Source organism: Ylistrum balloti, unplaced genomic scaffold, assembly GCF_031769215.1.
Source record: "Ylistrum balloti isolate Yb309-2 unplaced genomic scaffold, AGI_CSIRO_Ybal_v1 Utg369980, whole genome shotgun sequence".
NCBI lineage: Eukaryota > Metazoa > Mollusca > Bivalvia > Pectinida > Pectinidae > Ylistrum > Ylistrum balloti.
In genome coordinates this window covers 712208-856386 of record NW_026782068.1, presented here as the reverse complement: position 1 = coordinate 856386, position 144179 = coordinate 712208, and the positions used below count along the sequence as shown (strand labels likewise).

The 144179-nt window shown below is 35.2% G+C and overlaps 4 protein-coding genes across 4 annotated transcripts; 3 read left to right on the top strand and 1 right to left on the bottom strand.

Moving 5' to 3' along the window:
* The first annotated feature begins 32870 nt into the window (after nucleotides 1–32870).
* Nucleotides 32871–38941, top strand: LOC132547821 (toll-like receptor 4). Its single transcript, XM_060211623.1, has 2 exons — nucleotides 32871–32895; nucleotides 36279–38941. The coding sequence occupies exons 1-2, from the start codon at nucleotides 32871–32873 to the stop codon at nucleotides 38939–38941; spliced, it is 2688 nt and encodes an 895-aa protein (XP_060067606.1).
* An 8925-nt stretch (nucleotides 38942–47866) lies between these two features.
* LOC132547820 (perlucin-like) lies at nucleotides 47867–50893 on the top strand. Its single transcript, XM_060211622.1, has 5 exons — nucleotides 47867–47990; nucleotides 48270–48349; nucleotides 48919–49009; nucleotides 49777–49987; nucleotides 50860–50893. Exons 1-5 carry the CDS (start codon nucleotides 47867–47869, stop codon nucleotides 50891–50893), a joined length of 540 nt encoding a protein of 179 aa, XP_060067605.1.
* Nucleotides 50894–52654: 1761 nt separating this feature from the next.
* On the top strand, nucleotides 52655–55431 carry LOC132547819 (perlucin-like). Its single transcript, XM_060211620.1, has 4 exons — nucleotides 52655–52709; nucleotides 53531–53610; nucleotides 54406–54496; nucleotides 55211–55431. The coding sequence occupies exons 1-4, from the start codon at nucleotides 52655–52657 to the stop codon at nucleotides 55429–55431; spliced, it is 447 nt and encodes a 148-aa protein (XP_060067603.1).
* Nucleotides 55432–58969: 3538 nt separating this feature from the next.
* On the bottom strand, nucleotides 58970–128624 carry LOC132547818 (fibrocystin-L-like). Its single transcript, XM_060211619.1, has 49 exons — nucleotides 128545–128624; nucleotides 127510–127560; nucleotides 125671–125735; nucleotides 124902–125012; nucleotides 122943–123205; nucleotides 122459–122550; nucleotides 121908–122191; nucleotides 120322–120468; nucleotides 119248–119402; nucleotides 118235–118465; nucleotides 117059–117183; nucleotides 116525–116685; nucleotides 115752–115897; nucleotides 114600–114699; nucleotides 113666–113823; nucleotides 112990–112993; nucleotides 108803–109069; nucleotides 108104–108228; nucleotides 105582–105726; nucleotides 103159–103348; nucleotides 101779–102020; nucleotides 100415–100567; nucleotides 98615–98791; nucleotides 96815–97986; nucleotides 96173–96497; nucleotides 93277–93448; nucleotides 91770–91935; nucleotides 90250–90406; nucleotides 89469–89575; nucleotides 88373–88502; nucleotides 87348–87722; nucleotides 84613–86051; nucleotides 83122–83290; nucleotides 81240–81458; nucleotides 80268–80546; nucleotides 78431–78679; nucleotides 77084–77239; nucleotides 75545–75778; nucleotides 72679–73392; nucleotides 72085–72238; nucleotides 71358–71590; nucleotides 70815–71060; nucleotides 66250–66786; nucleotides 65571–65920; nucleotides 63556–63960; nucleotides 62687–63074; nucleotides 61776–61939; nucleotides 60858–61371; nucleotides 58970–59355 (listed from the first exon to the last, which is right to left on the bottom strand). The coding sequence occupies exons 1-49, from the start codon at nucleotides 128622–128624 to the stop codon at nucleotides 58970–58972; spliced, it is 12912 nt and encodes a 4303-aa protein (XP_060067602.1).
* Nucleotides 128625–144179: the final 15555 nt, after the last annotated feature.

Below are 144179 nucleotides of genomic sequence, written 5' to 3'. Positions count from 1 at the left end.
AATTGATTCGCAGAATGGACGTGAAAAGGTCAAAGTCACCAAACCCGACCACATCGGTATTTCCCTGCGTACTCCGGTTTTATTATAACAGTAAGACACCCACGCGCTTCAATCCGGCCAACAAGTTGGAATAAAGTGTTTAGCAGTTGTTGTAAAACCTGACCTACACGTACATCACATCTTCCGGATTGCTGGAACATGACCTTGATGACCGTCGAACCTGTCATTACCATCCAGAGGTGTTGATCACGTATGCCGGACTGAGTATGTATGCCTGCACACGGTACATATTCACGTCATGTGTGTTGTTTGAGAGATGCATGTTTGTGAAATATGATGTATATTGTATATATTATTAAACATATGATAATAAATTATGTTAATTAATAAAGATTTCAAACATTCCTTTGATGAGTTTGGGCATAATGTCAATGAGTTGGCAGATAGTTTTCTTAACACTAACAGGGATTTCTACACGACGGCGTTTGGGTGCGGGGGAAGCCATAATAAAACACTGTAAATGACAAATAGATATCGATTACCAAAAAAAATAAAAGTAAATCAATAACAAAAAGAAAAAACTATCAATATCTGATTTGATATGATGTAAATATACATAGATATGAATTCCTTTGTTTATTACAGTGTATGTAATGAATTGTATTTAAGTTAATTGTTAATTCAGTGTGTGTGTTTGTAAGTGTGTTTGTAAGTGTTGACTGTAGCGCATATCGTGTGGGAGGGACTCCCAATGCAATAACGTGCAAATACACAGTTCAGTTCGAGTTATCTCCCCTTGAATAAACTTTGGCCACTTCACATCGACATTTGAACAGAAACTCAAATTCGATGACATGAACTATAAAAACAACACGGTGAAAAGAGAGGAACTAAAACCAAATGTTTTGTTTTCAATCCTTTTTTTTTGTGTGAAATATTTCGTGAGAAATAGACACAAGACGAAAACATTGCATGTGGAAATTGAAATGTCAAATGAAGAATATCTATCGACATTTTGTGAGAAATATAATGCAATAGACAAAATGACGTTGGTGACCTATTGGTTTGGTTACTTTTAGCCCCTTCATTTCCGTTTGTGACCGTCCTTCGGCGTCATGGTATACTGACAAATAGAAACCACTGAACTGTGAAAGAACGAAAGAAAATCTTACAACTTTTCACTGATTTTCAAGTCATATTGGTTGAAATGATTCACATCAGACGTGAAATGTTACAATCGGGCACTAATATCGTTTTCAGTTCACACTTTATGAGAGCAACCTCTGATAACTCGACGCCATCAGGGAGGAGAGTAACTATTTGCTCGTTCTAACATTTTTTTACTTGGAGTTGTTCTGTAAAATGTTTTTGTAGAACTACTCAGAAGACGACAATAAGTATAAAATATGTGGGTAGTTCCTGCACTGTTGGAACTCCTAATGTAAAAACCACGCTTAATGTAATAATTATTACATTAAACGTAACGACTGCTTCGCTTATTGTAATGAATATCGGAATTATTATATTAAGCGTAAAAATATCAACGGATTGAAATGTTTCCTGACAAAGTTAAGATGCTAAATCCTTAAGAATGCTTATTCTATCAGTTAACACTTTACACGATGACCTGTACTAATTCTACAACCCAAGAATTCGGACAAGACAATTAGGAGTAGGTAAGGGCAACGTTCATCGGAAATCTCATCATGAAGGTATTGGTTACCGCCAAAACTTCTTTCGTCAAAGTTGATCACACAGGTACAAGACACACTACAATATCAACATTTACCCAGTTAATATCTACTTTTCTTATTTCAAACATAAACGCTGGAACAAGAAACATGGTCTGAGTAAGTTTTATCCTTGGTAACAACTAAATGTATATTTACACAGGAACAATAGTCGTACTAGTTCATAAACAAAACAACAAGAAAATACCAACATGGCAACATAATCATCAGCCAAACTCAAACTCAATAAAACTAGAGTAAAATATGAACAAAAAAAAAAGATTAACACGGAGATTCCTGAAAAAGTACAAGGAAAATTAAACAAAGTGTTCAGGAAGAGTAAGCATCTTCTGCTTCATTGGTTGATAACCCCTCCTCCTCCGACCCGAACCAACAAATGATGGGCTATTAGATATATGGACTGTGTTATCGGTAACCGAATCAGCATGGATGTCATCAAGAATTATTACTGTACAAATAATCGCGATGGATTTGACATCGTAAATGAATCACACGCCAAATTTAAATGATTTTCAATATGACAATCCGTGATATAATGCGTCACAGATTCGTTTGCACAAAGATACAAGTATATCAACTAATTAATTAGATGTATGATTCGTGGTAATGGTGTACATCAAACGAATCCCGCAGTCTTATAATGGTATATTGTAATGTCTTAGAAGTTGGATGCCGCTGCTTTGTAAACATCCAAAAGGAGTGTATCAGCCTGTGATTGGTCTATTTTTTCTCCAGGAACCAATAAAATTACTTCCCTTGTACCTCCTATTTTCCCATGAGATATTCCAAGGTTGTCATGACATGTTCCGGGGTTGCCATGACATGTTCTGGGGTTGCCATGACATGTCCAGGGTTGCCATGACATGTTCTGGGGTTGCCATGACATGTTCCGGGGTTGCCATGACATGTTCCGGGGTTGCCATGACATGTGTTGTGGTTGCCACGACAGGTTCAGAGGTTGTCATGACAGGTTTCAGGATTGTCATGACATGTCCAAGGGTTGCCATGACATGTTTCAATGTTGCCATGACAAGTTCAGGGGTTGACATGACATGTTCAGGGGTTGCCATGACATGTCCCAGGGTTGCCATGACATGTTCCGGACTTTACATGACATGGTCCGGGGTTGCCATGACAGGTTCGAGGGTTGCTATGATAGGTTCCTGACTTTCAATGACATGGTCCGGGGTTGTCATGACATGTTCCGGGGTTGCCATAACATGTTCCAGGGTTGCCATGACATGTTCCGGGGTTGCCATGACATGTTTCTGGGTTGTCATGACATTGTTCGGGGTTGTCATGACATGTTCCGGGGTTGCCATGACATGTTTCGGGGTTGTCATGAAATGTTCCAGGGTTGTCATGACATGTCCCAGGGTTGCCATGACATGTTTCGGGGTTGCCATGACATGTTCCAGGGTTGCCATGACAGGTTCCATGGGTGCCATGACATGTTCCGGGGTTGTCATGACATGTTCCAGGGTTGTATTTACATTTGGCATTGCTAACGCGCACCAAGCAATATGTACTTACCCCAATGTAAATACAATTCGATGCAGCTACAGAAAATAAGAAACAATCCTTAAACGTATACAGTGTAATGAGATACATCTTTGTATTACAGAACTTGTAAAGTCATTTAGTATACGTAAACCAGACGCTTTGCATTATTCAAGCAGCCTACGACCAAATGTATTTACAATGTGATCCATACTATTACGTTTAACTATTGTTTCATCATTCTTGTAATCTATTATAGACTCCTCCAGAACAATACCAGGTAAAGCATCGTTACATATGAAATCATTTTTGTTACCAGTTCGAGCGTTTAAATCGCCTACGATATGTACATCTCCAGAGGTACTGTACTTAGCGAAGGAATCTTCAAGACGTTGAAAGAGATCTACATCAGTGTAGTCGTAAAACACGCTATTTTCTGGTGGGATATAACAAAAACATAAGAATATATCATTTGATTCTGTACCATTCATATCAATTTTTACCCATATTAAGCAATTTTCGATACTTTCAATTAAACTAAGTGTCGTTTTAGCAGCCATATCTGACTTGTAAAATATGACAATTCCGCCGCCTTTACATACTTTTCTAGGGAGAATAATTTTTTCGTACCCTATCAAATCAAAATTATCATCTTTGCTTATCCAACATTCGCTCAAACATATAACATCATATTTACTAATAACTGACACAAACTCATAATCTTTGAGTTTTTCTACCAGTCCTCTAGCAATGTTCCAGGAAAGGATTGACAGTTCACCCTCCTTCCTGTCCTACCTCTGGTACGACCGATAAGGCGACATCTGGTGAGAAGGACCAGCAATCGGGCTTGCTTGACGTTTCCCCCTTTGTGAAGCTAGTGTCCTAACGTTGCCGACGTACGACACATCATGTTGCTGACATGGCCGAGCAGGAGAGGAAGCGCGGACTGACTGGTTGGGTGCGGGTGGACGGTGTTCTGACACTACCCCTTTTCTCTTGGAAGTATGGCCGTGCACGTTATTTGGCGGTTGTGGCCCATGCGGAGGCTGTGTCTGGCTACTCATCGAATCAACATATAACTCCCCATTTACATAGAGCCGATCGCGAACAAGTTTCACTTCGTTTCCTTCCTGCTTCTTTTGTTTAAGAATAGGATACAATTTCCGTCTACGTGACTCTACTTCTTCTGGGTACTGTTCATTGATACCGAAAGGGGTTCCTTTCAACAAGTAGGCCTTTCTCTTCACCCGTTGTAGGTCATGCTGGTACAGGAATCTTGCCACAATTGGTCTGGACTTCCCGTGGTTACGACGTCCAAAGCGGTGCACATTTCCAAATGACACATTTTCAATTCCTAGCTCATGATATATGAATTCGTGGAGTAAGGCCTCTGTGTCTTCATTTCTCGTTTCGCCACCCAGATTACTGAAAACCAAGTTGTATTTCATGGACCGGCATTTCAAGTCGAGCACAGCATGTTGCTGGCTCTCCATAGCACTGCTTACGAAATCCAACTTCCGGCTGAGATCGACGACTTCCTTTTGTTGTGTTGATATTGCTTTCTTCACCTGCTCACTCACTCCATTTGTCTCTATCACATCGAGTCTTTGGCTCATAAATTCTACAGATTTTTCCAGTTCATCTGATCTTTTCTACGGTGTCCACTCGATCATGCATTGAGGATACAGCAGATCGAAGTTTCACCACCTCGTTCTCTATCATATCAAGTTTTTCCATTTTACTAAGGATCAAGTCTAGCTTTCTGTTGATCTCACTTTCATTACCGACTAACTTCTTTTTTTACTGCAGGCTCCTGAGTGGCGTGTCCCTCTGCCGATGGTTTGTCATGCGTTGGGCTTCCATAAAGCACATCATTGACCACTTTCAGAACAGCGCTAAGTTTACTGGGTGATTTAGTACTACTGTCTAAGCTCTGGTCACTGTCTGTCTCGTGGTCGTCCTCTAACACCGCTGGGTTCGATATCCTTTTCCTTTTCTTTCCTTTCTTCCCCATTTTTAGCGGTATAATCAGAAATAGTCAGTTTATTTATCAGAAACTTGAAATTAAGACTAGAATTTGCTAATGGAATTATATCAGTTAATTAAATGCAGACCGTATTATATGGTTGTAATAATAGAATATTTGTGTATATTATGAGATACTAAATGAATATTGTATAGCTTAGTAATAGGAATGGGATATTTGGTTAGACAGCTGTATATGCTGTCCTGTGTGGACAATTATGAAGATGTCCTGTGTGGGCAGTCCTGAGATGTCCTGCGTGGACAATTATTGAGATGTCCTTTGTGGACAGTACTTGGTGTCGTCATTGAATCTGTTAACAGGGAGGACATTTGTTCAATTCGGTGCACGAGCAGGTCATCCAGAGACGTTTTCAGAGTCTTTACCAGAGACATGTTTAGATGCTTGGCTGTATAGACTGTATTATATATTTCTATAATTATAGTCAGTGGCGTAGCCAGGATCTGAAGTTGGGGGCGGCAAAAATCTGGCAATGCCGGCGAAGCCGTGCGTCGCGAGCGCCGAAGGCGCGAAGCTTTGGCGAGGTGTCTGGGGGCCCTCCCCCCAGAAAATTTTGAAAGGAAAATAACGACACAATAATACTGGGATAAGTCGATATAATGTATTGAAATAAATCAAAGTTAGAAAAGATACAAATGGAAACAAAATAATGTCGGACTACATGTACATAACAATAAGAAATATCAGTAAATGACAACATACATAAACATCAAAAATCAGCATAGACTACTGATCAGGTAAAAAAACCGAGTTGGTTAGGGTCAAATGGAGAGTTAGCTGGCATTTTTTTTCGATCAACAATATTCAAGCTCAAAGCTGTCTCGCAACCCCCCCCCCCCCCACGTTTCACAAAAGTCACCTCTTGCCTACGCCAGTGATTATAGTGTGAGAGTGTTTATGAGTGAGTGAGTAAGGTGTGCTTAATTATGTTAGATGGAGATGTTATGGAGATATATCTTGTTATGTGTATATAGTGTAATAAACTTGTACATATTGTATTTTGGTTGTTTTAAGCCATTCTTTGCAAGTCGTGCTCGTCCAGGTTACACTATGGAAAAAATGTGTAAAAGGATTATTGATAGGTTTTAAATTTACAAGTACACGTGTATTTGGGATGAGCTACCTGTTAGTTTTATTTAAACACAAACGTACACAAATTTACCTATAAACATATCGGTATACAAAAGTGGGTACGTAAGGACAGACAGGCTGATACATACTAACTTACCTTGCAATCGAAGATCTAGCGCTGGGCCAGAGCCTAGCTTTAAACAAAATCCGCATAGCAGTCTTCTCTCTGCGTGTAACTAAATATATCTGTTCTCGATAGCCGTATGTCTGTTTATATATCACTAGAAATTAATCTCACAAGATGGAACACCCGATTGAAAAGTGATTGGTATATTTATAGACCGTGTGTATATTGTATGTATCACAATTGTTGTCATTGTGAAAATTCCTTAATTCATTCCATTTTTCAGATTTTTTTTATATAAACATGAATCAGACTTTCGTATTACATGGTAATACGCATCCACTGCACTACCCCTACATAATTTTGGTATTCATAAGGATTTTCCTCAGTCGCCCCCAAGGTTTCAAAATTTAGCCCTTATTATGTACCTCTGGTACCAGGAATATCCATATAACACTTAAATTATGAATATATTCTAGTTTGATTTCAAACTGAAAATGAATCAAGTGAATAAACTTAACCCATTTAACATAATATTTTGTTACGCCTGTAGGTTTTAACTAGAAACAACTAGAATGCGAAATTTCATTAAATATTAGCGCTATATCTACTTGTACGGAGCGATACACAAATATTCCTAATGGTAATCGCACTAATTCTTATCTGACAGATTCACATATATCTATAACACAGTATATTTCTTGTTTTATATGTCGCCTCGTGAAGAGTCAGGGTAATATTGTTTCGATGTCTCTGTAATAACGTGTATATTTTAACGAATATTGTGTCTCAGTAAAGGTATTTGCTGTTATGTGTCATTTCTTGATCACACCGTCCAACATCTCATAGTACGTTACATAATATCAGTGTTTCCCATGCTATAAATAGTTCGACCTAGAGTGTGTTTACTGAAGTGAATGTGTAAGTGGGTCTATTTTTATTTGGATTTTCCCCTTATACGCATTGCTATTTCTGTACCCAAATATCACTTATTATAGCTACTCTGCATCCCAGAATAAAATTCCAGTATTTCTCAATTTCATGGAAAGCCTATGCCTCATATCATTAATGTCTTGACATGCAGCTCTAATATCATTTTACAAAAATCACGTTTATTTTTATTCATCTTTTTTTAGAATTTTATTTTTCTTTTGTCTGAAGTTTCCAATAAAAATATTCAAAAGTACATTATCCTTTAGCCGGAAGTACGATATTTTATTGTTGGCCGGAAGTATGTTTTTGTTGTTTTTTTTTATTCCATTTTAATAATTAAAATCTTCACAGTATCCTGATGTTTTGATCCCGACCAAATCGTATACATATATTCAAGTTGTTTTTAGTCGAGGTTCAGAGAGCGAGTCAATGTCCACAGAAACGGGTATCAGCTGAGTTGGAAATTTAAAAAAAAATTTAATATTTTTTTCTAGTCAGGAAACTAAATGGGATATATTTTGAAATACTAAAACATAAATTTAAACAAAACTGTGTCCTTGATTTAAAAGAAATTAATTTATTATAACGTTGTTAGGAGGGTAATATTGTTATTTCAGTTTCATTTATCATACCTATAAATGATACTTCAATGTCTACTACAAATCTGGCAAATGTCGTACGATTTTGGGTTAAAAATATCACTTTAAAGAACTTAATAGTGTTTCAGACATTAATTGGCCATCTTATACTTGCTCTATATTGATATCCTCTGTTCACAATTAATAACAATAACTGTTTTGTGTAATTATATTCCAATTTCATCATGCTAGTACTTTGAAAGGGTAAAATCTGTTAACGTTCAACAAAACAATAATAGAAAAAATGACACTCTTACGTCACCTGTGATTTAGTTTAAATTTATTTTATTGCATAGGATTCCTTATTGACTGGGCGACATATGAATAAAATAAAAAGTTCTGATTTCCTAGAAGAGAAAGTAGATTTTTTTCTATGCCATTACAAGTATAGTTAGATTTGCGTGAAAAAGAAGTCTTTTAACTAATTGATTCGCAGAATGGACGTGAAAAGGTCAAAGTCACCAAACCCGACCACATCGGTATTTCCCTGCGTACTCCGGTTTTATTATAACAGTAAGACACCCACGCGCTTCAATCCGGCCAACAAGTTGGAATAAAGTGTTTAGCAGTTGTTGTAAAACCTGACCTACACGTACATCACATCTTCCGGATTGCTGGAACATGACCTTGATGACCGTCGAACCTGTCATTACCATCCAGAGGTGTTGATCACGTATGCCGGACTGAGTATGTATGCCTGCACACGGTACATATTCACGTCATGTGTGTTGTTTGAGAGATGCATGTTTGTGAAATATGATGTATATTGTATATATTATTAAACATATGATAATAAATTATGTTAATTAATAAAGATTTCAAACATTCCTTTGATGAGTTTGGGCATAATGTCAATGAGTTGGCAGATAGTTTTCTTAACACTAACAGGGATTTCTACACGACGGCGTTTGGGTGCGGGGGAAGCCATAATAAAACACTGTAAATGACAAATAGATATCGATTACCAAAAAAAAAAAAAGTAAATAAATAACAAAAAGAAAAAACTATCAATATCTGATTTGATATGATGTAAATATACATAGATATGAATTCCTTTGTTTATTACAGTGTATGTAATGAATTGTATTTAAGTTAATTGTTAATTCAGTGTGTGTGTTTGTAAGTGTGTTTGTAAGTGTTGACTGTAGCGCATATCGTGTGGGAGGGACTCCCAATGCAATAACGTGCAAATACACAGTTCAGTTCGAGTTATCTCCCCTTGAATAAACTTTGGCCACTTCACATCGACATTTGAACAGAAACTCAAATTCGATGACATGAACTATAAAAACAACACGGTGAAAAGAGAGGAACTAAAACCAAATGTTTTGTTTTCAATCCTTTTTTTTTGTGTGAAATATTTCGTGAGAAATAGACACAAGACGAAAACATTGCATGTGGAAATTGAAATGTCAAATGAAGAATATCTATCGACATTTTGTGAGAAATATAATGCAATAGACAAAATGACGTTGGTGACCTATTGGTTTGGTTACTTTTAGCCCCTTCAGTTCCGTTTGTGACCGTCCTTCAGCGTCATGGTATACTGACAAATAGAAACCACTGAACTGTGAAAGAACGAAAGAAAATCTTACAATTTTTCACTGATTTTCAAGTCATATTGGTTGAAATGATTCACATCAGACGTGAAATGTTACAATCGGGCACTAATATCGTTTTCAGTTCACACTTTATGAGAGCAACCTCTGATAAGTCGACGCCATCAGGGAGGAGAGTAACTATTTGTTCGTTCTAACATTTTTTTACTTGGAGTTGTTCTGTAAAATGTTTTTGTAGAACTACTCAGAAGACGACAATAAGTATAAAATATGTGGGTAGTTCATGCACTGTTGGAACTCCTAATGTAAAAACCACGCTTAATGTAATAATTATTACATTAAACGTAACGACTGCTTCGCTTATTGTAATGAATATCAGAATTATTATATTAAGCGTAAAAAATATCAACGGATTGAAATGTTTCCTTACAAAGTTAAGATGCTAAATCCTTAAGAATGCTTATTCTATCAGTTAACACTTTACACGATGACCTGTACTAATTCTACAACCCAAGAATTCGGACAAGACAATTAGGAGTAGGAAAGGGCAACATTCATCGGAAATCTCATCATGAAGGTATTTGTTACCGCCAAAACTTCTTTCGTCAAAGTTGATCACACAGGTACAAGACACACTACAATATCAACATTTACCCAGTTAATATCTACTTTTCTTATTTCAAACATAAACGCTGGAACAAGAAACATGGTCTGAGTAAGTTTTATCCTTGGTAACAACTAAATGTATATTTACACAGGAACAATAGTCGTACTAGTTCATAAACAAAACAACAAGAAAATACCAACATGGCAACATAATCATAAGCCAAACTCAAACTCAATAAAACTAGAGTAAAATATGAACAAAAAAAAAGATTAACACGGATATTCCTGAAAAAGTACAAGGAAAATTAAACAAAGTGTTCAGGAAGAGTAAGCATCTTCTGCTTCATTGGTTGATAACCCCTCCTCCTCCGACCCGAACCAACAAATGATGGGCTATTAGATATATGGACTGTGTTATCGGTAACCGAATCAGCATGGATGTCATCAAGAATTATTACTGTACAAATAATCGCGGTGGATTTGACATCGTAAATGAATCACACGCCAAATTTAAATGATTTTCAATATGACAATCCGTGATATAATGCGTCACAGATTCGTTTGCACAAAGATACAAGTATATCAACTAATTAATTAGATGTATGATTCGTGGTAATGGTGTACATCAAACGAATCCCGCAGTCTTATAACGGTATAATGTAATGTCTTAGAAGTTGGATGCCGCTGCTTTGTAAACATCCAAAAGGAGTGTATCAGCCTGTGATTGGTCTATTTTTTTCTCCAGGAACCAATAAAATTACTTCCCTTGTACCTCCTATTTTCCCATGAGATATTCCAAGGTTGTCATGACATGTTCCGGGGTTGCCATGACATGTTCTGGGGTTGCCATGACATGTCCAGGGTTGCCATGACATGTTCTGGGGTTGCCATGACATGTTCCGGGGTTGCCATGACATGTTCCGGGGTTGCCATGACATGTGTTGTGGTTGCCACGACAGGTTCAGAGGTTGTCATGACAGCTTTCAGGATTGTCATGACATGTCCAAGGGTTGCCATGACATGTTTCAATGTTGCCATGACAAGTTCAGGGGTTGACATGACATGTTCAGGGGTTGCCATGACATGTCCCGGGGTTGCCATGACATGTTCCGGACTTTCCATGACATGGTCCGGGGTTGCCATGACAGGTTCGAGGGTTGCTATGATAGGTTCCTGACTTTCAATGACATGGTCCGGGGTTGTCATGACATGTTCCGGGGTTGCCATAACATGTTCCAGGGTTGCCATGACATGTTCCGGGGTTGCCATGACATGTTTCTGGGTTGTCATGACATTGTTCGGGGTTGTCATGACATGTTCCGGGGTTGCCATGACATGTTTCGGGGTTGTCATGACATGACATGTCCCAGGGTTGCCATGACAGGTTCCCAGGGTTGCCATGACAGGTTCCATGGGTGCCATGACATGTTCCGGGGTTGTCATGACATGTTCCAGGGTTGTATTTACATTTGGCATTGCTAACGCGCACCAAGCAATATGTACTTACCCCAATGTAAATACAATTCGATGCAGCTACAGAAAATAAGAAACAATCCTTAAACGTATACAGTGTAATGAGATACATCTTTGTATTACAGAACTTGTAAAGTCATTTAGTATACGTAAACCAGACGCTTTGCATTATTCAAGCAGCCTACGACCAAATGTATTTACAATGTGATCCATACTATTACGTTTAACTATTGTTTCATCATTCTTGTAATCTATTATAGACTCCTCCAGAACAATACCAGGTAAAGCATCGTTACATATGAAATCATTTTTGTTACCAGTTCGAGCGTTTAAATCGCCTACGATATGTACATCTCCAGAGGTACTGTACTTAGCGAAGGAATCTTCAAGACGTTGAAAGAGATCTACATCAGTGTAGTCGTAAAACACGCTATTTTCTGGTGGGATATAACAAAAACATAAGAATATATCATTTGATTCTGTACCATTCATATCAATTTTTACCCATATTAAGCAATTTTCGATACTTTCAATTAAACTAAGTGTCGTTTTAGCAGCCATATCTGACTTGTAAAATATGACAATTCCGCCGCCTTTACATACTTTTCTAGGGAGAATAATTTTTTCGTACCCTATCAAATCAAAATTATCATCTTTGCTTATCCAACATTCGCTCAAACATATAACATCATATTTACTAATAACTGACACAAACTCATAATCTTTGAGTTTTTCTACCAGTCCTCTAGCAATGTTCCAGGAAAGGATTGACAGTTCACCCTCCTTCCTGTCCTACCTCTGGTACGACCGATAAGGCGACATCTGGTGAGAAGGACCAGCAATCGGGCTTGCTTGACGTTTCCCCCTTTGTGAAGCTAGTGTCCTAACGTTGCCGACGTACGACACATCATGTTGCTGACATGGCCGAGCAGGAGAGGAAGCGCGGACTGACTGGTTGGGTGCGGGTGGACGGTGTTCTGACACTACCCCTTTTCTCTTGGAAGTATGGCCGTGCACGTTATTTGGCGGTTGTGGCCCATGCGGAGGCTGTGTCTGGCTACTCATCGAATCAACATATAACTCCCCATTTACATAGAGCCGATCGCGAACAAGTTTCACTTCGTTTCCTTCCTGCTTCTTTTGTTTAAGAATAGGATACAATTTCCGTCTACGTGACTCTACTTCTTCTGGGTACTGTTCATTGATACCGAAAGGGGTTCCTTTCAACAAGTAGGCCTTTCTCTTCACCCGTTGTAGGTCATGCTGGTACAGGAATCTTGCCACAATTGGTCTGGACTTCCCGTGGTTACGACGTCCAAAGCGGTGCACATTTCCAAATGACACATTTTCAATTCCTAGCTCATGATATATGAATTCGTGGAGTAAGGCCTCTGTGTCTTCATTTCTCGTTTCGCCACCCAGATTACTGAAAACCAAGTTGTATTTCATGGACCGGCATTTCAAGTCGAGCACAGCATGTTGCTGGCTCTCCATAGCACTGCTTACGAAATCCAACTTCCGGCTGAGATCGACGACTTCCTTTTGTTGTGTTGATATTGCTTTCTTCACCTGCTCACTCACTCCATTTGTCTCTATCACATCGAGTCTTTGGCTCATAAATTCTACAGATTTTTCCAGTTCATCTGATCTTTTCTACGGTGTCCACTCGATCATGCATTGAGGATACAGCAGATCGAAGTTTCACCACCTCGTTCTCTATCATATCAAGTTTTTCCATTTTACTAAGGATCAAGTCTAGCTTTCTGTTGATCTCACTTTCATTACCGACTAACTTCTTTTTTTACTGCAGGCTCCTGAGTGGCGTGTCCCTCTGCCGATGGTTTGTCATGCGTTGGGCTTCCATAAAGCACATCATTGACCACTTTCAGAACAGCGCTAAGTTTACTGGGTGATTTAGTACTACTGTCTAAGCTCTGGTCACTGTCTGTCTCGTGGTCGTCCTCTAACACCGCTGGGTTCGATATCCTTTTCCTTTTCTTTCCTTTCTTCCCCATTTTTAGCGGTATAATCAGAAATAGTCAGTTTATTTATCAGAAACTTGAAATTAAGACTAGAATTTGCTAATGGAATTATATCAGTTAATTAAATGCAGACCGTATTATATGGTTGTAATAATAGAATATTTGTGTATATTATGAGATACTAAATGAATATATGTATAGCTTAGTAATAGGAATGGGATATTTGGTTAGACAGCTGTATATGCTGTCCTGTGTGGACAATTATGAAGATGTCCTGTGTGGGCAGTCCTGAGATGTCCTGCGTGGACAATTATTGAGATGTCCTTTGTGGACAGTACTTGGTGTCGTCATTGAATCTGTTAACAGGGAGGACATTTGTTCAATTCGGTGCACGAGCAGGTCATCCAGAGACGTTTTCAGAGTCTTTACCAGAGACATGTTTAGATGCTTGGCTGTATAGACTGTATTATATATTTCTATAATTATAGTCAGTGGCGTAGCCAGGATCTGAAGTTGGGGGCGGCAAAAATCTGGCAATGCCGGCGAAGCCGTGCGTCGCGAGCGCCGAAGGCTCGAAGCTTTGGCGAGGTGTCTGGGGGCCCTCCCCCCCAGAAAATTTTGAAAGGAAAATAACGACACAATAATACTGGGATAAGTCGATATAATGTATTGAAATAAATCAAAGTTAGAAAAGATACAAATGGAAACAAAATAATGTCGGACTAGAAACAAAATAATGTCGGACTACATGTACATAACAATAAGAAATATCAGTAAATGACAACATACATAAACATCAAAAATCAGCATAGACTACTGATCAGGTAAAAAAACCGAGTTGGTTAGGGTCAAATGGAGAGTTAGCTGGCATTTTTTTTCGATCAACAATATTCAAGCTCAAAGCTGTCTCGCAACCCCCCCCCCCCCCCCCCCCTCTTGCCTACGCCAGTGATTATAGTGTGAGAGTGTTTATGAGTGAGTGAGTAAGGTGTGCTTAATTATGTTAGATGGAGATGTTATGGAGATATATCTTGTTATGTGTATATAGTGTAATAAACTTGTACATATTGTATTTTGGTTGTTTTAAGCCATTCTTTGCAAGTCGTGCTCGTCCAGGTTACACTATGGAAAAAATGTGTAAAAGGATTATTGATAGGTTTTAAATTTACAAGTACACGTGTATTTGGGATGAGCTACCTGTTAGTTTTATTTAAACACAAACGTACACAAATTTACCTATAAACATATCGGTATACAAAAGTGGGTACGTAAGGACAGACAGGCTGATACACACTAACTTACCTTGCAATCGAAGATCTAGCGCTGGGCCAGAGCCTAGCTTTAAACAAAATCCGCATAGCAGTCTTCTCTCTGCGTGTAACTAAATATATCTGTTCTCGATAGCCGTATGTCTGTTTATATATCACTAGAAATTAATCTCACAAGATGGAACACCCGATTGAAAAGTGATTGGTATATTTATAGACCGTGTGTATATTGTATGTATCACAATTGTTGTCATTGTGAAAATTCCTTAATTCATTCCATTTTTCAGATTTTTTTTATATAAACATGAATCAGACTTTCGTATTACATGGTAATACGCATCCACTGCACTACCCCTACATAATTTTGGTATTCATAAGGATTTTCCTCAGTCGCCCCCAAGGTTTCAAAATTTAGCCCTTATTATGTACCTCTGGTACCAGGAATATCCATATAACACTTAAATTATGAATATATTCTAGTTTGATTTCAAACTGAAAATGAATCAAGTGAATAAACTTAACCCATTTAACATAATATTTTGTTACGCCTGTAGGTTTTAACTAGAAACAACTAGAATGCGAAATTTCATTAAATATTAGCGCTATATCTACTTGTACGGAGCGATACACAAATATTCCTAATGGTAATCGCACTAATTCTTATCTGACAGATTCACATATATCTATAACACAGTATATTTCTTGTTTTATATGTCGCCTCGTGAAGAGTCAGGGTAATATTGTTTCGATGTCTCTGTAATAACGTGTATATTTTAACGAATATTGTGTCTCAGTAAAGGTATTTGCTGTTATGTGTCATTTCTTGATCACACCGTCCAACATCTCATAGTACGTTACATAATATCAGTGTTTCCCATGCTATAAATAGTTCGACCTAGAGTGTGTTTACTGAAGTGAATGTGTAAGTGGGTCTATTTTTATTTGGATTTTCCCCTTATACGCATTGCTATTTCTGTACCCAAATATCACTTATTATAGCTACTCTGCATCCCAGAATAAAATTCCAGTATTTCTCAATTTCATGGAAAGCCTATGCCTCATATCATTAATGTCTTGACATGCAGCTCTAATATCATTTTACAAAAATCACGTTTATTTTTATTCATCTTTTTAAGAATTTTATTTTTCTTTTGTCTGAAGTTTCCAATAAAAATATTCAAAAGTACATTATCCTTTAGCCGGAAGTACGATATTTTATTGTTGGCCGGAAGTATGTTTTTGTTGTTTTTTTTTATTCCATTTTAATAATTAAAATCTTCACAGTATCCTGATGTTTTGATCCCGACCAAATCGTATACATATATTCAAGTTGTTTTTAGTCGAGGTTCAGAGAGCGAGTCAATGTCCACAGAAACGGGTATCAGCTGAGTTGGAAATTAAAAAAAAAAAATTTAATATTGTTTTCTAGTCAGGAAACTAAATGGGATATATTTTGAAATACTAAAACATAAATTTAAACAAAACTGTGTCCTTGATTTAAAAGAAATTAATTTATTATAACGTTGTTAGGAGGGTAATATAGTTATTTCAGTTTCATTTATCATACCTATAAATGATACTTCAATGTCTACTACAAATCTGGCAAATGTCGTACGATTTTGGGTTAAAAATATCACTTTAAAGAACTTAATAGTGTTTCAGACATTAATTGGCCATCTTATACTTGCTCTATATTGATATCCTCTGTTCACAATTAATAACAATAACTGTTTTGTGTAATTATATTCCAATTTCATCATGCTAGTACTTTGAAAGGGTAAAATCTGTTAACGTTCAACAAAACAATAATAGAAAAAATGACACTCTTACGTCACCTGTGATTTAGTTTAAATTTATTTTATTGCATAGGATTCCTTATTGACTGGGCGACATATGAATAAAATAAAAAGTTCTGATTTCCTAGAAGAGAAAGTAGATTTTTTTCTATGCCATTACAAGTATAGTTAGATTTGCGTGAAAAAGAAGTCTTTTAACTAATTGATTCGCAGAATGGACGTGAAAAGGTCAAAGTCACCAAACCCGACCACATCGGTATTTCCCTGCGTACTCCGGTTTTATTATAACAGTAAGACACCCACGCGCTTCAATCCGGCCAACAAGTTGGAATAAAGTGTTTAGCAGTTGTTGTAAAACCTGACCTACACGTACATCACATCTTCCGGATTGCTGGAACATGACCTTGATGACCGTCGAACCTGTCATTACCATCCAGAGGTGTTGATCACGTATGCCGGACTGAGTATGTATGCCTGCACACGGTACATATTCACGTCATGTGTGTTGTTTGAGAGATGCATGTTTGTGAAATATGATGTATATTGTATATATTATTAAACATATGATAATAAATTATGTTAATTAATAAAGATTTCAAACATTCCTTTGATGAGTTTGGGCATAATGTCAATGAGTTGGCAGATAGTTTTCTTAACACTAACAGGGATTTCTACACGACGGCGTTTGGGTGCGGGGGAAGCCATAATAAAACACTGTAAATGACAAATAGATATCGATTACCAAAAAAAAAAAAAGTAAATAAATAACAAAAAGAAAAAACTATCAATATCTGATTTGATATGATGTAAATATACATAGATATGAATTCCTTTGTTTATTACAGTGTATGTAATGAATTGTATTTAAGTTAATTGTTAATTCAGTGTGTGTGTTTGTAAGTGTGTTTGTAAGTGTTGACTGTAGCGCATATCGTGTGGGAGGGACTCCCAATGCAATAACGTGCAAATACACAGTTCAGTTCGAGTTATCTCCCCTTGAATAAACTTTGGCCACTTCACATCGACATTTGAACAGAAACTCAAATTCGATGACATGAACTATAAAAACAACACGGTGAAAAGAGAGGAACTAAAACCAAATGTTTTGTTTTCAATCCTTTTTTTTTGTGTGAAATATTTCGTGAGAAATAGACACAAGACGAAAACATTGCATGTGGAAATTGAAATGTCAAATGAAGAATATCTATCGACATTTTGTGAGAAATATAATGCAATAGACAAAATGACGTTGGTGACCTATTGGTTTGGTTACTTTTAGCCCCTTCAGTTCCGTTTGTGACCGTCCTTCAGCGTCATGGTATACTGACAAATAGAAACCACTGAACTGTGAAAGAACGAAAGAAAATCTTACAATTTTTCACTGATTTTCAAGTCATATTGGTTGAAATGATTCACATCAGACGTGAAATGTTACAATCGGGCACTAATATCGTTTTCAGTTCACACTTTATGAGAGCAACCTCTGATAAGTCGACGCCATCAGGGAGGAGAGTAACTATTTGTTCGTTCTAACATTTTTTTACTTGGAGTTGTTCTGTAAAATGTTTTTGTAGAACTACTCAGAAGACGACAATAAGTATAAAATATGTGGGTAGTTCATGCACTGTTGGAACTCCTAATGTAAAAACCACGCTTAATGTAATAATTATTACATTAAACGTAACGACTGCTTCGCTTATTGTAATGAATATCAGAATTATTATATTAAGCGTAAAAAATATCAACGGATTGAAATGTTTCCTTACAAAGTTAAGATGCTAAATCCTTAAGAATGCTTATTCTATCAGTTAACACTTTACACGATGACCTGTACTAATTCTACAACCCAAGAATTCGGACAAGACAATTAGGAGTAGGAAAGGGCAACATTCATCGGAAATCTCATCATGAAGGTATTTGTTACCGCCAAAACTTCTTTCGTCAAAGTTGATCACACAGGTACAAGACACACTACAATATCAACATTTACCCAGTTAATATCTACTTTTCTTATTTCAAACATAAACGCTGGAACAAGAAACATGGTCTGAGTAAGTTTTATCCTTGGTAACAACTAAATGTATATTTACACAGGAACAATAGTCGTACTAGTTCATAAACAAAACAACAAGAAAATACCAACATGGCAACATAATCATAAGCCAAACTCAAACTCAATAAAACTAGAGTAAAATATGAACAAAAAAAAAGATTAACACGGATATTCCTGAAAAAGTACAAGGAAAATTAAACAAAGTGTTCAGGAAGAGTAAGCATCTTCTGCTTCATTGGTTGATAACCCCTCCTCCTCCGACCCGAACCAACAAATGATGGGCTATTAGATATATGGACTGTGTTATCGGTAACCGAATCAGCATGGATGTCATCAAGAATTATTACTGTACAAATAATCGCGGTGGATTTGACATCGTAAATGAATCACACGCCAAATTTAAATGATTTTCAATATGACAATCCGTGATATAATGCGTCACAGATTCGTTTGCACAAAGATACAAGTATATCAACTAATTAATTAGATGTATGATTCGTGGTAATGGTGTACATCAAACGAATCCCGCAGTCTTATAACGGTATAATGTAATGTCTTAGAAGTTGGATGCCGCTGCTTTGTAAACATCCAAAAGGAGTGTATCAGCCTGTGATTGGTCTATTTTTTTCTCCAGGAACCAATAAAATTACTTCCCTTGTACCTCCTATTTTCCCATGAGATATTCCAAGGTTGTCATGACATGTTCCGGGGTTGCCATGACATGTTCTGGGGTTGCCATGACATGTCCAGGGTTGCCATGACATGTTCTGGGGTTGCCATGACATGTTCCGGGGTTGCCATGACATGTTCCGGGGTTGCCATGACATGTGTTGTGGTTGCCACGACAGGTTCAGAGGTTGTCATGACAGCTTTCAGGATTGTCATGACATGTCCAAGGGTTGCCATGACATGTTTCAATGTTGCCATGACAAGTTCAGGGGTTGACATGACATGTTCAGGGGTTGCCATGACATGTCCCAGGGTTGCCATGACATGTTCCGGACTTTACATGACATGGTCCGGGGTTGCCATGACAGGTTCGAGGGTTGCTATGATAGGTTCCTGACTTTCAATGACATGGTCCGGGGTTGTCATGACATGTTCCGGGGTTGCCATAACATGTTCCAGGGTTGCCATGACATGTTCCGGGGTTGCCATGACATGTTTCTGGGTTGTCATGACATTGTTCGGGGTTGTCATGACATGTTCCGGGGTTGCCATGACATGTTTCGGGGTTGTCATGGAATGTCCCAGGGTTGTCATGACATGTCCCAGGGTTGCCATGACATGTTCCGGGGTTGTGATGACATGTTCCAGGGTTGTATTTACATTTGGCATTGCTAACGCGCACCAAGCAATATGTAATTACCCCAATGTAAATACAATTCGATGCAGCTACAGAAAATAAGAAACAATCCTTAAACGTATACAGTGTAATGAGATACATCTTTGTATTACAGAACTTGTAAAGTCATTTAGTATACGTAAACCAGACGCTTTGCATTATTCAAGCAGCCTACGACCAAATGTATTTACAATGTGATCCATACTATTACGTTTAACTATTGTTTCATCATTCTTGTAATCTATTATAGACTCCTCCAGAACAATACCAGGTAAAGCATCGTTACATATGAAATCATTTTTGTTACCAGTTCGAGCGTTTAAATCGCCTACGATATGTACATCTCCAGAGGTACTGTACTTAGCGAAGGAATCTTCAAGACGTTGAAAGAGATCTACATCAGTGTAGTCGTAAAACACGCTATTTTCTGGTGGGATATAACAAAAACATAAGAATATATCATTTGATTCTGTACCATTCATATCAATTTTTACCCATATTAAGCAATTTTCGATACTTTCAATTAAACTAAGTGTCGTTTTAGCAGCCATATCTGACTTGTAAAATATGACAATTCCGCCGCCTTTACATACTTTTCTAGGGAGAATAATTTTTTCGTACCCTATCAAATCAAAATTATCATCTTTGCTTATCCAACATTCGCTCAAACATATAACATCATATTTACTAATAACTGACACAAACTCATAATCTTTGAGTTTTTCTACCAGTCCTCTAGCAATGTTCCAGGAAAGGATTGACAGTTCACCCTCCTTCCTGTCCTACCTCTGGTACGACCGATAAGGCGACATCTGGTGAGAAGGACCAGCAATCGGGCTTGCTTGACGTTTCCCCCTTTGTGAAGCTAGTGTCCTAACGTTGCCGACGTACGACACATCATGTTGCTGACATGGCCGAGCAGGAGAGGAAGCGCGGACTGACTGGTTGGGTGCGGGTGGACGGTGTTCTGACACTACCCCTTTTCTCTTGGAAGTATGGCCGTGCACGTTATTTGGCGGTTGTGGCCCATGCGGAGGCTGTGTCTGGCTACTCATCGAATCAACATATAACTCCCCATTTACATAGAGCCGATCGCGAACAAGTTTCACTTCGTTTCCTTCCTGCTTCTTTTGTTTAAGAATAGGATACAATTTCCGTCTACGTGACTCTACTTCTTCTGGGTACTGTTCATTGATACCGAAAGGGGTTCCTTTCAACAAGTAGGCCTTTCTCTTCACCCGTTGTAGGTCATGCTGGTACAGGAATCTTGCCACAATTGGTCTGGACTTCCCGTGGTTACGACGTCCAAAGCGGTGCACATTTCCAAATGACACATTTTCAATTCCTAGCTCATGATATATGAATTCGTGGAGTAAGGCCTCTGTGTCTTCATTTCTCGTTTCGCCACCCAGATTACTGAAAACCAAGTTGTATTTCATGGACCGGCATTTCAAGTCGAGCACAGCATGTTGCTGGCTCTCCATAGCACTGCTTACGAAATCCAACTTCCGGCTGAGATCGACGACTTCCTTTTGTTGTGTTGATATTGCTTTCTTCACCTGCTCACTCACTCCATTTGTCTCTATCACATCGAGTCTTTGGCTCATAAATTCTACAGATTTTTCCAGTTCATCTGACCTTTTCTACGGTGTCCACTCGATCATGCATTGAGGATACAGCAGATCGAAGTTTCACCACCTCGTTCTCTATCATATCAAGTTTTTCCATTTTACTAAGGATCAAGTCTAGCTTTCTGTTGATCTCACTTTCATTACCGACTAACTTCTTTTTTTACTGCAGGCTCCTGAGTGGCGTGTCCCTCTGCCGATGGTTTGTCATGCGTTGGGCTTCCATAAAGCACATCATTGACCACTTTCAGAACAGCGCTAAGTTTACTGGGTGATTTAGTACTACTGTCTAAGCTCTGGTCACTGTCTGTCTCGTGGTCGTCCTCTAACACCGCTGGGTTCGATATCCTTTTCCTTTTCTTTCCTTTCTTCCCCATTTTTAGCGGTATAATCAGAAATAGTCAGTTTATTTATCAGAAACTTGAAATTAAGACTAGAATTTGCTAATGGAATTATATCAGTTAATTAAATGCAGACCGTATTATATGGTTGTAATAATAGAATATTTGTGTATATTATGAGATACTAAATGAATATATGTATAGCTTAGTAATAGGAATGGGATATTTGGTTAGACAGCTGTATATGCTGTCCTGTGTGGACAATTATGAAGATGTCCTGTGTGGGCAGTCCTGAGATGTCCTGCGTGGACAATTATTGAGATGTCCTTTGTGGACAGTACTTGGTGTCGTCATTGAATCTGTTAACAGGGAGGACATTTGTTCAATTCGGTGCACGAGCAGGTCATCCAGAGACGTTTTCAGAGTCTTTACCAGAGACATGTTTAGATGCTTGGCTGTATAGACTGTATTATATATTTCTATAATTATAGTCAGTGGCGTAGCCAGGATCTAAAGTTGGGGGCGGCAAAAATCTGGCAATGCCGGCGAAGCCGTGCGTCGCGAGCGCCGAAGGCGCGAAGCTTTGGCGAGGTGTCTGGGGGCCCTCCCCCCAGAAAATTTTGAAAGGAAAATAACGACACAATAATACTGGGATAAGTCGATATAATGTATTGAAATAAATCAAAGTTAGAAAAGATACAAATGGAAACAAAATAATGTCGGACTACATGTACATAACAATAAGAAATATCAGTAAATGACAACATACATAAACATCAAAAATCAGCATAGACTACTGATCAGGTAAAAAAACCGAGTTTGTTAGGGTCAAATGGAGAGTTAGCTGGCGTTTTTTTTCGATCAACAATATTCAAGCTCAAAGCTGTCTCGCAACCCCCCCCCCCTTGCCTACGCCAGTGATTATAGTGTGAGAGTGTTTATGAGTGAGTGAGTAAGGTGTGCTTAATTATGTTAGATGGAGATGTTATGGAGATATATCTTGTTATGTGTATATAGTGTAATAAACTTGTACATATTGTATTTTGGTTGTTTTAAGCCATTCTTTGCAAGTCGTGCTCGTCCAGGTTACACTATGGAAAAAATGTGTAAAAGGATTATTGATAGGTTTTAAATTTACAAGTACACGTGTATTTGGGATGAGCTACCTGTTAGTTTTATTTAAACACAAACGTACACAAATTTACCTATAAACATATCGGTATACAAAAGTGGGTACGTAAGGACAGACAGGCTGATACACACTAACTTACCTTGCAATCGAAGATCTAGCGCTGGGCCAGAGCCTTGCTTTAAACAAAATCCGCATAGCAGTCTTCTCTCTGCGTGTAACTAAATATATCTGTTCTCGATAGCCGTATGTCTGTTTATATATCACTAGAAAATAATCTCACAAGATGGAACACCCGATTCAAAAGTGATAGGTATATTTATAGACCGTGTGTACATTGTATGTATCACAATTGTTGTCATTGTGAAAATTCCTTAATTCATTCCATTTTTCAGATTTTTTTTATATAAACATGAATCAGAATTTTGTATTACATGGTAATACGCATCCATCGCACTACCCCTACATAATTTTGGTATTCATTTAAGTCAATATGGATTTTCCTCAGTCGCCCCCAAGGTTTCAAAATTTAGCCCTTATTATGTACCTCTGGTACCAGGAATATCCATATAACACTTAAATTATGAATATATTCTAGTTTGATTTCAAACTGAAAATGAATCAAGTGAATAAACTTAACCCATTTAACATAATATTTTGTTACGCCTGTAGGTTTTAACTAGAAACAACTAGAATGCGAAATTTCATTAAATATTAGCGCTATATCTACTTGTACGGAGCGATACACAAATATTCCTAATGGTAATCGCACTAATTCTTATCTGACAGATTCACATATATCTATAACACAGTATATTTCTTGTTTTATATGTCGCCTCGTGAAGAGTCAGGGTAATATTGTTTCGATGTCTCTTTGTAATAACATGTGTATATTTTAACGAATATTGTGTCTCAGTAAAGGTATTTGCTGTTATGTGTCATTTCTTGATCACATCGTCCAACCTATCATAGTACGTTACATAATATCAGTGTTTCCCATGCTAATACTGAACTTATCATGTTTTCGTCTGAATATTTTTTAACCTCTGAGTTTGCAGTGGATTTAAATCAAGGTAAATGTGCGCCTCTATAAATAGTTCGACCTAGAGTGTGTTTACTGAAGTGAATGTGTAAGTGGGTCTATTTTTATTTGGATTTTCCCCTTATACGCATTGCTTTTTCTGTACCCAAATATCACTTATTATAGCTACTCTGCATCCCAGAATAAAATTCCAGTATTTCTCAATTTCATGGAAAGCCTATGCCTCATATCATTAATGTCTTGACATGCAGCTCTAATATCATTTTACAAAAATCACGTTTATTTCTATTCATTTTTTTTAGAATTTTATTTTTCTTTTGTCTGAAGTTTCCAATAAAAATATTCAAAAGTACATTATCCTTTAGCCGGAAGTATGATATTTTATTGTTGGCCGGAAGTATGTTTTTTTTTTTGTGTTTTTTTTTATTCCATTTTAATAATTAAAATATTCACAGTATCCTGATGTTTTGATCCCGACCAAATCGTATACATATATTCAAGTTGTTTTTAGTCGAGGTTCAGAGAGCGAGTCAATGTCCACAGAAACGGGTATCAGCTGAGTTGGAAATAAAAAAAAAAATTTAATATTTTTTTCTAGTCAGGAAACTAAATGGGATATATTTTGAAATACTAAAACATAAATTTAAACAAAACTGTGTCCTTGATTTAAAAGAAATTAATTTATTATAACGTTGTTAGGAGGGTAATATAGTTATTTCAGTTTCATTTATCATACCTATAAATGATACTTCAATGTCTACTACAAATCTGGCAAATGTCGTACGATTTTGGGTTAAAAATATCACTTTAAAGAACTTAATAGTGTTTCAGACATTAATTGGCCATCTTATACTTGCTCTATATTGATATCCTCTGTTCACAATTAATAACAATAACTGTTTTGTGTAATTATATTCCAATTTCATCATGCTAGTACTTTGAAAGGGTAAAATCTGTTAACGTTCAACAAAACAATAATAGAAAAAATGACACTCTTACGTCACCTGTGATTTAGTTTAAATTTATTTTATTGCATAGGATTCCTTATTGACTGGGCGACATATGAATAAAATAAAAAGTTCTGATTTCCTAGAAGAGAAAGTAGATTTTTTTCTGTGCCATTACAAGTATAGTTAGATTTGCGTGAAAAAGAAGTCTTTTAACTAATTGATTCGCAGAATGGACGTGAAAAGGTCAAAGTCACCAAACCCGACCACATCGGTATTTCCCTGCGTACTCCGGTTTTATTATAACAGTAAGACACCCACGCGCTTCAATCCGGCCAACAAGTTGGAATAAAGTGTTTAGCAGTTGTTGTAAAACCTGACCTACACGTACATCACACAAACATACGTATATATATACAGTCGAATCTCGATAATCCGGACACATTGGTCCCCAGCAGTATTTGTCCGGATTGTGAATCTTCCGGATTGCTGGAACATGACCGTGATGACCGTCGAACCTGTCATTACCATCCAGAGGTGTTGATCACGTATGCCGGACTGAGTATGTATGCCTGCACACGGTACATATTCACGTCATGTGTGTTGTTTGAGAGATGCATGTTTGTGAAATATGATGTATATTGTATATATTATTAAACATATGATAATAAATTATGTTAATTAATAAAGATTTCAAACATTCCTTTGATGAGTTTGGGCATAATGTCAATGAGTTGGCAGATAGTTTTCTTAACACTAACAGGGTTGCCATGACATGTGCCGGGGTTGCCATGACATGTGTTGTGGTTGCCTCGACAGGTTCAGGGGTTGTCATGACAGGTTTCATGATTGTCATGACATGTTCCGGGGTTGCCATGACATGTTTCGGGGTTGTCATGACATGTCCCAGGGTTGTCATGACATGTTTCGGGGTTGTCATGACATGTACCGTGGTTGTCATGACATGTCCCAGGGTTGCCATGGCAGGTTAAAGGGTTGTCATGACATGTTCCAGGTTGATATGACATGTCCCAGGGTTGTCATGACATGTCCCAGGGTTGCCATGACATGTTCCGAGCTTTCCATGACATGTCCCAGGGTTGTCATGACATGGTTCGGGGTTGTCATGACATGTCCCAGGGTTGCCATGGCAGGTTACAGGGTTGTCATGACATGTTCCAGGTTGATATGACATGTCCCAGGGTTGCCATGACATGTTCCGAACTTTCCATGACATGTCCCAGGGTTGTCATGACATGGTTCGGGGTTGTCATGACATGTCCCAGGGTTGTCATGACATGTCCCACGGTTGCCATGACAGGTTCCATGGTTATCATGACATGTTCCAGTGTTGTGTTTACATTTGGCATTGCTAACGCGCACTAAGCAATATGTACTTACCCCAGCACCAAGCAATATGTACTTACCCCAATGTAAATACAATTCGATGCAGCTACAGAAAATAAGAAACAATCCTTAAACGTAAACAGTGTAATGAGATACATCTTCGTATTACAGAACTTGTATGGTTCTAATAATCTTGTCATTTTAAAATATTGGTGTAAATATATAGTTATTCATTGGAGTCTATGTAAACATCATGCCTAATGATGTTATTTCCCCAAAGCTCCTACTTACCTACAAAAATTGTCCCTGAACGAGGGTACTGGAGTCAGCAGATTTTTTATATGACTTTTTTGTGTATCATAAAAATCAATGTACATGAAGACCTTAATCATCATAGATTGCAAAAATGTATAATTTATTTTGTTTTTGTGTAAAAATTACCTACATATATAGTGTAATTTTGTTGCTAGGGTAATGACTTGTAACCTGGTATACTTCATCATTTGTAAATAATGACAGATCGAATTCATGGTCAGTCTGAGCACGTGCGTATTCTATTGCCATGGTTGTGACATGTTTTTATTTTGCTAAATCATTGCATGAAAAAACTTGTGATAAGTACACAGTAGTCAACACGTACTGTAGTAACGAATTACCTCAGCAAAAGACATATGCAAGTCAGGTCCCCGTATGTGCTCGCCCTTCTAAATCGAAAGTGATCATTTTGGAAATACCCACATACTAAAACATAACATTGCTTTACAGATAATGACCATGTTTTTGTTTTTCATCTATCTTTATTTCAGGATCTAAATTATTACTCTTATCTATTCTTTGTGACTAAAACGAATTATTTCTGGTAAAACGACAGTTTGCACAGCGTATTATGAAAACGACAGAAAGCTGCGCAATTGTGATCGTAATCGCACAGGTGTTGTTGTTGATATCTTCTGAATGACTAATGATGATAAAATTCAGCGTGTATTTATATATAATATCAAGCGAATCGGTCTATAGTGTCCGCTGACGCGAGAATGTTTTACTAGGATCAGATAACTTTATTTGCCTAATCAAAACATTTATTTGCATGTGGTGACATTGACATAAGGTTTTGGGTATTAGGTATCCACGCTACCAGGTTGCAGAATCGTTTGATTTTTTTTTGTTTTCATAGAAAGAAAATCTTCTTCGTAAAATTTATTTGATTTGTCACCGGATGATTTGCATCCATGGTTACTGAAGCCGGAACGGTGTGGTATTTTCCTGTAGTTTGCTGGGGTTTTCTCCCTGTGAACATCAAAGATCATTTTGAGGCGGGATCTCTTTGTCGTAACTGCAGGCAATCTCGCTGAACAACATACAGGAGGCCAGTCGAATGCTACTTATACAGAAATAGGGTTTAGGTATCTTATCACCAGAAACAAACACATCACCACAGCTCTTTTCTCAGCTTTATGAGAAACACTAACCGTCATGGGTAGAGTATGGCGAACAACACAGCTCTGGTCAACACCTGAGATTTCCTACTTAATACTAGAAACTGTGTATACACCAAATTGTCGACTTTACCTATAGTTCATTAACGAGTCACGTACTGAGTAGCGTCTTTAAATCTCCTGTTCATAAGTAAATTACCTACTGCATGGTTGCAAATATATTTTGCTTTTATCGTGTGCATTGAGCCGGCAATGACATATATCGCACACAAGGAATCAAATTTCATATCTCATCACCGCTATTGGTAATTTAAACATTATATATATATATATATATATATATGAAGTTAAAAATATTTAACCAAACAGGAAGTTTAAAATCATTGGGGAAGTTAGAATTTCAATTTCACTACAGCTTGAATGATTTAAGGTAAGCATATCTTACAATTGTTTTGTCCGAGATGTAGATTATGAAGATCACAGTGGTGTGTGTATTCATTGTAACATTGATGAAAAGTTACTATATTTCAGTATGATCTAGATAATTAATTTTTTCCACTATAAAACTTAGACATTGCATTCTTATATTGTAATTTGAGAGGTTTATATACCATACGTATATCAATCAGTTACTGTACCCGATGACCTGTAATTTTGTAGACCAAGAATACGCACGAGGCAGTGTAAACTATGAAACAGTTAACAACGTTGATTGGTAAGTACATTGTGAAATGAATGATTAGAGTAAATATCAGTGTTGTTAGAAATGATCACCTTAGCACACGATAACCTAAATAACAACATTTTAGGACCATGTAACCATATCAACAATCAGGAGATATGGGGATTTAAGGATATTTTTTTTTTCAAATATCTCTATCGATTTGAGTAATTGAGTACAGTTTTAATACAGTGATAACTTAAATAAGGTTTAAGCCAGGTAACCACAAGTACTAAACTGTCTGACATGCAAAGCTGTCGTTCATAACGCCCATAAATGCTACAAGTCAATATAAGATTAAAACATATATCTGCTGACAATCAATCATTAAGTTTTATCTACCGTATAGATTCTTAGCAAATATCAATAATTACTTATGAACGACAATAATTTTTATTCAGCGTATCGTAACAGAGAGTGAGTTAAATGTTTGATGTTATTGAGGGCGTGGTACACGAGACAAGACAGAATGAATCAGCTGCTGTTTTCGTTTTTTTCAAAGTTTAATAATGAAATGAAAAGCTGATTTTATTTGTGAACTAAGGAAATAAATTCGACGATTTCAGAGTCCATATGATCTTACACTCCGCATGTATATTTACATAACACTAGCATTGAATTTACACCACGAAGTACAATAGATAGGACCTATATCTCTCCGTAATGCTTTAATTTATAAATTTGGAGTTTATTTAGAAGGTACAGTTAATAATAAATTTGATTATTTGAACAATTTCATTTTCCCATATATTTCCTCTTGTATTTGGTCGCATTTTTCACAAAATACGCTTCAGTATAGTCTACCATCATACGAAGGCTATCCTTCAGTATGGTATTGGGTAAACAAGTCAGGGATATGATTGTGTATAGAGTTCACAAAAAAGGACAATGTCGGAAGCACTTTTAGACAGCTGAATACACAAATGGGACTTGTTTGTAGTGTGAACGTATTTCATAACGATTATAGCTTTGATAACCACGAACACATATCCAAGATGTACATTTCTGTATGTTTACGAACATACATATATCATAAATCATATGTTCAACGTTTCATCTATATCTTACCTACTTGACTTACTGCAAACTAGGATTCAGTTAATGTCAGACAAGACATAAAATCTGATTTAGATTAGCTTTAACTTTTCTCATAAAAATATTGCTTTTTACTCACGGAAAGGTGACACGATTTTTCATAATTCAGTATTTTGGTCTTTTTGTTGCTACCTCTCATACCTCATTTTACGGAAACTCGATTCCAGTAGTCAGTTCTCATTTAGGGGCTAAAATATATCGGGATGCCACATGAAATATATATACAGATTGCAATTTCAACCAAGCAGTAAAAAATTAAAATGCTCCAATTCCCTAACTCCAAAGACTTTCAAATAAAAAAAAAAAAGATAAAGACAATCCGTCATTTTACTTCAACGTGAATTTTCACCCTTTCTGTTAGAAAACGTGTCGGCAAGCGACTTTTTATATCAAGAAATAGAAGAATATGAGTTTTAAAATCTTGTAACAAAAAGCATGATTTTCCAATTATGACGTTATCTTAGCAACTCGAAATTCGAAGATTTGAAAAAAAAAAATTCTTATCGTTAGGTAGTGTTGAAGATAATAGAAATGAAAATAAAACACAGGCAGAAACTCCATATTATTTGGTATCACAGTAGGAGGAACCTATGTATATACATATGCCAGTAATGTTACTTACTCGCGGTCGTTCCCATGGTTACCAACTCGTTTTTACATCATCTCAAGTTGTAAAATAGAAAATGTTGTTTCCGTCTGCATACAATTTAGTGCATTAAAAAGGGTTGCATTACATAATTTATGGTGTAGACGACTACCTGACTGTTTAAAAGGAAACTAAAAAATATAATTTCTTAAGTTTTGAAGCATCATTTTTGTATTTCAAATTTGTCATAGCAACCAAGATTTGAACACGTTATTTCATGTTTACACATAATTTTATTTTGAACAATTAAATGCAAAGTTCAAATACAAGACGTATTGAATAATTATCTTTAGATGTCAGGGTAGATAACTCAGTTTGAATGAAAGAGTAATTTTCAGAATTTTTTTATTTTATTTGTTTCTTCTCGTTTTCAATTATTTGTTTTTGTGATGAGTGTACTAAGATCTGTATATTTTTGAAGTAATTATAGAGAAAGTAATCATATTATCCATTATGATTACGACATCTGCTTGTAGTTGAAATATAAAAGTTATTTCCAACATGTCTATTCTAATCATTTGTAGTCATGTGGCTGTTTGTCATTTTAATGTCTTAATATTTCCGCTTCACTTGAGTGGTCTCATTTCCTGTTTTCATTCAAAAAGATATAGAAATATGTAAAAAAAACACTGGTCAAGACATTTTGTAAAATAAAACGAAACACAATAATTATGTGCTTATTGTGATCAGTACCTTACCAAAGTGGTAACATATCTTCAAGTCTAAAATCCAGACAGGAAACTCACGGAACCATTTTTCGTCTCTTGTATTTGTTTTGAAAGCGTCGGACTTGCCTGATTATAGCAATCAAAAAGAAAATACCAACATGTCAACATAATCATAATTCAAACTCAAATTCAATAAAACTGTGGCAAAATATAACGAAATGTTTGCACAAATATTCCTGAAAAAGTACAAAGAAGATAAGACCAGGTGTTCCGGAAGAGTAAGTAAGCATCGTCTGCTTCATCGACGACACCTTCCAGGTAAACCTTAGTCAATCCAAGTATGTGACGTCACGTCTTCAAATGAGAACAAGGTATATGATAACTTAACTAACTGGCACACTAAGGAGCAGATAACCAAATTATGTCGTCTAAGTCTTATTGTGTCTTCTGTAATACCCAAAACTTGTAATTTATGTCTTAACTTTCCTTTGGTAAAAAGGAACTGTTTAAATGTTTTTTATATTCAAGATAATATGTTGTTGATATCTTCTGAATGACTAATGATGATAAAATTCAGCGTGTATTTATATATAATATCAAGCGAATCGGTCTATAGTGTCCGCTGACGCGAGAATGTTTTACTAGGATCAGATAACTTTATTTGCCTAATCAAAACATTTATTTGCATGTGGTGACATTGACATAAGGTTTTGGGTATTAGGTATCCACGCTACCAGGTTGCAGAATCGTTTGATTTTTTTTTGTTTTCATAGAAAGAAAATCTTCTTCGTAAAATTTATTTGATTTGTCACCGGATGATTTGCATCCATGGTTACTGAAGCCGGAACGGTGTGGTATTTTCCTGTAGTTTGCTGGGGTTTTCTCCCTGTGAACATCAAAGATCATTTTGAGGCGGGATCTCTTTGTCGTAACTGCAGGCAATCTCGCTGAACAACATACAGGAGGCCAGTCGAATGCTACTTATACAGAAATAGGGTTTAGGTATCTTATCACCAGAAACAAACACATCACCACAGCTCTTTTCTCAGCTTTATGAGAAACACTAACCGTCATGGGTAGAGTATGGCGAACAACACAGCTCTGGTCAACACCTGAGATTTCCTACTTAATACTAGAAACTGTGTATACACCAAATTGTCGACTTTACCTATAGTTCATTAACGAGTCACGTACTGAGTAGCGTCTTTAAATCTCCTGTTCATAAGTAAATTACCTACTGCATGGTTGCAAATATATTTTGCTTTTATCGTGTGCATTGAGCCGGCAATGACATATATCGCACACAAGGAATCAAATTTCATATCTCATCACCGCTATTGGTAATTTAAACATTATATATATATATATATATATATATATGAAGTTAAAAATATTTAACCAAACAGGAAGTTTAAAATCATTGGGGAAGTTAGAATTTCAATTTCACTACAGCTTGAATGATTTAAGGTAAGCATATCTTACAATTGTTTTGTCCGAGATGTAGATTATGAAGATCACAGTGGTGTGTGTATTCATTGTAACATTGATGAAAAGTTACTATATTTCAGTATGATCTAGAGAGTTAATTTTTTCCACTATAAAACTTGGACATTGCATTCTTATATTGTAATTTGAGAGGTTTATATACCATACGTATATCAATCAGTTACTGTACCCGATGACCTGTAATTTTGTAGACCAAGAATACGCACGAGGCAGTGTAAACTATGAAACAGTTAACAACGTTGATTGGTAAGTACATTGTGAAATGAATGATTAGAGTAAATATCAGTGTTGTTAGAAATGATCACCTTAGCACACGATAACCTAAATAACAACATTTTAGGACCATGTAACCATATCAACAATCAGGAGATATGGGGATTTAAGGATATTTTTTTTTTCAAATATCTCTATCGATTTGAGTAATTGAGTACAGTTTTAATACAGTGATAACTTAAATAAGGTTTAAGCCAGGTAACCACAAGTACTAAACTGTCTGACATGCAAAGCTGTCGTTCATAACGCCCATAAATGCTACAAGTCAATATAAGATTAAAACATATATCTGCTGACAATCAATCATTAAGTTTTATCTACCGTATAGATTCTTAGCAAATATCAATAATTACTTATGAACGACAATAATTTTTATTCAGCGTATCGTAACAGAGAGTGAGTTAAATGTTTGATGTTATTGAGGGCGTGGTACACGAGACAAGACAGAATGAATCAGCTGCTGTTTTCGTTTTTTTCAAAGTTTAATAATGAAATGAAAAGCTGATTTTATTTGTGAACTAAGGAAATAAATTCGACGATTTCAGAGTCCATATGATCTTACACTCCGCATGTATATTTACATAACACTAGCATTGAATTTACACCACGAAGTACAATAGATAGGACCTATATCTCTCCGTAATGCTTTAGTTTATAAATTTGGAGTTTATTTAGAAGGTACAGTTAATAATAAATTTGATTATTTGAACAATTTCATTTTCCCATATATTTCCTCTTGTATTTGGTCGCATTTTTCACAAAATACGCTTCAGTATAGTCTACCATCATACGAAGGCTATCCTTCAGTATGGTATTGGGTAAACAAGTCAGGGATATGATTGTGTATAGAGTTCACAAAAAAGGACAATGTCGGAAGCACTTTTAGACAGCTGAATACACAAATGGGACTTGTTTGTAGTGTGAACGTATTTCATAACGATTATAGCTTTGATAACCACGAACACATATCCAAGATGTACATTTCTGTATGTTTACGAACATACATATATCATAAATCATATGTTCAACGTTTTATCTATATCTTACCTACTTGACTTACTGCAAACTAGGATTCAGTTAATGTCAGACAAGACATAAAATCTGATTTAGATTAGCTTTAACTTTTCTCATAAAAATATTGCTTTTTACTCACGGAAAGGTGACACGATTTTTCATAATTCAGTATTTTGGTCTTTTTGTTGCTACCTCTCATACCTCATTTTACGGAAACTCGATTCCAGTAGTCAGTTCTCATTTAGGGGCTAAAATATATCGGGATGCCACATGAAATATATATACAGATTGCAATTTCAACCAAGCAGTAAAAAATTAAAATGCTCCAATTCCCTAACTCCAAAGATTTTCAAATAAAAAAAAAATAAGATAAAGACAATCCGTCATTTTACTTCAACGTGAATTTTCACCCTTTCTGTTAGAAAACGTGTCGGCAAGCGACTTTTTATATCAAGAAATAGAAGAATATGAGTTTTAAAATCTTGTAACAAAAAGCATGATTTTCCAATTATGACGTTATCTTAGCAACTCGAAATTCGAAGATTTGAAAAAAAAAAATTCTTATCGTTAGGTAGTGTTGAAGATAATAGAAATGAAAATAAAACACAGGCAGAAACTCCATATTATTTGGTATCACAGTAGGAGGAACCTATGTATATACATATGCCAGTAATGTTACTTACTCGCGGTCGTTCCCATGGTTACCAACTCGTTTTTACATCATCTCAAGTTGTAAAATAGAAAATGTTGTTTCCGTCTGCATACAATTTAGTGCATTAAAAAGGGTTGCATTACATAATTTATGGTGTAGACGACTACCTGACTGTTTAAAAGGAAACTAAAAAATATAATTTCTTAAGTTTTGAAGCATCATTTTTGTATTTCAAATTTGTCATAGCAACCAAGATTTGAACACGTTATTTCATGTTTACACATAATTTTATTTTGAACAATTAAATGCAAAGTTCAAATACAAGACGTATTGAATAATTATCTTTAGATGTCAGGGTAGATAACTCAGTTTGAATGAAAGAGTAATTTTCAGAATTTTTTTATTTTATTTGTTTCTTCTCGTTTTCAATTATTTGTTTTTGTGATTAGTGTACTAAGATCTGTATATTTTTGAAGTAATTATAGAGAAAGTAATCATATTATCCATTATGATTACGACATCTGCTTGTAGTTGAAATATAAAAGTTATTTCCAACATGTCTATTCTAATCATTTGTAGTCATGTGGCTGTTTGTCATTTTAATGTCTTAATATTTCCGCTTCACTTGAGTGGTCTCATTTCCTGTTTTCATTCAAAAAGATATAGAAATATGTAAAAAAAACACTGGTCAAGACATTTTGTAAAATAAAACGAAACACAATAATTATGTGCTTATTGTGATCAGTACCTTACCAAAGTGGTAACATATCTTCAAGTCTAAAATCCAGACAGGAAACTCACGGAACCATTTTTCGTCTCTTGTATTTGTTTTGAAAGCGTCGGACTTGCCTGATTATAGCAATCAAAAAGAAAATACCAACATGTCAACATAATCATAATTCAAACTCAAATTCAATAAAACTGTGGCAAAATATAACGAAATGTTTGCACAAATATTCCTGAAAAAGTACAAAGAAGATAAGACCAGGTGTTCCGGAAGAGTAAGTAAGCATCGTCTGCTTCATCGACGACACCTTCCAGGTAAACCTTAGTCAATCCAAGTATGTGACGTCACGTCTTCAAATGAGAACAAGGTATATGATAACTTAACTAACTGGCACACTAAGGAGCAGATAACCAAATTATGTCGTCTAAGTCTTATTGTGTCTTCTGTAATACCCAAAACTTGTAATTTATGTCTTAACTTTCCTTTGGTAAAAAGGAACTGTTTAAATGTTTTTTATATTCAAGATAATATCTACACATTATAGAATTATCAACGAGTTTGGAGACAGGAAATGGAACATATACACATTGCCTTGTACATAATAATGTTCATCCGTGTCAATTTAATTGACAACCTCTCCTGTCAAAAAATAAAAAAAGAAATTAATTGATGAAGTAAACCAATATGGAAACACAACATATTAGATTTTTACTCTTGTTGTGAAATGTTTGATATGGTATACTGAAATACATTAGAGAAAAAAAAGTGTAACTATTTGTAAGAACGTTCAAAAGTTCATTGTTGATAGTAAAGGTGTTTTGTAAAGTCAAAACGTAAGATGTGCATTTCCTGATTTTTAACTTCTTTTCTGTATCTATCATATGGTTGATATTTAGACAATTAGTATAAGTTCCAGAAGTTCAGCTCAACTGTAACTTACATTTGAAATACATTAATTTCCAGGAGTTGCCTTACTTTCTGTGTACTTAAGCACACAAGACGTTGATGGTCAAGACACCAACAAGGATGGATTGGATATTCCACGTGATTTCACCTTGACCAATCATTTTCAACGTGTCCGAAGCCTTACAAACTCATCCACTAATTGTACAGCAGAGAGTGTGTGTCGTTGTTATGTTTCCAGTAACAATACTTATGTGGCTGACTGTTCACATCTTGATATCGAATTCGTTCCACGATTTCATCACAGCGTGTCAGTAATATTCCTACAGGGAAACAAAATTAGAAACTTTTCTGGAGAAGGATTCCCTAAATCCGTTACTTATTTGGACCTATCAGGAAACAAGTTATATATGTTCAGGTCATTTCCATTTAAGGATTTGAAAAACTTAGAATACTTAGATCTAAGCAATAATTTCCTACAATATACTAAATCCGTTTTTTCCGATACCATTTTTCAGGGACTGACAAATTTGACATATTTGAATATAAAACAAAATAACATGAAATATACACCAACCAACCTAAGATTTCCAATCAGCATTGCTAAATTGAGAAACTTGGAAACGTTGCTCTTGGATGGAGTAGATTTGTTAGGTTTCGATGAAAGCTTTAAATTATTGACCAAGTTGAAAATATTGGATTTATCTGGAGAAGCAGGGATCTGCAACATCAGAAAATTTAGATCCGATTTCTTTAAAAATGTTCCTTATGTCGAGAATTTGGATATTTCCAGATGCAATATTCGTGCAATTGAACCAGGAACATTTCGTGGATTGAAACCACTTCACACTCTCAATGTCTCGTCTAACGAATGCTTGACATTCCGAGTACTTGCGAACATCACAAATGATATGCAATACACATCTATTCGCGTCCTAGACATAAGTCGCTTGCATTGCACCTTTGGTCCTAGTACAGTAATTCATAGGGGTGATGTGGAAAACCTCCATAACACAAACCTGACACATCTGTACACGGAAAGCAATAGGATAGCTATTTTGGAAACCGGAGTGGCAAGGAAACTTCCGAAAAGTCTTAAATTCCTCTCCATATCCGATAATAAGTTATCATTTGGGCTTTACTATATGGAATTTATGTCCGAATTAACAAATATAGAGATAATTCACGCCGGTCATCAAGGCACTGCTCATAATCTAGAAACTGGAAGTAGTGATTGTAACGATTGGCGTGCCCCGCCACCATCTCATGACGACGTAACATTCGCTTTATCTACTGAATTACTCAGCTGTAACAAAAACCCTTTACGAATGCTAAACCACGACAACAAAATTTTAACAAAATTCTCTTTTCCAGCATCGTTGAGAGAATTATACTACAGGAGCAATTCAATGAATTTTGAAATAGGTTCAATGTATTTTGAAGAAAATAATTTAGAGATTTTAGATCTAAGTAATAATCTATTTCATTCGTGGAGAGGACCATTGAACAATTTAAAGCATATCAAATATTTATATATGTCTCATAATTATTGTAGTTATATGTCGGATTATATTTTTCCAGTCGATAACAATGTCAAGACTTTATTCATTCAAAACAATTTATTAGGAGTTGTGCTAAGTACAGATCATGATGGAAGAATATTCAAGAATTTTACAAATTTAGAAATTCTAGATTTATCTACAAATCATATCTATTCTTTACCAAGTCGTCTGTTACAGCATCAATACACACTCCAGATATTAAACCTTAGTAATAATGCGTTAAGTGAGTTCAGTTTAGATTTGTCAGAAATGAGATATCTGAAGTATATTGACTTGAGACACAACCAACTACGAACAATCAAAGAGAGACAGCGTGACCAGATAGGAAGCTTAAAGGTCAACAATGTGACGGTTAATTTGGTAGGAAACACAATGGACTGTTCCTGTATGGAATTAGAGTTCCTGAAATGGATAGGCGAAAACAAAGCCCTTTTTGTAAATTTCCATGGATACGATTGTGTATTTACTAATGGAACACAGGCGTCATTTACTGACTTTGACGGAATCCTGATTGAACTGAGTAAGTCATGTGACAGTTATATCGCTATCATAGCAGTGTTTGCTTCCATGGTTTTGTTGTGTTTATCACTGACTATTTCTGGTATTATATATCGGTATAGATGGAAACTCCGTTACCTGTTTTACATGGCAAAGACACGATATAAAGGCTATTCAACAGTCGCCCATGCAGAAGACGACGACGATTACGTATTTGACGCGTTTGTATCATATTGTTCGGACGATTTCTGTTTTGTAAGAGGAGAGGTGGTACCCAACCTGGAAGAAAAACAAGGCTTGCACCTTTGTCTTCATCAACGTGATTTTATACCCGGGCAGGAAATAGCCCAGAACATTACCAACGCTATTCACCAAAGTCGGAAAACCGTGGTCTTACTGTCTCGAGCATATCTTAAGTCATACTGGTGCATGTACGAATTCAACATGGCGCGAATGGAGAGTATTTATTCTAGGGGAGGTAACTCTGTTCTGTTGTTGGTCTTCTATGAAGATATTCCAGCCAAAGAATTGCCGTTCATGTTGCTGGATTTGATCGAAAGTGACAGTTACATCGAATACCCCAAAGACGACGACCATGGCAAGGTTGTTTTTTGGGATAAACTGACAACAGCCATTTCTCCACATTTAACGACTACGTTATGATGATATGTATTCATGGTTGTGGTTGATTCTTGTCCACTTTACAAGGGGATAATTTTCCTCTATTCTACTGTCATCTCATGTAAGATCGTGGTATTTTATCAACATTTCATTAGATTCTTTTGTTTCCTTGATTACTTTCTCTTTTTTGTGCTTATATATATTGTGTGGCATCATGAATGACTTTTTGTCTGCGACTTAACGTTCATCACGAATTTCAGGGTCGTAGGAGGACTGAAGTCTAGGGACACACATTTGGAAGTGAAACCTTAGCAAGATCGGAAAGAAAGGAAATCATTATAATTATCGCTTAATAATACTAAATAAAGAACAATTACAGCAATCACTTTAGAATGGTTTTAGTTTTTGATAAAATATTCCGTTTTTTCCGTTACTAAATATCTTATTTGTGTACTGATAATCAAATTCTGTTTTCTAACGTAGATTGTCAAAACACAGAAATGCGAGAGGATAAAGAAAAAATAGTTTTTGTGTTGTATGACCGTTTACTGTTATATTTGGGGGACATTATTTTACACGATTTTTGAGGACGGATTCAATTTTCTAAGAAACCAATAAATAAAAGTAAAGCTCGTTCCATGTTTTGATTCCAAAGGGTAAAAGGAAAGTACCTTTATCTCAACAGTATCATAATCCAAACTCAAATAAAAAAGATGATAAATTAAATTAAACAATAAAACACGTTTTACGTCATATCAAGTAAGATATTGGAATATCTCCCAATGAAATTATTAATATCATGAAACTTTTCCACAACTTCATCACCTTGCTTCATTTGAAATCCTTCGTTTTGATTTTGTCTGTCAGGTATCGATATCTCGCGATATTGCGAACAAGCCCTTCCATATAGAATCAACTATGATGTGTACTATCAGTTGAGAATTCACAAATGCTCTGCTCTCTCTTCTAATAACACATCCATTTTCTTTTAGCCACCCTAAAAAAATATGTGATTACAGTAAATACTGAATATGATTAATACATTTCAGATATTTCATGTACATTATCAAGGTTAATAGGCGGAACAACAAATAAGATTTCAGAAAACATCTAATTTCACCATTACTTACTATTTTTTAGATAACCTTGGCAATACGAGGTTGTCTATGAGGACAAAATATACATAAATGCTAGACACAAAAATCAATGTCATTTACCATTTTGTAATAAATTGTTCACAAATAGCTTGTGTTAAAATTAATCATCAGAGCTTGATTAAGAGGTGGTCATGTAGATTTTAAGATATTTCTCTTCAGAGCAGAATATATATTATTTTATAACCCCAATCCACTCAAAATCAATAATTTCCTGTTCATGAAAGGCAAACAACGACATATATAGTATCCGATAATTTGATCCTTACTTATAAACATGCAAGATTAGGTGACTTCGCATCAACTACACTGCTGCCTCAGGGTACTGATATTTAGACTGTGACAAGGATGGATCAAAGGCTAATACTTTTGCTCAAGCAAACAATCACAGTAAAAAGATCAAGAAAACATTTTGATAGAAACTACGATAAGAGTATATCATTTCCTTTAGTGTAGAAACTAGTTTATACGTTGTCAGTATAATGTGACATTGTAGGTAGAATATTTCAACGTTAAAGTATTAAGTCGGTTTCAAATCCAATCTGTTCTATCACAGCTTCCTTAATATGAATATAACACATCCAAACGGAGACCATCCTTAAATGGCCATAGGTGTTTACAGATTGTTAAATATTATCAAGGCAACCAATATTTCCCTTGAGCATGGACTGAAAATAAATGGAAACTAGATTGTTTATTTTATTTCCAAGATATTGAGGAGGTATGGACCAAATCTACTATATATATATATATGTGTGTGTGTGTGTGTAATAGCAAACGACATTTGAAAGTAACAAAATCATAGCAGACAAATTGATATAGCAGCAAGTGTTAGTTTTGTGTTAAGAAATTATCTAGAACATTATTTTGAGCGACTGTGGTAGAAAAATCGCAAAGAGGATTTCACGCTCATATCGCACCCGAACACAAACATGCACTGACTTCATGAATGCATTTGTTTATTAGACGATAACAAGTATAAAACAAAAGTTTTTGTGTATTTTATATCTACCCGATATTCACAAGTGGTGTTAATTAAAATCAATTTCGTGATTTAAGTTTGTGTTTATGATTGTTAATCATAATTTTTGTTTCATCAATTTGTATACGCTACCTTCATCATCATTTGTTATTCAGAATATATATATATAATTGACGTGTTTTAAACGTATCAGGTATTTAAAAGTAAAGAAATAGATTACATTGTGGAGTTAGTGCACCTCCCTGTCTAGATTTTGACTCTTCTCTCTATCATTTTTTTTATTTTCTTCAGTCGCCTCTTTTGCTTCATTGTTTAGGCCTTTAACATCACCAAGGCATAACTCTAAATCTATACTAAAATATGATATTCACTTGTTTGCCTTTTTTACAACCTATAGGGTTGCCAAGCTCTATAATTTGAAATTTGCAGAAGTAAACTCGAAAACCGATATTCTCAAATGAACAGAACGTATAGGTTTTGTAAAAAATTGTCGCCTTATCTCGAGACTATACATAAACCGGTGTCACTTTATCAAATGTCTGATTGGCTATCACTACTGATAAGACATAGTCAAGCTAAGGAAAGTCAACGTTTCGTTAATATGGATAACCACTTGATATTATCGATTTTGTTCTGCATGTCTACAGCTTATGGTAAGTGATACATTTTGTCCGATACATACATTTAAACACTATCAATAATATATTAATGTGTCCATTTCCACCATGTCAAATATAGTTATTTCACTCGCAGTTTAATTCCATTTCAACAAGGATTGCTTACCTCTCAGTCTAATTCCAAGTCAACTAGGGTTGTTTACCTCTCAGTCTATCTCCATGTCAACTAGAGTTGTTTACTTCTCAGTCTATTTCCATGTCAACTAGAGTTGTTAATTTCTCAGTCTATCTCCATATCAACTAGAGTTGTTTACCTCTCAGTCTATTTCCATGTCAACTAGATTGTTTACTTCTCAGTCTATCTCCATGTCAACTAGGGTTGTTTACCTCTCAGTCTATCTCCATGTCAACTAGATTGTTTACTTCTCAGTCTATCTCCATGTCAACTAGGGTTGTTTACCTCTCAGTCTATCTCCATGTCAACTAGAGTTGTTTATCTCTCAGTCTATCTCCATGTCAACTAGGGTTGTTTACCACTCAGTCTATCTCCATGTCCGTTATAGTCGTTTCCCTTTAGGCCTATCACCGTATCAACTATGGTCTATCTCGGCCATCTATAACCGTATCATCTGTTTAAAGATAAGTTTGTGAATGTTTTCAAAATAAATAGAAAACACCGAAATTTAAACAAGATCTTATTCAACAAGAAATGGTAAACTATCATATTAGGAAAAATCTCGGAAACGTACGAGGTCTTCTGTTTCATGAACCTTTTGTCATTCAAATTCGGTATTCTAAAATGAGAGAAAGGTTAAAAACAACGATATTATCACACCTTCTAATAAATATATGAATCATCTAACTTCACACTGAATGATGAAATCGAGCCTTTGTCATTGAAACCATTGTGGGGACCACTTAACATTTCCCTTAATCTTCAACCTGTATTCCTAAACAACTTGTATTGAAAAGCTATCTGATAGTTATCTATATTGCAATATAAAGATCAAACTGTTAATTTTAAGATACACTGAGAACGCAGTTCGTTTCAGAAAAAAACATGACTGTTATAATCTAGATAAGGAAATATTCTAAATAGAGAAATTGCAGTCAGAAACGCTTATTGTACACCTAAAAAAGCCTGCTGCCATTGTTAGTTGCATTTTACGTAAGGGTCAATGTAAGTGTGTAATACAGCAGAGTCAGTGAAGATCACTATTTCCAATTTTTACTTGTAGATCTATTGAGGTTTTTACAGAAATGCTTGTGAATTGAAAATACATGGAAGATATCTATTTTAATATTCTATCTTTGTACCGAAATCTTTTACAGCCCTTTTACGCCACTAAATGGCGCATTGTTTATACATTAGTTTCAAATCTTCCTACACAAAAAAATGTAATAGGGATGTTATCCTTAAATGTTCAAAGCTATTGATGCCCCCGCACGTAACTTCCTCCATATGGCCGTTGTTATTTCGAGGATAAATGATAAAACAAGAATGCAAATAATAATGATAATACAAACTAGATGATTTTGTTTCATTTCGTTTTTTTTTTTATTAATTTCCTCCATCTATCTTAAACATTAATATACATGATTATGCAGCAAATATTTCGTTACAGGTTGTCAATTAGGCTGGCTGACGGGACCAAGTAGGTGTTATTTTCTAAGTCGCTATACTGCAACATGGGGTGAAGCTTCCGTAAGTGAGGTCATCGTTAATTGTCTACTAATATCCAATTTTAACGTATTCTGTGTTATATTTAATACGGACTGTTGGTGACGCTGTCACTTACGTAAATTTGTAGTGATATCTCACTGACTCGTCCTTATCTGTACAATCATTATCAAATTAACACAGACTGGTAAACTAAAATTATATTTCCCCACAATTTGTATTGTTTTACGTCAGAAGTACATATAACGTTTTTTGCGTGGCTGAGTGCTACGTTAAAGTTTTGCTTGCATTTCATTCAAAAGTACTTTGCCAAGACAAAGTAGTTTAGACACGTTTTGAAAAAAAATCCTGTTGCATTCCTAACCATATAACATCTTGTTCTTACCAGTGATTCTCTTTCATTAAAGTTGTCAATTTCCATTATAGGGCGTTTGTCTTAGTTTCGGGAGCAAACTCGCTGAGCCTTTGGATGAAATCTCCTATTCCTTTCTGACAGGATCGATTCACGACAGGGGACGTAAGAACCATCTTCATTGCGTTTGAAAACTAACAAGAGTGTGATATATGTTATGTTTACTGTATTCCTTTTCATGTTTTCCTGTGTATGAAGTTTTCCATTTGAAAAGTCTCCATTATTTTTTCACTCATAATTATTTCAATACAGATCCTTTTCCACCATTGTCACTTGCGATGGCAAAAATAATTTCGAACGAATTTTCCTAAGAAAGTCTTCGCATTAGAAAACATGATGTATATAATATTAATAAACTATTAGGTAATGAGCAAATATTGATGAAATTGCATTGTAAACAGGGTGTCAAAGACAGTATGTGTTGTTACTGTACTAACTTCATGAGATTTACTATGTATATTTTAATGCTCTCGTTTCGTTTCGGGACAGCAATACAGGTAAAAAATGGTACCTGCTAATTTTATGGCCCTAAGGGGACAAAAGATGTTGGGATTTGAAAATGTTTTTCTCCTGTCTGAAGATCGTTCTTCTGTCTAATAGCTCACTTGACACTGTCTCTCACCTTTGGCCTTTTATCATAGATATTTAAGGGATACAGTCTGCTTCCTGGCCGAGGAACTAGTAGGTTATCTTTCATGCTTAAGGATGTATGGAGGTCAAACGACCGAGTTTTTTTTAGAATTTAGATTTGTTCTGGTGATGATTTGTTGAAAGCTTGAATAATTTGTAGTTACGTAAATTATTTTAAAAGCATAACATTATGTTACTACAGTACAATTTCCGCTACAGGCATCAGAATATGCTTTTTGTTTTTTCCCCATTTTCTTGAATAACAGACATTGTTTGCTTTCAGAACGATCTAGTTTTCCAGTCACTTATTTTTCTCAAACGTTCAAATGCAATACACGAATACTGGAATAATGAGAAAAAGTAAAACAAAAAGATAATTTTCATTTGCATTTACGGGCTCGAAATAGCAAACAAACACTGTCTTGAAAAAATAAAACGCACTATAAAACCTAACTTTGGGTTCTAAAAATCAAGAATTCCGAATTTGTGATTAATAGCTTGAATGACTTTTCAACATTAGTATGCTCCATATAAATTGAGTAATCCCGTCCATTCTGTTCTGCATCATCTAATTCTCAATTCTGCGTCAAGTGAGAGTTGTAAACGTTCAGCTTCGACTTGGAAAAACCTATCTCGATCTCTTACCAATTCTACATGTTCGCTGGTCAAGGATAACTAACCTATAAATAGAACAGTAGGCGAATCGAATGAATGCGAAGATTAGTATTTCATTAGTATGGCCAGAGAGTGAAATGTTGACCATCACTGCATCCTCAGAATGATATGTTGCAGCTTCAGGAGTGCAGTTCTACATGGGCGGAAACGACATGTTCGTAGAGGGAGTATGGGAATGGTCTTCCTCAGGAATGAAAGTAATGACTAATCATTGGTTGCCAGGAGAGCCATCCGATGACAACAACAATGGCGACTGTCTCACTTTGCATAGCAATGGATTCAATGATTTAGAATGTCACTCCAAGAACCTCTTTATTTGTGAAAAAGAGTAAACAGAAACATATATTTATATAATGTGTGTGTGTCAGGTAGAAAAATGGTTCGAAATGTTAACTCGGAGGTTTTAAACCTGTCGTATCACGCGATATCAGGTGAAGCAACACATTTTAAAGTTAATTTAGATTTGACAAGAACGGCGTATTTCCATCCTATATTATTATACGAGTCTAGGTTAATTTTATGTCTGCATTGATAATGGATGTCAGTCACATTACCAAAGAATGCATACTAACATTATTGGACTGACTGCCTTCATTTTGAAACGCCTTTTAGATACACTGTCTTCCTGAATTACACCAGCGCAATTGTGGATGTATTACACAGTTTGTTGTTTCCCTAGGTTGGAAGTCGAGCCAGGATTGGTTGGATGAAAACAAGTTCTGAGGAAGGAAAGCTGGTTTCGTTGGACACGTGATTTTGAATACTTCAATTCAATATTAAAAGTTTGTGTACAATGAATAATTTCATTTGTGTTTGTTTAATTAGTTAACAACGTTCTTTGTCCTGTTCATTGTATTGAAATACCACACCCATAGTAACATGGATATGGTTGCAAACTCATCAAGGGTTTATAGAGACATGTTAAAATGAGGTACAGTGTGTGCAACTTTCTTTATATGACATCAAGAATGTAAAATCTCTTGAATTCAACCTCAACCACCATATTTGTCGTCGATGAAGCAAAAGAAGGTTACAATTCCGAAGATTGTGGTTCTTTTCTCGCCTATCCAAAGGTTACCGATTATTTTTCATGGGGGAGGAATCTCTTTGCCATTGGTAATATCTTACTTTTCAAACACTCCAAACAATTAGAAATGCGAAGTAAAACCAGCAAAACAATGATAAATAATAGATATAACTGGTAGCGTGAAGGCCTTGGGGGAAGGACATGTAAATAAAACTGGAGCTCTTAAAGATACCCCAAAGTGTCTTTTACGGTAGGGACCTCCATTATATCAATTCTATCAGCGGCTGTGGAACAGGAGAAACAAGACCACTTAACCAAATGCAGACGTATTAAGCAATGGTGGATTTTAGGTCAATCTGCTGTTCAAGAATGAAAGAGAGCATGGAATACACAAGTCATATGTTGTACAATACCGTTGACCAATGGTAGAATGGAACACTTGCTTCTTCAAAGTTTTTTCTAATATAAAAACGCGTAATCTGATATTGATGACGTCCGCCATACATTCACATTTGCACATCCGAGCGACTCCTACATAATGTTCATCATGGACCGAGAGGTAGAAGTTCCCTGATCCTGTGGAGCTGACGTGCCACGCCAGACACAGCTATACATATCTGTTTAAACATGATTTGAACGCTCTTTTGTTCATGTCGAGGATGCTCCGCTTACTTCAACGACCACAAACCTCAGACTGATCATACAAATGATAAATGACTCAGAAATAATACTATGACCTTGCTTGCACTTGTGATTAAGCTGTTTCGAAACGCTCATTTTGTGTTTTTGTCATACAATTGTTGTATACTAATGAATTTGACATAGAGGAATACGCAGACCTATTAATTATGTTTAATTGACAAGATATACTAATCTATTGCAGCGCGATGTGCTTGTCATATTAAACGCATTTCAACTTATCTTGATAAATAGAATATTCTCTATTTTTGCAGTTATCTTGTCCTTCATATTTCACAACCCAATCAGTCACATTTTATATCATACATTGGGAAGCCATCATTAAATGACCCTGGTTATTGATAGAAACACAGACCAAATGGTTATACATATGCAATTAACAAATGTAAATACATTTGTATTTGTCGTCATATTGTTGAATAATTAAAATTTGAAAAATGCAGACTGCCAAACAAAATCGGATTACAACATGGATTTATCCCTAAAGAAAAACTATCATAGAGATTTTTAGGTTTTGCCCCAATGGATTCTACACAACGACATAGCTAGTAGAAGATAAGGTCTTATCAGCAGATAACAGCCTTTGAATCGATCATACTCTACAGGGAAAGCATGCACTGATAACACCAGAAGAATGTATCGTTTAATCGGATTAACTAAATCAACGTTGCTGATATGTTGGTGTATTGCCCTAACTAAAGGTATGTTTTTTAACTGATATGATAACAGCAAAGTCCTGATTAATTAAATTTGGAATATATAGAAGAATTATTCATAGATATTTTTATAGAAATCAAACAAACCTATACTAAGTTGTTCTTACTATATGTATATTTACCTCCTGTTTTCAGACACGCTCTATAATACGTGTTATTTTTTCATTTCATTACTATGGGTTTTCCAAATAGCAATAACTATGTTCCCCCAACCTATGTCGCAGTTGATTCGATATCCAAAGATTTGAGCAAAATATCATGTTTTTTCTCGCTAGATGTCGAAAACTGAAATAAAACAGAGATTTCGAAAGATGTAGGTTGATGAGATTTTTGACAAGTATTCCCATAAGATAAAATCCTTGTCCTATATAAATATGGAGATAGACTTGTTTGGCTCTTGGTTCCGTTCTTTGGTTCTTGGAATGATGAAAATTGACATGGCCGGTGTCTCCTATCAAGCACAAAAAGACACAAAATTCAAACAAGTGAAAATCACCTGTATAATTTAGACATAGTAGAGCGAAATGATGAATTAAACTCCTGGATGTATTATTCTTGTGCTTGTTTAAGTGTCTCTGTATACATTTAGTTCATATTTTGCCACCGAATTGTCATTAGAGGCAAACATATGTTAATATGTCTTATGAATAACTTTAACAACGATAACATTTGATCAATTATACTTCTAACCATGATGCTAAGCGTCTTGATACTTACATCCCGGCAATAAAAAACGATGTCGAAGATGTTGTATTAAATTTATTTCTCCTTATTCAGCGTGTCCTCCCGGTTGGATACAGGGGCCGAGAAATTGTTACTTTCTCAGCCACTTTGGTGGAACCTGGGCAGATGCAAATGTAGGTATGCGTATAGTAGCAAATATGTCGCTGAAAAATATGATCAAGTACGATGTAAAAATATTTTCAAATATTAGCTACGGCTTATGTAGATAATTGTAAATTAAGTTTGGTTTGGAAGTAAATAGAAAATATTTCTTTCAATTGTAAGCAATTAGGTGATCTGAAGCATTAAGATCAGCAAGGAGAGATTGTAATTCTGTTTATTTATTTTCATTGAAAACTACTTCGCACGTAATCAAATGTCTTTGTCTAGTCCTAAGATGGTATTTCATTATGCTTTTACAACAATAAACACACCAATTATTATACAACCTAATAATGAACTCACCTGACGGTTACGTCTTCTTTTAAATACATCTAGCACAGTGTTTAAATAGAAAGAGGACATTAAGAAGATAATACTCTTCTGTAAAAATCAATGATTAAACTTGGAATAATTTTCTTAAAACATTGAAATAACGTAGTTGAAACCCTGATGAACAACTCTCTTCAGTGATTTGTTTTTCTGTAAAAATAATAGCCAAGGTAGAAGTATTTTAATGAAATTTATTTTAATATTTTGCCAGAGTGTTTGTCAAGGATTTCTTGGAAAACTTGCAGAACCAATAGAGGAAGATTCTTTCCAGTTCCTTTCTAAGGCATCGAAAAATGTTAGTGGTAAGTTCGTATCCGAATGCAATAAGCTTACTTATCCCTTCGCAGTGCAGCAACCGTCGTCCGTCAGTAGTTCGCTTGTCGTACATTTGTCTGGCGTCAACTTGTCTCTTTGACAGACTTTTAAGAAGTCCAATTTTCCTTAATTGTTGAATGCCTGGTAGATTCTGTGGATGACGCCCGACGAAATTTTAAAGTTTGTGAAATGGAAGACCGGAATTGTTAACACTTTTTCTACTTTCTGATATAAAAACAATCACTCTTTCTTTGCTTCATGTAATTGTGTTAATTGTCAGTTTTATCAATAAAAACGTAACTTTGATGTCACGTTTTAATTCATTCATCTAGTGACTTGACGCAGAACATGCACATGCACGTGGTTTTAAAATTGTAAGGTATATGAAAATTGTGTTGAATTAAGGGCTAGAGCACTTCTCATCTACATTTTTTTCTTTAGATCGCTTTGGATTTTCTTCACTCACCTTCTATCTTTCGCAATTCAGGCCCTTACTTTCAATGATGAGACCTGTATGATATAATTTAATTCATTGTTTGCTCTACTGTCTTTAATTCTAAATTTGTATTCAAGTTGTCATTTACTTGTGTGTCTTTTATACAATCTTTTAATGGAAATTATATGATTTAACAGCATGTCTGTTTAATGGTTTCATAGTTTTATGCACTGTGTATCAAGCCAGCATACCACATTCTGTATTGATAATAATACGTAATAACTAACGTGTATCAATCATATTTTCTTAAATGATAAGCAAACCACGGACAGTTTTTCCTCGGTGGAAGTGACATGTTTGTAGAGGGAATATGGTTGTGGTCATCTACCAAAACAATGATTTACAAAAACCATTGGTCACCTGGTGGTCCAAGTGATTCCGGCCATAATGAGGATTGTCTCACTTTCGTCGGGGGAGTGCTCAACGATGTTCCCTGCACATCAACCTATTCGTTCATTTGTCAACTCGAGTAAGAAAAAGTTATTTTCCGTTTTGTAAATATGCAATCAAAAGAGTCATAGGATATCTACTCACAACATCTTACTTTAGGATATTTATACACCAGTGAGAAAATGACACGAATAGCCGTAATAGTACCTAGAAATTTGTTTGTCTTATTCTGATTCACCGATTCATCCAATTGGTAAAGGTACAAACAGCTGAATTAACTGGTATGGTTGTCCAGCGGTTATTATGATTTTTCACAGGCAATTAAAACGAAACGAAACAAGACAAGATAATGTAATGAGACCTGGAGATTTGCATGGATAAATGCCTGATGTATATATACACTATAAAGATGCTAGTTCTAATGATCTTCATTATACTTGTATGTAAATACATAACAACCTTCATTTTAAAAATCTTGTTCAGATTTTAATCTTGAAAGTTATGAAAGATCAGTTACTTGCTGAGATAAGTAAACAGGAAAATATACACATTTTAACAGAATGATCACCCATAAGTCAATGACACCAGAGTAAATGTAAACAAAAGAAATATTTACATGGGGACTCCTGAACAAGTTCAAGGAGAATAAATAAGACCAGGTGTTCCATCAGAGAAAGTGTCTTCTGTTTCATCAATGACACCCGCCAAGTAAATCGTCAACCCAAGTAAGTAATGTCACGCTCTCAAATATAAAGAATGGAACAAACAAGCAAACTAATGTGTATCAAACACGTAAATTTCGGGGTTTGAAATTGTGTATAATAATTTCAAGTATTGTCTTTTCGTGTATTGGTGTACTGCGGTTTGATTGTTTGTAATGTATCAATAAGAAAATTCGAACTGTGATATGTTTTTGTGAACGAAATTTTATAACTGTATTATCTTTTACAGGTCAGAAGAGGAGGGCACACAAGTCATAGGCTGATAAGATGATGATATTTCTGTCGACAATAAAACGACATAAACGCGCTAATTTGTATTAGCGTTATTATATATTAGAAATATTTATGTAGAAATGTATCGATATTTAAAAATTTAGTTTCTATCGATAGGTATTTGATGCAAAGTTTTTAAATGGTGTACATCCCCTTAACTAGATTCTTCTAAGGTTTACAAGTCGTGCATTTCCTACAGTTGAACTTAAACGGGCACCTTTCCTAATTACTGAAGCATTGAAATGTTTTCAGCTGCTATTCATAGGCATATGCATGTCAACAGGGTAAGGGCAAAATGAATTGGCATTTATCCAAGTGACATTCATTGGTACTCAAATAATCACCGTTTTCAATATTCATCATATCACAAAAGGTAAGACAACCTCAATTTGCTTACATTCTTACGCTCTTGGCAATTTATGGGCTGGTAATACACATCTGACGTTGGTAAGGTTATATCGAAGCCATGTCATGCAATAGTTAATATAATGTTTTGTTCTCTATCTCAAAATAAAAAAAATATATGCTTTAGCTTGACACGATGAGGATATATATATTAAGATACACTAATGTAAATACACCTTGGATTTAGAAAAAAATATCAAATACCACATAATTGATTAGTTTCATTCTGTCCTGTAGAATTCCAGGATGCGATACGAAATGAAAAAAATCAGCTGTGATGTTTCTTCCATGTCAATTACTAAGAGGACATTGAAGTGATCTAATTGGATATGCTGGCTACACTGGAACACCCCGTCTTAATATGACCCCGTGTTTTGCAAGGACGTTAAATTCCTAAAAAACAAAAACAGGAGAATACTGTCTGGTCAACATACTATTATCCAATCTCAAATCCAATAAAACAAAAGCAAAAATTTGACCAAAAGATTTACACCGAGACTCCTTAAAACAGTATAGAGAACAGGGCCAAGTGATCCGGATGAGTATGTCTCTTAAGTTTCATAGACTTATAAATATTGGTCAATCCAAGGAAGTAACGCCACGTCCACAAAAGAGAACCCGGTATACGACAACAGTAACAACCAGCTAACTTATCAGCATCAAATATTTCTAGCTACTTATAGCACAAAGAAATTTCTCATTGAGCTCTTTCGAAACCCAGTGGTGCGAGGTTTCCTGTCAGTTGAAGAACTTCGTGGTAATTGGAAGAGGACCTTTAATATTGAATCAGCTGCTACAAGCAATAACCAATTGTTTAAAATGCCAGTATCTTGCTATCCAGGAATGGAAAATATACCACAGGGAAATTGTAATCGTCAGGTTATTTTATACAGCTTATTGAGATCGTTGTAAGAAAATATAAATGTAAGCGGCTGGTGAGGAAGTGTCTGCCGTGTCCTTGATTTCCAGTTCTGGTGGATAAGACGGATGTGGTCATCACATAACGCCAGCTATTTACTTAGGTTGATTTTTATGACGTGAAATTAAAATAAGCTAGTATTTTATGCATCAACATCAAATTGACATTTCGGAGTGCCCATTGACAATATGATTTGACATCTTTATACAATCAGTAAAAATGTTTGAAACCATTGACGTCCCTATCAAGGTAGACAAGTGTTTGTAATACAAAGAATGCTTACTGAGTAGGACAGATAACGTGCATTAAAAAAATGCTAAAATACAGTCCAAAGATAGGCACTGTGCTATCTGACCTGGTGAAACAGCCCTGATAAATTTCGATAAGGGGCACACCTATGTAAAGTCGTGTATACTAGACAAAGACAATGTCTGGTTGGATCCATGCTACACTGTTACTCTTGTTGGTAGTCAAGGCACAAGGTATGTACGTCAACAATGATAGTAAACTATTTCGTATCGACACTATGTTTTATTTGATGTTTAATGCATGTCCATGATGTACTGACAAATAATACTAAAATCGTTATTTTTTCTTTAAATCTAAATGTTATATATCGATTTATTTTTTTATAACTGAACATGTTTCCTCATGTTTACAGGTATTGACTATTTTCCGATGTTCAGTATACACCCTGTACTATTTTGTTAAATCTATCCTGCTGATGGTAATTGTCCTCTCAGTTGAAAAACTACATATACTGAATTATGCACCCTTGGTGCCCGTCCACATCAAGCAATTACAAATAATATCAGTATTAAAAGTATTAAAATTTTTTTTTTCAGATTACGTATGTATCGAAGTAGCTTCTGTAAAATCATATATTTTTGTTGGACTAATATTTCACGATTCTGAAAAATATGTTTTCGCAGACATATAATTCGCAGATTTAGCTTACTCAAGAAATCAATGAAAATAGAACCCCCATGAAAAAGAGATGATTTTACACGGTTATTGATTAGAAATTTAATGTGGATACTAAGAGGAAAAACGTCTTGACTACAGGCGGAAATGCTGTCATCACACTAAATGTGTAACGAGCGAAAATGTGTTTGTGATCACGCTGATGATGGTGTGTTTTAACCTAGATATTAAACAAAGTTATCTGTTATCAGGAGTGAGAAAACGCAGAAAAGGCATGAATGGTTTGATAATTATATCAATAATGCATTGCATTAATTCATCTGATAAACGTGTTCATATTCATTTGGAACGGCGGCTTGTATGAATAATGGTTTTACAGGCTGTCCGCTTGGATGGGTACAGGGACCAATTAACTGTTTCTTCTTCAGTCAGTTTCCTGGAACCTGGGCGGACGCTAATGTAAGTGTCAGATGAAAGTCAAGCTTATAAGTTTCATTATTGAAATTATTTTTTATGTCACCTGGCCTGAATGGTCATACGCTTTAGCCACCACATGCTATTTTTCAACGATTTTTTTTTCGCATTTGAGTTTGGATTTTGACTGTTTAAATGCTGGTTTAAATCGAAATTGGCCAGAATGGTGAAAGTATTCTAAACTAATGCAAACAATTAGGTCCATATTCCCCAAAAAGGTGGCAAATACACGCATTCCTTGGAAATCGAAAGCGAAACGAAAGCATGTGCTCCGAGATTGAATTACTAATCTGCTATTAAAATAAATGAACTTATCTACCTTATTCCCGGACACATGTTTTTATGTGTTGCTTTGGCGAGGGTGGGGTTATTTGTTGTAGATAAAAAAACCAACTTGACCCCTTGACTTTGAAAAGGAGTCAATGCCTAAGCTTAATTATCAAAACAAGACAAGAACAAAACGCTGTTGAATGTTTACATGTTTCAATGAATCGCTGTTATGCACTGACTTACTTTTTTATTTAATGAAGGTTCCTTCATTAAGATGAAGAAATATAATTTAAATAAGCTTCTACAGATAAAATACTTCCCCTTACTTAATCATCTGGAAGTCATTTAGTTGAACAAAAATTAATTACCTCTGTCCTCATTATTTATATAAAACAATGTAAAAAGTAAAACATTAAACCCTGAAGCTAAACATTTTCAACGAGATCTTATTACTAACATATAAACACCTATATATACATATATCTTTTTTGTTGTTACTCCTTTGCCTAGGCTATATGTCGGAGCTTCAATGCAAAACTCGCAGAGCCAGAAGAGGCGATTACGCTTACGTTTCTTATAGGACATGCGAAGTCTGAACATGGTAAGTAATCTCGAAGAAAGCAATAGTCATACTTAACAGTTTCAAGGAATAAATCCTGACACAATTGTATCATATCATATTGAATCAAGTTATATGATATGATGATATATCATATTATATTACAGTTTATATGACCGAAAGGTTCCTTCCATGAAGTCTGACATATAATGTGAACAAAATGAGTTTGAATGCTATTGGACTTTAGTAGATTTTTCCATATGGAAAATAAATCACTCAGGCAAAGATGAATAATGTTTACATTTGGTATCAAAAGCTGTACAGTTTTGAATATTTTCCCCACTGATATTAATTATCTCCAGTTATGATGTTAATAATATGAAATGTAAATGTAAAACCATCATTAGAGTTAAGGTGAGCAAGGAAGACCCAGAGGCATCTTGTTACTTGAGTCGTCATATCATGATTTGTCAACGTTCATCATTATCAACTACTACTGCTTTTTATATCTGTCTTCCAATTTCTCATCATAGTCGTAAGTAAGATAAATAACTTTTATAAAATTTATATAATTCCTATAAAATGATTAAGATTTGGTTTTATGATACTTGATGTAACATAATAGTTTTTTTTTCATTATATAAGGTACCTTATGCATGCAATGTTAGTTCATGTGTTTGTGGGAGGCTCTCAGCGTTAACCGTTATGTGCATAATATTTAACATATGATTACATAACTTCTTTTGTGTCCTACAGCTTTCCACGACCAATTCTATCTGGGAGGAAGTGACATGTTTGTTGAAGGTGTTTGGGAATGGTCATCAACAAAGCATAAAATAAATCCAGGTCACTGGTTACCTGGCAACCCCAACGATGACGGTCACAACGGAGACTGTTTGACGCTGCAGGGTTCACAAGGAGGACTAAATGATGTCATATGTACATCTGATTACTCATTCATATGTGAAACTGAGTGAGTTACATTATCGCAAATGTTTTGTATATCAAATAATTCCGAAACTTTTGTGAGTTCCGTTTGGCTGTAGCTTTACCGGGGAATGTCATGCAAATGTCACTGCTCATTCATCAGGATAATTTTTCGACACAGAAACCAATTGCTGTATTTTCGTTTCGATATATGAATAAAATATAAAAAAATGGAAATATATACAATATGAACTTTAGCTCTAAACCTTATAAGATGACGAAAATGTAAGTTAAACAAATACTTACAAATATATAAATATATGATAAATATTATATATATAATTTTCCATATAACTTGTTTTAAATTTAACATATTTAAACCAAAAAGTTCTTGAGTTCAGCTATTATAATTAATCAAAATTAAATTCAGATAGATAGAAGTTGCGTCTGTTATGTTTTTAATGCATTATTATCATTATATAATAATTATATTTTATGTTAATTGATTTCGTCTTGTGCCAGTATGATGTTATGTGTGGGACAGGACCGAAATAGTATCTGTCTGATGTCCAATCCCTATTGTAATGTTTCCGTAAACGAGGAGAATGCTTCCAATGGTGTTCCCTTTCTGTCTAATATTTCTTGCCCCTAGTAGGATGTTACATAAGTACTACTAGATTTCTGGAATCATGTAGTAAATCCTCATTTCATATGTTTTTCTTTTTCATTTTATTAGGTCAGGGGAACCAGAAGAAATTATTGGGTGAAATTGATGGCAACTTGAAAATTTAAAATTAAAATTTAATATATGCATATAAGACTTTTCGTTGTGCTACTCGTTTAATTCCAAAAGGAATGATGTGCATTTTAATATACTGTAAAATCATATATGGTCATTAAGAACTTATTTTTATTTATTTCGTGTGTACTCTCATTCCACGAACTTATATGTCTCCAAAGTAATAGAATTAATATCAGTAGCTTTATAGAGCTAAATTTATCTACGAAATCATGAGATTTTAATTTAAATCCAGGACAATAAATGATTTTACAGTTAATACATAATATTGCCATTACCCTCAGCTCGTTTAATTTATATGCCATCGGTCAGTTGAATAAAAACACAAGATGATACCAAATGTTTACATAATCATAATCTAAACTCAAATTCAATAATACTATGGAAAAATAGTATCAAAAGAAAGATTTACACGGAGACTGCGGAAGAAATAAATGTATAATAAGACCAGGTTTCCTAAAGTGAAAGCGTCTTCTACTTCATCGACGACACTCACTATGTTAATCTTAGTCAATCCAATTAAGTGATGTCATGTTCTCCAATGAGAACAAAATATACAAAATTTGAACCAACAGGAAGCTAACGACCATCGAATATTTTTTGTTCACCTTCGCTCAAGGATGCTTATGACCAAAATTGGTAAAAATCCACCCCATTGAGTACTTTGGGAAAGATGAGTTATGTCCGTAGAAAATATGTCTTCCCCTTCATAAATGCCGAAGACACTGTAAAGTATTTCTTGTACATTTGTTTGTATATATATTAGAACTGATTTGAGTGCATATTTCAAACGTTCTAGTATGCTTCCTATCTGCAAAAACAACCTTCCACAGAATTCCGCGAAATTCTTTAGTACGGGACAACAAGCGAAAAGAAGACAAACAACAGACAATGATTATATATATATATATTTCCCACATGCATGATTGTATTACAATATGTCGCTGAAGCGTTGAAACTTCATTATATTTTTTGCATTTTGAACGACGGCCTCCCATTAACTCTGTTGTTCTGGATTGTATTCAATGGCGAGTCGTTGCTGCCCAGATCATAGTAAAAAAAGTATGACGTCATTTTGGCGCCATGATGACCGACGTTACGTTAACAATTTGCACCTCAGATAACATGCATTATTGCTTTACGTTACTCGCTTAGCTGATTATGAATAAAAACCTTTACTATAATGTTAACATTCAGCGAGGAAAACAATCTTTAATTACAAAAGACATACTAACGTTTTAAACAATTTCCGAAATATAAATATAATTACTGAACGTCTGTCAGAGTGTATTTATTGTCATTATGAATGCAATCCAGGGGTGACAGATAAATAAAGCATAGTACTCTTGGTTATTTAAGTACGAAATGAATAATAGGATCAATTTTTCTGGCTTTGTTTGGGTACCGTATATTTAAAGGTTACAACTAAAACAATACAAGATACATTATTTTCTATTTATAACAACAACAACTACAAGCTACTGATTATTTGATTAAAAACCCTCGATAAGTAAACCACATCTAGGATAACATAATCATAATCTGTTAATAATATCCCCAAGATGAATCGAATACAGTCGAACCTCCATATTTCGAACTGGTATAACTAGATGACCCCATTAATCGAAAGAAACCAAATACTCTGATAACTAGAACTTTTTCAAACGTCTCGCCGACTTCGAACTTCAGTTCTGACGAGGTTCGACTGTATATTAAATTTATGCATGTCGCAAATCTCTAGGCATCTAACATGTGATCATAGCCACTTCAAAATTAAGTTAGACAAGGTGTATTAAATAGTCACGGTGGAAAAGGACATTATAATCTATCCAGTTAAAAAGTTATCTTATTTGTTTGTAATTAAATTGATCTGTCCAGTGCTAACTTTAAACATTATCCTTTATCAATTGAAAGAAAAAAGAACTTAAATGTACGAACACTGATACAAAAAACATATGGGAATATTTTATCATTTTCATGATTTTTTTATACATGCAACATCAGGTTCCCATTTGTTACAATCAGTTTAGTTGGTACTGAACGCTGCATGCGTTGTCAACATTACATATAAATTACAAATTAGGAGATGATAAATCACTTTTGACACTTCACAACTTTTATAGGCAATAATCCGTTAGAAGTTTGACGACACTGTGTTAATTTTTATATCTATAAACATTTAAATGACATGAGCCAACTTATCTAACGTTTTAATGGTGAGTTTACATTTAATATATGTATGATGTGAAATCAAACCATTTTCCCACTCCATATGGATCTAAGATATTGTTATCATAATTATGGTATATAGTGTTAAATTTGACTTACGAGCGAACATTGTCTATGCATATATATATATATATATAGACAATAATGAATGTAATAACAGTGACAAGAATGTAAGTTCATGGTAAAAACACGAAGAACATTTTGATTTTGGTTTACTAATAGACCAACGATTTGAAATGTTTGTTATTTATCTCGAATCATTTATAAGATAGAATTAGCTTTATTTCAGTTGGAATAAAAACACATCTGTCATAGCAAGTGTTATCAAAATCAGATATGTGTGATAAATGTTCTAGAAAATATTACATTAGTCTAAGAAATGTCGTTTAAACAGTTTAAAACATGTTAATCTTTATTTGATCAATGTGAATATTCTCAAATGTTACGTGATATTGAACTTCTTTTATAATATTGAATAATTTTGATCAAGACTATGCTATTGTATACACAAACAAAAAGCAATGATTTACAAAATAATATGGTCAGGGGAATACTTCTTTTTAATGCCACTTGCCGTTCCCCTTGTAATAGGCTGGCGAATCCCTACCACTTCTTGATGATGGGGTTTGAAGATTTTTGCGACCATCGAAATCCGATTGATACCCAGCATTAGAGACACCAAGAACGACGGGTTTTCGGGAGTCTGGCTGTTGATAGGATGTAACTGACCCTGCCATCGGTTCAGTGTAGATTCGGCGGGTGTCCAGCATTGGAGAACGCTGAACATAGATTGTAGGAGTACTACTCCTTGAAGAATGGATCGTACTCTGTGCTTTCTCAGTGGGCGGTCCGGATATATAGGTGTAAGTGTCCTCCTTCAAATTACCCCATTTATCTGTGTATATGTTATTAACACTCCTCCGGTGATTTTTGGACCCCGCGTGTCCTACAGCAGAAGAAAATATTTAGCTTTCTATTCTTAATGTTCTTATTAACATGTATATTTATAACTCTATGCATCTATACAGTGAGTTTTTGTTTAAGACAATTTCACCTGGTTGAAATGTATTTCAATAACCTTCAGTAGGATGATGCCACGAACCTAAGTTATATATTTACTGTTTTGTAGATATAGCCTGATAATTACAGCTGACATCACCACACTTTGAATATAAGTGGAAACAATGAAAAGGCGAAATTCGCGTTTGACAACTACTTTTCTAATCACTGGAACAATAAGATGGAGCTCTGGTGGAAGGAAGTTAATTTTACGTTTGAAATATTAACAATGAAAGGACTAGTTTAAGTGTCTTCTGCAACTAAATTTCTATGAAATACAAAGAAGAACCTTCAGGACCTTTAAGAAAAATTGAGAATAATTTCAAAGGAATTTCTGTGTCAACACGATAAGATATTGTTTCTCTGTATATATTTAATTCTATGGTAATTTTATGATAACTCTTCCCTGACACATGGTAATGTTCATCTTGCTTATTGATCATTGTTTTACATTTTACCAACAGTTTTAATTAAGTTTGAAAGTAAAGTTAAAAACACCTTTCATGCATGTTATTGCATTCACTTTCCATGCTCAATCTTTTTGCATAATCGCTAGCACCGAAATTTAATTTTACGACCACTTCAGCGTATTTAAACATGTGAAGTCAACAATTCTGCTCCTCTTGAATACATACTGAGACTGTCCGTGAACGACTATAGTTGCTTTTATGATGCTCAAAGCAAAACAGACCCACAACAATGACCGTAAATACGAAGTTAAGCAATGCAAATGTAAACCATGGCCGTTAAAAAGACGTTAAACAATACAAATCTAAACTGTGGCTGTAAACAGGACGTTAAGCAATGCAAATGTAAACCATGGCTGTTAATAGGACGTTAAACAATACAATTCTAAACTGTGGCTGTTAATAGGACGTTAAACAATACAAATCTAAACTGTGGCTGTTATAGGACGTTAAACAATACAAATCTAAACTGTGGCTGTTAATAGGACGTTAAACAATACAATTCTAAAATGTGGCTGTTAATAGGACGTTAAACAATACAAATCTAAACTGTGGCTGTTAATAGGACGTTAAACAATACAAATCTAAACTGTGGTTGTTAATAGGACGTTAAACAATACAAATCTAAACTGTGGCTGTTAATAGGACGTTAAACAATACAAATCTAAACTGTGGCTGTTAATAGGACGTTAAACAATACAAACACAAACCATATACCTATTTATAGGACGTTAAACATTACAAACCCAGACCATAGTTGTTTATAGGCTGTTAAGCAATGAAAAAGTCCGAATTAAAGCTGTGAAAAAGGGGTTAACCAATACAAAACCAAATTGAATTAGTCCAGTATATATCCGATGAAGGTTAAGAAGAAAATTAAAATATATGATAGCATTGATTGAAAGTATAGTCGATTTCCTACCTGTCCTCCCTGCTCGAGCTTTGTTACATTTGAACAACAGAACTATTATCGCCGCCAAAGGAATCACAAGTACAGCTGATACGATGACAGCTAAGATCCCTGGCGACATTCCCTCTCTTGATTCCATTGTTTCATCAGTCACGGTTACCGGCGATGATGCTGATGTTGAGGCTGTTGTAGCTGTGGACGTCGTTGTAGAAGTTTGAGCGGTAGTTGGAGTGGTGGTTGTAATTGGAGTTGTGGTGGTAGTTGTCGTTGGAGCAGTGGTGGAAGTTGTAGTTGGAGTTGTAGTTGGAGTTGTTGTGGTAGTTGTAGTTGGAGCAGTGGTGGAAGTTGTAGTTGGAGTTGTAGTTGGAGTTGTTGTGGTAGTTGTAGTTGGAGTTGTGGTTGTAGTTGGAGTTGTTGTGGTAGTAGTAGTTGGAGTTGTGGTTGTAGTTGGAGTTGTTGTGGTAGTTGTAGTTGGAGTTGTGGTGGTAGTTGGAGTTGTGGATGTTGTTGTCGATTGTGTTGTTGTCTGGAACAAAAAGACAGATATTGCTCCTACGAAATAAAGAGTTTATGAAAAAAAATTCATAAAGAAATTGAAAGTGAATTCATTTCATCGCTATTGCAGCAAATGTTTTCTGCAAAAGCTTGGATTTTTGTGGTTTTATATAAAACTTTCATTCAACAGGAATTGTTATTTCACTTCAATATGTAACGGAATTAGCGATTTAAATTCAAGCAGATTTCTTGTTTTGTGATGTAATCTTACCTTTTTAAATATTTTAAACATTCGACAAATAAACATTCGTTGACTTATAAATATCAGTTGCACACGAATTTATAACAACAACGAATTAGATAAAATGTCTTATATCACATGTTTTAACTACGTCGGGTTTTTTTTTAATATAAGCAAGATGGGTTTTTACTTACAGCCAGAAGAGCGCTACAGGAGCTTCCATCGAACGTAGGAGTTCCTGCCAAGGGTATAGTCGCTCCATTGAAAACAATGCTTGTAGTATTGGCACATGCTGACTCTAGTGTAGAGTTTACGGCGGAGGAGCTACCGGTCACGGTAAAGGTGACAATGATACTCCCTGTCAATGTAAAACCAACAGATTCAGAATGGAAAAAAATAATGTATAGGACTATCGCCATCATCTAGAAAATGAATTCAGATGCCGTTTCGATACCGTCTAGAATATTTTGATACCGACCATATTTTAAATTTACAAGATAATACAATCTCAAATGCCGTTTTTGACACCATCTAGATAGTATATTTTCATACAAATTCTGACACCGTCTTTATAACGATAACTTACACATATTTGTTTAACTTCATATACCTTGTCAATATTGTAAATGATTCCACCGGTTAATTGCTGATGGAAAAGGACGTCTCTAAGTTGCAATGACTTGTGTTCAATTCCTTTTGATTTTTTCAAATAAAATGTTTCAACTAAACTAATACATTCACATACAGTTCTTATGCTTTCTGGAGTTCTTGCCACTGTTCTTTTGAAAATCAATATCTCCTTACAGTAGCTGGTAGTTTTTTCCCTAAGACCGGTTGCATTTCATCTATATGATTTTTTGGTTAAGTGCCTAAACAAAGACAACGCCTGGCAAATTCGGTCTGTTTATCATCTTTCTAAGAACACGTACCGCCATGCCTAGAGAGATCACCAATAAACCCAATTAGGAACTTCATCCGGGACCGTACTGTATTGTCACGCTCTACATATTGAGCTACCTTTGTAGCCGATAGGCTTGCATATGGAACCGGATGGTGCCTAGACTAGATCAACCGATCCTTATATTAACCACATAGATATACATACCGTTTTTGACGCTTCCTAGTTCGCAGCGTATTCCAGGGTTTTCCCTCGCATATTTGTTAATAACAGCGGTTCCAAAGAGTTCTGCAGTCACTCCATCTTTAATGACGTCATTATAATTAACATCAAACTTTGCTTCCATCACTGTACTAGATGACGTGTCAGCTGGTACGGAAGAGTTGACAGTAACAGAAACCTGTTCATTAAATGTGTACTCTTCTGGGGAAGAGGTGATATTGAAATTGAGAAAATAAACTCCGTAACTGGTAAAATTCAGTTCAAAAAGAGCCCTGCTGTTTACTTGATCGAACATCACTTGAGTAGTTCCATCCATTGATCCTAATGGATCCGCTTTATTGTCAAGTTCAACTGTTGCTGTCCACGAATGACCCTTAAAATTGAAAAGATAATGAAATTGGACATTGCTATTGTGTTACTTTTCATATGATGTCTTATTTGTTATCATGTACAAACATATTTTCATTGGGTTTACTTTTCGCGGATTTTTTTTTCAATAAGTTTCTATTTCGTGAACACCTGATTTCGACGATAAATAAACCCAAATAAATTGTGTTTTTATACTTAAATATACAGTTCGTGAATACATAATTTCGAGGCTTATGAGAAATAATGAAATCAATGAAAATAAATTCCCCATGAAGATGACAGATATTACATTGAATGCTATGTTAACATAATGACAAGACTTCAGAATAGAATCGACGTTTGAAAACATATTGGATCCGGAAAATGGAAATGATGTTATCATGGTATTTTGGTCACAATGTAGAAATTATTCCCCCACCTCCGACCCCAGGTCATCCATGTATCAATAATATTTCTAAAGAATACGTATTTCCAACTTTACTTACTCTCCAAAATACATCGGTGATCAGCATATCAGTTGAATTATCAAACAATTCTACTCTAATTTCTGTTGTGGTGTTTTCAACAATAGATGAGGATAGAATCGATACTACCGGCTTGATATGTCGGGAAAGGACTGTCAGCATCTGCGAAGCCACATGCAATTGTCGATCAGTAACAGGGGTGGTCAGATTAAAGTCGATTGCAAAATTGGTTCCTGACTGAGATATAACCAGATCTGTGAAATTAGCCCATCCATCAACAAAAAAGACAGTGGTTGTGCCTTGTAGTTGAGCGTTGGAGTTATAAGATAGTTCCCCTTTAGGCGCAGATTTAGTGGTGTACTCTCGGAGATAGGCTGTCACGCTCCATGTTTGATCATCGATTCCGAGTTGTGTTATAGCACTACCCTGTAATGAAATAACGCTAATTTTGAATCCAGTATACTACATATCTTGGAAATATTGTTTCAGTTTCCCTTGATCACACAACAACCGAAAACACATAAACTGCAACGCTCGTATATATACTAACATGTAAACAGAATCTCATTTCAAAGTCAAATTCAGAAAAATAAAACTAGACTAAGAAAGAAACAAAAGAAATATTTACATTGAGAGTCCTGTAAAAGTACACGGATAATAAGACAATACGACGCACAAACAATTTGACAATCCAGGTAAGAAATATAACATTCTTCTAAACATATCAAAACACAAACAGATATTAGCTGAATGCAATGAAACATTTTAATTCACTAGATGACAAAAGTATCAGCTACAGATAAATGTAATGATGTGATGGCAGTATGAGATATTTTGATGTGTAGTAGAAGCTTGAGAGAGAAATTCACTAGTTTGATATGTATGTATATCGAGAAGGTGTTTATTTTTGACACCAAAAGCGATCAAAACTATCTGCGAGCTTTCCGTGACCACGAAATGAATGCAAATGACTGGATATGGACAATCGTCCATTCTTTGACGAATGAAAGACAGTGTAGAGTCATTATTCAGGTTTGCATGACCCACCTGTGTCTAATTAACACTAACTGACTATAGGCAGTCCTACGAACATTTGCTGTTTTATCCTTATCGCCTCCTATTTGATGGTAACATCTGGCCCCTAAATATGACTCAGATGGCGCCCCTCGACTCTTTCAGTAATTAACCTACCCTTTCATAGAAACTATTAATATACCTTGACTCAGATGTTTAATAGGGTCAAAAACAAATCATAGAGACATCGTGTTCGACAGCGGTAGATAAGTTGACTGGTTTGGTCATTATTTTGAAACACAACATACAACATTGGCATCAAAATAAGGCGTTCGATCTCTAGAATATAGAACCAATATGAATATGATCCTTATTATAAATGAACCATCAGATAAGCGTAATATACCTTGTATATTAGATTGCGCTTCTATGCGATAATTTAATCACTTACTCGGATGATAGAAAAGAAATTAATAAGTGTTTCTGCTTCATTTAATATGTTATTAAGTATTGGAATGTGTTATTGACTGTTGTACAAATTATATAAGAGTACCTCTTGATAGAATTATTACGACATATGCTTACAACATTATTCCCTTTTTTTCAGGAACGAATAAAGAAGATAATCGTCTCAACGTAGTTTTAGAGGTATGCATAATTCGTTTGTCAATCACATTTTCCATAGCATGAATGTTCTAACTAAATTTCCGGTTAAGATTGCGATGAAGATACAAATGTCTTGTTCTGATCATATTATTTCGTTGACATGTATAAATTCACCTCATCTGAAACAATATTAAATGAACAATAACTAAAAAAAAAAACAAATGACTTAATGAGTTGTCTTGTTCACTCTTGGTTATATAAGTGTTTCGTCACTATTTCGCTCATTCTAATGAAATAATATGAACTTACATTATGAGACGAAAACAATCATTTCATACTTATTACACGTTAAATAATTTACCTGTTTATCCAATACTTGTTGCTTTCATTAAGAGGTCGAAAAAATGGTTGTTTACCTGTTCATCCAGGACTTGTATCTTTGGCTGAGATTGAAACGGATGCGTCTCGATGTTCGGTTCTGGTTGAGTATGTATAAAGAAAGCATCAACTCTTATCAGTGGCATAGGTTCTTTGGATGTGTCGGAATAATTAGCCTGAACTGACCAATCGTCACTACTGGGGTCCGGCAGAGGTTGTACCAGTGCCACATTGGTAACACTTGTGTTCAGAACTTTACTGATATTACCCAACTGTACCTCATCCACCAGCTTCTTTGAAATATTTTTTAAATATTCAAATGACAACGTTTCATTGTTATCTTCAAATGACAACGATCCATTGAGACTTGAATTTATCGAGGGAGCATCTGAAACAGAATTAGGAGATATTTACTGTGATATATTTATATATTAAGGTATCTACAGACATATCTTAAATAAGATGCGTCTTATCTTCTATTATAGTCAGCAAATGTGTGATAATTTTTGTACCAATGTATAGTATTTTATTCAGAATATGCTCACTTTTTGAGGTCGATTTGTTTTCAAAGTTTTTAGAGTACCGAATTGAAAGCGACGTATCAAATAGAGATAATTTTCAATTATGAGTAAGTATGCAAAATCTGTATTTAACATTATCTGTACAAAATATTCTAGAAATGATCACATTTAAAAAGGTAAAGAAAATATTGCTCACTGGCTGAAGGTGGGTCCGATATCTCTATATTCACTGTGCTAGTGGAAGCACGCTTCTTCCTAGAGCTGTCTTCTCTTACTACATCGACAATTCTGATTTTGTTGGCAGGAATACCAAGGAACAAAGCCAAGTTACTGATCAAGCCGTCGCCAAAAAACTCATCTTCGGTGATAGCAGGCAAGTCAAAAGAGACAAAAACTAACGGCGGTGTGATAATCAAAACAGGTTGACTCCCTCTCACTAATACATACAGATTTTTTGCATCTCTATCCATGTAATTCGTCCCGGATATAGCATTGGAAGTTGGGTCGGGGACAAACTCTCCAGGTGTTGCCTCTGGTTTGATTTTATAATCCCCTTTCTCATCATATTCCCCATCATTCGATAGAATATGACGTCCATTATGGAACACATCCCGTCGGTATGGTTTGGAATAATGAATACCCAGCATTACAGCATGGCTGTCATCCGCATTTAGCAAAAACAACCGCAGGGACTGTGGACTTGTGCTTGTGAAGTAAACATCGTAGTATTTAGCTGTAAAGAGATCAAATATGTATTTGATTACTGTCTTCATTTTTTTATTGAGAGAAAAAAGGGTATCATATTCAGCCAGCGTGACAAGATAAAAATGATAAGAAGTTTTAGAATAAAATAAAATTCTATTAAATCTGTATGTAATATATATATATATATGTTTACAAACCAATGCATGTTTGTGGTCATATACAAAATATTCATTTAGGGTTTATTCTTTTCACTACTTAAACTTGAGCCTGGCTCCATAAGAAAACTCCGTGATGACTTCCATAGAATGACCACTAATTTTTGATATTTCATTTCAACTTAAATGTTGATGGGTTCATGAAAAATCTTGCATATTAGGGTTAAATATTTAAAAAAAGGACCGCCGACCACCTAGAGGAAATCAGGTGTTGAAATGGATGTTACACTAAGCCATTGAGATATTTTGTACATGTCACACTAAGGCATTGGGATATTTTGTACATGTTACAATAAACCATTGAGATATTTTGTACATGTTACATTAAGGCATTGAGATATTTTGTACATGTTACACTAAGCCATTGAGATATTTTGTACATGTTACACTAAGCCATTGAGATATTTTGTACATGTTACACTAAGGCATTGAGATATTTTGTACATGTTACACTAAGCCATTGAGTTATTTTGTACATGTTACACTAAGGCATAGAGATATTTTGTACATGTTACACTAAGGCATTGAGATATATTGTACATGTTACACATTGAGATATTTTGTACATGTTACACTAAGCCATTGAGATATTTTGTACATGTTACACTAAGGCATTGAGATATTTTGTACATGTTACACTAAGGCATTGAGATATTTTGTACATGTTACACTAAGGCATTGAGATATTTTGTACATGTTACAATAAGCCATTGAGATATTTTGTACATGTTACACTAAGCCATTGAGATATTTTATTAATGCACTTAGTATGTAACTGCTAAGTGTTCATATCACATTTGCATTGTATTAAGAAATCAAACAAAAATGTATAAGATTTCTACATATGTTTTATGTGATTACAATATTGGGTTGTGTAAAATATACACAAGTGAATAGCACCTTTTCACAATTTAGAGTGAGATATACTAGAGCCCAACAATGAAGTGAACTGCATCATACTGCTGATTCGACCTTCTAGGACTCCACAGTAATGCTGAGGACTTACATTTTGAATACTAGGAGGAAAATCCAAAGTTATCAAAAAAGAAAAGTTAAAATCTGGACGGGTAAGGTTTTGTATTATATATCGCTGTAAAAGGAATGTAAACCTAATATAAATCACATTCCTATTTGTAAAATTAAGAACGGTAAACCTGTACGCAGGGCCATAAGTAAGGGATGACATATGATTTAGAGTAGGCCTAGTTATGCTCACTGTATTTTAGAAAAATATTCAAAGACATCGCAACTAGGTATATACGAATGTTTTCATGAATCTTACGAAAATATACATAGTCGATAGAAAACGAAATTTACAAAACCAGAAGCATTGTATCATTTTAAAAAGACATATTCTAAAAGCCAGTCCAGATGTCTAGAAAATTTTTTATTTCAACTGTCTCTTTTTAAGAGATACGTCATCAAATCACCAAAACATATTAAATGATTTAGGCGGCTTACTAACCAAGGAGTTTTTTTTGGTATCAAAATGTCGATATCGGGTATAGTCCCTACAGTTCAGGTACAAATCTTATGGTCGTCCCATATTATTGACAGACGCCGACTCTTGTTCTATGGAAGCCTTTGCCTCTCTTGAATCAATGCATCCCGTAATTCTTGAATTGTTTGCCCATTGATTTTTCCGAGTTATTACCAAACGTGCTTACGTTGATTCATAACCATTTGCATTTGACATTGCACGCTGTAGGGGCATCTCTATCACGTTTTAGCCCTTTTAAAATTCAATCAATGACATGGAAACGAAAATAACATCCCGAAAAAAACCCCACCGCCACCACCAAATAATGTTAAGCATAAAAGTGGTTCAGGTGGTATGCCATTTCTTGGAAAACATGAACTGTGCCATCTTTTGAACTAGGTGAAATATGGCTTTCAACAGGCTCTCCGCCACGACCTAATATTTTCTGATCACTTGTCATTGCTTATTTGTGACTTTAAGTCAAGAGAGGATGTTGTCACTGGTCGACGAGAATGCTGTCACCGATTGTTTAAACGTCTGTTGCTGGTACGCTCGTTAACATCGATAAAGAAAAATGGTAAGATAGATAAGCGAAAAAGAAATCGATAACCTCTGACAAACCACCAGTATGATGCAGTTTAGGTCATAATTGGTATTGTATTTCTTTTGTCTCTTGTGTGTATTTTGCACAATCTTCAAGATTGCAGATAGTAGAGATTTTGCCGTAACCTCCAAGCTATGCTTTAATTCGCCCGAGTAGCGCCATGGTTCAGAGTATGCGCAATGCACTCAATTGAAATTAAGAAGTCTCCATCTCTTACTGCTAAGACATAATTAATGGTAATTCACCTTTATAACCAAAATGTAAGAAGGCAACCTATCAGCCACTTTGTTTTTCTGGTCAATCTTAAAGTAAAAAGGTCACGAAAACTAAGGACCAGTGGAAACCTACATATAACAAGATCCATCAAGTAGGAAAAATCCTAAGAAATAATAATAACAATTTTTTTCATCGCAAAAGAATCAAAAGTCTATTATCTTGCTTTTTCTGATCAGTTAAAAAACCAAAGGAATACATCTGAGACTACTAGCAATCTGCATTTGAATAAGATCGGTCAAGGACATTAAAAGAAACAGGGATAACTGAATTTTATTGCTAGAAGCTAAGATGGCAGCCTATCTGTCACATTGTTTTTGAGGTCGGATAAAAAAAAAACCAAATGCGATCAAATCTTTCAGTAACATAGCAATATGCCTATCTATTGACTATATTTTTTCAAGATCAGTCCCAAATTAAAAAATCAAGGACCAGAGAAAACATTTATGGTAAAATTAGAAGAAAACATAAACAGTATTTACTTAGGAAAATGGAAAACATTTTTGTCATAGAAAGAATAAAAAATGGTAACTTGTTAGTATTTGTTACCAAATATATATATATATATATATAAAACACACACACACACAACTAGGAACTCTTAGAAATCTATACAAGATTTTAGGGCGATCAATCAAATACTTTTCAATTTAATTGATCATATCCAAAATGACCGCCTCGTCGCCATTTTGAATTTTCTTATCAGTTTTTTTAAAATAAAATGGACACGATTGAAGAACAAATGGGCACCCACAAACGAAAATTGTGACAATTTCATCAAGTAATTTTCGAGAAATTGCGATGTCAAACTCTAATTCAAAATGGATTTCAGTCAACCATATTGTTCTCCTCGTCAACCCTTGAAAGGTCATAACTTGGAACCAGAAGAAGTTGCACTTGAAATTTGAGATATATACAACGATAACATACTCGTATTTTCAAAACCGAAATCAAGAAAAAGTGATAAAGGCCTTTGTGGTAAAAATACAAGATGGCCGATGATTAGCAATGTTGTTTCCCTTACTAGTTTCCAAGTCAATCAGGCACACCAAGGGAACAAGAGAAAGCTATTTATTAAATTTGATAATGATCGATCTAGTATAAGTGTAATTTCGTTGGAACAATTGGTATCAATATCTATCAGTACCTACCCATGGGAACCATAAGTATATATAAAATATCGTTGGAAGAGATTGTGTCTTTTCCTACCATTACCAAATTTTTATTCATAACTTCATTTGGCAACATTTTGATTTTCTACCTTATTGTGACAAATATTTGTATCAACTATGGTAACAATTGTATGCACGCCTTCCTGTGGATACATTTTTATCAATAAATATATTTGAGGATGGTTTATAACAAAATCAATCGGTGGTAACTAATGGGTCAATACTCATTAATGTCAACAATGTGATGTAAAGCATGAATGTAGAAATTATTTTTTAGAAAGATATGTGGAAACATTTCGTACCAAGGCATACCTTTTGCAACAATTGATGCGAATGTGGAGAGACGTTTTCGGCATGTGTATCCACTACACCAACCGTGATCCTGGGGACCGTTGATAAGGTCAAGGTAGCCGTCTCCAAGAATAGCCACGGGCGACAAACGTCGGGTCTCAGTGTCGGGATCCATACTTTCTATTATCAACATTTCATAGTCCAAGCCATGACATTCGTATGCTTGCCACAACTCTCGGTATTGACACTGCTGGTTTCGTATGATGCCTTTGAAAAGAAGAACGACTAACTGATTCAGGAAAAAAAGTAATTTCTCCTCATCCGATAATAGTAATTTCACATCAAATGGTTTACCTAAGTTATGTTTGGTTAAAAGAATGAATTGAGTCTATGATAATTCTATAAAAGCCACAAACATCTTATACGGAGGATCACGTGATAAAAAATAAAAAAAACTAAATGCATATCGCATGCTACTTATGAAGACGAGCAAATTTTACATTCTTTTATAGTCGTTTGATAATTTTATCGCAAGAATATAGCAGTGGATATGTCCTAGAATACCTTTATATGGTGCAATGTCATTCACGGCTATAGGATTTCCGTTCTGATCAACTAACATCGAAGCAGGTATCCTATTATCACCAATATTTCTCTTTGTATTGGCATTCCATTCATATTCCGACTGTGAAATAATTGCACCTGGACTTCCCAAGAACGATCCGTCTAAATCCTTTATCAAATTTTTCTTCTTTCCGTCACAATCCATGTCAACACAATCACCATCGTTGATTTTACTGAAACAGTTAGTTTGTTTAACATGATTTCGATAAAAAAGAAAGAAAACAGACATATCAATCCAAACTCGAATTCGGTAGATAAGAGCAAAATATGAACAAAAGTAAGATTTACACGTACACTCCTGAATAAGTTCTTAATCTAATTAATTTGATACTGATTCACAAGAAATCAGTCTTTCATAATGCAGTGTTATCTGTATCTGTTCTTGTGAGTAGGTAATAATGAGAGGTTATTCGATGGTGAGAGTAACGTCACGAGAAAATGACGAAAATTTCTCTCGAAACTCATGACGTAATAAACAATACCTGGTCACAAGAGCAAATAACTCTGCATTACGAAAAGACAAAATAGATATGCGCACCTTCTTAGTGAATTGGAAGAGTTAATTATCAATGAGAGAACTACTTTATAAATTTGCTTTATAATCTGTAAGAAATTCCTATAAGAATATTTAACCGATATTTCATATCTGATAAAACCTCAAACGCACGCGATACTGCTTCTGTAGAAGAATACCAGGTTAGTATTTTGATGTGTGATGTTCGACATCTCTATGGGATGTTGTAGGTCTTCATTGTTAAAGTCACTCATTATGGCAAAATCGTCTCTACCACAGGTTGACGTATAATTAATAAAAAATACACCTGAAAAAAAAACAATAAAGAAAAGCTAATTTGTCTGATGGTTTGAGGAGATTACCAGTGGTCAAACTGTCTCTATCTCAGATTGACGTAAAGGTAAAACATGTGCCGAAAAACGAATCATAAGTAACCTTTTCATTTTGAATGGATTGGTGTGTTAATGGAGATCGACTTTTCTATAATAATATTGTTTTATCATGTGCTACGGAATTAAACTTAAAACGTTTTGATATCAGGCTTTACCCAGATGTGAAACCAATGATTACCTCACACATACGAAATAGGAAAATTTATCTGATATCCCTTCTGGTGTTGGATAATTGTAACATTTACTCAATAAAAAATAAGTTTTAGAAAATAAACGGTTTCTTTGCATTATCAATAACATTTCATTTATATAATTTAGCCAGAAAGAATCCTTTTTTTTCGAACAAAGTACTTACTATTTATTTTGGTGAGTCCCATAATAGCAGGATATGACATTAGCCCATAAATAGGTTTGAACGGAGCATGATTGTGGTCGCTTGGGAATGAAGGGAAAGACAAGGCGGTGCGCGTATCAGTTTTCCTAGGAGCCGCTAGGTCCTCAGCCAGTTCTATGTTGGGATTTCTCTTGAAGACATCTTCATCACAGTCGGAAGTGTTCATTCTTCCTACAAAAAGGCAATCTGTTATACTGGCGAATTTTGGTTCATACTCGTGTGCGACAGAAGGCGGACCCAAAACCGCAAGATACATTCCATTTCGACTGTCTACCGTTATAACATCCTGTACAGACACGGAAGAGAAATGTTGATAATATAGTCCAGTGTATCGGATTTTCCAAAAAAAGTAGTTTGAAATTTCAACAGCGCCTGTTTGTGATCTTCTTTGTTGTAAAGGATCATTTGGGAAAATGCCAAATCCCAATAATGAAGTGTGTGCCACGTTTACTGAAACGTTTTTCTCTTCTGGTGCTTTCAAACCTCTGAATGCTATACGCTGTGAGCCAGCTACGTGGTTACCTTCAACAACTGGCAAATGTGCCTTAGTTGTATCACAACCTGCACCAAAATTGGAGTTACCAACTTCGTATCTACCGTCAAAAGTGCCTTCCCACAAATGAAGTAAAATCAGGTTACGTGTAAGTCTTGTGTATCTCGAATCTGATATAATACCTACAAGAAAACAGAATGTTGATTTAACAGGATAACACACTAGACAAATTACAAAGAACTAACAGAAAAAATGTACGTGAATGTTAACAGTTTTTTTTGTAAAGTTAACATCAATGCAATAAGTGTACACATAAACAAAGACGTATTTACATAAAGTAAAGTATAGTGGAGGACGGTATTTGCTCTAAAAACCTTAAAATTCCAACTCGTTCAAAATATCATCGTCCTTTATACAGTGTAAAGCTTCATTAACTCTTTGATTAAAGTCGCTAGTAGTAATAATGACTTAGACCTTAACCATTCCTGAAATTCCACTTTATCAGACCTAATATGGTCGTTTATAAGTTTGTGGAGTTTGATCGAAATCCATCAAGGATTGAAGCGATTACAGAGTGTTGAGAAGGAATTGTAACATACATACGGGACAAATCTTGTATCTTCTCCAAACCCCGTTTACAAGAGATAAAAATGAATGGCATTGTAAATTAGAAGTAATTAAAATAAAACTCAATAACCTATAACAAATAAATGAGTCATCTAAAAGTTTAAATCAACATCAATGACGATTAAATGATTGATTCCTTAACTTTTTCATGTTATATACAGAAATGAATATAGTACACAGATATTGTATTTTCTCCATGAGCTAGAATAGCAACGGTAACTCTTTCAGTTGAAAGGGTAATTAAATTTCATGTCATAAATATCCTACAATTCACAACCAACTTCATATAGTTCTCTCCGTTGTGTACCAAACCAAGCGAAAATCAAACTTTCAAACTCGATTAAACGATCTATGTTTTCAAGTGTTCACCGACGTAGCTAATTCCGTTTCCGAGAAATTGAGATTTGCCTTAAATGCAACGGCGACCGTCTCGATATGGTAGCCCACATCAGTGCTGTCACAACGCTGTCGAAACAGCTCTATAGAAATACCAGGAAGAGTCCATAGTGTGTTCAATATAAGAGCGTTTTAGCTACTTATGTGATCTATCCCGTTGACACTTACTTATGTATGTTTTATGCTACATATATATAGAAATGACTTTTTTACAGCTTCAGTTATGATTTTCCCCTACCACCATGAGTATACAGATGATATACTGCATGAGATTGTCTGAACACATACATTTTATTCCGAGATATTTTTGTTCAAATCGGTCATTATACATTTCCTCATCATGACTGTTGACATTATTTGTAAAAAATGACAATCGAAAAAGCATAACCAACACCAATTCACTAGCTTTTACTTCAATTCCAGGTTATCCCTCACCCACCAGCTGACATCTCTTTATCTTAAAACTTGACAAAGGTATAAAGGTGTAGTTTTGGCCCCTTTCAAATATCTTCAGACATGTTGAGTCTGTCACTAGGTCGAGTAACATATCTTTATTTTAATAGTGTTAATTATTGTAGATACACATAATATGCATATTTCTATAATACTAATTGATCTTATATATAAATGTATTTTATTGGTACCTAATACTTTGTTCTAAGGCTGACAATTAATAAATTTGAGTTGAATTGATCGGGCAAATCTCACTGTTTAAGGTCTACATAATGTTATCGTCATTATCGAGATTACTCAAAACTTTACAAACTAAAAGGAAAAAACCCAAAAAAACACGGAAGCTATTGTCTATTTCGCCTATCCTCTCCATGGTGACTGCTACCAGTCGTTGTAATTTTGACGTCACAGCCGATAAGGTCCCATTGAGCACGAGTCACCGTTTCCAAATCTTACACGTCAATATCACGGTATTGGGACGACCTATATCATTCCTATTTTGAATTTGGATAATAAGATATAATTCTATATTCTTTTCTATTTTCACTCAGTGAACATTTTAATATGGAAATGTGGTCAAAGTGCCTTCCCGGATTGGGAACCCGGTAAAGTCAGCAAAGAGATTTAAAACAAATTGTTAAAGATCATCGATCAGAAATGGGTCAGAAGGGATGTAGAGAGAATGTACTAAACAAAAAATGAAGTGTATTTTCAAAGGCTGTTACCGAGAGTCCCTAATAAAGTTTAAATTTATACATATAATGTTCTGACTCCATGGGTCAAAGGGTAGATCTGTAAAAACAGAACTGCACAAACTGTTCAGTTATGTAATGGCTATGTCAAGTTAAACGTGCTTACAACTCCCAACACAATGATGAATGACGTTATTGCTGACGGTTACATAGTCTGAGGCGAACACTCCTATTCCTGGAGCCATTCCATAGTAGAAGGAGCATTTGTCGACAAAGGAAGGAATCTTTGCTGTCACGTTATCAGCATACACAAACGCCACCGAAAATCTTGGATCCGATTTGGACGTGAAACCTTCCTGGCCAGTACGGACGAACTCAATGTTGCTGATTCGACCAGAACCTTCAAAATGAATAATTAACTATCCCTGTTATTCACTGTATTTTTTGCGTCCACAACTGTCTAACATAAACTTGGAGTAGACCATCTAAAAAAGTTTATATCTGAATCTTCGAAAACCACGCATTATCTTTCGCATATTTGATAAATATATTCATCTTCCCCTTAAAAGTATATAGATATATTTTAACCGTATTTGTCGACAAGACGAGTTCTGGTTGTCAGATCAATATGCAAAGAAAAGCTCATTACATAACGTCTTTCTTCGTTACCGGCGACGGCATATGTTAAAAACTAAACAATTATTTTCACTAATCATTTTCTGCCCAAGATAATGCATAACTTATATTTTGTTCGAGTTCGGCTTATTCTACTAAAAAATGATCAACAGTTAAAATATTCAACATTTTTGAATCTCAACGTTTTGGATTATTTCCGTTGATAGAGATTTAAAACTATACAAAACTGTCCGATTTGCAAATTTCATCCAAAACCTCATTAATTGAGGGTAAAAAAACAAGAGGGAAAATTTAGATAAGTGATCTGCCCAATCACATTACACTCACAATAATTGACGAGTCACAATAACGAAGGGAACACTCAGAAATATCTGACGCTATTATTAGAGAGTATAGAGAAACGAAGGGTCTGAAATATCGCGTAAAAAACATTTATATAGTTTGTACAAAAGACAAACAAAAAGCATCTTTTCATAATTATGAGTAAAATATAATTTTCATACATCTATGATGGATGAATTCTGCCATTTCGTTGTTTCGTTTTGTCGCCCCAACAGAGCGACAATCATCGTCTTTTCACCGCCGTTAAATTTCGTCTTTTCGCAGCGACATAACGAAAAGACGACAAAACTCAATGTGAAATAACGAAAACTTGATGTCGCTATTTGTCGTTTTTCACCCCGCTAATTATCGCTTTGTCGCAGCGAAAAGACGATAATTAGTGGGGCGAAAAGTCGATAATTATCATTTCGTCGTGGCGAAAAGACGACAATAAGCGGGTCGAAAAGACGATAATTAGCGGAGCCGAAAGACGAGAATTATCGTTTTGTCGCGGCGAAAAGACGACAATTAGCGGGGCAAAAAGACGATAATTTTCGTTTTGTCACTGCGAAAAAAAAAACGAAATTTAGCGTGGGCGAAAAAACGATAACAAAAAACAACAAAATGGCAGAAATCAGCCACCATATATATCAGATAATTTTCGACCGCGCCTCTGTTCGAGTGCATTAAAACGTGGCAATCATTTAGACCTACATTTATAAATTCTAAATATTTTTGAACCACATACCCTTATAAAGCGTATTATTTACTGAAGCTTCGCTGATTAGCACCCGACCTCCAAAATGATCAGGAGCCTCTTCTCCGATAATTTTGATGTTCCTTGTTACTAAACCAACCTCCGCAGCCATGGTGAGGTTTCTTCCGTTGACGTGTTTTGTAACGGCTATTGAGAGATAATCAAACTTTATAAACAGAAACACGATTTGGTAACAATATTCAATACAAATTCAGATCACAAACATTGACTTTCAAATAATGAATTATTTTTCTTCGACTCGTCATTTTTCGAACATTCGCTAGAGAAAGGGTGTAACTTTGTTCCATTTTCTTAATCTTAGTATATCTGTTGGCATTTTAATGAATACGAAAGAACGTATTGTTGAATTTCATACACTGTGACTGCCTTATATCAACAAAAATAATATATATTCATATTTCCAATTGTTAAACAATAGTTATAAAGTCTTTTCTTCATGTTTTTCATTTATAGCTTGGTTTGTAATTTTATATTTTGTGAAGTAATACAATGTTGATTAATGAATTATTTCAGTCCGTAATCGGTAGCTTTTATACGAGCTTCAATCTTATTGTTTTACTGCAGTTTAGCCTTCGAATGATCATGTAGATAAACGATTGTACAAGACACACCAACATGAAAAACACATTTCAAAACTTTAGAGCAAGATACAGTAGATACAGTCAATGAATTAAACGTCATGCTACAACTCTTCTATCCATCAAGAACTCGTCAGTGATGCCATGGACCTAAATTTTGTAGCTTGTATTTTCAGAGACATCAAAGGAAAACCCCACTGATCGAAATATAAATCAAAATGTGAACGGGGAGTCGCAGTAGCATATTTATAAATACACTTTCGGTAAGTCACTTTTACTTGCTTGCCCTCGATACCGTTGGTCAACATACTGATAACATCCTACTGACACTTCATTCTTATGATAGCGTAGTAAATACGATATTAATAACCCTATGAAAGACTAGCAAGAAGCACAACCAACCTAGCATGTATGGTGTAACAACGGTACCTAATGTGTAACGTGTGTGATTTGTAAAAATGCGGTTAATTCTGAATTGGAATATTTCATAATCGAAAAGTGTTAATCAAATAAACTCTCTTTTAAAACAAATAAAGAAATTAAGTTTTGTATTTAAATGAAGGCTAATGGTATATATCTATTGTCTATTTTCTTTGTTGCAGACCTTCAAAGCAGAGGACTGAAAAAATGAAGAAAGATGGTACGTGATTTTATCGAATTAATTGAAAAAAATCGACGATGAATATGAAGTAACCATATAAGAATTAGAGAGCAAACATCATTGTGATATATGACTTACCTATATGTTGATATGCTACTGAGCCATTTAGAGTGAGCGTCTGGTTATCATTGGAAATAGAAGTAATGTTGAATACCTCAAATTCGAATGGGTCATATGCAGTTGGCGCCAATAATATTGTGTCACCTACTTTCCATGGCACTGGTTCGCTTAATGTGAGTGACGTATCATTTGGAAGTGCTGTCTTACTAATTGTTGTCCACGATTTCCCAACATCTTTCCCGTGCAGATCCAATACACCATATACCGCTATAAGAGACACATATCACACAAATTATAAACTGCTGAAGAGACCCATGGTACACGAGTCAGTGATTGTATTTATTGAACTACTTATTTCTTTTAATTAAATCCAGTTTGACTGATAAAACGGTGATCCTAACATTTGGTTTATCGAATACTTGTCATATACTGAGACGTAAGCTTTGTAGGTGCGTCTTTTCGTGATCTGATTTTATGAGCTGGTATTGGTTTATTACGTCATTTGTTAGTGAGAGAAACGTCATGAATATATGACTAAGCTGATGACGTGACAACTAATAGTTGTTCACAGAATCATATTATCTACATTACGAAAGGATGTGAAAATGCTCTTATCATATGAAATTTGTTACGGTCAAAGGTGTAATATGACCAAGCGAAGGTTTAAATGAATGGTAATTCCCTTGTTTACATCGTGATTTTATACATTCATTATGCTTTATGTATTGAGAGGTCTCTAAAGAAGTGTAAAAAACCTCAATTGAGATTTTTGTACCAGTCTAACAATTGGGTTTCACAAATGTCGGCAAACGTATTCAAACTGCTTAATTTAAGACAAATTTTATCACCCGCTTTAGATGCAAACTTGCATATGTTAGATGATAAGTAGTGTAACTAAACATTTTGAAAAATAGTATTTGTAGTAAACTATATAATCTCAAGCGGTACATTTATTCAGGCATGTTTGCATTATTTGTTTATTATACATTTGTGTGCATTAATAAATAAGAAAGTCCACATAGCTAATATCACAACCAAACGCGTTGAAATATATCCTGGCTCCATTCATAAGGTATATTAGTTAATCTTATTATATTATAAAACTAAAGGAAACGAAGACACCAAAAGTATTGCAAAAGCTATCACACACATAGAACGAATCCTGATTACAATTTACCAGTCCATAACGAAAGTTTACGAAAAGATATTAAATAACTTAAAAATGGAAAATATGTTTCTAAATGACAGAAACTTATCCACTATTAGCCACTATTTAAACATTAAAAAATTCCATGATAAAACATGAGTGCCACGATCGGTGATCTTATTATATCGCAAAGGAGATTATACTACGACCCACAAGTGAATAGAACAGAATAGAATATCACAAAGTAAAGATAAATAATGATGTAACCTGCATTGTACAACTGCTTTGTCATATGACTCGTCAGTGATGCAGTAAAAGAAAAAAAATAAACACAAAAACAAAAACAACCCCCCCCCCAAAAAAAGAAGAAGAAAACCCAAAAGAATCAACACCGATATAATGACAAAAAAAATATCGTTTAAGCATGACAGTACACTAAATCGACATAACATCTTGATCCGTAGGTAAGCATACCATTACTTGCATTAAGTCAATCCAATAGTTTCTAACAGCTATTAATATATTGAGGCGTATATGTATATCAAAATGTGCATCGCCTTGCAACGAAATATCCAAAACAAAATCCCGGAAACGATTTCGTGACACGCTGCAAAGTCCTCACAAAAAAGTACTAGAAATATCGAAGTGAAAAGTATAACGTGAAAATTGAGTACAAAAAACACATTTTTACGCCAAACGAAGACTTACCAATTGTTTTACGATTGACTGCTATATTTGACCCAGGAAGAAAAGTGTCAATTTCGTCGTCACTAAGATGATATCCTCTCAATATTATGTCAGCATTTCCGAGAAAAGGTTTATCTGGCCAGCCGATGATTAGTCTACCACCGATGATAATTATGTCAGTTACATTCATGGTAATACTGCGGTAAGGGCCTTTCTCTGGTCCTTGATCTAATTCCAATGTTCCCGTTATAACAAGTGTATGGAGTGTCAGCGTCGTCACATCTACCACCATCCAATCAGCTGCAGGAGAACAAAACATGGTTTCATAAATAAGGCTTCCAATGTTTAACAAAAAAACCCTCCAACAGTTGTTAAATGAATTCGATTTCCTCCTGATAAAAGGGTAATAAATATACAACCAATCTCCGTAAGGTTGATAACCAAAGGACCACAGTGATAATACATAATACCTCCAAACATCTGTGATCCTATACACAATCTAACAATATAGCAGAACGTCAAATATCCATTAATGAAATTGTTCACATATTTTTCGAAATTTCTATACATGTTCCTTTCTTACCAGTTCATTCCGTCTGGAGTATTTTAAAATCCTGCTTCAACTTTATCCAATTTGATGAAAATATCACAATGGTTATAAATAATACTAACTCTCTCTGACCTATTCTTAGCCTAGCTATGATAATACTCTGCTGGCTTTCACCAAGCCGAGCCTCGGTGTGATGTATCTAGCTATAGTAAAACAAGCGTGATGTTGTCCCCTCAGCGGGAAAAAACAGTTTACTAGTGTTTACGCTCTGGTTTTGTCGCAGAAAGAATTATTTGGTCCTTACAATATAACATAAGTAATGATTTGCCTCCATCGGGATAAATCTAAACGATACCGGAACCTAACGATTACTGGTAAAACTCCTTTTCTCTTGATTAGTCATTAGAACACTGGTGGTGAATGGCCAGGGTGACAATACCTACCTACGGTTACATTATCATTTTCACTAGGGAACTTTCCATCTTGCCAAGTTGTATTAGCGGACCATAGTAAATACTCGTCCGGTCTGGAAGTAAGTAGCTCGCCAGTGTCCACAGACGCAGGATCCACACAGTCAAGAAAATAGCAATGTATCACCTCTAAGTTGAACAGTAAATCCTTTGGACCATCCATTACAGTTTCGTTGTTTTCATTGTAGGAAACTAGTCAAGAACAAAACGTATTTGATACACTTGTCTTACTATTTTATATTATGTAAACAATTGTGGGACATCATTGGAATCAAACAGTATTTAGCAAGGTTTGATATTAAAAAAAAACATGTTACATTTTCATCCTACAATATGTGTCACTGCTGAACATGTACTCCAACACAACATAGAGGATACCAGCTTGTCAATAGAACCGTAATCTAAACATCGTTCAGGAAAAGTATCCTCTTGTAAAAAAGAACAACGAAAATGGGACCAGGTGTTACAAAATAGTATGAACATCTTGGTCAGTCCATTAAGATAATATCACAGACACAATATACCTAATAAGGAAAATGACATTGGGATCAAGCTTCAAACAGATCTAATTTCATACAAAATTGCGAAATATAATATTTCCCGAATACAATTGTTAGTATGCGGTATCATAGACCTTAGTACAATTGTTAATGTGAGATATCGTCGGCCCTAGTACAATTGTTAATGTGAGATATTGTCGGCTCTAGTACAACTGTTAATGTGAGATATTGTCGGCCCTAGTACATTTGTTAATGTGAGATATTGTCATCTGTTAATGTGTGAGATATTGTCGACCCTAGTACAACTGTTAATGTGAGATATTGTCGGCCCTAGTACATTTGTTAATGTGAGATATTGTCGGCCCTAGCACAACTGTTAATGTGAGATATTGTCATCCTTAGTACAACTGTTCATGCGAGACATTGTCGGCCCTAGTACAACTGTTAATGTGGGATATTGTCGACCCTAGTACAACTGTTAATGTGTGATATTGTTATCCTTAGTACAACAGTTCATGTGAGACATTGTCGACCCTAGTACAACTGTTAATGTGAGATATTGTCGACCCTAGTACAACTGTTAATGTGAGATATTATCGACCCTATGACAACTGTTAATGTGAGATATTGTCATCCTTAGTACAACTGTTCATGATAGACATTGTCGACCCTAGTACAACTGTGAATGTGAGATATTGTCGATCCTAGTACAACTGTTAATGTGAGATATTGTCGACCCTAGTACAACTGTTAATGTGTGATATTGTCATCCTTAGTACAACTGTTCATGATAGACATTGTCGGCCCTAGTACAACTGTTAATGTGAGATATTGTCGATATTGTCGGCCTATTACAACTGTTAATGTGTGATATTGTTATCCTTATACAACAGTTCATGTGAGACATTGACCCTAGTACAACTGTTAATGTGTGATATTGTCATCCTTAGTACAACTGTTCATGCGAGACATTGTCGGCCCTAGTACAACTGTTAATGTGAGATACTGTCAACTGTTACACTAGTACAACTGTTAATGTGTGATATTGTCAGAGGTTCTGAAAAACATGTGAATGCAGATAGATTGTCGATCCTAAATCTGTATGTGATGCGTGTTAATGTGTGATATTGTCATCCTATAGTCGACTTGTCGGCCCTAACAACTGTTAATGTGACAATCGCATTAGATTTTGTTAGGTACTGAAAAACATAGGAAAATCGTATATGCGTGGTATAGTCGACTTAAGTACAATCGCGATCTTGTCGACAGTTGTTTACCTGTACATGAAAATTAAGGCTAAATCGTTGTCAGGAATTTCAAAAGATAAAATGCACAAAAATGTCACATATACAAACTGAAAATAATGAGAAGACTGGTTTCATTGTCAAACATCCAATCTCCGAAATAGTTATTCTGCGGGCTCGGCTCCACATCGTTGACAGTGCTATTGAACACGACGCCATTTATTTTGACTATGTTTGGTTTCTTCGTCATACGAAATGCTATGTTAAGGTATTCGTAAGGCTGAAAGAAAATGATACACTTTTTAAAGTTATTTTCAAGAACTTGATATGGAAATCGTTGTGTTATTGGAATATTATTTAAAACAGATATGAATCAAGAAATTGAAAAAAAGATAAAAAACAAATCTCAAATAAATATCTGTTTTAGATAAACTACTGGAATGACATAACGGTTCCGCATAAACACATTTGAGTGTCATCTAAAGCATCAGTAAATTTGCATAGTTGAGCACTGTATACCTATTCTGAGTTTAAACTCATACAACAAACACACACACACACACACACGTCGTATTGTCGTATTCAGAAGTCATATTTTGGTGAATTTACATTGTACAAACTTCCGCCTTAAAATTCTGAATGGCCCAACGTGATTTAAGACGATCTGATTGTGTATTCGTGATTTTCAAGTACAGTTGTGGTATCGCACAAAGTTCCAAACACTTGGTTCGCACATCGTACAGCCGTCTTCCAAATATTACGGATCGAAAATTAAACGAAACGTTCGTATAGTTATGATTCACTAACAACCACAGTTAATTAGTGATAAGTGATCATGAAGATCATACTTCATTTAAATTTATCGAAATAAAACCGGACCCTGGTTAAAAAGTATATTTAAGGAATACAGCGAGGGGAGTGGTGTGCCACGGGCAACAAAAATAAGTAATATAGGTATAATTAACTTTCAGACTCCTTGTCGAGCCGTATGTTTAATGTTTACATGTATATTGGGTATGTAATGAGTGTCTGTACACAAGGAGTGGTCACGCATGGCACAATAATTACAATGTGCATAACTGTTTAGTCCGTACCAGATGGTTCTACATGTGTCAGACATATAGATATAAGGTTAAATTGTAAAATATACTGAGATGTACTATTGGATATTTAGAAAATAATTGAAGTGAATCCAACACATATTCATAAGTCGATTCTAAAGTCACGCGAACCAAGATTTAAAAAAACACATATGTGCACAAAGTGCACATCTTGGGCACAGATGTGCGATAACAAATTTTGTCCAGTTTTCCTGACACCGAACGCACATTATGCAGACGTCCTGTGTACATCGTACATCGTGCAACATTATGCGACCCCACAACTGTAAATGCATAAATGTTAAACGGACAAAAGAAGAATTTTATTAGCTTAAGATTGAAATCGAAACTTCAATGGACCCCACTCTGAACCTTTCTTAAGAGATAACTTTAATATTGGCACTTGCTTAAAAATAGTAGATCTGCTATCAGCAGTAAATGATTCATCATGACATGAGCTGCGTTGTATTGAAGCAGGTACTAAACTACCAGTAGTTGTTACCTTAATGTTAGAGATCAAACCAGAAAAACTCAGGTTTGTCAACTTAGGTGAATTATCTGCATCCAAAACTGACGTTTCGTTTACGATCAAATTAGCCTTATGGCCACGTGGGTGGGTAAAACCTTTGAACTGATATGGAATCTCTTCTGACTGACCATTTGTCGTTACGATAAATGTTTTGAATAAATCATTAGCAGGTAGTAGTTCGTTGAACCCAAAGCGAACAAACTCGATTTCAGCGGGACAAGATGAGACGTTGATTCCGATGGACTTTCCAAATGATGAACAATTTCGAGGTAGAGTGCCTACTGTTGGCAATACTGTACAATCCTCTGTTCCACAAATGCTTTTGTCAGCATTTATCAGATACTGCCACTTTGAACCAGCCCGAAAGATATTTGAAGAATTTGCATGTGTTATGTTTGATATATGATAATTGAAGCCACCACATGGTTCCACACAAACTCCAGGAACGGTCGTCAATGCAAATTCTGCTCCATTATTGAAGTTAACAAACGTAGCATCTGAGACAAAAAATGGATATCCGAAAGGCAATATTATCCCGTCGCCTTTTCCGTTACCAGGTTCTATAATTAAGACATTGTTTATACCAGGACGACTTTCCATTACAATCTTGAATTCAATAAAACCATTAGCACAATCGTATGCTGTAAAGTTTTCAAGACGAATCAAACCACTATTGACCGACTCGAAACCTTTCAAGCATCTCCATGCAAGTGTGTTTTCAAAGATTGCTGGTATTGCCATTGATGGATCTTTCGAACAATGCCCTGCCCGTGGTGTGTATGTAGGGAATATCCAAACGCCGAATTGGCCATGTGAATGTACTGTATTTCCAAAGAATCTGCCTAAGACAGCGCTTTGGGGACATACTTTTTCGGTGAAAGAAGGCCCATCTGGATGTTCATGCATGCGATACCAAAAACCAAAGTGCGTTCCTCCTGCTGCAATGTTATGTTGTACGGTGTTGTTCGGATTAGTCAACCAATATGCTGCAGGAGTAACATCATCATTTAGCAAACTCGAACTAGATTTAACAAAGATGGCTAAATTGTTCTGTAATATATTTCCCGTTTCTATGCCATCCTCTAAAAAGAACGCACCTCCCATGATGTTGTATACAACGTTGTTATCTATCAACGTATTGTGTGTGTCATGAATATTTACTGCTCTGTTGAAGGACCCATGTATACCTACTCCTTTGACATACGACTTGTCTGCATCCTCCTTCAGCAAATGAAAATGTATCGGATAACGACCAAGACGAAATGCTTGACCGACATGCGTTAATTCTACATATTCTATTTTACATATTGACTGTGTAGAGTCCAATGATTTGTGTATGATTATCTGTGCTCCAAATTGGTCTTCCTGATTTTGTAAACGTCCTGTTGAACACGTTTGAACTTCAAATTCCCCTAAAAAACAATTATAAATAAAATCAGGTATTGTCATTTTGATTAAGGATCATAAAAAGGAATACAAAAATACCACAATATCAACTAGGTAAACAAAAGAAAGATTGATGGAGACTCATGAAAAAGTACAAGACTAGGTGCTCTGGAAGAATAAGTGCCTTCTGCATCATCGACGACACCCGCAATTGTAAATCGTGGTCAATCAGAGACATTTTATGTTCTCAAATGAATACAAGGCATACCAAAATGAAGCCGACAGGCAAACTAATGAGTCTTAAACACGATATTGCTTATTGTTGTTTCATATTGCGATTTTTTATGTTTATACATTTTTAAATGGTAAAGCCATGCAGGCAGTGTGATAGAGACTATGTCTGTCCCAATGTCTCGCTTGACAATGCCTCAATTTTTAGCTGCGAGCATTAAGGTTTCCAGATTGTATGTCTCATGTATTACAGGCGAGGGAAAAAGGACGAAGCAACGTGTGATCATGTTCAACATATAAGCTTTTCAATAGAACAAGACTGTTGCTTTTTACGAGGCATTGTTTGAAATTAAGCATTGGTTTCAAACACCTAAAATATATTGATTATGTCGTGGTGTCCCATATGCTCAAGCAGTTCTCTGGAATGGAACATTTTGCCTCATTTGGAAAGGATTTTTTTACGGGTAAAATGTTTGGAATTTCGCTTAAATAAGAAATGTAAGGAGATCGAGATAATGATATACCCTAAAGAGCACTAAAATCCCTTGTTAGAAGCTTTTTAACCATTCGTCTATCGAACCATATTGTACGGAAGTTAACATTCATTTTTTTTTGCTAATTAAGAGAAACGTATTGGATATCACACATCAACAGATTTTAACAGTTATTTTAAGGATGTTTCAGACTGCGCATTTCCACAGCAGAAAAAATTATTTTAAATAATTCGCTACCCACACATACATACAATTTGTAACTTATCCCCTTTACCATCAGACCAAAATGGTATTTGATATAGTTACAAATGAAGGAGGGTCTTACTCAGTTTGCCTCATTTTTCAATATTTGGTCCCGCCCCTGCCGTCCCACAGTTAATGCGAACTAGAGTCCTCTCCCCTGGGATGTTGACGGACGGGAAGACGACAAATGACACGATATGACAGAAGCTAACTAGGCTCTTCAGGCCACTTGATTTAAAATATGCACCGACCTGTAGAGTTGTCAGTCTAATAAAAGATCTAGAATGAGAGATTCAGTTCATATTAGCACCACTTTAATTACATCGTGATAAAAAATCCATCCATATCGCTTACCTACAACCTGTCCATCCGGGCAAGGTATTTTCTCCTGTGGCTTCCGAGGATCCTGTACACCTTTGAAGATGATATTGCGGGACAGGAGCCCAACATCTGCTCTTAATTGAATAAGTTTCCCTGCGTGCAACTCGGTTACGCCAAGATGTGTGTAGGCCAAAGGATTCGTCAAAGTTACAATACTATCATTCTTGTTTGTAAAAGTTACATTTTCAATTATACGCATTTCATTTTGATCATGGGATTTATGATTTCCAGTTGAGGAAATAACTATTCGATCACCTGCCGTCCAGTCAACTGTTCCAAGTACCTCTAAAATAGACTGTCCTGCTTCTGCTGTCGAAGATAACTGAGTCTTTGTTGTACGCGGTTGACCTTGATAACAGAAAACAATGAATGAATGTAGAGAACTAAAAAAACTAGTTTAAATATATGAAACTATTTATTCTAGTTTTAAGTTTAAAAAGATATACATCTCGAGCATAAAATACAGCACAGTTAATCTTAAGGATACAAAAACCAATGAAAGCACGGGGTTAAACGACAATGAAAATACATTAACCCACCATTACACAACGAAATCTACCGTTACAAATGTTCATTGGTAAGTCCATGACAGTAACACACATATCGGATCAATTTGATCTATTTGTCACGCGACGTCAAGTTAAAAATATCTTGCATCCAAGAATGCTTTATGCCAAATGTTAATACACTTGGTGTTTCAGTTAGTTGGAGGTCATTGGCACATTCTGAGTTATTTAACCTCTGTGAGCTTTGAAGGAGTATCACGATTACTTTTTGGACACACTTTGTAGCATTTATTACAGCATGACAAAGGTGAAATATCAATTGTGCCCTCTGGTTGTTTTATGGACCTCTTCAAACTACACAATTAAAATTTTAATTCATCTTTTTATTCACTATATCTAAAATCAGGTGATATCCGCTTGTATGTTTTTTCTACAGTCGTTATGGAATCGATAATACGTATTGATATACATGGATTATTCATATGTATATACCGTGCATATCCAGTTTTGAATCCCTGATAGCTAGCATCTTGGTCCCATATAATGGTAATTCAGGACTGTTTACATTTCCATACATAATTATACTCGCATGGTGCTGAAATGGTCTCTCCTCAGTTCCAATCTATAATATTCACACACAAATAAAAATGAACAAAAATCTGTTCTGAATGTTTAATAAATGTCTTTCTGCTTCAAACTTTGTTAAGAATATTTAACTTAAAACTAGAAAATGGGTTGAAATCATGTTCCTCGAGGCTGATATCAAGATCATCGAGTATGCAATTGGCAACACCACCTGTACAACTCTGTTGGGTGACTTTTTGGGGTTAGATTCATTGACGATCTTATCTAAAAGGTAACAAAGACCTAGCGAAGTCCTTCAATAACACTTTCGGATTTATTGATGACTCTAGAAATTAAGAGAGTTTAATATTGTTTACTTGTTGCAGTTGTTTCGATATCAAAGAAGAAAGGACACGTTTGATTAGTTATCTAACGTGACAAACTTACTTGGATTGACTAAGATTTACATAGCATGTCTCTTGCATGAAGCAGAAGAGGCTTACTTTTCCGGACCATCTGTCATATTGTCCTAATATACCTTCAATAGGCGTTTCAGTAAACACCATTTAATTGACTCTTTCATTCATATTTTGTTCTCGTTTCATCGAATTAGAGTTTCGATTAAGATTCTGCTAATATGTGGCTTTGTTGTTATCCATATATAAATGCTCAAACTCCTAGGGAATTTAATCATATGTAGAACATGACGCTTTGATTGTATGGATAATATGTACTTATTTCAGAAATTCTCAGACATAACACTGATTTGAAATGGGATATGAACGTTACCATAAAAAATCGTACAAAGTATTGTAACAAACGTGCACAATCATATATACCTCGGATCATTTCCGCATTCATCTAACATTTTGCTTAAGGGTTAAGGTTACAGTGATCTAGTGAGAAATATTTCACAATGCATTGGAGGAGAGGAAGAAAATTATATGTAGGCATCGATGTTCATAATGTATATATGTTATAGTCGGGGAAATAGAAGAAATAAAATAGTATCTGCAATACTTACTTGAAAGAGGCCATTATCGGTAACAAGGATGTTTTCAGCGTGTAACTCGACGTCTTTCTCATCAAAAATCAATGCCCCACCTTTTGAAATACGAATAATAACCACGACTGAATTATCCACAGGATATTAGTATATTATTAATTAAATCGCATGTTTATCAGAATGATCCGTCATTGCTTTAGAACTAGAATACGTCCATTTCGACAAATGCAGTTTTTCAAGTCATTTTATGGAATCTGACACATTACTGTTGGATCCTAGATGGTAAAAAGGTAGTTGCATGATACAGTACAATACATTATTTCGTTAAACTGAACCTTCTTCTACCACCTCTTTTGCTTTGACATTTCTTGTCAAAGTTGTAATGGCCAACTCTAAAATCAATGCCATCCAATCAAATGTGTATTGTGTGGCTGAGAAAAAATCACTTCGTATTGCCATTGTAAATTTATTTTGTACCTTTTTTTTATAAAATCAATGCGGGCTTGTCAATGTGTTGAAGGGTGCATAGTACTATTGAATTCGGCCGGAAGTATAAAAGACAAGATGAACTCTCTTACATCAGTTACTTAGCTTGATTTAATTAAAAAAAAGAAACAACAATGGACAAGTTTTCATTAAGCTGAATATTAAGGCATGATGATTTCAATTTCTTCATTGTGAAATTATCGTCGGGAAATACTTCAGTTCAGTCGACCGTTCATTGGTATGCCTAGTGGCTCCCTTGGTGTTGTTTTTATTTCGTTTGTTTTTTTTTTATTTCGAACGCTAAATTACTTACCCTGTATTAAAAGTATCTTCAGCTTTGGTGTAATGGTGTCTAGTACTACAGTCTGACCACGTGTTATAATGACAAAGTCTTCATAATCTGGGAGACTCTTGCCACCCCAGGTAAATACGGATGACCACAGATCGACATATTCAAACTCTGCATTGACCTGAAGCAAAAAAATAAAAATAATAATACCATCAATCTGTCTTTTTTCATCTTATTACAAATTATTCAAGAATTATTAGCACGTATTTTGTTTGGACGTCATTGTGTAATCCTCTAGTATGTGACATCATGATTTTTCCCTGAAACACCACTATAAAAGAAACAATGGCAATTTAATCTGAATACAAGAGCATCAATGAAACAAATAGATGTACCTAGCAAACACCATAATATAAAATCAAATTAAAACAATTGGCCTTTGGGCTTGGATTTTGATGGATGATATATATATCGAGACCAAATTTGTAGTAATCACCTGTCTTATAAATTACTTTTATGCAACAAGACAATACCAAGATGTCATGATAGTAATCCAATCTTGAATTCAATCATAATAGTACGGAATGTAAACTATCTACACGGCGACTCCTGAAAGTGTACAAGGAGTTTAATAGTTTCACCTCTACACGATATGTTGCTTCCGTCCCATAACACATAATAGTTTTCACTCCTTTTCAATCGGTAGTAATCACTTTTTCACTTTTACATTTAATCTTTCCTAAAATCGTAAGCACATCAACTCTCATTCCGATCTGTAATAATCCCTCCATTTCAATCATGTGAGTATATTTTCTTCTTCACTCGATGTGCACACATTTCTTTCGCATAAATCCATGTAATTATTTTCATCTCTACCCAATCCATAGACATTTACTATTCTATACACCAAAAATCATCTCTACCTAATCTTTAAATATATATCTGTCCTCTTTGTTGTAATCAGCTCTACATTATAGAAATGTTCTTTTTCCTCTACGTGACATGCAAACATTACCAATCGCTTAAACATATCATTAATTTCGTTTTTAAATTATATGTACCTAATCTTTAAATATATATATCTTAAAACAATTTTCACCTTTACCCAATCTGGATTCACCACTTTTCCTAAACATCAAGAAACTACTTTCACTTCTAACAGATATTTAGACAGCACTCCTCTTAATCATGAAACTTTTTCCACTCCACCCGATCTGGAGTCACGACTCCTTAAACTTATGAAACTATTTTCACCTCTACCAAATATGTAGACATCACGACCCCTTTTAACTTATTAAACTATTTTTTTTTGTTTCTGCTAGATATATAAATATCAATACTCTTATTAATCAATATTTTCACCAATCAACTTTAGGCATCAGGACCCTTATAAATCATGTACATCTGTCCTCTTTGTTGTAATCAACTCTACATTATAGAAATGTTCTTTTTCCTCTACGTGACATGCAAACATTACCAATCGCTTAAACATATCATTAATTTCGTTTTTAAATTATATGTAAATATCAGGCATGCTATTATACCTGTTTTGCCTGTCCTTCACATGCTGGTACAACTTTAACTGAAGCCTTTATAGTCCCTTGGTGGCTTTCCGTTACACACTTTATCTCCTTGTCAGACCAGGAAGTGATATTACACATGGATCCATCAATAGACACAGTAGAGGGACACGGGCCATCTTGTCTTGTTCTGTAGCGTATAGCAAAATACATACATGCACTGTAATCTGAGAGAGATAACATTCTCAAGTGGACTTCTATTGCTTGGTATTTTTAACATAATTTTGATTTTTGTAAGCAGGTTTCACAACTTTGTCCTAGAGGAAACAGTTGTATAACGGAATATGATTTATTCTTTGGCTCTGTTATAATTATATACATCCGAACTCACTTTTTTCGAAGTCGGTAGGATAGTTGGAAAATTCCAAGTATTCAAGTTAAGTGATATCGAGTGTTTGGTTAAAATGGCAGACGAAATACACCAAGTCATTGAATTATAGAAGTTCGGGATAACGATATATTGCAATTACATATTTGAGAAAGATATCATTCAGTGGTTTGTCTTTTGTTTAATATTTCTTTCGTAACAATCGTAACGAAATTCTACATGATATAACGACGCATTTGGTAAACTTCTACAATAGCGAATGGAAATTTGATATTTTCGACAAGCCCATATTTTTCAACATTACAAATAGTGAACTGAGATGGCCTCTCAATACGAAATTATCTTATACCCTTGTAACGTTGATAATTGAACCCCGAAATCGGATCCGGGGTCCATTTTCAACGCATTCTATTATTATTTCATTGGATAACACTGAATGTACAGTTGGCCTTGACCATGTGTATTGGCAAAGATAGTTCATTGCACGCCGCACCGCATAAGGTTGAATTAAATTTTAGAATTGCGAAACAAGTTTTTCCAACTTATGTTAATCACACTTGTTGGCCGCACATAAGAGCGCAAGAGGTCCGTCTTACTTTGGGAGAAAACCAGACTACCAAGATAATTGTGTATGAGCAAATTACGCAGTACCTTTCCACATCCGTTCCGGGAATCGAACCCTGGACGTCGACGAGAAAGGCGAGTTTTTAACCATTGGCCAATGGCCACACATGACACCAATCATAGACTTCTTGGAAAATTTTATATAGTTATGGTGGACAAATGACAGGTTGTAGAAGGCTGCAACTGTTACAACGAGCTGCCAAACCACCTTTCATGACTACTGAGTGGGTATTTGGGTCACTAAAGATCCCGGTCCACGCTAAATTGCTGCAATCACTATTTCGAGGATACAAGAGTGCGGACGAATTCAATAAACTGATAATAGATTGAGAATGCGCATGATATCACTCCATTGAAAACAACAATTGTTTAATATTGAAAAAATATGAACATATGCTTGGGGGTTGCATGGAAACATATATTTGATATATCATGGAAAAGAAAGAGAACATATTTAGAAACCACAAGCAGCTATGCTAGACTGCAATTACGCAAATTTCCGTTATTTGGCGATCTTACCCAAAGTTCGTTCCACCAATGGTCAACGTGGTACCCCCTGCAGTACCACCACGATTAGGAGACACATTTGTTACCACAGGGGTGACGTTGGGGCTATATGTGTAGGCATCTACTATCTGTGCAAAGGACTTCATTGAAACTACTTCCACGCTGCAAAGAATGGCGGACTGTCCTGGAAAAAGAAAAGAACTTCTAGAAAATATCACATGATTCATACAGACTTTATATAGGTCTTTCTCACGTAAACTCCATTATGATTTTATAAATAATTTTCATGGATAAAACAAATCTTCGTCAATCAATGTTTAGGGATGGGAACTTCTATAGTTTTAAAGATTTGGTTGCATGTCAAAATCGCAACGAAGTCAAACAAATCTCACGCTTTTCATCTGATTATATCTGAGAATTGTTTTATATTTTTGGAGACAAATTAAGATTTGTAAGTTGTCTTATTTTCTTTATATCAATATAAATATCATGCTTATAATGATAATAGAATGACATATTTTAATTTTAATGCAATTTTATTCATTTTCATGACTTCTCAGACATCACGTTGGATTGCAAAGCGTTTATCAGGAAGTGCTGGAAATAAAGGACTTGTCATTGCTTGGACTCTGTAATGATAATTTTTTCTGACTATCTGATTGGTCAGATTCATCACAGATCATTTACACTGATTGCAAACGTTCTAAGTACATAGATGGTAAATTTGGCTTCATTTCGGGAAAATAACACAGTAAGTGACAAGGTAAACACAGTGTAAACCGGATGAAGCATTTAAATACACAAGCTATGATACGATGATAAAAGGTAAGAATAAGTATTTTGAATATTATTTACATAACTATTGCATATGCGCTTTCACGAAAGAGGGTGAAGGGGGTGGGTGAGACGGTAGTTTCATTTTATATTGTATATTTTATCACCAAAATGATTTCTCAAATAGATTATTATTTTCTAGGGTAAAAATTGTTCAACGAGTTTTGCAATCTGGATGTCAATTATGCTGTAAGATAATATCTTTATTTTTTTTTAATATTGCTTCAAATATGTAACTGCTTATCATTTTTAAACACTTACATAATTTTTTATAATAACAAAAATAAGTTTACTCTTTGATTATAAGTGTTCCTTAACATGCGTCAAATAGTCCACATCAATCCGTTCAATCATTACCAATGATCGCAATATGCTTGGATTATAGACGAGAGAAAATACAAACAATGCAGCAGTCATTTGTCGTATCGAGAATTATATTTACACGATAAGTCGATTTAATGTGCACGTGATTATGGTATTTCTCACCAAACGGTAACTTCATTTAAAAAATAACTACGAACGTACACACATTTTATACAGTTCCTTACCTTCTATTGGTGATGTAACACAGACGTGTTTTGTGATTGACGAGTTGTTGTCGTAAGTAGATTTGCATGTTTGGTTACATATTGTAACGGATACATTGCTGTCAAAGCCAGTTCCGGATATCGTCACCGTTTGCCCACCGCCCATGCTTCCTAATCCATTTAACAAATTCAGTGTCAGTTATTCAATTTAGAGAAATGGATTATATATTGGTATGTTCTATACTATAATATTGTGAATAATGTATTCCCATTGCGCATAATTATATTTACTTTCCTTAACTCGCTTTATCATATTCAGGTTTTAATCGTAGATAAATACATCCAATCAATCGAAATATACTTCAACTTATTTCCAGAATGCGTTGACAAAACAATTCATGAACTGAGAGCAATCTCCAAATCAGAGAAATTGGATTCCCTACAAAATAATACATACTGTAATAGCTTAAATGTCACACAAACGATTGATTGATCATTTTGCGATTCATATCGACTTGCAAGACATATAAAATTATATCACACCTGAAACTTGTTTTCTATGATACACACAAGAGCATCAGGGTAGTTAATGGTCACCTGGCTCTCTCAATTGCATCATTTATTTCCTTACAGATAGTGTGATTTACTGATTTCCAAGAGGAATGGTCAGGTCACGAAACAGAAAATTCAGTTCGGGCAAAGTACCTTCCCGCCAATGGAGAATACCCAATTGCACCATTGATGAATCTAATTAAACATATATATATACGCACACACACACACACACACACACACACACACACACACACACACACACACACACACACACACACACACACACACACACACACACACGCGCCACGCACACACAGATATATATATTATATATATATATAAAAAGATACAAAAGAGAGATATCCATGTAGAGACTTCGCCTCTGGTGGCATAGATAGGTATACTTCAGAACCGACTTTTCTACCACTAAATGAGGAAATGCAGAATTAAAAGTATTACCTGAGGGATTCGTTATCCCTTCCCTGGAACAGGAATGACCTATTTTTTCCCATAAGTTTCCAACGCAAATTCTAATTAAATATTACTCTCGGAGGGCGTCCTAGACCCATTGTTAAAGTTAGGTGTGGCATTTCTACAACAGCAGAATAATTATTAAAAAAGACAAACATTAAATGACTCATAACCCAACTCCAACGGGCAGTGAGAGTGAGGCCGGCAGGGGTCTCTCCGAATATACCAAGTATATCCCAGCTTGATGATAAATATATAAGAAAAAGGTATTTCCAACAAAAAAGTCTGAAAACATCACCCCTCCCCAGACACAATCTACGTGCCGAGTGTGAACAACTGTTATTCCTTTCCAACTCTGGTATCTACCAGTAAAACGAGTTAGCTATGCCACCTGAAGAGAAACAGAGGAGTGTTTTTTGTTAAACGGTAACCCCCGAAAAAGTGAAAGGAGAATAAGACCAGGTGTTCAGGAAAACCTATAGTAAATATACTATTTAAGATTCTTTATGGATCATAATTACCTGTACTTGGAGATATGCTTTTAGCTGTTATTTCGAAAGTAAACTCCATGTCCTCGTTAGATTTTCCAATTTCGGCTACATATACTACAAGGTTATATGTCCCTGCTGACATACTTCCTGCAATGCATTCAATTTGAACCTCTGAAGAAGACGTCACATTGCATCGCGAGTTTTCTATGAAGACGTCGTTAAGACTGTTCTGAGAGCCAAAATTAGTGCCTTTGATCGTTATGGCTGTGCCATGTGTTCCGGTAGAAGGTGTAACAGCGCTTATATTCGGTGTGGCGCTCTGGTTGTAGTAAAATGACAGTTTGGGAAACGTTATCTGGAAGTATTCAAATGCAACAAATTACAAAGAATAGATTATGTGATTTATTCAACACCATTCAGGTGATCAGCCCCAAACGGAAGCTGTACTAACAATTTTCAATGACAAAAAAAAAAAAAAAAAAGTGAGCTGAGTGGAATCACAAAAAAAAAAAAAAAAAAAAAAAAAGTTGAAAACTATTATATCACATTGATAGTTGATTTAGAAATTTACGTAGCAAAAACACTTTCTTGGCGACACGAAATTTCGACTTATTCTTTACCAAATGATTAGGAAAAGGATAGCAAGACATAAAAGTATAAGAAATACATTACCTTATTGGATTTCACAACGACCTTAAATGATTTTTCGTCATTGGCTGGCGTGGAACATACGACAGTAGAAAGGTTGACGAACGAAACCATACATAACTTATTGTTAAGTTTAACTGTCGTGTCCGATAGAAATCCATTGCCTGTTATGGTTAACAGAGTCCCACCGTTTACGCCTCCAGAGTTGGGCGAAATATCTGATACCGTGTCCGTACTGGTTACATGGGCGTGTCCAGTAGCATCCCCTCTTCCCGCGACGTGAACATTTATGTTATTCACCCCAACTGGAAGAGGACCAACATTACACTGAATTTCTGTATCCGTTGGTGCTGACTGCAGGCTGCATGCATATGTTTCCGATACAGCATTAGAGGACAGGAATACAGAAACAGACTCTTGATTTGTGCCAAATAGAGTTCCGTTGAGATAAAGAGTCGTGTTTCCAGATACAGAAACAGGCATTACACCTGTAATAGTTGGCGTAGCATCTTCAGAATAGGTAAATTTGCAAGAGGATTCACAGGTAGCAGGTACTTTCGTGTTTCCCTGGCCTATAGCGACAACAACGGTTACTTCTTTCGCGGTAAAAGACGGTGGGTTGATACATGTAAGTGAAGTATAGGAACAATTGGTAACCTCGCATTCGTATCCTCCAAACGTAACTGTGATGTAATCTTTACAACTCTTGTCGATTCCATTAACAAATCCAGTACCAGAAATATCAATGATTGTGCTCCCTCCCAATGATCCTCTGGTCGGCGTTATCGAACTTAAAAGTGGTAACAGGACAAAAGTTAACTCGGCTTTATTTGTAGCGTATCCTAAATTATGAACGCGAGTGTTTATGATTCCAGGACGTCCTACATCCGGGGTATTCGATATATCTGTCACGCACGTGACACTGGTTCTGGAACTTGATTTTGGTGTACATGTATAGTCGCCGAACCTGATTTCATTCTGACAGTTAACTGTGGAAAATCCCGTTCCGGTTATTGTCACTTCAGTTCTTGATGTTCCGTTGTTTTTGTCTATCGAATCAACAGAAGACGTCATGCAAGTCCGAAAAGAGAAATAGAAATAGGAGGCGTCTGTTCCTGTGGGATCATCGCCCTGACAGCCGATAATACTGGCGGTTGTAGCCGGACAAGCACTGGAATCTGCAGGGTCGGTCACTCCTGTTAAATTTGACATAATTTCACAATACCATTAAATAAGATATTTAAAATTCCAATATGACGAAACATAGTGCTAAGAGTGCTTTGTGTATGCCGTTTAACATTATTACTCAATAACGGTTCTAAATTACTTGTTCATTGAGAGACGAAATACACACATTGTGTTAATGACTGCTGATATATTTCTTGTAAAAAGGGGGAGTGATTTTGACTTTAATTCATTTCCAACAAATTTTGCACTAATGGTAAATTATACTGAGATAGACATAGAAATGCCCAGTGTCTGTGAGTTAATATTTAGGTGATGAGTTTAAACAGGCATTTGCGCATGTCTATACTTAGTATCCATGTAAACAGATGTATGACATAAACTTCCTTTTATCTTTACTCTGTTGTAATTATATGCATGACATTTACTTTCTTACCAACTACACAATAATTGATTTCCTTGACGTGTATATCATTTTGCATTTTTATACGATATTTATATAAAAGCTGTACTAATCACTGTTTACTCAAAAAAAGTCTGTGTATGTGTCAAATTTCATATACAAAAAACAATACATAAATAATTAACTTTGGAGGGAAGTAGAAATATTTAAGAATGAATCATAAACGGGAAATTTACCAGACTCGGTGTTATAGGAAGCCTCTATGCCATTTAAATCCACTTTAAGTTTTACTGCTGAAGAGACGAGGTCATAAACATCAATAAAATCGTGATACTGGTATTGGCAGTCTTTGTCAATGCAGGATGACCAGTAATAAACACGTCCAGGTTTGTTTAATTGTACCATGCATGTACCTGAAATAGGAAAACTATTGATAATGTTATTCCGCATATACAAGCACCGCGTGTGATTTTATATCTTGATAATGGCCAACGCATTATGGCGTCAATAAAGAGCGTCAATAAAGTATATAGAGCGAGAATAATATATGTTCAGATTAAGGTAATGAAGTATTATTTTCACAAAACGAATCTGATTCAAGTGATATACCAAACCACTGGTTTTATTTCCCCCATGGTTGCGATATATTTATAATTTCATATAAAGGCTATATCGTTTCATTGGAAATCTACGTAGCTATGAAATACTCATTAAGGTGAGATAAATGAGGTAAGATAGTAGAAACGTATTTATGAAGACAGTAAACATGGCCTTTTTATTATTTTCACTTAATATAAACAACTGTATGCCACGGACATATATCAATTATTTAAGATCAATTTTTAAACCTAGGAGAGTGCGTTATCTCAATACTAATACCTGAACTACTTATTAACTAGGGAACGCTGCATCAGCTATTAACAAATAGGACATAAATGACTAATTCCAGAAACACCTTTATAATCGCTGTATTCTGAAACAGCAAGGAAATACCAACGTGCTATTTACTAATCACCAAGGAATTCCTGTAATTACTGCGTTCTGAAACAGACAGCACGGAATTACTAACACGTGCTTATTCCTAATTACAGAGGAATTCTTGAATTTCTGTATTCGGAAACAGCAAGGAGTGTCCGACATGTTGACGTAACGATAATCCAAGCTCAGATTTGATAAAACTAGAGCAAATTATGTGCTGCAAAGGAATGATGTACACAGACACTCCAAAAACATTACACGAAGAAAAAGACAGTATTTACTAATTACAGAGAGATCTTTGTGATTTCTTATTCGGTCAATGGTCAGTGCTATTTGTTAATATTTGTAAATTTTATACTTGGAAACTGAGCGATGCTTGTAATCTTTTCTTTCGAAAGTAGCCTAATATCACAAGGCACCATTGTAAAGGGTGATAATGTAGCGTTATTTTCTTATTTACGTAAAAAATGAAACATTTACGGTCACATGCTTTGTTATTTATCCAATTTTAAAACCTTGTTATATAGTCGGACAAACGGTCTAGAAATTGAATTTGTCTTCTTTCTTTGTTTCATTTTGAACGTTTTTCTTCAGATTGGTAATGTCAACAGAATAGAAGTTATAATATGAAGGTGACCATGTAGTCATCGAAACGCCACACTCTAGTCTTCTACTGGTTGTGTTATAAGATGAAGGTAACCCTGTAGTCATCGAAACGCCACACTCTAACCTTCTACTGGTTGTGTTATAAGATGAAGGTAACCCTGTAGTCATCGAAACGTCACACTCTAATCTTGTACCAGTTGTGTTATAAGATGAAGGTGACCATGTAGTCATTGAAACGCCACACTCTAATCTTCTACTGATTGTGTTATGAGAAATTCTATTCTACTGTCTTATACTGATTCAGATGAATAATTGAACATTCGGATACTGAATCAGACGAACAATCGCATAATATTTTGACCGAATTTACAACCCGCAAATGTAGTAATATAATGAACATGTACATTGAATTTAGCATACAGTAAATGTGATGTACGAAATCTAAACTTTACCTGTCCCTACAGCCGGGCCACAGTCAAATCCACTAGGCGTTCTGGACTGCATGTCTGACGTTTCAATGATCTGAATCTGCATGTTTGGAAAGCCAGCGAAGTCCCAAATAAATAGAACTTTATCATTGACCCAGGCTTTCGAATGACTTTTGTCTGCACAGTAACAATAATTAAGAAGGGTTATGTATCATTGCTAAGATTATCTTTCAGTAAATGCACTTAAAACACAATAAACAAATATTTCACAGAATAATGCCAGCATACTTTGGATGCAAGTCGTTTTTTTCAGTGAATTTGGTTCCGATATGAAATAAAGAATATATACTTTATTATGATTTTTCTTATTTGTAAAATTATCACGAAATGACTGAATCCTGTATAATACTGTAACGGTTTTTTTAAAATTTTTAAATTTTTTTTTTACTATCCGGTTTTGGTAATGGAGAATGTACTTCTGAAGTAGTGAGTTGTGTTATTGACTTTCTTCAATTCTAAATGGATCTGTTTGGTGATTTATTCCATATTTAGAAGTACTAGACAAAAGATTCCAGAGAGATATTTGTTCTTTCAAGAATGCTTATATTCTCTTTCTCATTTTTCCTTTTCTTTCCTTTTATTTGTTCTTAATTATATGAAATTTGGAGATTTCTCTTAAGAAATAGCAATAATAATATTCGGCTGTAAGATACGATGAAGTTGTCAGGATACTGTTTTCTGACAGTGTTAATGAGTAAAGGAAGGGACAATAAAAATCCTAAAACAAATTTCGAGATCATTTCAGTACATGCCAAGAAATAATAGTAACAAATGACCATACACAGTATTATTAGCCAGTCGGCCATTTTGTATCTCTGATTTTTTTTTTCAAAATCAAAAAAGCACAACAAGGAAATTTTGAAATTTAGGAAAAATTCATCCAGTACTTCTTCAAGCATGGTTAAACTATTACTGTCAAAAAATGGTTATCTTCGGTCCTGTTGTTTCCGGATCAGTGTAAAAATGAAGTAACGTACAACCAGAAAAGAGGTGATCCCCAAATAGCAAATTTGAATAGAAAAATCCAGAAAGAAAATTACAATGACTAACTTTTCCCATCAAATTCTATAAATAGCTATGTTGTTTTACATGTCAATCGGAAAATGGAACGATGCACTTGACGGGGCCACAGGGAAGCTAAGTGTAAAATCTGACGAAGATCCATCTAGTGATTTTTCCGAAATAGCGATAACAAGACATGTTCAAGGACGACGGTGCACAGAAATAGAATAATATGAATAGCCAGTCATCTAATTAAGATCGGCTAAAGATATGAACCTCTTGAAGATAACAGTTCATAAATTTAATTAAAAATGAAGTGGTCTTACCTGGTCGGTAGTCTTTATTCGTAGTTACACGAATCACCTTTTGGGTATGTTCTATTTGACAAATAATTCGGTTTTCTGAAACCGTTTTTATGTCACATTCGTGATCTCCAACCTTGACGTTGACGTCCTCGGAGAACCCAGCACCAATTAAAGTGATGATACTTCCGCCGTGAACTGAGCCACTCATTGGAAACATTTTATCTACGCGCAGTTCACATGTAATGTTGGGTATGTTGTTGTTTCTGTAATGCGAATCATTCGTGATAAAAATCAAACTAAAAACATTGCCAGCTAGCAATTTCACGAGCTTTTCAACAACCTCTTCACTAAAAGTCAATCATTTCCATAAATATTCTGGCCAACTATTCACGGAATTTATATATCATATATTTAGACCCTAGAATGTACAACTGAAAAATTATTTTTGTCCAACTCCGAAAATCGGAAGCTGAACTTCGACTCATGTTTTTTTTTCTAAATATTATCACTAGTAGTCTCTTTAATAGTAAACGTTGTACCTATTGGTTACTGGGGAAAGATTTTCTCACAGTTGACCCCTATGACCTTGAAAGAGGATGAAGGTTATCCCCATTATCAAAACGGATAGACAGTGACCTGAGGTGTACAGATGCCGTATGCCAGACCACGGACGAAAGGCAATAAGATAGGTTGATGTTGGACTTAAAATTTAAAGATTCGTGTTTTAGTTGATTTAAACATGTATGAATTTTGAGATAATGATAAAAACTAATATACATATGATAGAGGTTGAAACAAGGGAACCCTATAATGCCCGGAAAAAACTAAGTATTACGGGGAGAAGATAGATCATGAAAGTAAAAAATACACTTTTCACTTGTGGGTCTTTTGTACAATCTTAGATACTGCAGGTTGTAGACACTGCAGTTAGACTTTTAATATCCAATGTTTGCTGTAACCCGACACATATTTTAATTCATTCGATATTGTTGCACGCCTCAGAATTTATACATGTACGGAACGTAACAAACAATGATAACAAATATCAAATTTTATAGAATTATAGTGTACCTCCAAATTTACATTTTGACGTTTTTTTCGATCACGTTGGATCTTCCTCATTCGCCTCTTAGGGCGAGTGCTGGAAGGATGAAACAGCTGTATAATACAAGTCAGTTCATTGTTTAGCCAGGCTCTATGTAACTCTAAAGCTATTTGAGAAGGAATTAGTCACTTGTGTGTCTTTTGTACAATCTTTGACAACAATCCGAAATAAAAAAACAAGACAGTAATTACGTTGTTACTAACAGGTACATTCAATCTTAAGGATTTTTCTGAGTGTATAACAAAAACGTGTTAAACTGAATAAAAATGATAAAAATGGGAAGCAAATATAATTACGAATCCAGGGCATAGCCTTCCCCTCCGGCGATTAGCTTGACCGAGTGACTTCCTGCAGCACAGGGAGGTAACTCTGCGATCACTTGAGTATCGGTGTAGTTAAGGATGTTTAGCTGTGTATCGCCAAGCATCAACATGCCCTCATTCTGTTCTCCGAATCCAGTACCATTGATAACCAAAACCTCTCCTCCTGTTGTATGACAAAAATGCACTTTAAAGAGTTTGTATTTGTTGATCCGAAAACTTAAACATACCATACATTTTTTAAAATATAAACGGCTTGACAGTTTACTTTGTCGATCAGTGATGGCTACCTGATATTTTAATGTCAAAAGCCTAACAAATATCTCTAAGATGTCAGGTAGCTATAAGTTTGAAATCTTCCTTTGGCTACTTTAAACAAGAACGACAAAAAAAAAAAAAAACCCAACATGAACACAGATCCTTTATTTAAACTCTAATTTCACGGAACTAGTTTGAAAATAGAATCCGTATTAGCTCTTTGAAGTTTGACATTTCATTCCTTTTATTTTTACTTTCTGTGTTTTAGCCAGGAATTTAATGAAAATTTGAAAAGTTCTTCTTAACGATTAGCGGTAATGATTTATAGCAGCTAAATCCAAGATCGCCGCATGCCGGCCATTTAGCATTTTTCCCTATCATAAACCGGGACAAGTAGAGACCAATGGAAATTTGCATATGTGATTTCAGAGAGATTCTTTCGGCACTTTTCAAGAAATAGCAATAACAAAAAATAAAAATGTTTCCGACTGTATGTCCTGACGGACCGTAAACCTACGTTCTGACGGACCGTAAACCTACGTTCTGATGGACCGTACACATACGTTCTGATGGACCGTAAACGTGCGTTCTGATGGACCCGTTCTGATGGAACGTAAACATACGTTCTGATGGACCGCAAACCTACGTTCTGATGGACCCGTTCTGATTCCCTGTTAACGTACGTTCTGATAGACCGTAAACCTACGTTCTGATGGACCGTACACATACGTTCTGACGGACCGTAAACCTACGTTCTGATGGACCGTACACATACGTTCTGACGGACCGTAAACCTACGTTCTGATGGACCGTAAACCTACGTTCTGACGGACCGTAAACCTACGTTCTGATGGACCGTACACATACGTTCTGACGGACCGTAAACATACGTTCTGATGGACCGTACACATACGTTCTGACGGACCGTAAACCTACGTTCTGACGGACCGTAAACCTACGTAACCGTACATACGTTCTGACGGACCGTAAACCTACGTTCTGATGGACCGTACACATACGTCCTGACGGACCGTAAACCTACGTTCTGACGGACCGTACACATACGTCCTGACGGACCGTAAACTTACGTTCTGATGGACCGTACACATACGTTCTGATGGACCGTAAAAGTACGTCTTGGTGGACCGTAAACCTACGTTCTGACGGACCGTAAACCTACGTTCTGACGGACCGTAAACCTACGTTCTGATGGACCGTAAACATACGTTCTGACGGACCGTAAACCTACGTTCTGATGGACCGTAAACGAACGTTCTGATGGAACGTAAACGTGCGTTCTGATGGACCCGTTCTGATAGACCGTAAACGTACGTTCTGATGGACCGTAAATGTACGTTCTGATGGACGGACCACAGACAATGAACGTAGGGCTATTTGAATATGTCAAGGTGATGATAGTGTTCTTATTCACATTAAAACTGATGAAAACGTAGAAGAAGGAGAAAATTAGGAGTTCCGCAAGGAATCTCTTTTTCCATTTACCGCGTTTTCTTGTAAATCCTAGGCGATCCCAATAAGTATGATCATGTTATAGAATTGAAAACAGGTTATACAACAACGCGAAATCACATCGGGAAAACATAATTCAATGGTCATTATACACATACAACAAACGCGACCAACCAATCTAACAACCGTGCTATCGAAAACAATTTTGTATCGCAAATCATAACAAAACGATGCCCACTAGAACTAAATATTTTGATTATGAGAGTATATTCATGACATTATCAAAACGACTTGTTGTCCGATTGAGTGTTGTGTCGTTATGGTGTCTGGTTGTCGATTTCAATCTCATTACCAAAATATTAAGTCGTAGCTTAGTTTTTCTGTGGTCTTCGATAAAACCAAGATGCAACATTTCTAATGCCATTGCTACAACTAAATAATGATGTCATATTCACGTCCTCGGTCACTTAGAACTGTTTGATGTCTTATTTTTTATTGTTTCAGAATAATTTTCATTGCAAAGATCAAAATGAAAAGAAATTGGCCAACAAGCAAAACCTAATATGGGTTACAATCAAGGAAAAAATGTATGCTGAATGTGTGAATGGCTAATATGTTAGTATATACTCTGACCAACAATGAAATAGAAACTGAAATGTAGCGAAGCTTACCCCCGACACCCGTCACAGTAGGAGTTATATCTGTTACTCGTGGAGTCAGAGACTCATTATAGGTAAAACTGTCGTTAAGACTGTCCACAGCAGTGACATTCTGGAAAACGTACTCGACAGCAACGTCAACAGTGCCACCTGAAACCTGAAATGTAGATGTATATATAGACGATCTCTCTCGTTTACTGACTCTTCTGATGACAATGTTGCACGATATCTATCGATTTTCAATAATGGAAAGGATGGCATGTGTACCTCCTCTAAATTTAGCTTTTGATATTTAATTTAACAAAATGAGATTTTCATTACAGGTTCTTAAGATCAATGAGAGGGTATAAAAGGTGGAAACACCATCACGAAGGAGATGGCAGAAACAGCACTACTAAGGAGATACAGAAGGCAGAAACAGCATCACTAAGGAGATAAAAAAAAGGAAGAAACAGCATCAATAAGGAGATAAAGAAGGCAGAAACAGCATTAATAAGGAGATAAAGAAGGAAAAAACAGCATCACTAAAGAGATAAAGAAGGAAAAAACAGCATCACTAAAGAGATAAAGAAGGAAAAAACAGCATCACTAAGGAGATAAAGAAGGCAGAAACAGCATTACTGATGAGATAAAGATGGCAGAAACAGCATCACTAAGGAGATAAAGAAGACAGGAACAGCAACACTAAGGAGATAAAGAAGACAGGAACAGCAACACTAAGGAGATAAAGAAGACAGGAACAGCAACACTAAGGAGATAAAGAAGACAGGAACAGCAACACTAAGGAGATAAAGAAGACAGGAACAGCAACACTAAGGGGATACAGAAGGAAGACACAGCATTAAAGAAGACAGGAACAGCAACACTAAGGAGATAAAGAAGACAGGAACAGATAAAGAAGACAGGAACAGCAACACTAAGGAGATAAAGAAGACAGGAACAGCAACACTAAGGAGATAAAGAAGACAGGAACAGCAACACTAAGGGGATACAGAAGGAAGACACAGCAACACTAAGGAGATAAAGAAGACAGGAACAGCAACACTAAGGAGATAAAGAAGACAGGAACAGCAACACTAAGGAGATAAAGAAGACAGGAACAGCAACACTAAGGAGATAAAGAAGACAGGAACAGCAACACTAAGGAGATGAAGAAGACAGGAACAGCAACACTAAGGGGATACAGAAGGAAGACACAGCATTACTAAGGAGATAAATAAGGCAGAAACAGCATCACTAAGGAGATAAAGAAGGAAGAAACAGTATTACTGAGGAGATAAAGAAGGCAGAAACAGCATAACTAAGGAGATACAGAAGGAAGAAACAGCATTACTGAGGAGATGAAGAAGACAGGAACAGTAACACTAAGGAGATAAAGAAGACAGGAACAGCAACACTAAGGAGATAAAGAAGACAGGAACAGCAACACTAAGGAGATAAAGAAGGCAGAAACAGCATTACTGAGGAGACAAATAAGGCAGAAACAGCATCACTAATGAGATAAAGAAGGAAGAAACAGCATTACTGAGGAGATCAAGAAGGCAGAAATAGCATCACTAAGGAGATAAAGAAGGCAGAAATAGCATCACTAAGGAGATAAAGAAGGAAGAAATAGCATTACTAAGGAGATAAAGAAGGAAGAAACAGCATCACTAAGGAGATAAAGACAGGAACAGCATCACTAAGGAGATACAGAAGGAGGAAACAGCATTACTGAGGAGATAAAGAAGGCAGAAATAGCATAACTAAGGAGATAAAGAAGTAACAAAACATTAAGGAGATAAAAGAGAAAGAGAAAAAAAATAACAGCCACGCGATGCAGATTACTTTTTCAGTCGACTCTGCTGTATTCAATGTTAATATTACACCGAATATATGTCATTTATTGAAGTGCCTTCTGCCCATTGTACAAATCTTTGATTGATTATTGAAATAAATATAAAAGCTAAAATATTACAAAGGTTTATCAACAGAGTAAAGCCACTAACCGATTAAAAATCAAATTGTACCACGTTACCATGGCAACATCAGTTTTGTACGGTTATATGATATAGATTTATGATTTCCGTTAGGATATATCAGTTAATTAAGGTTTTTTAGTACATCACTGTGTTCTGATTCAATGACACGTGGAAAGACTGATCGATACTATACAATTATTGACTCTCTATTAGGTTGATACAAGGATTTATCAACCCTTAAAAGCGATATTCACTAAGGCCGATGTGAATATCGCTTTTGCGGGTTGATAAATCCTTGTATCAACCTTATAGTCAATAATTGTATATTGTTATATGACTGGTATTTTTCATGCAGCTGATTGGTCAAAACGGGCATGAAATGTCTTGATCAATACCGATATTATCTATTTCCCCAAAAAATAAGAAACGATACGGTTCATCGGACTTTTCATGACGGTTTTGACAAATCAGCTGCAAGAAAAATACCAGTCATATAATAAAGTAGTATACGTCCCGTGTCACAGTGTTCTGATACCAGGCAATATATAGCATCATTTCAGTGAGAATACTTACCCTAGATGGGATGGCACAAACCAAATCTGCATAAGACACTGATATGACTTTACACTCCTTTGAGTCGACTGATGGCACCACGGTACCGCTAAAGCCATATCCCTGAATAGTTATGGGTACTCCTCCTATCAATTAATATTTGATTGCTTGCTAATTGTACATGTTAAACTTGTCATATGCTACTAAATATAACATAATATACAATGTTCATGAACGTTACCACAAAAATCAATTAAAAAAACAGAACTTTTTTATTAACATGTACACATTCTTACAGAAAAAAAGTTGTCATTCACTTCAAGCTTTCACTTTAACCTATGTCTCATGAAAGACTGTATTCTTAATTTGTATGCCAGCTGTCGATATTGTTATTGTCACGGATATTGTTAAAACTGAATCCATTCTTTGATAATCGAAGCAAGTGATACATGTAAACACTAAAAATCGGAAAGGTAGGAATGATATTTCAAAGAAATGGAAAATCCATGATTATCCCAACCAAAACAAATACTGCATTAGTCACGTCTGAGAAAGTGATGTCGGTAATGTATCTATTACTTCAATCATAAATTTGTTTATTGACTTGTTTAGAATCTTTCATCATGCCGAGTATGTCTTTCACAGTTTAAATAATACATTTTCTAGGAAATTAATTTAAATACACGTGTTTGTTTGTTTGTTTGTTTTTTTTTTATTTACCTCCGAGACCTGTAGAAACAGGACTTATGCTGAGAATTCGTGTATTGTAAGTATACGTTTGGACTGAGTCGTTATGCTTGGCATTACCGGACCCGGCAACATGTACATTTACTTTGTGCTCTCCGTTCGGACCTATCCCCGTTTTACAGGAGATAAATGTGGCGTTTGACATGGTAACAACACATTCCACTCCTCCTATGGTGACACTGTTCCCGGAGTCAGCGCTGAAACCTGTCCCAGTGAGTGTAAGTGTCGTGTTTGCTGGTCCTGGAAAAGTAGGAATAAAAGATACCAATAGTGAATCACTAAAATATTAACTATATGATTTGATACGCCATGTTTCAATTCATTCCAATTACTATTCAAATCGCCTACATCCGCCTTTCCGTCCGTCCGTAAATAATGCTTGAATTATGTGAACCTGTCTCATATTTCCTATGTAGGTTTCATTTGTCCGTAGTTTTGTCCATTAGATTTCGGATCTGATCAGAAACATAAAATGGTGGACAGGCGGCCATCTTTGATTTGGCTGACACAAAAACTACTGTCTGAATGTTCAGCTGGGTTTTACACCAAAACCTGTCTAATTGTTTACGTTTTTATACGTAAAGTAGTCATATCGTTTACCTGTGTTTGATACATAAACCTGTCTGATTGTTTGCTTGTGTTTAATACCTAAACCTGTCTAATTGTTTACCTGTGTTTTATACCTAAACCTGTCTGATTATTTACCTGTGTTTTATACTTAAACCTGTCTTACTGTTTACCTGCATTTTATACTTTTATACCTTAACATGACTAATTGTTTACCTGTTTAAACATGAAGTAGCCATATTGTTTGCTTGTGTTTTATACCTAATCCTGCCTGATTATGATCCTGTCTTTATACGTTAACCTGTATAAAGCCCTAATTCATACGTCAACCTCTTTGGATATTTATAATCAAACTTGTCTAAATGTTTACCTGTGTTCGGCGAGGACTGATGCAAGACTGGGGTTGAACTCTCTAACCATTCAAATGAACAATTTCCGGTACATCTGGTAGGAACTCCACTGTTCATCAGCGTCACCTGCTCGTCAGGATAGAGAAATTCATTATACATAGTGGATTCTCTATCTCATTTAAATGTTTAAAAATATTTCAAGCTGTTACTACCAGCTAAAATAAGGCATGTAATATGGCAAGCACTCATGATAGTGAACTTTGATTAAAACTGAATATTGACGACTACCCAGGCTCGATAATAGACCGTGCAACACAAGCACATTCTTTATACGGAAACACATTATACATTGTAAGAGTATGGGAAAATTGTTGTCGATTACTGGGAAACCACTGTACTGTTGTCATATTCCAGGTAAAATTTAGAACCTGTTACATTGCAAATACATGTACATAACAAGGAAAGTAACAGTTAAACCCCCCGAAACATGTTAGCTACAATGGATTTGCTGTACTATTGTAAAATACATACATTTCGTTCAAAATCACGTAAATATTTTTAAATCTACATTTTATTATGATTTAAAGTCACTGTGAATCAGTTTTAGCTTTAATACAGTGTTGTAAATGAACAATCTGCAATGGACAGGAACAAATATTCAAAACGTTACAGTGTGGTACCAGATTTATACTTGAAATAGTTTCTGTGCTATTGTTTGTTCATTTTCTTAAAATGTAATCACCGATTGGTCTATTCTGTGATTTCTGCTGTCCAATCAAAACGGTTTTTTTGGATTTCTTCTCATAAAATAAATGCATGCAAGACTACTGTTTTTTCAGATCACATTTTCTTAAGCAAGTTATTAAATACCGCAGATTTCGCGTTGAATATGCAATAGTGTTATAGCTTGTTTTACAATTCGGAATTATATCCAAATTTTAATCCACACATTATTAATTGTTTACTATATTGTTGGTTTAAATAACACGTTCTCGCTTAATTCCTTGTGCGATATGACGTTTAACATGTTAAATGATCGAAGGAACGTATCATGGTTCCTTAAGGTTGAACCTGTCTAGTATGTGACATAACTTACATGGATCGACTAAGATTTACATGGCGTGTATCATCGATGAAGTTGTAATTACATTCCCATACACAACACCTGATCTTATTAACATTGTACATTTTCAAGATTCTGCGTTAAATCTCCTATTTTGTTCATGGTTCACATTTGGCCCTAGAAATAAGAGCCTTTTTCATTAATTTTTTTCTTTGTTGTCTTAATTCTAGTCTCATTTCGTTTCAGTTTGAATTAAGTGTTTGTTTTGCATTCGCTATCTTCTTTGTTGTCTTATTGTAAAAAAAAATAACCCGCTTGTGAGCATAAAAATAATCCAAACTCAAATTCAATAAAACTATGGCAAAATATGAACAAAAGAATTACGCGGAGACTCCAAAAAAAGTATGAGGAGAGAAAGACCAGGTGTTCTGAAAGAACATTTATTGTTTCATCAATGAGGTCCGCTATGTAAACCTTGGTTCAATTCACGTTAGTAATGTCATGTTCTCAAATGAAGAACAAGATAAACAACAACAGAACCAATAAAATAACACGTTAAGTTTCATATCGCACAAAGAAATAAAATACATGCATTTCTTTATGGAATCACTATGGCGATCGCAACACCCCCTCATCATTTACATGAAACAGCAATCAGCTTTACAGGATACCGTTCACTTACCCTTTGTCCTTAATCATCCTTATATTATGGCTATACGTAGACCATGTACAAATACATATGAGTACTTTGGATCTAGAATGTATTTAAGACAATAATGTCACGATATTCTGTAAACCAGAACCTGATCAGTTAAGTTATAATAGTATGTTATACCTAAGAACCATATTACATGATATATAAGAAATATTTTATTGGTTTCCGACATCCAAGCACCTTGCATATGTAAATTTTTACCTGTGGCAATTCATGGCGTGTTCTCAAACATTCTCCAGGTATCGGATCCATCAGGTGATGGCCATTTTGCAAAGTTCTTGTCGTCAAAACTACATCCCTCCCAGTTATTAAGGTATCGTTGATCTGTAAAATATCAGTAAGGAGCGATTGCGTTTTGATAATTTCAACAAAAACAGACAGTACTTCATCCAAAGCTTTGTCCTGAACAGTCATTTAAAAGAATTTCTTGAAGAGGACCGGTAATTCCAATAAACATTGATGTAATATTACGTAATTTAATTTGTAAATAAACCGCTTAATCTTCATAGATGTTGATGAAAGCATAACTGTTACATGATCCTCAATATTGCAGAAAAAGGATGAAACGTATACGTGGTGTTTTCCCATCAATCGAAATAAAAAATAAACCACATCAGCTAATAATATATCTACAGTGAAAACCTCGCTATTAAGACCATTTTGGAGACTGAACAAAGGTTGTCTTAATAGCGAGGTGGTCTTAATAGTGAGGAGAATCAGATTGACCGCAAAGAACCGTAACCGGAGTTATAAGTTATATATATAAAATGTTGAATTTTATGAAATGCATGTAAAAAAATAAGATTTATGGATTGACAAAAGAATATATATGTATATATTCCTTAGTTAATATCATAATATACATGTATTTTTACTATCGTAAACAATGAATAAAAGAAAACAAACCACCATTTTTTAGTACAATAGGAATTTAACGTTATTTTTTCAATTATTTTACCTAAATTTACATACACATTAACTAAGTCACGTATTACACAGTAAAACACATTTGTAACAATATTAATGAAGTCATGATAAAGTCTTTCAACACTTCATTTTTCACATAAATTCGCAAACACATTAACTCTGTCAGTGCATCACTTAGAACAACACATTTGTCTTTTTACTTAAAAAAAAAGGGTCCAGTGTACACTGTTGCGAAGAGATACGGATCTGGACAGCCTCCTCTTCCATAAGTCCTTTTCTCGCAATCATGATAGCTCGTTTCGTTTACGTGGTGTCATCATTGCGTGATAAAGTTCATCTGAGTTTTGTGACAGTGAAAATATGTCGTAAAAATGGAGCATATAAATGTTTTCTTTTTATTGTTCAAACGATGTCGAGAGTGTAATATTACTACAAACACAGTTTTAAATTCCTCGACAACTTGGAATATCGGCCGAAAAGACTACATAATTCACTTTTGGGTATGCAGGGCTTCTAAGGTGTTTAACAGCATACCTACCGATCTATCAATACATAATTAACAAACAATAGTTCACTATTAAAAAGTGTCTGGCACGCAGTTTCATACAGGTAAGCCAAATTAATTTGATGTTTATTTTATGTAACGCCACCTGTTGACAGGGTCGGTAACCCGTGACGAAAACAATGATCGACAACGACACATGCTCGCGATTCACTGCCAAACCAGGTAAACTTTTATCACTGGTCAGAAAGTCGACGTAAATTTTGAGGTCAATTATCGTTATTTAGTGGTCGTTGGGACTGTAAGAAGTGTTCGTCATACGGAATAGCGGGTTGGTCGTAATACTGAAGCGACCAAAACAAAGATAGTGAAAAAAACGGGACTGAAAAAAAATGTGCCCGTAATAGCAGGGTGGTCGTAATTTTGAGGTCGTCGTTAGGTGAGGTTTCACTGTAATCATAAACAGGTGCATTTGTAACCTTGTTAATACTTCATTTAAACAAATAATAATTCACGCTGACAATTGGGCGAAGCGTACTTCATGGTTACAGTTAAACAAAGAATATTTTGACAGGACGTTTTTCAATACTACTACAAACGGACATCACTTTGACCTTTCCATATTTCTATCGAACAGTAGTATCAATGGTGTTAGATATGACTACTAATAGTATCTTTAAATGATAATTTAAATAGAGCCTCAACAACGTACCTGCATTTCTGGTTCTAGGTCTCCATTGTATGTAGAATATTCCACGAATATTTCAAAATCAAACAAAGGAATGGTATCCGTCCGTGTGATGGTCGTTTTTAAATCTAATTCCTCAAATCTGGACTCCAAATCTGCGTTGCTACTGGTGACAGGTATACCTGCGAATATTTGAATACCGAGTTTGTTTGTTGAGTATTATACTGAACTATTTTCAATTTAAAACTTTTGTTCTGGCATATATTTATTCTCATATAATCAGGGACGTTTATTTGCGCTTAACGAAACTCCAGGACGATGAACTAACCACAAAAACATAAATAAATCTCAGGAGGAACGTCGTAGCATACATATGTGCTACTACATCTTTATTTTAAAAATTTGCCTTTATTCACATGAATCAAACGTTTACACATAGGATTTGAACTAAGGAGAAGCCGGTACCAATTTACATGCAGAGGATATTAACAACGACACATACTAAATTAACGTGATATCCCTTGTTTTATGACATGGTCAATAATTTTGTCAAGTTTTGCTTGAAACATAATGTTTCCACTTCACATACATAACATTTGTTGTCATATCGGCTTTTTATTAACGGTCTCCATTCTGACGTCACAACGTAAAACATGACGTCCGTTCATTATATAATACTGACTTCACAACAGGCTGATTATATATGCAAACAGGATTACATCAGGATCAAGAATTAGTCGGGACCATCACGTGAAAACTCAAACCACTAGCTTATAAGTTATATATTTTCCTACAAGTTAGGCCTTTGTCTGAAATGTATTCGTAGATAAACCTTCTATAACGGAAAAATAATCCGCCATATGACTTTGATTCGATATCAAAAGTATTAGCATTAAGTGATAGGACTATGTCAATGTTCTTAAGAGCAATATTGTAAAAGACTTAAGTTTACACTTACCTGTGATTGTCGTTCCCGATTGTGTGATATCGAAAGTTCCGTTGATTGGTGGAGATGCATACTCAAGTCTCGTAATTGTCGCAACAGCCCCTGTAGGTCGCTATCGAATATTAAATATTTTTTTCAGTTACAAAGAATATAGTTCTGGTTTTCTATTATCATTTTAGGTTTTCATGATTTTTTATTGGTTAATTTTAAAAAAAATCATTAGTTGAAGTCTACAAATGAATTAATTTTTCACCACAAGAAAAACAACACAAATGATGATCACATTCCTTTAACTGAAAAATAACTTTTTTTACCGATTCTGATGTATATCATTCATAAATTAAAAGATTTCAAAAATTCTTTCCTGATATCAATGTGTGTGGTCACACATATAGTTTATGTATTATCATAATACGTTTAATTTGTTTTATTTTATTTGAAAGAAAACTAAGAAATTTCACACACGGAAACGACTCTCTTCTCGATCCTAGAAACAGAATAAATAGATAACTAAAGCTAGCTATCATCCAGCGGCAAAGATACAATCAAAAGTGATTAAAGTCAAACTAGCGTTATATATCGTATATGACTTTGATCACTCACTGACGAAATGAGAAGCAACTCTACATTATTCTACGTTACTATTGCTGTAAACTGACAACATGGTACCATTGGAGAGTTACGAAAAACGACAGGAAATAACCAACATGTCAACATAAACATATTCCAAACTCAAATTCGTTTCTACTAGGGCAAAAAGAAAAAATACAAAATATTACAAGGAGACCACAGCAACAGTACAAGCAAATTAAGACTAGTGTTCGGGAAGAGTAAGGGTCTTCTGATTCATATAAATCTTATACAACCCAAGTATGTAATGACACGTTCACAAATGAGGAAAATTCATACAACAACGGAACCAACTGGCAAACTAAGAAGTAGTTACATGCTTCAATTAAATCTATTTTGAATGCCTCAAAGCAATACCAATATCAAAATAACGTACTTCTATTATTCAAACACAATTGTCTTGAAAGAACAACATACACCATAAACAGATTCAATACTAATCGAATGAATTGTCTTCATCACCATGGTCGAGACTTTCCGATCAGGTGCTTACGGAACCTGTTATTGATATATAGGAGAGGATTAATTACATACCTGGCCTTCTTGTGTTGTCAGCAATGGGAAGCCGTATTCGCCATTAGCAACAGTGAAGTTGGCGTCATATGAACCATTCGGATAAGCTTTAGCATCCACATGAACAAATCCATATCCATTCGGAATACGCAACTCGTATGCATTTTCTTTAGGAGGGAAGAAAATATAATATGCACCAATGTTCAAAACGAAATTTGTAAGGACAACGTATTCAAAACAGCGTCTGGATTAAGAATTAAGTAAGGAACCGGGTAACGTGTTTACAAAATTGTAATTACATATCAAGACAAACCATTATATATTCTAAAGGGATATGGTATACACATTGTTCGTTTTTCAATATTTAGTATAATATTTCATTTTTACTATCAAATTTTGAATAATGTCTGCGTTTAGCCTTATTTTCATGAGACCCAAATAGTGGAAATTAAAAGCTGAAGAGATAACATTACTTTTCTAATGATAATATCCTTACTTCAAATACCAATACGCTGTGTGTACAATTTTTAAAATACTGTCTTATATTTATCCATGAAGGGAATTTTGTTATTTTAAAAAATGCTCAGTGTTATCTTCGATATAATCAAAACTGAACATATTATTTTACAATGGTGAAAAAAGAAATATTTACGGAGATCTTACACAGGGAAAGCAACGAATTTCCCCTGAAAAATGCACGTTGTAGGTAAAGTAACACCATAACTGTTTACCACGCATCATTAAACCTCGTTTTCATTTTCCAGTCCTTTCACGTCATGCTCAATGCTACCTACCGTAGTCTGATGTGGTTTCTTCCTCTCCAATATACAAATTATCCACATACATATCATTAACGCCTTTGTATATATACATGTTTCGAATATTCACTTTATCAACGGTCGCCGGTTGCAAACGCATCACAGCATCATACAAGTTAATACATTTGTACGTCCATCTGCGAACACAAAGAATGTGAATCCCTGTGACTCTGTTCTTCATAAAATTGCTATATACCTTCATAACACCCAAATAATCTTTGGTTTGTTGTTTTCAATTTCTTTCACAATCCTGTTCATCAATTATGTAATCGATCGAGATCTATTTTGTATAAATAACCTACACTTATGTAAAATACCTTTTAAAAGGCTATGAATTATGGTTATAATGCTTTCACTAACACCCAAATAATCTTTGATTGACTGTATATGAATTTTATGCAACTCTGTCCATCAATACTGTAAGCGATTAGTATCTATTTTTATTGCTCTTGATAAACAAAAAAATTATACATTTTGTTGTTAGGATGGAGCAAAAGCTGTCAAAAATACCTTTCTGATGGCGTGAAGAAGTTGTCCAATGTTACCCATGCACTGCCATCTTTGCCATCATTGTAGTATCGCCTAATATACATCACTAGTCTGTGTTCTATATCACCTCTATATGCCAGACATAACTGTGAACGATTTATATTACACAATATATTTATACTTATATGTCATCAAGAATGTTATCGTCCGGCGTCTTTATAGTAAAGGATTCTATAGAAGTATATTCAATTTCAAACAACTATTTATTATTGTTCTTGAACTAACAAGAATATGAAGGTATTCTGTGACCAGACATTTGCGCCAGTGTTAGATATATTGGAGGAAACTTGACAAATATATTATTTGATATTAAAAACAAAATTAACATTGCATAGATATAACAATGTTATTTTCCTTGTAAGCATGCATGATAGTACTACAAATATTCATTGCACTCATGACCCCAATTGTATCGACTATTAATCAAGAGGTCAGTTTTAGACCTGTTATTCGGGTTTTCCTAAAATTGGGAGAGTATCCTTGCTTTTTGTTATTGAAATAAACAGGAGATTGCAGGATGTTCAAGAATCTCCAATAACAGTCGGGTATGTTAGCAAGTATGTAAATGTATTAACTAAACAATCATAATGTTGATATGGATTTTAAACTAAACATAACACTCAAATTCATTAAAGTTTGCGTACATCAAATGTATAGTAGCTAAGTCGGAGTCATTTGTTAAATAGGGGATTCAATGGTCCTGAATCGATAACGTTTTGTTCAGCTCAGAAAGAAGACAACTTTGAAATCCTATTTCCAAAGCTACTACAAAAACACCAGGACCGTGCCAATTCACAGGTCACCTGACCTTGAATGAGGCTGAAGATTAATCTGAACACATTTGGTTGCTCTTCAGCAGCATGATATTGTGACCATTGGTTATGAAAAGTTATGTACTTCAACATGTTTGCCTTGTGACATTTGACGTGAATTGACATCATGTATATGAATAAAATTATGTAGCCTTTTAACTTAGAATGTTATTGGCAAAACGATTGTAAATCAAGGTCTCTTGGCTATTGAAAAGTCGTATCAAAGGAAATACTGAGTCTTTAAGACGGACGCTGCGAAATGAAATAAGTTTATGACCTTCTTAATACATTTGTTAAACACAGAATTACTTGAAGATTTGCTTACAATTTGGTATCGATACGCATTCACTTCCTGTGAGTAAACGTGGTTGTGAAGCATATTGGGATTCTTTAAAACTCCGTTACCACAGAAAGCTTCAATCTTGTTAGTCCATTCTTTATCAAATGTTCTGGGCAGTGAGTCTTCATCTTCAAAGTCATGGAAGATGATGTATCGCTTTGGATTAAAGTATGTCGGACATTGTGACGATGCCATTTTGTTGAGGGCTGACTGCATCTGATTGGACAAAATGATGTTATAATGGCATCAGGTGAAGCAGATATTGATATATTTCTGTTCATAAAACACTGTTCACAAATAGATCCAATGATATTGCATCTTGAATATTATATTAAATGGTTCTAAAATTTAAATCTTTTGAAGCATCATCAACTCTATTTTCTTTTTTGCGAATCTTATTCTGCTTGCAATTACATTAATACAATGATAACATTTAACATGTTCATATCTATCACACCTCACTTCTAAATGATATACGGATACTATTTGTTTTACTACATTAAATAATGATGCCATAAACGAAAAAAAAAATAAATGCAAAATACAGATACTTGTATACCGTTGGGTTATAAGAAATGTAACAGAGATGAACGTTTTGATGAAAGCGTACCTTTATATTGTAGCATTATACTTAGAACAAGATAAAAAGCTACAGATCGAATTCTGTAAAAAGATATATTCCATGGAATATGCATGCCTGTTAATTTAATCGAAAGATAAAAAGGTATAAAATGGATATTTAAAGTGTTCTGCAAGAGGTACTGTAGTGCAAGCCGAGACAACGTTTTTAAACGCACCACTGCAGTAAATCCACTTTCAGTTTATCCACCGCGAGATTCATCCAGTTTTTGTGTAATACTATAAAATTGTGATACCGTTTCACACATTCAATAAAACGCTGACTACTTTATCTTGATAAATTGCAACGAATGTCTTTACACTTTAGATACAATTGATGACATCATACTCCGTTATTGTCATATTCACATTTTCATTACCTGCGGACCGGTTGCATCTCGTTTCACCAATGGCACTGGAATATTCCCCATGAAAAACGCTACGCTTTTGCCGTTCGAGACCCCATTCTGTACGTCGGTAGCAGTTACCTCGATTCCTTCAGACATGCTTTTCGTTTCAAGAGTTGGAAAATCACCTAAAATGACAAATTTATCAACAGATGATTTTAAAGTTGCTTTTTTTTAAAATTTTTCTTCGCGGTAACATAAATGCAGATAGAATGTATATTTTCATTTTCGTTACAATATAAGTGTAAAGGTCTAGGGGGGATTGAAATTTCAGCCAATCAGTGCCGCGTTTACAAAATTTTACTGTGAGCCGAAAAGTAGGGGGTGTTTTCTATGAGTTTATACCTCTGACCGAGGTTCGAGTGGTTTTTGGTCAATTTGATTTCGATCCACCCTAGTGCGTTTTTCATGATTTATCGTCGAACAAACTAAAAACATGAATCCTTCATAAATTACTAGCTATAGGTCAGTGCAAAACAATAGGTAAAACGTATTGAAAAGAGCACAGAGTTTCAAGGTATAACGAACTCTTGTAACACGAAATACCAACACATATTTTGCCCGTATTTGTACATTATACAGTAAACAACAACAGAGACTGACAAGCTTACATCCGAGCAACAAACAGTTTCAACTCAATTTCACCGACAAAAATAGAATATTTCCATATGAGGTCATTATAAAACTGTAAAGATTCGTCTTTTTTATCTTATATCCAACCCTTTATTTTGAGTTTGTCTACCACTAGATTACATCGAAATCGAAATATTGGGAATGTCGAATCAACTGCGACATGTTGATAAAAATGTCCATACGGATTTAGCTCTTGAGAAATGGTTACTGTACCATACGGAGACTGACATCTTGATTTTAACAATAGAGCTGTCCCTATTCGTTTAGTTGTAAACAAAAATGCGTCCTTGATTTCCTCTTCGATGGGTATAACCGATGCAATGTCAAACAGTTTTTTGTTATTTAAAGACAAAACATCATTATCGTATCTGAAAGTGCAACCAAATGGCATCATAATTTCTTTTTGATACTTACCTCTGTCTGACTTGAAGGTTACGATGTATTCATATGTTCCATTTACCTCACTTCTAGTAACTGAAATTGAATCACCCTGTGAAAAAACTGGATTAAAGTTTAGTTCCTTCTCCATATCTTCCGGACTGCACGCAAATAGTAGCTTTCCTGCAATAAAAGTGAAAAATGATACGTGAAGTATAATTCATAAACGTAGACTGAAGATACACCAGTTAAAACCAATATCATCAGACATGGATTTTCAATTATTTTGGACTGTGCACAGCTGATTCCAATGGAACAAATGGTATCATTATTTCATTTATATTTAGCGGAATTTTATATTAAAATGACAAGAAAAAGATTTATTGAAGAATTAGACAACGATAAAAGCAAGGAAATGTGTATTTTATATTATGTACTTATAATTTTGTTGTCACTCGTTAACGATTAAAAAAACATTATACTTTTTAGATATATATAATTCAAGTTATCTCTCTCTGATCTTTTAGCTTTTCTGCCATTTTAATCTTTTAGTTTAATTTTAATAGAATAAGAATATAAGTGTTTATGGAGAATTCACAATTGCTATTGTTGAACCTTATACTTGTAGAAAGAAGTCTCTCGTTTATTTGCTACTGCAATAACGATATCCAACAATCCAAAAACATTACTCTTCTATCATCTTAAAGTGGTTTTCAACATTGAGCAATTTCATGTAGTTAAATTGTATTCCTTGTTAGATACAGTTACAGTACATGTTTTGTATAATATTTTAGAAATGTAGTCCCGAACTTTTCATAATTGAATGAATATTTATATCATAATACTATTTATGTAAATGAACGCAACCACTACAGAACAATTGATTCGAATACATATTGAATCAATCAAATTATTACACGGGAACATTAAACAACATTTTTTTCAAAATAAAATGTATTTAAATCCCGGTTCAAGTGTATTGTTATCTCCCTACAAAATAGTTTGAGTACACGTTTTGTTTATATTGAACACTACTGCCAAAAATGTTCTGATGATGAACTGAATTTGATCAAATCAATGTTACCGGAATTTACTATTGTACTCTTCAGATATTAAAATTATTGCTTATGCATGCTACAATCTGGTCATTGAATAAAATGTGTGAGTATGCAAATATTTTGGTATCCTCATTTCTGAAACAGTCTTCTGGACTCACTTACACTGGCCTTGGAATCGGTGTGGTGGGGGAGATGTAATGACGATTTAGAACACAATTCTATTCGATTAATTAATAAAAAAAAATTGACATTTCGTAAACACAAACATATGCTAAACAACAGGCTAAAATGTAATGAGTATCTCTTAATTCTAATTCTAAATCAATCTGGTGTATTTGACAATAGCGATACCCGTAATACATTTCATAATTGCAATATCTGAAAATTACAAAAAAAAATATATATAAAAAGAAACGCTACCTGTACATTACAGTTAATAATGGGACGAAGCTAGGCAATTAAATTCACAGCTTATACAAGAACAACGCCTAGTTGGTTTACAGTCATCTCCAGAAAATATGAAAATCCAAACTTCGAACATTTCATTCATGTAAAAATACATACTGGTAAATATGGAGTACATTCCCAACCGAAAACCACTGCCGAATGTCCCTTTCACGGTAATTTTCTGAATTTCGTCTTTTCCTGTTTGGTCCACCCAGTTAGAAAGCTGAATGAGTTGTCTTTCCTTCTTAAAGGTGGATACCATCTTAATGCTTCGTTGCTCACGATGTACTCCGTCCACATTTTCTCCCGTTGTTCCATTTAATAGTGGATTAAATACCCTTGCTGCCACTTTCGCGAAATATGATGACCATGCTTCCCGATATACCAGTTCCATGTAGTAACTTAAATAAAAGTGATTTTTTTTTTTTTTTAATTTTTTTTCTTATTCAATTTGAATCCAGTGTGTTACTAGTTATGTATATATGATCATTATTACGATGTTATTTTTTTAGATGTTAACCGTGGTGTGTGGGTAAATTTGTCTTTTCAATGTGTTAACAATTACATGTATGTGCTAGTAAACTAACTTGTAATCTAATTAAAAAAAACAATCTGATATTAGTCTTGATAAAGCATAAAAATAACTCGATTTAAATGATCTGTTTTACCTGGTGTTTGGCAGTAAATGCATCCGACTTGATATCTGGGAAGGGTTGGAAGTGTAGTATCTTGTATACTTTGGACATTCGGCAATCATTGTCTATAAAATAAAAATGACGTGAAAATATATCAGTTATGAGAAAATTAGTGACACGATATTTTTGCATCTAATTTAAGATAAGTAGCATTTCATCTGAAGATAAACAATAGCAATAACACCGCAGCCCGCCCCCTCCATCCCCACCCCCACCAACACCCTCCACCCCCACCCTCACCAACACCCGCCACCCCCACCCCCACCCCCACCACCAACCCCACCAACACCCTCCATCCCCACCCCCACCCCCCACTCCACACCCACCCACATTTTTTTAAAAAAAGTAAAATGCTTTTTTTATGTTGAACTTTTGTTTATAATTAGTGAATTAAGGTTTCGAATATTGCAAACAATTGAATGGAAAATTATATACGTCGCTAGTTTGTAAAACTTACCATATTTCCGTCTATTTCCATATATAGCTCACTACCGTCATCACATTTCAACAGAAACTGATAATCACTTTCCCAGGGCGGTAAGAAATAACCCTGAAATCTACCAGTAAATAAATCCATTTCAGTGAAAACGTTCTCGGTGAAGAAATCGTCTGTCCACCTTGCGATGTGCCCGCTTGTAGAACTGTTAAACTTGAGTACATCTTTAAGGTTTGCTTGTGACTTGTATATATTCCACACCTCCATCAGAAGCCCCCGGTTTCCTTAAGGTATGAAAAAGTGAATACTTAATTTCAAATTTAAATAAATGTACATGTAAAACAAAAATGTATAAATGTCCATGTGGACGTATACTGATCTCATGAGAAATACTTTTTTTGATGCCCGTTAGTTTGCCTGTTGGTTCCGTTATTGTGTATACGTTGTTTTTAATTTTTAACGGAACACTAATGACTTGGTTTGACCAAGATTCATATGAAAGTTGTCGTCAATGAATCCGAAGACATTTGCTGTCCTGAAACACTTCTCTTATCTCCTTGTACTTTTTTTTTACCGAAACTCTCCAAGTCTTTCTTTTGATCATGACTGTCCTGGATTTACCCGAGTTTGTATCAAGATTTTTTTTTCACGTGTTGGTGTTTTTAATGTATTTTCACGTTGTTTTTGCCCTAAAAATATTACAAAATGAGACCAACAGGAAAAATATTGACTCTCCATATCTAATCGAGATGTGTGTGGTTATTTTAGATTGGCGTTAATGACAAACACCTTTTATGTTTTGTGAATTCGCAAATTGAAAGCATTGCCTTATAAGTCAAACTCAATTGTGGATCACTTAATGAACGTGTTAAAGAGTAACTATAAGTCAACTTAATTTTAATTACCTGATTGTAGTAACAAAGATCTCTACTTTTTAAATGTAACACTACTTCTTTGATAAATTTTACACACTAAAATATCTTTAATTATACAGTGTTCCCAATTATACCGAAAAAAAATGGTACAAAGATGTGTGCCTTCGGTGCCCATGTTTCATTTGATAAGGATACATTGATAAGGATTTACAGAACTCGAAGTTTCAAAGAACAAGGGGAGATCATTGTTTATATACAATACATATTCTTATGAAGTTGTTCGATGTAGTCAAATGATTACAAAAATATCAATATGTCAAGATAGTCATAATCAAAGGTCAAATTATATAAAACAATAGTAATTTATGATAAAACAAAGGTTTGCAATAACGTACAAGGATGATAAGACCAGGCGTTCCAGAGTAGTTAGTGTCTGCGACACTAGCCATGTAAACCTTGGTCAATCCAATTAAGTAATATCACGGTCTAAAATGATAACAGGGTATACAACACTCAACACAACAAGCCAACTAACGAGCAGCAAACTTGCCCACGATCTAACACTAAACAGTACTACCAATAATTATATAAGGGAAAGAACCTGTATACGCTGTTTTGGGAGATCCTTGGTTACGCGGAGTCCGACATGTTATCTTTGTCTCCGTCATTGTCAGTACCTCACAGTTCAATCCTGGAACAAAGATACTCGATTAGGTAACAAGCTATTATAATAGCAATTGGTGTGATCACAACAAGGCAGTACAAATAATTGGTGGAGTTGTAGTTCCAGAGGTTTGCCTTAACCTGTATGCAACGTTTTGAATATATGAATTATGAAATGGGTCATGATATACACATTACGAAAATTATGAAATTTATTGAATCATGGGACTAGTACACCTCCCACTTTAGATTTCATCTTTTATCAATATATCTTTATGTTTCCTCTGTCGTTTCTAAATAGTTAGGCCTTTAACATCACTGGCGAGTTCTACAAGGATGCATGAGTCTAATTCATTGTTTGGCTCTACTGTTTCAAACTCCTAATTTGTATTTACAGATGTCATTCACTAGCATGCCGTTTGTTCTGTAGTCAATATCATACCGTCTATATAGACTATAGGGTCTTCTACAGAGTTGTCAAAATGGTTTCCTGATATGGTCAGCACGGTACCACCCTCTAAGCTGCCAGATGTAGGGAAAACAGAATCGATGACTGAAAAAGAATTAGCACATACGTTTTAAACTGAAGAGGATTTGCGAACAAACAATATCAGCATAGATAAAAGCCTTTTGTTGGAATAAATTACAAAAATAAATATAACAACAAATAAAGTATCACATTATAAGAGGTCCTTCCGGATTGTTTTAACTAGCACTCGTGGTTGGTTTTAACAAGTAGTGTAATCCTAATGTTTGTATTTAAATCCCACTGTATAAACAGGATTTGTTATAGAGCTGTACCATGATAATATATTGTTCTGTCAAAGAATAGCCGGAGTTGTTTAACACTACAGTCTCTGGAGTGGGACTGAACAAACATCCTGTGTATATAAGAGTACCACGATACTATAATATAATATGATATTGTTTGGTCACTAAAGACTCTATTTTGGGTCTGTGTATACAAAAATGTACCATGATAACATATCTTATCTCCAAAATATATAGTAGTGAATATTGTTTTGATGTTTTAAACTTTGCAGTGGCACTGTATAAACATTCTTTGTAAATAGAGATGCCAGCGATGGATATTTCCAAAGATCTAAGAACTAAGATAGCGAAAACATGAAAGAAAGTATCGATAGGTCAACTTAATTTTATCATTTTTGATCGAATATGGTAAAATTGTGACATTCTTGGAAAACACTTACCAGCATAGCTCTGAAACATATGTACTTTTCCCATGTTATCTATTTTCTTATTGTGCATGTTAGCTCTGAAAAAAATCAAGAAAATACCATCATGGTAACATAATCTTAATCCAAATTAAAATTCCACAAAACCAGGGCAAATCATGTACAAAATAATGATTTACACGGAGAAAAAATACCAGGTGTTCCGGAAGTGTAAGCGTCTTTTGCTTCATCCAGGACATCCGTCATGTAAACGTTGGTCAATCAAGTAAGTTATGTCACGATATCAAATGATAACAAGGTATACAACAACGAAACCAACAGGCTAATTATCGAGAATTAAATACGTCCAGCTCATTGTTCAAAAAAAAAAAAAAAAAAAAGAAATAGAATATGTCTCAACGAGATCTCTATGACTACCGTAAAAGTAGGTAATAACAATAGATCATACAATGGGTACAATATGTGTAGTTTGATGGTTCGGGTGCATTAAATAGATCAATGTTCTCTCGAAACTATAGAATGTTTGTTAAAAGAATAATCCGTCTCATTCATTTAAGAGCATATTAAGATAAATCTATATTGTTGTATTGATGATTAAAATGATAAAACAATCCGAACATCAAGGAGGGAGGAAGAGTACTGAAAAAGGATCTTAATACGTAAATTACTTACAAACCAAAAGGCCCGGATATTAAGAGGGTAGCGTTGATACTTCCTGAAAATACAGAAACATATAACTTTGACGTAAAGTGATATTTGTATACTACTGAACTTTTCCATCAACATCTATGATCAATTGTACACACCTGCTGTTCTGGTAGACTAAATAAAGATTAAATAAAATCAATTATATAACTCGACAACCCTTCACAATATGCCTAGAAAATACAAACCTTAAATGTTTTATATTCAAAATGAAAAATCCTGTCGTCTTTCTACATGTACAATAACATGTTCTCAATTGGGGTCCAGTCTAATTTACATTTTCTAAAGTTCTTTACAGTTAAAAAATGCACCGTCATCGATTAAAGATACCATTCGGTGTGAACAAGATGAAATTTTCATCTTTTGCATCAGTTAATACATCAATCGTTACCGTAACTAACAGTGTAACGTTCACTTTGCTGAATGTTTGTAAATAATAAAACCACCATTACTTCCAATTTTGTTTAAAGTTGCTAAAACTAAGAAATAAGAACTATAATTTAACGTAAGCTAAACAATTTGAGAGTCATCTCACCTGTCCTTGAACCCGTTGGAGATATCTTGCAGGTTAAGCAGCCATAATCACTTGTCTCGGAATCGAGATATAGGCCGTATCTTTGTAGGAAGCAAATGGCAAAACGAAGTCTAAAGACGGTGCTAGCATGTTTAATTTGAAATCAGATATGTTCGTTTGACCATGCATAAATGAATAAAACGGTTTTTGAAATATTAAATTTGTAAATTGGTTTTACAGTCTGATAGGAAATGCACAGGAAAATTACAGATTTTTCGACTGAATGACGTTCAGGATGTTTTTTTTTTAAAGTTACAAATCTGACACTTAAACCTGAGTATCTCAATGACAACAAAAGAACATACAGATCTGAGTATCATTTAAACCTGAGTATTTGAATAACATCGAAAGGACAGACAGAATTGAGTATCATTTATCAATTTCTCTCATCGAAAGATAATTCGGTTAAAAGATAAAACACGACAAGGTATATAAGATTAGAAGCTTCGACGCTTTTAAAATGGCGTAAATTTGTGTTTGCCAGGAACTTTATAGTATGTACATAAAACCAAAGAGTATGTTTGAAATGTGTCTATGTGGGTCTGCTTCATGTGGTATTGATCCAGCATACTTACAATTCGCCATTCTCGTCCTTCATTTCACACTGAAATCCACCAGCACGTACTCTGAAATCGGGTTCAACAGATTTCACATGCGTTGTATTGTGTTTACATCGTTGTAGAGAGAGAGAGAGAGAGAGAGAGAGAGAGAGAGAGAGAGAGAGAGAGAGAGAGAGAGAGAGAGAGAGAGAAGGAGAGGGACAGCAGAGAGAGAGAGTCAAAGAGAGAAAGAGAGAGACACACACACACAGAGACAGAGAAAGACACACAGAGAGTCAGAGACAGACAGAGAAGAGAGAGGCAGACAGACAGAGAACAAACAGACAGCGAAAGAGAGAGAGAGAGACAGACAGACAGACAGAGACCGAGAGAATCAGAGACAGACAGACAGAGAGAGAGACAGAGACAGAAAGACAGAGACAGATTGACTTATTTCGACTGGTCGGATTATAGTCTGTGAAAAGACAAACCTTTTGCATTTAGATCACATCATATATTGAAAATGGACCAAAGGACCAATATGTAAATATGTGTGTTTAATAAGTCAGGTAGTACCCTTATTATTACATAAAGTAAATTTAAATGCTTTATGTATATTTTAAAAAATAAATGCTGTGGTTCTGGTTGGATTAGCTTTCACTTAGAGGAAACGCTCGTTGATCTAGTTCTACTTTGATTGATCTTGTTTTTCAGGTGTACCTGATTTCACATATTGACTGACTCCACCAGAATAAAATGTATTGTGATACATGAATCTTGTATTAGACTACCCTCTCAGGGTCAAGTCGGTTCGTCCGTTTGTGCCAGTTCAACCCGATAATAGCTTGTGCAGAATCTTACTTTTACCTCTTACTCGATCAAACTCTGAACAAAATTTCCATGCAAATTGCAAGTAGAGTACCAAGTACAGGTTGGGTGTCCCTTGCGTCATCGGGACCATCCGCCATGGTCTTTTTAAGTCAGTAATCTCACGTTTCCAATGATAATAATAAGATATGTAACCCCATATTAAACATGTCTATTCGTCTGTTTTTGCTGGGCCAATCTTACCTTCTAATATCTACGTCTTCACGGCCGTTCATGCTGGTCATGTCTGCTCCAAAGCTGCTGGTATATATCCGCCCGCACATAGTAATCAATGTACCTAGCAACATATGGTATGAAGTTTATGGCATATTACAAACTAATAACCGTACTGGAATTGATGTGATATGGACCACTTTGTCATTCGGATACATCAGAAATGAAGCCGCATTTTTGTGTTATGTATGAGAAAAGTAATTATAGTAATTAATTTCCAAAATCGGATTTTTGTTTTTTGTTTCAAGGATATTTTTTGCTATGAAATGTATCGATAAAGATATAAATATCTCAGTGAAATGAACGTTAGCTCAGCGTATTTATAATTATCATGTAAATGAAAACAAAATAGGACAACAATGTAGGTATTTAAGAATATGAATATGATTAATAAATTTCGAATATCAGTACGCACTTTATCAGCTATAAGTTGAACACAGGCACTTTCGAATACACTTGAGATTACAGAATTTGATATAGATAAATAATGCACGTGTCATAAATACGGTTTTCGAAAAACTCCCCAAAGCTGAAGTTTCAATTAAGACATTTTAAATAAAAAGAGTGTGAATGAAATATTTAATAACTTGAGAAGACGCATGGATGTTCAATAAGAAATATGTCATGGTTGTTCGTTTGAAGATAGCTTACCTGGTGGCCCAGACGTAGGCGAGAAATACGTTATCTCAGGCGTGTACCATTTCCATGGCTGAAAGAGTGATATTTCCGATGTGTACAATTTGTATGTTCGATAAAAACAAAATATAACGTATTGTCAGGATACTCCTAAATATTTTACCACAATGTTTACAATTGTGTCACTATGAGTTTACTATGGTGGTTACTCAACCATGACAGGTCATTCACATACCTGTTTTGCACGCGCTGTGCCTCAGGTAACTGGGAACTTGTCAGGCCAATGTGGGCCAGCGAAGGTCCCAAGTAGTTCTCATGTAAGTTGGGGCACGTGTGCTAAGCATGCACTTACAAGGTATTTTGTGGGAAACCCTAGGTGGGACTGGGCAGTTCCAGACAGAACTTCGACAGTGGAGGTTGTGTTTTCAAGAGCTCATTACCATGAATATTGGGAGTATTGTTGGAAGGGTTGTGTGCCTAATTCCAGGAATTAATATGTTGGGCGCCTAGAACTGGTACCTGTCAGTATAAAATTTTATAAGCTGGGTGCTAATGATGGTTGTGTGCTTGTAAATTTTATTAACTAAGTTGTGTGGGCTGTGTGCCATGTTGTTTGTCTAGGACTGTGTCCGTGAGACGTTTAGGACAGTGTGTCTATGAAACTGAAACAGTTTCGTCTAGAGAATGTATGTCCGGAGACTGTAGTTGTAGGACTGTGTGTCTGAGAGGCTGTGTGCCATATTTCTGAGTACCAGGACTGTGTGTCCAGGTTGTTCGTAATGAAGCTACCTAGAAGTTGGCGTACCACTATATGTGACCTACGAGATACTGAGGCCTTATTTAGGAGTTTGTGACCAGTTATGTCTGTTATAAGGAAAGTTACGCGTACCACTTATATGTCTGTTATAAAAAAGTTATGCGTACCACTTATATGTCTGCTATATAAAATGTTACACGTACCACTTATATGTCTGCTATTAGAAAAGTTACGCGTACCACTTATATGTCTGTTATAAAAAAGTTATGCATACCACTTATATGTCTGCTATATAAAATGTTACGCGTACCACTTATATGTCTGCTATAAGAAAAGTTACGTGTATCACTTACATGTCTGCTATAAGAAAAGTTACGCGTACCACTTATTTCTGTTATAAGAAAAGTTACGCGTACCACTTATGTCTGTTATAAGAAAAGTTACGCGTAACACTTATATGTCTGCTATATAAAATGTTACGCGTACCACTTATATGTCTGCTATAAGAAAAGTTACGCGTAACACTTATATGTCTGCTATAAAAAAGTTACGCGTAACACTTATATGTCTGCTATAAAAAAAATTACGCGTACCACATGTCTGCATAAGAAAAGTTACGCGTACCACTTATGTCTGTTATAAGAAAAGTTACGCGTACCACTTATATGTCTGCTATAAGAAAAGTTACGCGTACCACTTATATGTCTGCTATAAGAAAAGTTACGCGTAACACTTATATGTCTGCTATAAAAGTTACGCGTACCACTTATATGTCTGCTATAAAAAAGTTGCGCGTAACACTTATATGTCTGCTATAAAGTTACGCGTACCACTTATATGTCTGCTATAAAAAAGTTACGCGTAACACTTATATGTCTGCTATAAGAAAAGTTACGCGTACCACTTATATGTCTGCTATAAAAACAAAATAACGCGTAACACATACATGTCTGCTATAAGAAAAGTTACGCGTACCACTTATATGTCTGCTATAAAAAAAATTACGCGTACCACTTATGTCTGCATAAGAAAAGTTACGCGTACCACTTATATGTCTGCTATAAGAAAAGTTACGCGTAACACTTATGTCTGTTATAAGAAAAGTTACGCGTAACACTTACATGTCTGTTATAAGACAGTAATCATACTGTAAAACACCGTTAAAATATATTTATTATATATTTATATTGGGGATAACAAAATATTTTACTCACTATAAATGTACACCAGTTACACTTCAAAGCTTCTCGTCCATCTACCGTTACGTGTATCTTGTAGTGGTCGTGCGGCATTTCAGTTCTGAAGATAAAGATTATATGTTATAATTATTTACCAGGTACTCCCAGCGAAGATCTCGGAAACAATGCAGAAAATTATTACAGTTATATGTAATACTGTTGATCACTTTGATTTCGCGAGCACTTTATTTTACGACGTACCTCATCAGACATATTTGCGATTAAATAATTTCGTGCTTGCTGATCTAGAAATAATTTTAAATTCACGAATGATAAACTTTAAGGGAATTGGATTTTACAAAAAGTCGATATCGGTAACGAAATTAACATGGATGCCATCCATAAAGAATTTAGAGAGATTGGAATTCCCGATTAATTTTCATCTCGCATTGACGCGAAAATAAAATCCACGCGAAAAATAAGTTATTTACAGCTTTTTCTTCCCGAAACATTTTCTCAAGGTTGATAATGGCGATAGAATAGAACCTCTTATAACACAACCAGTAGAAGACATGAGTGTGACATTTCGATGACTACATTTTCTTGTAATATGTGTGTCATCGCGTCACACTATCTTTTAGCTAAAAATATATAATTTGAAATAAAATTAGAACTATAGCACAGCCGCAAAAGTACGTGGATTCCTTACCCTTTCGTAAACTATCAAGTTCTGTGCTAGAGCGCTTCACCGTTTTCATTTGTCTGATAAAAGGTGACCGTTTAGTCATCGAAACGGTACACTCAGATTCTACTGGTAGTGTTAAAAGCACTTCTATGTATATAGTAGTACGTCATCTAGAGGTTACGTTTGTTTCTCAATTTGAAAATTATATGTCTGAAAACGTTGACATGGGGCTTGATTACAGTCAGCTATAAGATCCTATAATGCTGACGCTGACAAAACGTATACTACTTTAAGGGCCTTGCCTGTTAGCTTGCTTTTCTTCATTTTAATATTTTATTTTTGTCAACAATAACAGGGCTAAATGGTTGCCAAATATCGACCTAATTTGTCATACGAATAACATATAGGATGTTTAACTGAAACCTGTTCTAAAGTGTCCGTGTATACTTACGTGTAACACGTGATCTGATCTGTTGTCGTGCCATCCTCGTGGATACTACAGTCGAAAGATCGTGTTTCCGATACCAGTGAAACTTTGTTTCCAAGGTGTGAGTCCTCGGGTAACATATTAAACAGACTCTTAGCGAATCCTTGGCCGTAAATAGTCAGCCTTGTCCCGCCAAATAGACTTCCTCTAGTCGGTGTAACAGAATTAATTCTGAGCGTCTCAGCTGGAAAATGTTCGAAGAAAAAGTATTGTTTTTTAATACAAATGATACTGTAACCATTTTTCCGAGATCATGACATACACGCCTGAAGTTAAAAAAAAAAACGTAAAATGACACAGACAAATAATTAACTCTAAGTGCGGTAACAAAAATCACGCCCCTCCACACACACCCCAACCGCCATTTTTTTATTTGTTTCTTGTTTTTGTATTTGTTTTTTTTTTTGTTTTGTTTTGTTTTTTTTTTCTCTTTGATTTATGTTTCAATTTTTTATACAAATGTAATGACATAATAGAGATGTGATTGGCTGCATGTTCTTGGTGGTTTCACTGTAACGTTATAACATCATGACGTCATAAGTATTGTGACGTCATAAAAATCAAGTATTCAGTTTGGAAATATCGCCAATGTCGATTTTGTACCGGTCTTACATAATGTTGTTTTCAAATTTACATAAGTCATATAGTAAACAATTTTTTTGCATCATATTCATTTCTCAATCTAGACGTCATCACATTTCTTTTTTAAATTGCCAGAGGTTGGAGGAATTGAACTGCCCAAAACTTGTATGATTAGTCTTATACAAAGTGAAGAATCTTGTGGTATCCGCCATTCGAAATATTTTAAGGCAGAACATATATGACTCTCAGTGAAAGGAAAATATCAACTTATCACAAGTGTACTTTGAACTCACTCACTTCAAGTCTGGTGTTCTTCATATTGAAAAAAAAAAAAAAAAAAAAACCTTCGACCCAGAAGGATTTTCAGTCATACGATTCTTATCAGAAATACTGATTACTAATATCAAACTAAAGAGACCAACTTTAAGGCGGTTAAAAAAGTTATTTTCTTTTTAGACTTGTTGGTTGGTATATAAAGCAAGTAAAATCATTCCAAAGTTCAGTAAAAATAACCACTTGAATTTTGAATTTAATATAATAAAGTCAGCTCTTCAAATGCGGTGGCCTAACATTAAAAAACTTACCTATATCTTTACAAAATCTAGATGTTATACATTGTACAAAAGCCATTTAGGAATCTTTATACATTTCAATTATATTGATTGCGATCTAAATCAACCTATTATGAATGTTTAATCAATTATTCAAAGTGGTCTTTTGTAAATATATATAACTTTTCAATATGGCCTATCTATGTTTCTATAATTCAGATTTACGTTTCATTGCTGATGGAATGTTCTGATATTCTTTAAATCGCCTACCGGCAGTTGTAGGCCATGCCAGAGATCAGTGACCCAGCTCATTGATGCTTGGGTCCATTTTCAATCATTGTCAGCAGGCATTATAACACCTATTAGATAAAACTCGGTCTAATGCACCACTGGGTTACCATTCAAAACGTGAAACATCGGCTTGACGCCTGTCGTGAAAAACTTGTGTATCAATTAATTTAATTTGACGGGAGGTCTCGGTTTGATAAATGCCCAGAATATCATATTATTAACTTTATATTTTTCTTTAACATGTATCAATTTTCTTCTTCTTGATCCTTAACAAGTGACACTGAGTAGTCAGTGATATTGTATAACCAGTGGTAATGACTGGTCAGTGATATTGTATAACCAGCGGTATTGATCGGTCAGTGAAATTGTATAACCAGCGGTAATGAGTGGTCAGTGATATTGTATAACCAGCGGTAATGAGTGGTCAGTGATATTGTATAACCAGCGGTAATGAGTGATCAGTGATATTGTATAACCAGCAATATTGAGTGGTCAGTGATATTGATATTGTATAACCAGCGGTAATGAGTGGTCAGTGAAATTGTATAACCAGCGGTAATGAGTGGTCAGTGATATTGTATAACCAGCAGTTTTGAGTGGTCAGTGATATTGTATAACCAGCGGTAATGACTGGTCAGTGATATTGTATAACCAGCAGTATTGAGTGGTCAGTGATATTGTATAACCAGCGGTATTGATCGGTCAGTGATATTGTATAACCAGCGGTAATGAGTGGTCAGCGATATTATATAACCAGCGGTAATGAGTGGTCAGTGATATTGTTTAACCAGCGGTAATGAGTGGTCATTGATATTGTATAACCAGCGGTAATGAGTGGTCAGTGATATTGTATAACCAGCTGTAATGAGTTGTCAGTGATATTGTATAACCAGCGGTAATGAGTGGTCAGTGATATTGTATAACCAGCGGTAATGAGTGGTCAGTGATATTGTATAACCAGCAGTATTGAGTGGTCAGTGATATTGTATAACCAGCGGTATTGATCGGTCAGTGATATTGTATAACCAGCGGTAATGAGTGGTCAGTGATATTGTATAACCAGCAGTATTGAGTGGTCAGTGATATTGTATAACCAGCGGTATTGATCGGTCAGTGATATTGTATAACCAGCGGTAATGAGTGGTCAGCGATATTGTATAACCAGCGGTAATGAGTGGTCAGTGATATTGTTTAACCAGCGGTAATGAGTGGTCATTGATATTGTATAACCAGCGGTAATGAGTGGTCAGTGATATTGTATGACCAGCGGTAATGAGTGGTCAGTGATATTGTATAACCAGCGGTATTGATCGGTCAGTGATATTGTATAACCAGCGGTAATGAGTGGTCAGCAGTATTGAGTGGTCAGTGATATTGTATAACCAGCGGTATTGATCGGTCAGTGATATTGTATAACCAGCGGTAATGAGTGGTCAGTGATATTGTATAACCAGCAGTATTGAGTGGTCAGTGATATTGTATAACCAGCGGTATTGAATGGTCAGTGATATTGTATAACCTGCATTATTGATTGGTCAGTGATATTGTATAACCAGTAGTATTGAGTGGTCAGTGATATTGTATTCAGTGGTCAGTGATATTGTATTCAGTGGTCAGTGATATTGTATTCAGTGGTCAGTGATATTGTATTGAGTGGTCAGTGATATTGTATTCAGTGGTCAGTGATATTGTATAACCAGTAGTATTGAGTGGTCAGTGATATTGTGGTCAGTGATATTGTATAACCAGTGGTATTGAGTGGTCAGTGATATTGTATTCAGTGGTCAGTGATATTGTATAACCAGTGGTATTGAGTGGTCAGTGATATTGTATTCAGTGGTCAGTGATATTGTATAACCAGTGGTATTGAGTGGTCAGTGATATTGTATAACCAGCGGCAATGAGTGGTCAGTGATATTGTATAACCAGCGGTAATGAGTTGTCAGTGATATTGTATAACCGGCGGTAATGAGTGGTCAGTGATATGGTATAACCAGCGGTAATGAGTGATCAGTGATATTGTATAACCAGCAGTATTGAGTGGTCAGTGATATTGTATAACCAGCAGTATTGAGTGGTCAGTGATATTGTATTCAGTGGTCAGTGATATTGTATTCAGTGGTCAGTGATATTGTATTCAGTGGTCAGTGATATTGTATTCAGTGATATTGTATAACCAGTAGTATTGAGTGGTCAGTGATATTTTATTCAGTGGTCAGTGATATTGTATAACCAGTAGTATTGAGTGGTCAGTGATATTTTATTCAGTGGTTAGTGTTCAGTGTTTTTTTGTATGGAGTGGTCAGCGGTATTGCATTCTCGTATATTGAGCGTTAGTGCTCAGTGTCATTGTGTGGAAAGTGGTTTGACCCGGTATTACGTTGGTACATTTAGGACGTGCATAACATTTTTTGATATGAATGAACTCGAACGTTCGACGTTTCCTATCCAGAACTCGAGATAATAGTTGATCGCAGTCGAAATAATATGTCGAGAACTCGGGATAACATGTCTTTATATATCTAATATAGAATATAACATTGTACATGTCCTGAATGTACCACCTTATATTTCCTTTCGGAACAGGCCTGAGAATAAAGGATATATTGACTTTGATATGTGACTCACAAGATTGCTATTTGGAAGTAATTCCATTACAAAGATGAGGAGACAGATATTGATAAAATGCAATAAAGCCTTAAATATTTAGAAATTGAAAGCTTGGATATTTTCCCTTGTATCTGCCTTATAACTCGCGAACATAAAAATGAAAAATGCCAATGATATAGCAGTTTTTTTATAAATGATATCTGTGAAGAAAGGGCGTTGTCTTGAACAGAAATCACATAATTATAGAATTCACCTGCATTAAACACTAAGCACAATTGCATGTCGTTACTGGACCATATCATGATATTGACGATTTTGTTTGTGCTTTATTTGTAAACAATTGATAAAGAAAAGATAAATTTCGATGACGTCATGAATACCAGCTGTTGAAGCTAATCGAGTAACCGAGAAGTATTCAGAATCCCTGTACAAAATGGAATATATGTGACAATTAGATGTTAAGTGAGAGTCTGGTATTGTAAGATCGTGATCAAGCTCACGTACCGTAACACATTATTTCGAACAAATAAAGACGTCAATTTTTTTTTTATATTTTTTTTTCAGTGTTAATTTACTTTCTGTTTCTATATTTGGAGCACGCGATAGAAATGAAAAAAAATTTGTGTGAGTTATGAACGTGTCACTATTAAAGTGAATGTGGCGTAAGGTGAAATGTTTAGCTAGTGTCCATAAACAAGGTCAGGATATATTCTCAGTTTGTAAAATAATCTCTCTAAGTATTTGTGTAGTCACGGAATCACGGTATGATGCTCGAAATGTACAGAGAGAAAAAGATCAAACAGCTTTAAACTTACAGAGTGGGGTTGTACTTTCACGCAAAGCATAGAGATTTATAACCAACAATGACAAAGTATCGTAAAGAATACTTATAACTATAAACAGCAATCACATTTCTCACACAAGTCATTCAACCAAATTATGTCGCTAATGTCATTTTTTCTTCGTGTTAAGTCATATTAATTGTTGTATAACATCTTCTATTACAAGTATCGAGAGTCAAGTGACAATATAATAAATGGTATGGTCAAGACGACAGTCTCTAGTGATGTTAAGTGTCTATGTACTTACTGTTGTGGTCAGGACGGCAGTCTCTAGTGGTGTTAAGTGTCTATGTACTTACTGTTGTGGTCAGGACGGCAGTCTCTAGTGGTGTTAAGTGTCTATATACTTACTTTTATAGTCAGGACGGCAGTCTCTAGTGGTGTTAAGTGTCTATGTACTTACTGTTGTGGTCAGGACGGCAGTCTCTAGTGGTGTTAAGTGTCTATATACTTACTTTTATAGTCAGGACGGCAGTCTCTAGTGGTGTTAAGTGTCTATGTACTTACTGTTGTGGTCAGGACGGCAGTCTCTAGTGGTGTTAAGTGTCTATATACTTACTGTTATAGTCAGGACGGCAGTCTCTAGTGGTGTTAAGTGTCTATATACTTACTGTTATAGTCAGGACGGCAGTCTCTAGTGGTGTTAAGTGTCTATGTACTTACTGTTATAGTCAGGACGGCAGTCTCTAGTGGTGTTAAGTGTCTATATACTTACTGTTATAGTCAGGACGGCAGTCTCTAGTGGTGTTAAGTGTCTATGTACTTACTGTTGTGGTCAGGACGGCAGTCTCTAGTGGTGTTAAGTGTCTATATACTTACAGTTATAGTCAGGACGGCAGTCTCTAGTGGTGTTAAGTGTCTATATACTTACTGTTATAGTCAGGACGGCAGTCTCTAGTGGTGTTAAGTGTCTATGTACTTACTGTTATAGTCAGGACGGCAGTCTCTAGTGGTGTTAAGTGTCTATGTACTTACTGTTATAGTCAGGACGGCAGTCTCTAGTGGTGTTAAGTGTCTATGTACTTACTGTTATAGTCAGGACGGCAGTCTCTAGTGGTGTTAAGTGTCTATGTACTTACTGTTATAGTCAGGACGGCAGTCTCTAATGGTGTTAAGTGTCTATGTACTTACTGTTATAATCAGGACGGCAGTCTCTTGTGGTGTTAAGTGTCTATATACTTACTGTTATAGTCAGGACGGCAGTCTCTAGTGGTGTTAAGTGTCTATATACTTACTGTTATAGTCAGGACGGCAGCCTCTGGTGGTGTTAAGTGTCTATGTACTTACTGTTGTGGTCATGACGGCAGTCTCTAATGGTGTTAAGTGTCTATGTACTTACTGTTAGTCAGGACGGCAGTCTCTAGTGGTGTTAAATGTCTATGTACTTACTGTTATAGTCAGGACGGCAGTCTCTAATGGTGTTAAGTGTCTATGTACTTACTGTTATAGTCAGGACGGCAGTCTCTAATGGTGTTAAGTGTCTATGTACTTACTGTTAGTCAGGACGGCAGTCTCTAGTGGTGTTAAGTGTCTATGTACTTACTGTTATAGTCAGGAAGGCAGTCTCTAGTGGTGTTAAGTGTCTATGTGCTTACTGTTATAGTCAGGACGGCAGTCTCTAGTGGTGTTAAATGTCTATGTACTTACTGTTATAATCAGGACGGCAGTCTCCAGTGGTGTTAAGTGTCTATGTACTTACTGTTATAGTCAGGAAGGCAGTCTCTAGTGGTGTTAAGTGTCTATGTGCTTACTGTTATAGTCAGGACGGCAGTCTCTAGTGGTGTTAAATGTCTATGTACTTACTGTTATAGTCAGGAAGGCAGTCACTAGTGGTGTTAAGTGTCTATGTACTTACTGTTATAGTCAGGACGGCAGTCTCTAATGGTGTAAAGTGTCTATGTACTTACTGTTAGTCAGGACGGCAGTCTCTAGTGGTGTTAAGTGTCTATGTACTTACTGTTATAGTCAGGACGGCAGTCTCTAGTGGTGTTAAGTGTCTATGTATTTACTGTTGTGGTCAGGACGGCAGTCTCTAGTGGTGTTAAGTGTCTATGTACTTACTGTTAGTCAGGACGGCAGTCTCTAGTGGTGTTAAGTGTCTATATACTTACAGTTATAGTCAGGACGGCAGTCTCTAGTGGTGTTAAGTGTCTATGTACTTACTGTTATAATCAGGACAGCAGTCTCTAGTGGTGTTAAGTGTCTATGTACTTACGGTTGTGGTCATGACGGCAGTCTCTAATGGTGTTAAGTGTCTATGTACTTACTGTTAGTCAGGACGGCAGTCACTAGTGGTGTTAAGTGTCTATGTACTTACTGTTATAGTCAAGACGGCAGTCTCTAGTGGTGTTAAGTGTCTGTACTTACTGTTATAGTCAGGACGGCAGTCTCTAGTGGTGTTAAGTGTCTATATACTTACTGTTATAGTCAGGACGGCAGTCTCTAGTGGTGTTAAGTGTCTATATACTTACTGTTATAGTCAGGACGGCAGTCTCTAGTGGTGTTAAGTGTCTATATACTAACTGTTATAGTCAGGACGGCAGTCTCTAGTGGTGTTAAGTGTCTATATACTTACTGTTATAGTCAGGACGGCAGTCTCTAGTGGTGTTAAGTGTCTATATACTTACTGTTATAGTCAGGACGGCAGTCTCTAGTGGTGTTAAGTGTCTCTGTACTTACTGTTATAGTCAGAACGGCAGTCTCTAGTGGTGTAAAGTGTCTATGTACTTACTGTTATAGTCAGGACGGCAGTCTCTAGTGGTGTTAAGTGTCTATGTACTTACTGTTATAGTCAGGACGGCAGTCTCTAGTGGTGTTAAGTGTCTATATACTTACTGTTATAGTCAGGACGGCAGTCTCTAGTGGTGTAAAGTGTCTATGTACTTACTGTTATAGTCAGGACGGCAGTCTCTAGTGGTGTTAAGTGTCTATGTACTTACTGTTATAGTCAGGACGGCAGTCTCCAGTGGTGTTAAGTGTCTATATACTTACTGTTATAGTCAGGACGGCAGTCTCTAGTGGTGTTAAGTGTCTATGTACTTACTGTTATAGCCAGGACGGCAGTCACCTTATATTGAGGACACTTTATTATTAGAGTTGATATTAGAGTGGGAAAAAGTTTAGTTTACGTTTTGCGGAGTTGAAGTCAGTGTTAATGTTCACGAAATTCTATAATGAAACTATGACAAAAGACAAATTCAAACATTTTCCAGTATCAAGGAATAGAAACTTCAGCTAGTTCAGGTATAGCCAAAAATGATGGCTCATAATCTTTTCCATCCATTCATAATTATATCAAGTGTTTCATAAGAAATTATATACTCTTACGGTTAAAACACATGTAGAAACAAATGGGAGGAATTATTAGAACTCAATGACTTTGGGAAAATTTTAAAAATAATTATTTTAGAGCATCTAAGAATACCTAACTGCAATGGTTTCAGTACAGAATTTTGCACTATGTTTTTATTACTAACTCATTTATGTAAACGTTACGATTATTAATCAGCCTACATTGTTCATTTTGTAATTTAGAAAGGGAGACAATTGTTCATATTATGTGGGAATGTTTTCATATTATTTTTAAAGAAAGTATGAATTAATATATCAAGTTTAATTTCTAGTTTTGCTTTGGATAAAGTTGAGTTTTTTCTTCGTTATTCTAGCAACAGACTTGATGATGATTGATTAAATATCATCAAATTATATATATATAGAACCAGATGTCAACACAAAGTGGTAAGTCTTAATGCCCTGATCAACTTCATATAGGAATTTTATACCTTTCAGAAATATATAGCCAACAGCAAAGGAGAGCTGGAAATAGAGTTTTGATAATGATTGGAGAAAATGAGAAAGGCTCTTGGGTTTTGCAGAGGTCCAAAAAGTTTTTATTTTCATTCATTAATCATGAATTTGACCCTGCAATCTTTTTTTTTTATTTTTGTATGTTTTCATATGTCTCTAACCCAGATCTCTCTCTCTCTCTCTCTCTCTCTCTCTCTCTCTCTCTCTCTCTCTCTCTCTCTCTCTCCCCGTCTGTGTGTGTGTGTGTGTGTGTGTGTGTGTGTATATGGATGAATGTACATGTTTCAGGAAGGTTATTGTGTATAAATATTTACTTTTAACTTCGTTGTCATGCAATATCTAATGTTGATGGTGATGATGATGATGATGATGATGATGATGATGATGATGATGATGATGATGATGATGATGATGACGACGACGATGATGATGATGATGATGCTGATGAAGCGGGAGGATGAGTTAATCAATTAATGTATGTGCCCTTCACATGTACTATGTTTAATTCATTTTGAAAAGTTTTAATCTTTTTAAAAGTACAAAAAAATTGTATATGACGCAAACACGCATCAGACGCCATGTTGTATATGTCGTTATATACACTGTATTTTAAGAGGTTAATTTGCAAAAAAAAAAAAAAAACTGTTTAGTTTTCGTGGGTGCCAATGTTTCGTGACGGTTTCATTCTACTGAACTCACTTTTGTGTGACATAAATAAAATGCTAAGTCATTCTATGATTTGGAGTTGTCGATAGTTATATGTCTATAAAACGCTGGGAATAATGTGCTTAATAGCGTATTATCTTACAAGGTAGGGTTGTTAAGGATAGAATATCTTGTTTGTACAGCGTATAAGCATTCCATAAAATACTTGTATTATTCACAAGATCTAAAGTGTTGCAATAACGTAGAAAACAACTTTAACAAAATACGAATTTTCCAAAATATTCTGTTATCATATTGACGGGTTATTTAACTCAAAATTTACTGATCCAGAATTAAAATTAAAACAAAATTGATTTGTTTGTAAAATGCTCCGGTGGTTTTTATCAACCTTTTGTTTTGTTGAAATGATTTTACTTTACTTAGCATTATGGGAAAGTACAGGATATGATATTGTATTTCTCTGATAGATGTATTTACATGTCTGTTCCACAAAATGAAGGAAGATTAAGTTTTAAGTCTAAATAAATTCATGTTGATTGACAACGGACGTAGTAAATTCTTTTCGATGGAAAAAACAGATAAGATATAATTCACTACAACCAACTCATACAGGGGATACAATTCAATTTGAAGGACAAATAATAATGGCTTAAGTTATATAATTAATTACAAAATAAAAAAAATAGATACTGCAGAGAGAAATAAAATGTAAATGAAAGAAAAAATGGTTTTGTGTTAAATGTGGAATAATGATCTAAAGTGGCATTTAATTGATTTTTCAGCTATCTTTCAATTATTGACTGATTTGTTAGCCAGTAGAGGGTATACATTCTAGAGCTGTCCGGACACATGACTCTGTGACCGCTGTATATTCTAATAAGGTAAACTAATTACCACTACAAATAAAGGGGGTCCCAACTTTATCGCATGTCTATTTCGTCTGATAATTAATTGGTGAATCAATTTTCATATACACATATACTGATATAATCCTACATTGAACTAGTCAGATCCATTTTAAGCCAATTAGCTAGACATGCTACTACGCTTACCTTCTAAGTGTTATACACGATAACACTAGACAATTGAAGTTTATTGTTTTATGTCTGTATCCACGAGACATGGAAGGTTACACTTAGATACACTTTTACATGAGAGGTGTCGTTGGTGAATTTACAAATATCGTTCATTCGATTTTATATGCTATATGGGCGCTCACACTTATCATTGTAAAAAATACTATAGATAGATGAAAATCGACTTTGCTCTTTGCACAACAGGAATGAATCAATCCATCCGTGAATGATTATGAGCTCTAGATTTCGTAATACGATGAAGGATAATAGTAATGATGTAGACATTTTGCCTGTTGAGGTCTACCACTTGATTAATAAGAATGGTTATGCATAATACGTTTCGCACCATTAAATTGTCATTTCATGGCTCTTCGAAGCTATTTCATTTCTATTTTATTTCAGTTTTTGATAACTGATTGATGTGTCAAAATTTAATTCAATTTTAGTGAGGTTAAAAGTGTTTATGAGGTAAGTGCGCGTAGACCTAACTTAACATGAAATCAAAACCTTTTGAGTACCGACACTGAAGGCCCCTAGCATCAATGGTGAGTCCTAGAATAACGAGTCATGTGTATGAATTCCATCTTTCCTCGTATATTTTCAATTATAGCTTCTCAACATCTGTAACATGAGCGGAACGATGCATATCAAGAAAAAATTATTAAAAATGGAAAAAATCCGAAGTCCGGCCCTTTTTGTTTATAGCTATCGGTTAGAATGTAAATAAATAAATTATCGACAGACAACGGTAACAGCAGCTTGGTGATCAAGTGTCCGGGTAAAATATTCAATTGAAATTTTAGCCCTCAGCCCGCGTGTTTTTCAGTATTAACAATTATTTGAATTATTAATTCAATTTTAGTGCATTACAACCCTTATCTTTGTCTTGAAACTTATAGTTGCAGTTCAATATTTATATCCGTTAGAAAATAAACGGAAAAAAAGCCATGAAATTACTGTAGTTATTTCATGTAGGCAAACACGGAATAGATAAATAAGTGAAATAAAATGTGATTATGGAGAGACAAAGTGTTCTGTATTTAACTAACGTCTTCCTTTCTAACAACTTCCATAAAACAATAATCGCTGAGTAACTTATCAATTTTCTTCGATTGCCTCCTCCCGACATTCATTCCAGACAAAACGAATTTTGAATTTGCGAATTGAAACATAAGGCATAGTCTATTTTTTATCACAAAATGATAAAATTTCTATCTAATTTTGTGATCAGATCACCCCTCCTTCTCTAGTTTTGTACACGTTTCGGCCATTTGTTCTTCTCGGTTTTGCACCCTTTTTCTCTCCTTTTTTTGGAAATTTATTCATCAATCTGTTACGTATTATTTACTTAATTTAATTATTTTTCATTTGCCCCATTACATCTTAGGACCATCAAAGGAAGCCATGGGATACGACGTTAGTTACATTACAAACAAC

Coding starts and splice junctions, on each gene's coding strand:
- LOC132547821 (XM_060211623.1), top strand. CDS start 32,871: ATGAAACAGTTAACAACGTTGATTG. Junction 32,896..36,278: donor ACAGTTAACAACGTTGATTG/GTAAGTACATTG, acceptor ATTAATTTCCAG/GAGTTGCCTTACTTTCTGTG.
- LOC132547820 (XM_060211622.1), top strand. CDS start 47,867: ATGGAGATAGACTTGTTTGGCTCTTGGTTCCGTTCTTTGGTTCTTGGA. Junction 48,350..48,918: donor GAACCTGGGCAGATGCAAAT/GTAGGTATGCGT, acceptor ATATTTTGCCAG/AGTGTTTGTCAAGGATTTCT. Junction 49,988..50,859: donor TCGTTCATTTGTCAACTCGA/GTAAGAAAAAGT, acceptor TATCTTTTACAG/GTCAGAAGAGGAGGGCACAC.
- LOC132547819 (XM_060211620.1), top strand. CDS start 52,655: ATGTCTGGTTGGATCCATGCTACACTGTTACTCTTGTTGGTAGTCAAG. Junction 52,710..53,530: donor GTTGGTAGTCAAGGCACAAG/GTATGTACGTCA, acceptor ATGGTTTTACAG/GCTGTCCGCTTGGATGGGTA. Junction 54,497..55,210: donor ACATGCGAAGTCTGAACATG/GTAAGTAATCTC, acceptor TGTGTCCTACAG/CTTTCCACGACCAATTCTAT.
- LOC132547818 (XM_060211619.1), bottom strand. CDS start 128,624: ATGTGCGGGCGGATATATACCAGCAGCTTTGGAGCAGACATGACCAGC. Junction 100,568..101,778: donor GAATAAAGACTACCGACCAG/GTAAGACCACTT, acceptor GTTACTGTGCAG/ACAAAAGTCATTCGAAAGCC. Junction 61,372..61,775: donor CCTGTAGCGCTCTTCTGGCT/GTAAGTAAAAAC, acceptor TTTTTGTTCCAG/ACAACAACACAATCGACAAC.